General features: G+C 42.3%; 3 protein-coding genes, 1 long non-coding RNA gene, 16 other non-coding genes and 1 pseudogene across 21 annotated transcripts; 17 read left to right on the top strand and 4 right to left on the bottom strand.

Moving 5' to 3' along the window:
• The first annotated feature begins 42 nt into the window (after positions 1 to 42).
• On the top strand, positions 43 to 129 carry trnay-gua. The gene is given in 2 exon segments: positions 43 to 79; positions 94 to 129. It is a non-coding gene; the product is annotated as a tRNA-Tyr (tRNA).
• A 1,953-nt stretch (positions 130 to 2,082) lies between these two features.
• Positions 2,083 to 2,169, top strand: trnay-gua. The gene is given in 2 exon segments: positions 2,083 to 2,119; positions 2,134 to 2,169. It is a non-coding gene; the product is annotated as a tRNA-Tyr (tRNA).
• A 590-nt stretch (positions 2,170 to 2,759) lies between these two features.
• trnay-gua lies at positions 2,760 to 2,846 on the top strand. The gene is given in 2 exon segments: positions 2,760 to 2,796; positions 2,811 to 2,846. It is a non-coding gene; the product is annotated as a tRNA-Tyr (tRNA).
• Positions 2,847 to 4,110: 1,264 nt separating this feature from the next.
• Positions 4,111 to 4,197, top strand: trnay-gua. The gene is given in 2 exon segments: positions 4,111 to 4,147; positions 4,162 to 4,197. It is a non-coding gene; the product is annotated as a tRNA-Tyr (tRNA).
• Positions 4,198 to 6,133: 1,936 nt separating this feature from the next.
• On the top strand, positions 6,134 to 6,220 carry trnay-gua. Its single transcript is given in 2 exon segments — positions 6,134 to 6,170; positions 6,185 to 6,220. It is a non-coding gene; the product is annotated as a tRNA-Tyr (tRNA).
• Positions 6,221 to 6,809: 589 nt separating this feature from the next.
• Positions 6,810 to 6,896, top strand: trnay-gua. Its single transcript is given in 2 exon segments — positions 6,810 to 6,846; positions 6,861 to 6,896. It is a non-coding gene; the product is annotated as a tRNA-Tyr (tRNA).
• Positions 6,897 to 7,485: 589 nt separating this feature from the next.
• On the top strand, positions 7,486 to 7,572 carry trnay-gua. Its single transcript is given in 2 exon segments — positions 7,486 to 7,522; positions 7,537 to 7,572. It is a non-coding gene; the product is annotated as a tRNA-Tyr (tRNA).
• Positions 7,573 to 10,179: 2,607 nt separating this feature from the next.
• Positions 10,180 to 10,266, top strand: trnay-gua. Its single transcript is given in 2 exon segments — positions 10,180 to 10,216; positions 10,231 to 10,266. It is a non-coding gene; the product is annotated as a tRNA-Tyr (tRNA).
• Positions 10,267 to 10,848: 582 nt separating this feature from the next.
• trnay-gua lies at positions 10,849 to 10,935 on the top strand. Its single transcript is given in 2 exon segments — positions 10,849 to 10,885; positions 10,900 to 10,935. It is a non-coding gene; the product is annotated as a tRNA-Tyr (tRNA).
• Positions 10,936 to 12,200: 1,265 nt separating this feature from the next.
• Positions 12,201 to 12,287, top strand: trnay-gua. The gene is given in 2 exon segments: positions 12,201 to 12,237; positions 12,252 to 12,287. It is a non-coding gene; the product is annotated as a tRNA-Tyr (tRNA).
• Positions 12,288 to 13,544: 1,257 nt separating this feature from the next.
• trnay-gua lies at positions 13,545 to 13,631 on the top strand. The gene is given in 2 exon segments: positions 13,545 to 13,581; positions 13,596 to 13,631. It is a non-coding gene; the product is annotated as a tRNA-Tyr (tRNA).
• A 1,939-nt stretch (positions 13,632 to 15,570) lies between these two features.
• On the top strand, positions 15,571 to 15,657 carry trnay-gua. Its single transcript is given in 2 exon segments — positions 15,571 to 15,607; positions 15,622 to 15,657. It is a non-coding gene; the product is annotated as a tRNA-Tyr (tRNA).
• A 1,262-nt stretch (positions 15,658 to 16,919) lies between these two features.
• Positions 16,920 to 17,006, top strand: trnay-gua. The gene is given in 2 exon segments: positions 16,920 to 16,956; positions 16,971 to 17,006. It is a non-coding gene; the product is annotated as a tRNA-Tyr (tRNA).
• A 589-nt stretch (positions 17,007 to 17,595) lies between these two features.
• trnay-gua lies at positions 17,596 to 17,682 on the top strand. Its single transcript is given in 2 exon segments — positions 17,596 to 17,632; positions 17,647 to 17,682. It is a non-coding gene; the product is annotated as a tRNA-Tyr (tRNA).
• A 589-nt stretch (positions 17,683 to 18,271) lies between these two features.
• Positions 18,272 to 18,358, top strand: trnay-gua. Its single transcript is given in 2 exon segments — positions 18,272 to 18,308; positions 18,323 to 18,358. It is a non-coding gene; the product is annotated as a tRNA-Tyr (tRNA).
• Positions 18,359 to 18,947: 589 nt separating this feature from the next.
• On the top strand, positions 18,948 to 19,034 carry trnay-gua. The gene is given in 2 exon segments: positions 18,948 to 18,984; positions 18,999 to 19,034. It is a non-coding gene; the product is annotated as a tRNA-Tyr (tRNA).
• A 2,746-nt stretch (positions 19,035 to 21,780) lies between these two features.
• Positions 21,781 to 24,427, top strand: LOC112214911 (annotated as a pseudogene).
• Positions 24,428 to 29,057: 4,630 nt separating this feature from the next.
• Positions 29,058 to 37,650, bottom strand: cldnd1a (claudin domain containing 1a). Of its 2 annotated transcripts, XM_024373891.2 has the most exons (5): positions 37,606 to 37,650; positions 35,906 to 36,600; positions 35,663 to 35,770; positions 34,693 to 34,830; positions 29,058 to 29,842 (listed from the first exon to the last, which is right to left on the bottom strand). In XM_024373891.2, the coding sequence occupies exons 2-5, from the start codon at positions 36,195 to 36,197 to the stop codon at positions 29,622 to 29,624; spliced, it is 759 nt and encodes a 252-aa protein (XP_024229659.1). In that variant the 5' UTR covers positions 36,198 to 36,600; positions 37,606 to 37,650; the 3' UTR covers positions 29,058 to 29,621. The 2 variants fall into 2 exon arrangements, with proteins under 2 accessions (XP_024229659.1, XP_024229658.1); XM_024373890.2 differs by lacking the exon at positions 37,606 to 37,650 and having other exon boundaries at positions 35,906 to 37,544.
• Positions 37,651 to 45,328: 7,678 nt separating this feature from the next.
• Positions 45,329 to 97,291, bottom strand: LOC112214847 (mucin-2-like). The gene is made up of 19 exons (XM_042297819.1): positions 97,250 to 97,291; positions 94,628 to 97,016; positions 89,725 to 91,529; positions 89,534 to 89,595; positions 89,301 to 89,449; positions 83,770 to 84,191; positions 83,440 to 83,504; positions 83,175 to 83,359; positions 82,369 to 82,574; positions 53,511 to 53,572; positions 53,278 to 53,426; positions 52,948 to 53,109; positions 48,363 to 48,784; positions 48,031 to 48,095; positions 47,766 to 47,950; positions 46,961 to 47,166; positions 46,770 to 46,831; positions 46,535 to 46,683; positions 45,329 to 46,057 (listed from the first exon to the last, which is right to left on the bottom strand). Exons 1-19 carry the CDS (start codon positions 97,289 to 97,291, stop codon positions 45,966 to 45,968), a joined length of 6,879 nt encoding a protein of 2,292 aa, XP_042153753.1. The 3' UTR covers positions 45,329 to 45,965.
• LOC112214910 (transcription initiation factor TFIID subunit 12) lies at positions 55,840 to 73,113 on the bottom strand. Its single transcript, XM_042298498.1, has 3 exons — positions 72,957 to 73,113; positions 57,995 to 58,051; positions 55,840 to 57,886 (listed from the first exon to the last, which is right to left on the bottom strand). The coding sequence occupies exons 1-3, from the start codon at positions 72,958 to 72,960 to the stop codon at positions 56,283 to 56,285; spliced, it is 1,665 nt and encodes a 554-aa protein (XP_042154432.1). The 5' UTR covers positions 72,961 to 73,113; the 3' UTR covers positions 55,840 to 56,282.
• A 5,391-nt stretch (positions 97,292 to 102,682) lies between the features above and the next one.
• Positions 102,683 to 115,936, bottom strand: LOC121839420. Its single transcript, XR_006078971.1, has 3 exons — positions 115,773 to 115,936; positions 103,602 to 103,670; positions 102,683 to 103,493 (listed from the first exon to the last, which is right to left on the bottom strand). It is a non-coding gene; the product is annotated as an uncharacterized LOC121839420 (long non-coding RNA).
• Between the last annotated feature and the right edge of the window lie 26,600 nt (positions 115,937 to 142,536).

The following is a 142,536-nucleotide window of genomic DNA, read 5'->3' as shown; positions in this document are numbered from 1 at the left end:
TCTCTGACCATCTAGGGGATGGCGTTTGACTATATTTGTCACCCTTTGATAGCTCAGTTGGTAGAGCGGAGGACTGTAGGTGAAATTGCTGTAATCCTTAGGTCGCTGGTTCAAATCCGGCTCAAAGGATTGTTCTTTTTCTTGTGGCTTACGACAACTTTTTGACAGCAGTGCACCTTGACATGTGCTTGACAAACAAATATATTTCCCTGAGAGAAGAAATCTTCACTTGTTGACCTTTGAAAGGAATGTTTGTAGAGCAGCAGAGAGTTCTCGAGATTGCAACAGTCCTTAGGTCGCTGACTCAGAAGAGCATAACTTTTTCTGCAGTTGTACAAAGTTTTTGACTTATGCCTCGTGTTTCCCCAAAAGCAAGTCATTCCCTGAGCGGGAATCAAACCCAGGCCGCGGTGGTAAAAGAACCGAATTTAACCACCTGACCAAAAGGGAGAGAGAAAAAGACATTTCGCAGTGAAGGGGCTAAACAGCGATTTTATTCTTCGGCTCACTTTTTTTTTTCCTCGGCTCATATTCCCAAATGCAACTACTTGCAATCTAAGGGGATGTAGCTCAGAGGAATAGAGCATTAGTTGAACGTACGAAGACCTGGGGGCAATCCTCAGCAGCTCCAAGAAACCACCAAACTCAGCAGATTAATTTCTTAAAGGGAACATATGCTTCTGCCAAATCTCTGACCATCTAGGGGATGGCGTTTGACTGTATTTGTCAACCTTTGATAGCTCAGTTGGTGGAGCGGAGGACTGTAGGTGAAATTGCTGTAATCCTTAGGTCGCTGGTTCAAATCCGGCTCAAAGGATTGTACTTTTTCTTGTGGCTTACGCCAACTTTTTGACAGCAGTGCACCTTGACATGTGCTTGACAAACAAATATCTTTCCCTGAGAGAAGAAATCTTCACTTGTTGACCTTTGAAAGGAATGTTTGTAGAGCAGCAGAGAGTTCTCGAGATTGCAACAGTCCTTAGGTCGCTGACTCAGAAGAGTATAACTTTTTCTGCAGTTGTACCAAGTTTTTGACTTATGCCTAGTGTTTCCCCAAAATCAAGTCATTCCCTGAGCGGGAATCAAACCCAGGCCGCGGTGGTAAAAGAACCGAATCCTAACCACTGGACCAAAAGGGAGAGAGAAAAAGACATTTCGCAGTGAGGGGGCTAAACAGCGATTTTATTCCTCGGCTCACTTTTTGTCTATTCCCAAATGCAACTACTTGCAATCTAAGGGGATGTAGCTCAGAGGAATAGAGCATTAGTTGAACGTACGAAGACCTGGGGGCAATCCTCAGCAGCTCCAAGAAACCACCAAACTCAGCAGATTAATTTCTTAAAGGGAACATATGCTTCTGCCGAATCTCTGACCATCTAGGGGATGGCGTTTGACTATATTTGTCAACCTTTGATAGCTCAGTTGGTAGAGTGTAGGACTGTAGGTGAAATTGCTGTAATCCTTAGGTTGCTGGTTCAAATCCGGCTCAAAGGATTGTACTTTTTCTTGTGGCTTACGCCAACTTTTTGACAGCAGTGCACCTTGACATGTGCTTGACAAACAAATATCTTTCCCTGAGAGAAGAAATCTTCACTTGTTGACCTTTGAAAGGAATGTTTGTAGAGCAGCAGAGAGTTCTCGAGATTGCAACAGTCCTTAGGTCGCTGACTCAGAAGAGTATAACTTTTTCTGCAGTTGTACCAAGTTTTTGACTTATGCCTAGTGTTTCCCCAAAAGCAAGTCATTCCCTGAGCGGGAATCAAACCCAGGCCGCGGTGGTAAAAGAACCGAATTTAACCACCTGACCAAAAGGGAGAGAGAAAAAGACATTTCGCAGTGAAGGGGCTAAACAGCGATTTTATTCTTCGGCTCACTTTTTGTCTATTCCCAAATGCAACTACTTGCAATCTAAGGGGATGTAGCTCAGAGGAATAGAGCATTAGTTGAACGTACGAAGACCTGGGGCAATCCTCAGCAGCTCCAAGAAACCACCAAACTCAGCAGATTAATTTCTTAAAGGGAACATATGCTTCTGCCGAATCTCTGACCATCTAGGGGATGGCGTTTGACTATATTTGTCACCCTTTGATAGCTCAGTTGGTAGAGCGGAGGACTGTAGGTGAAATTGCTGTAATCCTTAGGTCGCTGGTTCAAATCCGGCTCAAAGGATTGTACTTTTTCTTGTGGCTTACGCCAACTTTTTGACAGCAGTGCACCTTGACATGTGCTTGACAAACAAATATCTTTCCCTGAGAGAAGAAATCTTCACTTGTTGACCTTTGAAAGGAATGTTTGTAGAGCAGCAGAGAGTTCTCGAGATTGCAACAGTCCTTAGGTCGCTGACTCAGAAGAGTATAACTTTTTCTGCAGTTGTACCAAGTTTTTGACTTATGCCTAGTGTTTCCCCAAAAGCAAGTCATTCCCTGAGCGGGAATCAAACCCAGGCCGCGGTGGTAAAAGAACCGAATCCTAACCACTGGACCAAAAGGGAGAGAGAAAAAGACATTTCGCAGTGAGGGGGCTAAACAGCGATTTTTTTCCTCGGCTCACTTTTTGTCTATTCCCAAATGCAACTACTTGCAATCTAAGGGGATGTAGCTCAGAGGAATAGAGCATTAGTTGAACGTACGAAGACCTGGGAGCAATCCTCAGCAGCTCCAAGAAACCACCAAACTCAGCAGATTAATTTCTTAAAGGGAACATATGCTTCTGCCGAATCTCTGACCATCTAGGGGATGGCGTTTGACTATATTTGTCACCCTTTGATAGCTCAGTTGGTAGAGCGGAGGACTGTAGGTGAAATTGCTGTAATCCTTAGGTCGCTGGTTCAAATCCGGCTCAAAGGATTGTTCTTTTTCTTGTGGCTTACGCCAACTTTTTGACAGCAGTGCACCTTGAAATGTGCTTGACAAACAAATATCTTTCCCTGAGAGAAGAAATCTTCACTTGTTGACCTTTGAAAGGAATGTTTGTAGAGCAGCAGAGAGTTCTCGAGATTGCAACAGTCCTTAGGTCGCTGACTCAGAAGAGTATAACTTTTTCTGCAGTTGTACCAAGTTTTTGACTTATGCCTAGTGTTTCCCCAAAAGCAAGTCATTCCCTGAGCGGGAATCAAACCCAGGCCGCGGTGGTAAAAGAACCGAATCCTAACCACTGGACCAAAAGGGAGAGAGAAAAAGACATTTCGCAGTGAGGGGGCTAAACAGCGATTTTTTTCCTCGGCTCACTTTTTGTCTATTCCCAAATGCAACTACTTGCAATCTAAGGGGATGTAGCTCAGAGGAATAGAGCATTAGTTGAACGTACGAAGACCTGGGGGCAATCCTCAGCAGCTCCAAGAAACCACCAAACTCAGCAGATTAATTTCTTAAAGGGAACATATGCTTCTGCCGAATCTCTGACCATCTAGGGGATGGCGTTTGACTATATTTGTCACCCTTTGATAGCTCAGTTGGTAGAGCGGAGGACTGTAGGTGAAATTGCTGTAATCCTTAGGTCGCTGTTCAAATCCGGCTCAAAGGATTGTTCTTTTTCTTGTGGCTTACGCCAACTTTTTGACAGCAGTGCACCTTGAAATGTGCTTGACAAACAAATATCTTTCCCTGAGAGAAGAAATCTTCACTTGTTGACCTTTGAAAGGAATGTTTGTAGAGCAGCAGAGAGTTCTCGAGATTGCAACAGTCCTTAGGTCGCTGACTCAGAAGAGTATAACTTTTTCTGCAGTTGTACCAAGTTTTTGACTTATGCCTAGTGTTTCCCCAAAAGCAAGTCATTCCCTGAGCGGGAATCAAACCCAGGCCGCGGTGGTAAAAGAACCGAATCCTAACCACTGGACCAAAAGGGAGAGAGAAAAAGACATTTCGCAGTGAGGGGGCTAAACAGCGATTTTTTTCCTGGCTCACTTTTTGTCTATTCCCAAATGCAACTACTTGCAATCTAAGGGGATGTAGCTCAGAGGAATAGAGCATTAGTTGAACGTACGAAGACCTGGGGCAATCCTCAGCAGCTCCAAGAAACCACCAAACTCAGCAGATTAATTTCTTAAAGGGAACATATGCTTCTGCCGAATCTCTGACCATCTAGGGGATGGCGTTTGACTATATTTGTCACCCTTTGATAGCTCAGTTGGTAGAGCGGAGGACTGTAGGTGAAATTGCTGTAATCCTTAGGTCGCTGGTTCAAATCCGGCTCAAAGGATTGTTCTTTTTCTTGTGGCTTACGCCAACTTTTTGACAGCAGTGCACCTTGACATGTGCTTGACAAACAAATATCTTTCCCTGAGAGAAGAACTCTTCACTTGTTGACCTTTGAAAGGAATGTTTGTAGAGCAGCAGAGAGTTCTCGAGATTGCAACAGTCCTTAGGTCGCTGACTCAGAAGAGCATAACTTTCTGCAGTTGTACAAAGTTTTTGACTTATGCCTCGTGTTTCCCCAAAAGCAAGTCATTCCCTGAGCGGGAATCAAACCCAGGCCGCGGTGGTAAAAGAACCGAATCCTAACCACTGGACCAAAAGGGAGAGAGAAAAAGACATTTCGCAGTGAGGGGGCTAAACAGCGATTTTTTTCCTCGGCTCACTTTTTGTCTATTCCCAAATGCAACTACTTGCAATCTAAGGGGATGTAGCTCAGAGGAATAGAGCATTAGTTGAACGTACGAAGACCTGGGGGCAATCCTCAGCAGCTCCAAGAAACCACCAAACTCAGCAGATTAATTTCTTAAAGGGAACATATGCTTCTGCCGAATCTCTGACCATCTAGGGGATGGCGTTTGACTATATTTGTGACCCTTTGATAGCTCAGTTGGTAGAGCGGAGGACCGTTGGTGAAATTGCTGTAATCCTTAGGTCGCTCGTTCAAATCCGGCTCAAAGGATTGTACTTTTCTGGTGGCTTACGCCAACTTTTTGACAGCAGTGCACCTTGACATGTGCTTGACAAACAAATATCTTTCCCTGAGAGAAGAAATCTTCACTTGTTGACCTTTGAAAGGAATGTTTGTAGAGCAGCAGAGAGTTCTCGAGATTGCAACAGTCCTTAGGTCGCTGACTCAGAAGAGTATAACTTTTTCTGCAGTTGTACAAAGTTTTTGACTTATGCCTCGTGTTTCCCCAAAAGCAAGTCATTCCCTGAGCGGGAATCAAACCCAGGCCGCGGTGGTAAAAGAACCGAATCCTAACCACTGGACCAAAAGGGAGAGAGAAAAAGACATTTCGCAGTGAGGGGGCTAAACAGCGATTTTTTTCCTCGGCTCACTTTTTGTCTATTCCCAAATGCAACTACTTGCAATCTAAGGGGATGTAGCTCAGAGGAATAGAGCATTAGTTGAACGTACGAAGACCTGGGGCAATCCTCAGCAGCTCCAAGAAACCACCAAACTCAGCAGATTAATTTCTTAAAGGGAACATATGCTTCTGCCGAATCTCTGACCATCTAGGGGATGGCGTTTGACTATATTTGTCACCCTTTGATAGCTCAGTTGGTAGAGCGGAGGACTGTAGGTGAAATTGCAGTTATCCTTAGGTCGCTGTTCAAATCCGGCTCAAAGGATTGTTCTTTTTCTTGTGGCTTACGCCAACTTTTTGACAGCAGTGCACCTTGAAATGTGCTTGACAAACAAATATCTTTCCCTGAGAGAAGAAATCTTCACTTGTTGACCTTTGAAAGGAATGTTTGTAGAGCAGCAGAGAGTTCTCGAGATTGCAACAGTCCTTAGGTCGCTGACTCAGAAGAGTATAACTTTTTCTGCAGTTGTACCAAGTTTTTGACTTATGCCTAGTGTTTCCCCAAAAGCAAGTCATTCCCTGAGCGGGAATCAAACCCAGGCCGCGGTGGTAAAAGAACCGAATCCTAACCACTGGACCAAAAGGGAGAGAAAAAGACATTTCGCAGTGAGGGGGCTAAACAGCGATTTTTTTCTCGGCTCACTTTTTGTCTATTCCCAAATGCAACTACTTGCAATCTAAGGGGATGTAGCTCAGAGGAATAGAGCATTAGTTGAACGTACGAAGACCTGGGGGCAATCCTCAGCAGCTCCAAGAAACCACCAAACTCAGCAGATTAATTTCTTAAAGGGAACATATGCTTCTGCCGAATCTCTGACCATCTAGGGGATGGCGTTTGACTATATTTGTCACCCTTTGATAGCTCAGTTGGTAGAGCGGAGGACTGTAGGTGAAATTGCTGTAATCCTTAGGTCGCTGGTTCAAATCCGGCTCAAAGGATTGTTCTTTTTCTTGTGGCTTACGCCAACTTTTTGACAGCAGTGCACCTTGACATGTGCTTGACAAACAAATATCTTTCCCTGAGAGAAGAAATCTTCACTTGTTGACCTTTGAAAGGAATGTTTGTAGAGCAGCAGAGAGTTCTCGAGATTGCAACAGTCCTTAGGTCGCTGACTCAGAAGAGTATAACTTTTTCTGCAGTTGTACCAAGTTTTTGACTTATGCCTAGTGTTTCCCCAAAAGCAAGTCATTCCCTGAGCGGGAATCAAACCCAGGCCGCGGTGGTAAAAGAACCGAATCCTAACCACTGGACCAAAAGGGAGAGAGAAAAAGACATTTCGCAGTGAGGGGGCTAAACAGCGATTTTTTCCTCGGCTCACTTTTTGTCTATTCCCAAATGCAACTACTTGCAATCTAAGGGGATGTAGCTCAGAGGAATAGAGCATTAGTTGAACGTACGAAGACCTGGGGGCAATCCTCAGCAGCTCCAAGAAACCACCAAACTCAGCAGATTAATTTCTTAAAGGGAACATATGCTTCTGCCGAACCTCTGACCATCTAGGGGATGGCGTTTGACTATATTTGTCACCCTTTGATAGCTCAGTTGGTAGAGCGGAGGACTGTAGGTGAAATTGCTGTAATCCTTAGGTCGCTGGTTCAAATCCGGCTCAAAGGATTGTTCTTTTTCTTGTGGCTTACGCCAACTTTTTGACAGCAGTGCACCTTGACATGTGCTTGACAAACAAATATCTTTCCCTGAGAGAAGAAATCTTCACTTGTTGACCTTTGAAAGGAATGTTTGTAGAGCAGCAGAGAGTTCTCGAGATTGCAACAGTCCTTAGGTCGCTGACTCAGAAGAGTATAACTTTTTCTGCAGTTGTACCAAGTTTTTGACTTATGCCTAGTGTTTCCCCAAAAGCAAGTCATTCCCTGAGCGGGAATCAAACCCAGGCCGCGGTGGTAAAAGAACCGAATCCTAACCACTGGACCAAAAGGGAGAGAGAAAAAGACATTTCGCAGTGAGGGGGCTAAACAGCGATTTTTTTCCTCGGCTCACTTTTTGTCTATTCCCAAATGCAACTACTTGCAATCTAAGGGGATGTAGCTCAGAGGAATAGAGCATTAGTTGAACGTACGAAGACCTGGGGCAATCCTCAGCAGCTCCAAGAAACCACCAAACTCAGCAGATTAATTTCTTAAAGGGAACATATGCTTCTGCCGAATCTCTGACCATCTAGGGGATGGCGTTTGACTATATTTGTCACCCTTTGATAGCTCAGTTGGTAGAGCGGAGGACTGTAGGTGAAATTGCTGTAATCCTTAGGTCGCTGGTTCAAATCCGGCTCAAAGGATTGTTCTTTTTCTTGTGGCTTACGCCAACTTTTTGACAGCAGTGCACCTTGACATGTGCTTGACAAACAAATATCTTTCCCTGAGAGAAGAAATCTTCACTTGTTGACCTTTGAAAGGAATGTTTGTAGAGCAGCAGAGAGTTCTCGAGATTGCAACAGTCCTTAGGTCGCTGACTCAGAAGAGTATAACTTTTTCTGCAGTTGTACAAAGTTTTTGACTTATGCCTCGTGTTTCCCCAAAAGCAAGTCATTCCCTGAGCGGGAATCAAACCCAGGCCGCGGTGGTAAAAACCGAATCCTAACCACTGGACCAAAAGGGAGAGAGAAAAAGACATTTCGCAGTGAGGGGGCTAAACAGCGATTTTATTCCTCGGCTCACTTTTTGTCTATTCCCAAATGCAACTACTTGCAATCTAAGGGGATGTAGCTCAGAGGAATAGAGCATTAGTTGAACGTACGAAGACCTGGGGGCAAATCCTCAGCAGCTCCAAGAAACCACCAAACTCAGCAGATTAATTTCTTAAAGGGAACATATGCTTCTGCCGAATCTCTGACCATCTAGGGGATGGCGTTTGACTATATTTGTCACCCTTTGATAGCTCAGTTGGTAGAGCGGAGGACTGTAGGTGAAATTGCAGTTATCCTTAGGTCGCTGTTCAAATCCGGCTCAAAGGATTGTTCTTTTTCTTGTGGCTTACGCCAACTTTTTGACAGCAGTGCACCTTGAAATGTGCTTGACAAACAAATATCTTTCCCTGAGAGAAGAAATCTTCACTTGTTGACCTTTGAAAGGAATGTTTGTAGAGCAGCAGAGAGTTCTCGAGATTGCAACAGTCCTTAGGTCGCTGACTCAGAAGAGTATAACTTTTTCTGCAGTTGTACCAAGTTTTTGACTTATGCCTAGTGTTTCCCCAAAAGCAAGTCATTCCCTGAGCGGGAATCAAACCCAGGCCGCGGTGGTAAAAGAACCGAATCCTAACCACTGGACCAAAAGGGAGAGAGAAAAAGACATTTCGCAGTGAGGGGGCTAAACAGCGATTTTTTTTCCTCGGCTCACTTTTTGTCTATTCCCAAATGCAACTACTTGCAATCTAAGGGGATGTAGCTCAGAGGAATAGAGCATTAGTTGAACGTACAAAGACCTGGGGGCAATCCTCAGCAGCTCCAAGAAACCACCAAACTCAGCAGATTAATTTCTTAAAGGGAACATATGCTTCTGCCGAATCTCTGACCATCTAGCGGATGGCGTTTGACTATATTTGTCACCCTTTGATAGCTCAGTTGGTAGAGCGGAGGACTGTAGGTGAAATTGCAGTTATCCTTAGGTCGCTGTTCAAATCCGGCTCAAAGGATTGTTCTTTTTCTTGTGGCTTGCGCCAACTTTTTGACAGCAGTGCACCTTGAAATGTGCTTGACAAACAAATATCTTTCCCTGAGAGAAGAAATCTTCACTTGTTGACCTTTGAAAGGAATGTTTGTAGAGCAGCAGAGAGTTCTCGAGATTGCAACAGTCCTTAGGTCGCTGACTCAGAAGAGTATAACTTTTTCTGCAGTGTTTTTGACTTATGCCTACTGTTTCCCCAAAAGCAAGTCATTTCCTGAGCGGGAATCAAACCCAGGCCGCGGTGGTAAAAGAACCGAATCCTAACCACTGGACCAAAAGGGAGAGAGAAAAAGACATTTCGCAGTGAGGGGGCTAAACAGCGATTTTTTCCTCGGCTCACTTTTTGTCTATTCCCAAATGCAACTACTTGCAATCTAAGGGGATGTAGCTCAGAATAGAGCATTAGTTGAACGTACGAAAGACCTGGGGGCAATCCTCAGCAGCTCCAAGAAACCACCAAACTCAGCAGATTAATTTCTTAAAGGGAACATATGCTTCTGCCGAATCTCTGACCATCTAGGGGATGGCGTTTGACTATATTTGTCACCCTTTGATAGCTCAGTTGGTAGAGCGGAGGACTGTAGGTGAAATTGCAGTAATCCTTAGGTCGCTGTTCAAATCCGGCTCAAAGGATTGTTCTTTTTCTTGTGGCTTACGCCAACTTTTTGACAGCAGTGCACCTTGACATGTGCTTGACAAACAAATATCTTTCCCTGAGAGAAGAAATCTTCACTTGTTGACCTTTGAAAGGAATGTTTGTAGAGCAGCAGAGAGTTCTCGAGATTGCAACAGTCCTTAGGTCGCTGACTCAGAAGAGTATAACTTTTTCTGCAGTTGTACCAAGTTTTTGACTTATGCCTAGTGTTTCCCCAAAAGCAAGTCATTCCCTGAGCGGGAATCAAACCCAGGCCGCGGTGGTAAAAGAACCGAATCCTAACCACTGGACCAAAAGGGAGAGAGAAAAAGACATTTCGCAGTGAGGGGGCTAAACAGCGATTTTATTCCTCGGCTCACTTTTTGTCTATTCCCAAATGCAACTACTTGCAATCTAAGGGGATGTAGCTCAGAGGAATAGAGCATTAGTTGAACGTACGAAGACCTGGGGGCAATCCTCAGCAGCTCCAAGAAACCACCAAACTCAGCAGATTAATTTCTTAAAGGGAACATATGCTTCTGCCGAATCTCTGACCATCTAGGGGATGGCGTTTGACTATATTTTTTACCCTTTGATAGCTCAGTTGGTAGAGCGGAGGACTGTAGGTGAAATTGCTGTAATCCTTAGGTCGCTGGTTCAAATCCGGCTCAAAGGATTGTGGCTTACGCCAACTTTTTGACAGCAGTGCACCTTGACATGTGCTTGACAAACAAATATCTTTCCCTGAGAGAAGAAATCTTCACTTGTTGAGCTTTGAAAGGAATGTTGGTAGAGCAGCAGAGAGTTCTCGAGATTGCAACAGTCCTTAGGTCGCTGACTCAGAAGAGTATAACTTTTTCTGCAGTTGTACCAAGTTTTTGACTTATGCCTAGTGTTTCCCCAAAAGCAAGTCATTCCCTGAGCGGGAATCAAACCCAGGCCGCGGTGGTAAAAGAACCGAATCCTAACCACTGGACCAAAAGGGAGAGAGAAAAAGACATTTCGCAGTGAGGGGGCTAAACAGCGATTTTTTCCTCGGCTCACTTTTTGTCTTTTCTATTCCCAAATGCAACTACTTGCAATCTAAGGGGATGTAGCTCAGAGGAATAGAGCATTAGTTGAACGTACGAAGACCTGGGGGCAATCCTCAGCAGCTCCAAGAAACCACCAAACTCAGCAGATTAATTTCTTAAAGGGAACATATGCTTCTGCCGAATCTCTGACCATCTAGGGGATGGCGTTTGACTATATTTGTCACCCTTTGATAGCTCAGTTGGTAGAGCGGAGGACTGTAGGTGAAATTGCTGTAATCCTTAGGTCGCTGGTTCAAATCCGGCTCAAAGGATTGTACTTTTTCTTGTGGCTTACGCCAACTTTTTGACAGCAGTGCACCTTGACATGTGCTTGACAAACAAATATCTTTCCCTGAGAGAAGAAATCTTCACTTGTTGACCTTTGAAAGGAATGTTTGTAGAGCAGCAGAGAGTTCTCGAGATTGCAACAGTCCTTAGGTCGCTGACTCAGAAGAGTATAACTTTTTCTGCAGTTGTACAAAGTTTTTTTACTTATGCCTAGTGTTTCCCCAAAAGCAAGTCATTCCCTGAGCGGGAATCAAACCCAGGCCGGTGGGTAAAAGAACCGAATCCTAACCACTGGACCAAAAGGGAGAGAGAAAAAGACATTTCGCAGTGAGGGGGCTAAACAGCGATTTTATTCCTCGGCTCACTTTTTGTCTATTCCCAAATGCAACTACTTGCAATCTAAGGGGATGTAGCTCAGAGGAATAGAGCATTAGTTGAACGTACGAAGACCTGGGGGCAATCCTCAGCAGCTCCAAGAAACCACCAAACTCAGCAGATTAATTTCTTAAAGGGAACATATGCTTCTGCCGAACCTCTGACCATCTAGGGGATGGCGTTTGACTATATTTGTCACCCTTTGATAGCGCAGTTGGTAGAGCGGAGGACTGTAGGTGAAATTGCAGTTATCCTTAGGTCGCTGTTCAAATCCGGCTCAAAGGATTGTTCTTTTTCTTGTGGCTTGCGCCAACTTTTTGACAGCAGTGCACCTTGAAATGTGCTTGACAAACAAATATCTTTCCCTGAGAGAAGAAATCTTCACTTGTTGACCTTTGAAAGGAATGTTTGTAGAGCAGCAGAGAGTTCTCGAGATTGCAACAGTCCTTAGGTCGCTGACTCAGAAGAGTATAACTTTTTCTGCAGTTGTACCAAGTTTTTGACTTATGCCTAGTGTTTCCCCAAAAGCAAGTCATTCCCTGAGCGGGAATCAAACCCAGGCCGCGGTGGTAAAAGAACCGAATCCTAACCACTGGACCAAAAGGGAGAGAGAAAAAGACATTTCGCAGTGAGGGGGCTAAACAGCGATTTTTTCCTCGGCTCACTTTTTGTCTATTCCCAAATGCAACTACTTGCAATCTAAGGGGATGTAGCTCAGAGGAATAGAGCATTAGTTGAACGTACGAAGACCTGGGGGCAATCCTCAGCAGCTCCAAGAAACCACCAAACTCAGCAGATTAATTTCTTAAAGGGAACATATGCTTCTGCCGAATCTCTGACCATCTAGGGGATGGCGTTTGACTATATTTGTCACCCTTTGATAGCTCAGTTGGTAGAGCGGAGGACTGTAGGTGAAATTGCTGTAATCCTTAGGTCGCTGGTTCAAATCCGGCTCAAAGGATTGTTCTTTTTCTTGTGGCTTACGCCAACTTTTTGACAGCAGTGCACCTTGACATGTGCTTGACAAACAAATATCTTTCCCTGAGAGAAGAAATCTTCACTTGTTGACCTTTGAAAGGAATGTTTGTAGAGCAGCAGAGAGTTCTCGAGATTGCAACAGTCCTTAGGTCGCTGACTCAGAAGAGTATAACTTTTTCTGCAGTTGTACCAAGTTTTTGACTTATGCCTAGTGTTTCCCCAAAAAGTCATTCCCTGAGCGGGAATCAAACCCAGGCCGCGGTGGTAAAAGAACCGAATCCTAACCACTGGACCAAAAGGGAGAGAGAAAAAGACATTTCGCAGTGAGGGGGCTAAACAGGATTTTTTCCTCGGCTCACTTTTTGTCTATTCCCAAATGCAACTACTTGCAATCTAAGGGGATGTAGCTCAGAGGAATAGAGCATTAGTTGAACGTACGAAGACCTGGGGCAATCCTCAGCAGCTCCAAGAAACCACCAAACTCAGCAGATTAATTTCTTAAAGGGAACATATGCTTCTGCCGAATCTCTGACCATCTAGGGGATGGCGTTTGACTATATTTGTCACCCTTTGATAGCTCAGTTGGTAGAGCGGAGGACTGTAGGTGAAATTGCAGTTATCCTTAGGTCGCTGTTCAAATCCGGCTCAAAGGATTGTTCTTTTTCTTGTGGCTTACGCCAACTTTTTGACAGCAGTGCACCTTGAAATGTGCTTGACAAACAAATATCTTTCCCTGAGAGAAGAAATCTTCACTTGTTGACCTTTGAAAGGAATGTTTGTAGAGCAGCAGAGAGTTCTCGAGATTGCAACAGTCCTTAGGTCGCTGACTCAGAAGAGATATAACTTTTTCTGCAGTTGTACCAAGTTTTTGACTTATGCCTAGTGTTTCCCCAAAAAGTCATTCCCTGAGCGGGAATCAAACCCAGGCCGCGGTGGTAAAAGAACCGAATCCTAACCACTGGACCAAAAGGGAGAGAGAAAAAGACATTTCGCAGTGAGGGGGCTAAACAGCGATTTTTTTCTTCGCTCACTTTTTGTCTATTCCCAAATGCAACTACTTGCAATCTAAGGGGATGTAGCTCAGAGGAATAGAGCATTAGTTGAACGTACGAAGACCTGGGGGCAATCCTCAGCAGCTCCAAGAAACCACCAAACTCAGCAGATTAATTTCTTAAAGGGAACATATGCTTCTGCCGAATCTCTGACCATCTAGGGGATGGCGTTTGACTATATTTGTCACCCTTTGATAGCTCAGTTGGTAGAGCGGAGGACTGTAGGTGAAATTGCTGTAATCCTTAGGTCGCTGGTTCAAATCCGGCTCAAAGGATGTTCTTTTTCTTGTGGCTTACGCCAACTTTTTGACAGCAGTGCACCTTGACATGTGCTTGACAAACAAATATCTTTCCCTGAGAGAAGAAATCTTCACTTGTTGACCTTTGAAAGGAATGTTTGTAGAGCAGCAGAGAGTTCTCGAGATTGCAACAGTCCTTAGGTCGCTGACTCAGAAGAGTATAACTTTTTCTGCAGTTGTACCAAGTTTTTGACTTATGCCTAGTGTTTCCCCAAAAGCAAGTCATTCCCTGAGCGGGAATCAAACCCAGGCCGCGGTGGTAAAAGAACCGAATCCTAACCACTGGACCAAAAGGGAGAGAGAAAAAGACATTTCGCAGTGAGGGGGCTAAACAGCGATTTTTTTCCTCGGCTCACTTTTTGTCTATTCCCAAATGCAACTACTTGCAATCTAAGGGGATGTAGCTCAGAGGAATAGAGCATTAGTTGAACGTACGAAGACCTGGGGGCAATCCTCAGCAGCTCCAAGAAACCACCAAACTCAGCAGATTAATTTCTTAAAGGGAACATATGCTTCTGCCGAATCTCTGACCATCTAGGGGATGGCGTTTGACTATATTTGTCACCCTTTGATAGCTCAGTTGGTAGAGCGGAGGACTGTAGGTGAAATTGCTGTAATCCTTAGGTCGCTGGTTCAAATCCGCTCAAAGGATTGTTCTTTTTCTTGTGGCTTACGCCAACTTTTTGACAGCAGTGCACCTTGACATGTGCTTGACAAACAAATATCTTTCCCTGAGAGAAGAAATCTTCACTTGTTGACCTTTGAAAGGAATGTTTGTAGAGCAGCAGAGAGTTCTCGAGATTGCAACAGTCCTTAGGTCGCTGACTCAGAAGAGTATAACTTTTTCTGCAGTTGTACCAAGTTTTTGACTTATGCCTAGTGTTTCCCCAAAAGCAAGTCATTCCCTGAGCGGGAATCAAACCCAGGCCGCGGTGGTAAAAGAACCGAATCCTAACCACTGGACCAAAAGGGAGAGAGAAAAAGACATTTCGCAGTGAGGGGGCTAAACAGCGATTTTTTTCCTCGGCTCACTTTTTGTCTATTCCCAAATGCAACTACTTGCAATCTAAGGGGATGTAGCTCAGAGGAATAGAGCATTAGTTGAACGTACGAAGACCTGGGGCAATCCTCAGCAGCTCCAAGAAACCACCAAACTCAGCAGATTAATTTCTTAAAGGGAACATATGCTTCTGCCGAATCTCTGACCATCTAGGGGATGGCGTTTGACTATATTTGTCACCCTTTGATAGCTCAGTTGGTAGAGCGGAGGACTGTAGGTGAAATTGCAGTAATCCTTAGGTCGCTGTTCAAATCCGGCTCAAAGGATTGTTCTTTTTCTTGTGGCTTACGCCAACTTTTTGACAGCAGTGCACCTTGACATGTGCTTGACAAACAAATATCTTTCCCTGAGAGAAGAAATCTTCACTTGTTGACCTTTGAAAGGAATGTTTGTAGAGCAGCAGAGAGTTCTCGAGATTGCAACAGTCCTTAGGTCGCTGACTCAGAAGAGCATAACTTTTTCTGCAGTTGTACAAAGTTTTTGACCTATGCCTTGTGTTTCCCCAAAAGCAAGTCATTCCCTGAGCGGGAATCAAACCCAGGCCGCGGTGCTAAAAGAACCGAATCCTAACCACTGGACCAAAAGGGAGAGAGAAAAAGACATTTCGCAGTGAGGGGCTAAACAGCGATTTTTTTCCTCGGCTCACTTTTTGTCTATTCCCAAATGCAACTACTTGCAATCTAAGGGGATGTAGCTCAGAGGAATAGAGCATTAGTTGAACGTACGAAGACCTGGGGGCAATCCTCAGCAGCTCCAAGAAACCACCAAACTCAGCAGATTAATTTCTTAAAGGGAACATATGCTTCTGCCGAATCTCTGACCATCTAGGGGATGGCGTTTGACTATATTTGTCACCCTTTGATAGCTCAGTTGGTAGAGCGGAGGACTGTAGGTGAAATTGCTGTAATCCTTAGGTCGCTGGTTCAAATCCGGCTCAAAGGATTGTTCTTTTTCTTGTGGCTTACGCCAACTTTTTGACAGCAGTGCACCTTGAAATGTGCTTGACAAACAAATATCTTTCCCTGAGAGAAGAAATCTTCACTTGTTGACCTTTGAAAGGAATGTTTGTAGAGCAGCAGAGAGTTCTCGAGATTGCAACAGTCCTTAGGTCGCTGACTCAGAAGAGTATAACTTTTTCTGCAGTTGTACCAAGTTTTTGACTTATGCCTAGTGTTTCCCCAAAAGCAAGTCATTCCCTGAGCGGGAATCAAACCCAGGCCGCGGTGGTAAAAGAACCGAATCCTAACCACTGGACCAAAAGGGAGAGAGAAAAAGACATTTCGCAGTGAGGGGGCTAAACAGCGATTTTTTCCTCGGCTCACTTTTTGTCTATTCCCAAATGCAACTACTTGCAATCTAAGGGGATGTAGCTCAGAGGAATAGAGCATTAGTTGAACGTACGAAGACCTGGGGCAATCCTCAGCAGCTCCAAGAAACCACCAAACTCAGCAGATTAATTTCTTAAAGGGAACATATGCTTCTGCCGAATCTCTGACCATCTAGGGGATGGCGTTTGACTATATTTGTCACCCTTTGATAGCTCAGTTGGTAGAGCGGAGGACTGTAGGTGAAATTGCAGTTATCCTTAGGTCGCTGTTCAAATCCGGCTCAAAGGATTGTTCTTTTTCTTGTGGCTTACGCCAACTTTTTGACAGCAGTGCACCTTGAAATGTGCTTGACAAACAAATATCTTTCCCTGAGAGAAGAAATCTTCACTTGTTGACCTTTGAAAGGAATGTTTGTAGAGCAGCAGAGAGTTCTCGAGATTGCAACAGTCCTTAGGTCGCTGACTCAGAAGAGTATAACTTTTTCTGCAGTTGTACCAAGTTTTTGACTTATGCCTAGTGTTTCCCCAAAAGCAAGTCATTCCCTGAGCGGGAATCAAACCCAGGCCGCGGGTAAAAGAACCGAATCCTAACCACTGGACCAAAAGGGAGAGAGAAAAAGACATTTCGCAGTGAAGGGGCTAAACAGCGATTTTATTCTTCGGCTCACTTTTTGTCTATTCCCAAATGCAACTACTTGCAATCTAAGGGGATGTAGCTCAGAGGAATAGAGCATTAGTTGAACGTACGAAGACCTGGGGGCAATCCTCAGCAGCTCCAAGAAACCACCAAACTCAGCAGATTAATTTCTTAAAGGGAACATATGCTTCTGCCGAATCTCTGACCATCTAGGGGATGGCGTTTGACTATATTTGTCACCCTTTGATAGCTCAGTTGGTAGAGCGGAGGACTGTAGGTGAAATTGCTGTAATCCTTAGGTCGCTGGTTCAAATCCGGCTCAAAGGATTGTTCTTTTTCTTGTGGCTTACGCCAACTTTTTGACAGCAGTGCACCTTGAAATGTGCTTGACAAACAAATATCTTTCCCTGAGAGAAGAAATCTTCACTTGTTGACCTTTGAAAGGAATGTTTGTAGAGCAGCAGAGAGTTCTCGAGATTGCAACAGTCCTTAGGTCGCTGACTCAGAAGAGTATAACTTTTTCTGCAGTTGTACCAAGTTTTTGACTTATGCCTAGTGTTTCCCCAAAAGCAAGTCATTCCCTGAGCGGGAATCAAACCCAGGCCGCGGTGGTAAAAGAACCGAATCCTAACCACTGGACCAAAAGGGAGAGAAAAAGACATTTCGCAGTGAGGGGGCTAAACAGCGATTTTTTTCCCTCGGCTCACTTTTTGTCTATTCCCAAATGCAACTACTTGCAATCTAAGGGGATGTAGCTCAGAGGAATAGAGCATTAGTTGAACGTACGAAGACCTGGGGGCAATCCTCAGCAGCTCCAAGAAACCACCAAACTCAGCAGATTAATTTCTTAAAGGGAACATATGCTTCTGCCGAATCTCTGACCATCTAGGGGATGGCGTTTGACTATATTTGTCACCCTTTGATAGCTCAGTTGGTAGAGCGGAGGACTGTAGGTGAAATTGCTGTAATCCTTAGGTCGCTGGTTCAAATCCGGCTCAAAGGATTGTTCTTTTTCTTGTGGCTTACGACAACTTTTTGACAGCAGTGCACCTTGACATGTGCTTGACAAACAAATATATTTCCCTGAGAGAAGAAATCTTCACTTGTTGACCTTTGAAAGGAATGTTTGTAGAGCAGCAGAGAGTTCTCGAGATTGCAACAGTCCTTAGGTCGCTGACTCAGAAGAGTATAACTTTTTCTGCAGTTGTACCAAGTTTTTGACTTATGCCTAGTGTTTCCCCAAAAGCAAGTCATTACCTGAGCGGGAATCAAACCCAGGCCGCGGTGGTAAAAGAACCGAATCCTAACCACTGGACCAAAAGGGAGAGAGAAAAGACATTTCGCAGTGAGGGGGCTAAACAGCGATTTTTTTCCTCGGCTCACTTTTTGTCTATTCCCAAATGCAACTACTTGCAATCTAAGGGGATGTAGCTCAGAGGAATAGAGCATTAGTTGAACGTACGAAGACCTGGGGGCAATCCTCAGCAGCTCCAAGAAACCACCAAACTCAGCAGATTAATTTCTTAAAGGGAACATATGCTTCTGCCGAATCTCTGACCATCTAGGGGATGGCGTTTGACTATATTTGTCACCCTTTGATAGCTCAGTTGGTAGAGCGGAGGACTGTAGGTGAAATTGCTGTAATCCTTAGGTCGCTGGTTCAAATCCGGCTCAAAGGATTGTTCTTTTTCTTGTGGCTTACGCCAACTTTTTGACAGCAGTGCACCTTGACATGTGCTTGACAAACAAATATCTTTCCCTGAGAGAAGAAATCTTCACTTGTTGACCTTTGAAAGGAATGTTTGTAGAGCAGCAGAGAGTTCTCGAGATTGCAACAGTCCTTAGGTCGCTGACTCAGAAGAGTATAACTTTTTCTGCAGTTGTACCAAGTTTTTGACTTATGCCTAGTGTTTCCCCAAAAGCAAGTCATTCCCTGAGCGGGAATCAAACCCAGGCCGCGGTGGTAAAAGAACCGAATCCTAACCACTGGACCAAAAGGGAGAGAGAAAAAGACATTTCGCAGTGAGGGGGCTAAACAGCGATTTTTTCCTCGGCTCACTTTTTGTCTATTCCCAAATGCAACTACTTGCAATCTAAGGGGATGTAGCTCAGAGGAATAGAGCATTAGTTGAACGTACAAAGACCTGGGGGCAATCCTCAGCAGCTCCAAGAAACCACCAAACTCAGCAGATTAATTTCTTAAAGGGAACATATGCTTCTGCCGAATCTCTGACCATCTAGCGGATGGCGTTTGACTATATTTGTCACCCTTTGATAGCTCAGTTGGTAGAGCGGAGGACTGTAGGTGAAATTGCTGTAATCCTTAGGTCGCTGGTTCAAATCCAGCTCAAAGGATTGCTCTTTTTCTTGTGGCTTACGCCAACTTTTTGACAGCAGTGCACCTTGGCATGTGCTTGACAAACAAATATCTTTCCCTGAGAGAAGAAATCTTCACTTGTTGACCTTTGATAGGAATGTTGGTAGAGCAGCAGAGAGTTCTCGAATATTGCAACAGTCCTTAGGACGCTGACTCAGAAGAGTATAACTTTTTCTGCAGTTTTACCAAGTTTTTGACTTATGCCTAGTGTTTCCCCAAAAGCAAGTCATTCCCTGAGTGGGAATTGATTCCGTGGTGCAGCAGCCAGAGCATCAAATCCTAACTAATAGACCACCGGGAGAAATCAAAATCCAGCTTGCAGTGAGGGGGCTAAACAGCATTCTTCACCCTCGGCTCACTTTTTCTCTATTCCCAAACCGGGTACAAAGACCGGGTACAAAGACCGGGTTCAATTCCCACATCTCCACGAAATCACCAAACTCTGCAGATTTACTTATTAAAGGGAGTAAATGCTTGTGCAGAACTTCTGACCATCTAGGTGTTGGCGTTAGATGTATTTGTCAACCTTCGGTAGCTCAGTTGGTAGAGTGGAGGACTGTAGGTGAAATTGTGGTAATCCTTAAGTCTCTGGTTCAATTCTGGCTCCAAGGATTGCACATTTTCTTGTGGCTTACGCCAACTTTTTGACAGCAGTGCACTTTAACATGTGCTTGACAAACAAATGATCTTTCCCTGAGTGCTGAAATCTTCACTTGTTGACCTTCGGTAGGAATGTTGGTAGAGCAGCAGAGAGTACTTGAAATTGCAACAATCTTAGGTCACTGGCTCACACGAGGATAACTTTTTCTGCAGTTGTGCCAAGTTGATGTTTGCCTTGTGTTTGCCCAAAAGCAGTTCATTCCCTGACCGGGAATTGATTCCGTGGTGCAGCAGTCAGAGGATCAAATCCTAACCAATAGACCACCGGGGAGAGATCAAAAGCCAGCTTGCAGTGAGGGGGCTAAACAGGATTCTTCACCCTCGGCTCACTCTTTCTCTATTCCCAAACGCAACTACTTCCAATCTAAGGGGATGTAACTCAGCGTAAGAGAGTGTTTGTTTAATGTAGGTAGACCTGGGTTCAATCCCCTCAAAACCACCTAACTCAGCAGATTAACTTCATAATTGGTGATGTTTTTTCACTAATGAATCATATTGCAAATGCACTGTGCATTTGCAATATGTTTCAATGGGCATTTACCATCACGAATTTGCCATGCTCAAAAATACCCCCTGAAATGCTCAATTGACTGGCCCGATGACATCGGGATGGCCAGGCAGTGATTCTGTAACGGCTTTCTTCCTGGGAAGGAGAGGACCAAAGCCCAGCGTGGTAAGTGTCCATGATTATTTAATGACAGCAACTCAACATGAACACACTACAAAAAAAAAATAAACGTGGCCAAAACCCAAAACAGTCCTATCTGGTGCAGAGAACACAAGACAGGAAACAACCACCCACAAAACCCAACACAAAACAGGCTACCTAAATATGGTTCCCAATCAGAGACAATGACTAACACCTGCCTCTGATTGAGAACCATATCAGGCCAAACAAAGAAAAAGACAAACTAGACATACAACATAGAATGCCCACCCAGCTCACGTCCTGACCAACACTAAAACAAGGAAAACACACTATGGTCAGAACGTGACATATTCTGGTTCCGCTCATTGGGGTTGATTTCAGAATGTCAATTTGGTGATGGTACCTCACTGTTTAAACCGTCTTGACAATCTATGGCAAGACTTGAAAACGTCAATCTAGAATTTTTTAAAGAATAATGTGCAAATATTGTAATATCCAGGTGTGCAAAGCTTTAAGAGACTTACCCAGAATGCTGGACAAAGGTGATTCTAACATGTATGGATTCAGGGGTGAGAATGCTTATCTAAATTAGTTATTTCTATATTCAAATTTCTCCAAATTTGCCCCAAAAATTAAATAACATGTTTTCACTGTGTCATTATGGGGTATTGTGTGTAGATGGGTGAGAATATACAATGGGGCAAAAAAGTATTTAGTCAGCCACCAATTGTGCAAGTTCTGCCACTTAAAAAGATGAGAGAGGCCTGTAATTTTCATCATAGGTACACTTCAACTATAACAGACAAAATGAGGGAAAAAAATCCAATAAATCACATAGTAGGATTTTTAATTAATTTATTTCACAACATAATACAGGCCGGCGCAGTCTGTACATTACCATTGATAGGGAGAGTGAGAGAGGGAGGGATGAGTGCTGAATCAGTGAAACTGCATGACAGCCAGAGAGAGGGTGGGAGTGGTGAACCACAGGAGAGAGGGAAGGGAAAAATAACAGCAAGGGTAAGAAGTGTGAAATCCTTTAAAAAAAAGAATAGTTAAATGTATCTTTGTGAAGGACGGATCTACACACCGGTTTACGTATTATGTAAGGTTTCAATATCTGTAAATCTCAATCAAGATTCAGCCCTTCCAGACATTCACTTAATTTCAAACCATTCAGTGAGGGTGTGTTTGGGGATTTAATTATAGGGAAAGTTCAAAGGTTAAACATTCACGGTGAGAGTAGTTGGCCCAACACCTTGCCGCAGGACAGGAAAGGAAGCCAAGGTAAGATTTTGAACCCATGATTTCTTATGGATTTCTGCCGCTATAGTGTTTGTTGGTATTGTTTACCTGCTACATCACCAAGCTGTTGTCTTTGATACCTCCCACTGGAGAACAACTAACAGGCGGGAATGACAGAACTAGAATTCACTGTGGGGTGTGGGTACAAGGCAGCCGAATATATTTGCACTAGTCTGTAACTGTAACACCAAGCTAGTGAGCTACAGTATCAAGAAACAGGATACTGATAGTACATGTGACATTTCTAAGTGTGGTTGATGCTGTTAAAATGATATTTTAAGTCATTTGTTATAATGTAATTCTGCCATCCTTTAGACGGAAGGAAGGGAGTTGGCGTTGCTGACTGTGTCCCGCGTTGCAGTGTGTGGTGGTAGCCTTGCAAACGAGCTGTCAGGAGTGCACCTGGTGAGACAGCGGCCGAAGAGGAAGACGAAGGTTGAGGAGGACGATCATGTGTCTGTGGTGACCGTGATGTACAACCCGCGCTCCGTTCAGCAATGTCAGAGATACATGGAGACAGATCTGAACCTCTGTTTCACCAGCACAAACCTCAGGTCTGACAACCCTGACCCTTGACGACCCTAACCCTTGACGACCCTGACCCTTGATGACCCTGACCCTCAGGTCTGATGACCCTGACCCTCAGGTCTGACGACCCTGACCCTTGATGACCCTGACCCTCAGGTCTGATGACCCTGACCCTCAGGTCTGACGACCCTGACCCTTGATGACCCTGACCCTCAGGTCTGACAACTCTGACCCTCAGGTCTGAATACACCAGGTGCAATTTCAAAAATCGGTTGTTCCTCAGCAGTTTTTCACTTTCTTATGTCAGTCACTCAATTAGTCATCTTCAAAATTTTAGATTGGTAGTTAGTCTTGCCAGCAATCTAAACTTGTAGTAATCATGACTGAAAATAACAAAGGCCCTGACCTCCAGAGGGCCAGTCATGCCAAATAATATCCCCCGGCCAAAAGGTGTCCCCCTCTGAGTCACAATGTGATTCAATAAACTATTAGCGTCTGTTGCTATATCAACGGTGTGATGACCTAATGATAAGAATTTTGGAGGTCATTACAGCTTAAATTACGTTATTTTCATCATCGCTATTCAAACAAGGCACATTTTCATGCATAAACTTTTATATTGTTTGGTAGTGTTATGTCATTAATTTATTTTCATCACTCACATGGCAATCATAGACTAAAATACTAATTCTGGTGTGTGGAATATAGTGGAGGTGGGTGAGTGATGATTCTGCTTGGCACTTGCTCTCAACAGGCAGCCAGTCTCAGAATGGGCACTTTTTTATTTAACTTGGCAAGTCAGTTAAGAACAAATTCTTATTTTCAATGACAGCCCAGAAAAAGTGAATTAAATGCCTTGTTCAGGGGCAAAAAGACAGATTTGTTTTACCTTATCAGCTCGGGGATTTAATCTTTCAACCTTTCGGTTACTAATCCAATGCTCTAACCACTAGGCTACCTCCCACACAGTTGAAGAGGGAGACTGCAAAGTCCAGGCACCGCTTTGTTTTGAGTGTTTGCAGTGCTAGTGTTTTAGTTAATCTCACATATCATGTGCACAGTATGATAGATCAAGAAAACGTTCTTAGAACAGAAAATGACAACATGACAATAACAGCAGCTGTAGATGATGCAATGAAAATTGGGGGGTGGTTGGTAATTGAGGGCATCAAGTGGATCCACGTCTGGGTGTTGGGCAGAACCACTAGGTCCTGGGGAACAGGTAATTGAGGACATCAGGTAGATCCACGTCTGGGTGGTGGACAGAACCCCTAGGTCCTGGAGAACAGGTAATGGAGGACATCAGGTGGATCCACGTCTGGGTTTTGGGCAGAACCACTAGGTTCTGGAGAACAGGTAATGGAGGACATCAGGTGGATCCACGTCTGGGTGTTGGGCAGAACCCCTAGGTCCTGGAGAACAGGTAATGGAGGACAGCAGGTGCATCCACGTCTGGGTGTTGGGCAGAACCCCTAGGTTCTGGAGAACAGGAGCAGAGTTAAAGGGAACAGGGTAGGAAACAGAGACGTAAACAAGCAAACACACAGGTTACACTTTACTGGGAGAACATTGGATGGATTAGGGCAGTGTTATAAATGGGAGATATGTACTTTTCAACACTTTAAAATGGTATAGCTGGTCCCCCTCCGACTCAGAGCACTCTCTCTGTGTCTGTCTAGCGAAGACACCTAGTTAACTAGTTAAGGGCAATTGGAATTACCATAATTGCTTACACCTATCCATTTGATTGATCAGGTGTAAATTATTGCTAGATACCTCAATATGATAGACATATAACTACACCAGTGGAGGCTGCTGAGGGGAGGACAGCTCATAATAATGGCTGGAAGGGAGTCAATGGAATGGTATCAACATCGAAAATTATGTTTTGCTGCGAGGTGAGGGGCCCGCCAACCACATTTTGCATTGGGGCCCCAAAAGGCTAGGCCCTGATTCATCCTGCTTCTCTCCCTCTTAGTGGCCCTGTGACAGACAAAATCCCCTATGAGGTCCCAGGAGCTGAACTCCTTGCTAAGTCCTAAAGGCAGTCCAGAGTCAATGGACCTGGTGTTTGACCTCCACAACACTACCGCTAACATGGGCCTGTGCCTCATCGCCTACTCGGACTGCGATTGGATCTTTCTTCACATCTACAGATACCTGCAGGGTATCAGAGCAAATGATCCTCAACAGATACTCAAAGAGGAGATGGAGTCAAATCGTTTGTAATAAATTTTCTCATTGGAGTAGATATGCGCTGATTGAAAAGAGGGGATAGTTATATCCTATTCTAAAATATGGATAAAGGAAAGGTGACGAGGGATAGTACAACCTTTGATATTTTAACTCAGTAGGGTAGAACATGAGGTTGGCCCTTAACTCTGTCTCCAACAATTTGGATAGTAGCCTTCATTGTGCTTTGAACCAGATATATTTTGTTGATACACACAATCACAGTAGAAATAAGATCTGAGATTCCTATGACCCACATTGTAATGCTGAGGTGATTTCTGTCAGGCTTACCACTGTTGGGATTGACACGTTGGGTTTTTTTTTCAGAGGGAAAAAAAGATGTCTTACATACCTGTGAGGGTCATTCACTTCGACCCTCAAGGAAGAGTATTCTCTCTCCCTCTCTCGTTCTCGCTCTCCCTCTCTAGCTCTCCCTCTCTCTCTCGCTCTCTCTCTCTCTCTCTCTCTCTCTCTCTCTCTCTCTCTCGAGTCTGTAGGCAAGGACGGCTTTGGTGAGTAAATAAGGAGGTGGCCTTCTTTACTGCCATGGTGGTCAAACAGCCTTAGTGGTCTGGTGGCATCTCTCTGTATGTCGATGTTGTGATAGCTCGTTCTGGTATTTCTTAAGGGGGATTTGTGTGTATCGTCTTGTATTGTTAGGTATTACTGCACTGTTGGAGCTAGTTGAAGTCGGAAGTTTACATACACCTTAGCCAAATGCATTTAAACCCAGTTTTTCACAATTCCTGACATTTAATCCTAGTAAAAATTCCTTGTTTTAGGTCAGTTAGGATCCCCACTTTATTTTAAGAACCTGAAATGTCAGAATAATAGTAGAGAGAATGATTTTTTCAGCTTTTATTTCTTTCATCACATTCCCAGTGGGTCAGAAGTTTACATACACAGAATTAGAATTTGGTAGCATTGCCTTTAAATTGTTTAACTTGACCTTTTGTTCCAGATTTCCTCCGGAAAGACACGAAAGTACCAAGGGACTGAGCCTCTCTATCCATTCTTCATTAATGAATGTGCGTACTATGAGAAGGGCATAGCTCTCTCCCTGGCAAGACAGAGAAGTGTGGGGATAACGTCCATCTGGTTGGAGAGTGAAATAGAACAGGGAAAGTGGAAAAGTGCGCCAGAAGAAAGAGGAAGAAATTGAGGAGGAAGAGGAGATGGACGAAGGCTATCAGAAGCTAATGGAATATGGAGAGGAGAGTGACTAACTACTAAATGGACAATACAAATCAGAGCTAATTTCAAGTTCTTGATATGAACAGTAGATTCAAAACACACCTCAGGAATAAGGTTGTCAAGTGAGACACATTGTTCAAATGTTATGAACTTCAAAAGTGTAAAAATAAAATCCTTTACTGAAACGACAGCATTTGCTGATAAAACGCTTCAATACACACGCACACACACTAACTTAGTATGACATCATCAGCTCACAATTCAACATTTTCCACACTTGCTCGCTACTCCAGGATATCTCTTGGGAGATAAAATACATTCACAATAGATTTACTGAAGCACAAACATACCATATAATGTGCCATATGAACTACATTTGAGGCAGAAAATATGGTTAGAACCATTTGTTTTAAATATTGAAAAAAGAAAAAAAAAGAATCGACATCATTTTGAACTCATCAGCTACTTTAAGTCCACATTCTTTCATAAATCTTACCTTTCATAACGCATACCTTTTCATGAAACATTTGACTGCTGTCATATCATGTTTACATGTATACATGCAGACCTTATGGACACACAATTTAAATTAACATGTTTCCAACTACTCTATTCTTCTTGACGGTCAAGGGTTGATCAAGGTATTTGTCAGACATTAATCTTCACTTGCGAACAGTTAATTGTACATTGTAGACTAAATATAGATTAAATACCCAGGCCTACGAATAATGCCTTCGTTGCAAAGCATTTAAAAATAGGATCCAAAAATAAGTAGTATTCGAAGAAAAAGGATCATTAACGTTTTTCACACGACCACATTAAATACATTCTTGACATAATTAGTATTAACAGTTCACAGTTTAATCTTCGCATTTCTTTGAGATTATTAATAATAAAAAATATAAAAATGAATAAATTAAGTAAACCAAAAAAAACATAAATAACAAAAAAAAAGTAACACTATGTAAAATGCAACATAAATCAAAGTAACCACATCTAGTCAATAGTGAGCAATAGTCTACAACGGAATGTAACGTCATGTGTACAAACCAGAACCTTCGTAACAAAGTGACATTGTCCACTATTAACCTTGCTGTACTGTGGGGGTAATACATTCCTACGAAGTTCTGCAGAATCTTACAAATCAATCAAAATAATACTGATAAGACTAAACAAAACAAATCTCTTAAAAATCAACAAATTACATACAACATATCCAACCACAACCACTACAAACAATATGTATCTTTCTATAGATTGTCACTCAAAAGGAAATATTTGTAGCTTATATTTTTCCATTTGTCCTGGTTCTTCTAAGGTCAAAATACAATTTGAAATACAGTACCAGTCAAAAGTTCGGACACACCGACTCATTCAAGGGTTTTTATTTATTTTTACTATTTTTCTACATTGTAGAATAATAGTGCAGACATCAAAACTATGAAATAACACATATGGAATCATGTAGTAACCAAAAAAGTGTTGAACAAATCAAAACATATTTGATATTCTTCAAAGCAGCTACCCTTTGCCTTGATGACAGCTTTGCACACTCTTTACATTCTCTCAACCAGCATCATGAGGTAGTCACCTGGAATGCATTTCAATTAACAGGTGTGCCTTAAAAAGTTTATTTGAGGAATTTCTGTTCTTAATGTGTTTGAGCCAATCAGTTGTGACAAGGTAGGGGTGGTATACAGAAGACAGCCCTATGTGGTAAAAGATCAAGTCCATATTATGGAAAGAACAGCTCAAAAAAGCTAAGAGAAAAGTTGGTAAGTTGGTGGTTGAAGATATCCCTCTAGTGGTGTGGAGGCTGTGCTTTGGCAAAGTGGGTAGGGTTATATCCTTCCTGTTTGGCCCTGTCCGAAGGTGTCCTCGGATGGGGCCACAGTGTCTCCTGACCCCTCCTGTCTCAGCCTCCAGTATTTATGCTGCAGTAGTTTATGTGTCGGGGGGCTAGGGTCAGTTTGTTTTATCTGGAGTACTTCTCCTGTCCTATTCGGTGTCCTGTGTGAATTTAAGTGTGCTCTCTCTAATTCTCTCTTTCTCTCTCTCTCTCGGAGGACCTGAGCCCTAGAACCATGCCTCAGGACTACCTGACATGACGACTCCTTGCTGTCCCCAGTCCACCTGGCCGTGCTGCTGCTCCAGTTCAACTGTTCTGCCTTATTATTATTGGACCACGCTGGTCATTTATGAACATTTGAACATCTTGGCCATGTTATGTTATAATCTCCACCCGGCACAGCCAGAAGAGGACTGGCCACCCCACATAGCCTGGTTCCTCTCTAGGTTTCTTCCTAGGTTTTGTCCTTTCTAGGGAGTTTTTCCTAGCCACCGTGCTTCTACACCTGCATTGCTTGCTGTTTGGGGTTTTAGGCTGGGTTTCTGTACAGCACTTTGAGATATCAGCTGATGTACAAAGGGCTATATAAATACATTTGATTTGATTTTTGACAGTCCATCATTACTTTAAGATATGAGGGTCAGTAAATCCGAAAACCAAAAACCATCAAGCGCTATGATGAACCTGGCTCTCATGAGGACCACCACAGGAAAGGAAGACCCAGAGTTACCTCTGCTGTGGAGAATAAGTTCATTAGAGTAACCAGCCTCAGAAATTGCAGCCCAAATAAATGCTTTACAGAGTTCAAGTTACAGATACATCAACTGTACAGAGGAGACCATGTGGATCAAGCTTTCATGGTTGAATTGCTGCAAAGAAACCACTACTAAAGGACACCAATAATAAGAAGAGACTTGCTTGGGCCAAGAAACACGAGCAATGGACATTAGACCGGTGGAAATCTGGTCCTTTGGTCTGATGAGTCCAAATGTTTTTGGTTCCAAGCGCCATGTCTTTGTGAGACGCAGAGTAGGTCAACGGATGATCTCTGCATGTGTGGTTCCCACCGTGAAGCATGTAGGAGGAGGTATGGTGGTGCTTTGCTGGTGACACTGTGATTAATTTAGAATGCAAGGCACACTTAACCAGCATGGCTACCACAGCATTATGACGTGATACGCCATCCCATCTGGTTTGAGCTTAGTAGGACTCTAATTAGTTTTTCAACAGGACAATGACCCAACACAACCTCCAGGCTGTGTAAGGGCTATTTGACCAAGAAGGAGTGTGATGGAGTGCTGCGTCAGATGACCTGACCTCCACAATCACCTGACCTCAAACCAATTGAGATGGTTTGGGATGAGTTGGACTGCAGAGTGAAGGAAAAGCACCCAACAAGTGCTCAGCATATGCGGGAACTCCTTCAAGACTGTTTAAAAAGCATTCCAGGTGAAGCTGGTTGAGAGAATGCCAAGAGTGTGCAAAGGTGTCATCAAGGCAAAGGGTGGCTACTTTTGAGAATCTAAAATTGAAAATATATTTTGATTTGTTTCAACACTTTTTTGGTTACTACATGATTCCATGTTATTTGATAGTTTTGATGTCTTCATTATTTTTCTACAATGTAGAATAAGAAAACCCTGGAATGAGTCGGTGTGACCAAACTTTTGACTGGTACTGTAATCAAATGTTTGGACTAAACTTGAATCACCATAAACATATTTCCTTCAGAACGGTTTGATTTTCCAAACATGGGCCAATAATATTTCTTGCTAGTACATATGAAAGTCGAATGGAAGCATCTCTGACTGTGGCTGGTTACGGTTTGGAAAGTCTATTATAAACAATTATATGCTTGTTGGTCTAACCAATGGTACATTTTGTTCTGGGTCACACTGTTTCCCAATTTCAACTCCCTCACCCTTACACTAGGCACTTTAATAGATCTGAAATGATTGGATAAGCAACTGTGTGAAAAGCAATAGGGTGAAAATCCCAGTAGCCTATCAGAGGGCAAAGATTAGCATTTTCATATATTCTAATTCAGTTATTTCAATATTAACAAGTATCATGTGGTTGGAATTATGGTTTTGATTTGGAAATGTGCCTATATAAAAACAGATAGTCAGGCACCAGCAGGCCTGGTCTCTATGCTACCCTGTAGGCAGTCATGCGGTAGTAGTTCTGACTGTGGCTGCGTGCCGCCCACACCAGGAGAGCGGCAGCCATCATGTGCAGTGGGGACGAGATGAGGGCCAGGTAGAGGGACCAGCCCAGGGAGCCGTCCACCTTGTCTGGCAGCACAGAGACCCTGTGGAGGAGATCCATCCCTGCCAGGTAACAGCACACTGTGGCTAGAGTACACAGCCCTTCAGGGAGAGCAGGAGGAAGAGGGGGGTCAGGTATATGCAATTGTTGTATATTTCTAAAAGAAATCAAGGATGACTTTTTCCTTCAACCATTGCTGCATTAATGGTGAGTCTTAAAACATGATCTCAAGGATAGCTGCATGTTGTTTTTTCCCCACTTTTATCTAACCAGGTTAAACCGGTTGAGAACAAGTTCTCATTTACAACTGCGACCTGGCCAAGATAAAGCAAAGCAGCACAAAAACAACACAGAGTTACACATAAACAAATGTACAGTCAATAACACTACAGAAAAATATATGTACAGTGTTTGCAAATTTAGAAGAGTAGGGTAGGCCATAGAGGTGAAATAATTACAACTTAGCATTAACACTGGAGTGATGGATGTGCAGATGATGATGTGCAAGCAGATATACTAGGTTGCAAAATAGCAAGAGAAATAAATAATAATCTGGGGATGAGGTAGTTGGGTGTGCTATTTACAGATTGGCTGTGTACAGGTTCAGTGATCGGTAAGCTGCTCAGACAGCTGATGCTTAAAGTTAGAGAGGGAGATATAAGACTCCAGCTTCAGCGATTTTTGCAATTAGTTCCAGTCATTGGGAGCAGAGAACTGGAAGGAAAGGTGGCCAAAGGAAGTGCTGGCTTTGGGGCTGACCAGTGAAATATACCTGCTGGAGCGCATGCTACGGGTGGGTGTTGCTATGGTGACCAGTGAGCTGAGACAAGGCAGGGCTTTACCTAGCAAAGACTTATAGATGACCTGGAGCCAGTGGGTTTGGCGACGAATATGTAGTGATGGCCAGCCAACGAGCGCATACAGGTCGCAGTAGTGAGTAGTATATGGGGTTTTGGTGACAAAACGGATGGCACTGTGATAGACTACATCCAGTTTGCTTAATAGAGTGTTCAATTTTGTAAATGACATCTGAAGTCAAGGATCGGTAGGAGTCAGTTTTACTAGGGTAAGTTTGGCAGCATGAGTGAAGGAGGATTTGTTGCAAAAAAGGAAACCGATTCTAGATTTAATTTTGGATTGGAGATGCTTGATGTGAGTCTGGAAGGAGCATTTACAGTCTTACCAGACACCTAGGTATTTGTAGTTGTCCACATATTCTAGGTCAGAACCGTCCAGAGTAGTGATGCTAGTCGGGCGGGAGGGTGCGGGCAGCAATCGGTTGAAGAGCATGCACTAAGTTTTACTTGCATTTAAAAGCAGTTGGAGGCCACGGAAGGTGTATGGCGTTGAAGCTCGTTTTGAGGTTTGTTAACACAGTGTCCAAAGAAGGGCCAGAAGTATACAGAATGGTGTCGTCTGCGTAAAGGTGGATCAGAGAATGACCAGCAGCAAGAGCGACATCATTGACATATACAGAGAAAAGAGTCGGCCCGAGTATTGAACCCTGTGGCACCCCCATAGAGACTGCCAGAGGTCCAGACAACAGGCCCTGAACTCTACAACACACTGAACTCTATCTGAGAAGTAGTTGGTGAACCGGGCGAGGGAGTCATTTGAGAAGCCAAGGCTATTGAGTCTGCCGATAAGAATGCAGTGATTGATAGAGTGGAAAGCTTTGGCCAGGTTGATGAAGACGGCTGCACAGTACTGTCTTTTATTGACGGCGGTTATGATATTGTTTAGGACCTTGAGCGTGGCTGAGGTGCACCCATGACCGGCTCGGAAACCAGATTGCATAGTGTAGAAGGTACCCTGGGATTCGAAATGGTCGGTGATCTGTTTGTTAACTTGGCTTTCGAAGACTTTAGAAAGGCAGGGCAGGATGGATATAGAAGAGGGAGCAGCTTTCCAATCTTCAAATCAAATTTTATTTGTCACATACACATGGTTAGCAGATGTTAATGCGAGTGTAGCGAAATGCTTGTGCTTCTAGTTCCGACAATGCAGTAATAACCAACAAGTAATCTAACTAACAATTCCAAAACTACTGTCTTATACACAGTGTAAGGGGAAAAAGAATATGTACATAAAGATATATGAATGAGTGATGGTACAGAGCGGCATAGGCAAGATGCAATAGATGGTATCGAGTACAGTATATACATATGAGATGAATATGTAAACAAAGTGGCATAGTTAAAGTGGCTAGTGATACATGTATTACATAAGGATGCAGTCGATGATATAGAGTACAGTATATACGTATGCATATGAGATGAATAATGTAGGGTAAGTAACATTATATAAGGTAGCATTGTTTAAAGTGGCTAGTGATATATTTACATCATTTCCCATTATTAAAGTGGCTGGAGTTGAGTCAGTGTCAGTGTCAGTGTGTTGGCAGCAGCCACTCAATGTTAGTGGTGGCTGTTTAACAGTCTGATGGCCTTGAGATAGAAGCTGTTTTTCAGTCTCTCGGTCCCAGCTTTGATGCACCTGTACTGACCTCGCCTTCTGGATGATAGCGGGGTGAACAGGCAGTGGCTCGGTGGTTGATGTCCTTGATGCTGCGCCCTCTTCACGATGCTGTCTGTGTGAGTGGACCAATTCAGTTTGTCTGTGATGTGTATGCCGAGGAACTTAAAACTTGCTACCCTCTCCACTACTGTTCCATCGATGTGGATAGGGGGGTGTTCCCTCTCCTGTTTCCTGAAGTCCACAATCATCTCCTTAGTTTTGTTGACGTTGAGTGTGAGGTTATTTTCCTGACACCACACTCCGAGGGCCCTCACCTCCTCCCTGTAGGCCGTCTCGTCGTTGTTGGTAATCAAGCCTACGACTGTTGCCTACGACTGTTGTGTCGTCCGCAAACTTGATGATTGAGTTGGAGGCGTGCGTGGCCACGCAGTCGTGGGTGAACAGGGAGTACAGGAGAGGGCTCAGAACGCACCCTTGTGGGGCCCCAGTGTTGAGGATCAGCGGGGAGGAGATGTTGTTGCCTATTTGGGCGGTAAGCAAATTGGAGTGGGTCTAGGGTGTCAGGTAGGGTGGAGGTGATATGGTCCTTGACTAGTCTCTCAAAGCACTTCATGATGACGGAAGTGAGTGCTACGGGGCGGTAGTCGTTTAGCTCAGTTACCTTAGCTTTCTTGGGAACAGGAACAATGGTGGCCCTCTTGAAGCATGTGGGAACAGCAGACTGGTATAGGGATTGATTGAATATGTCCGTAAACACACCGGCCAGCTGGTCTGCGCATGCTCTGAGGGCGCGGCTGGGGATGCTGTCTGGGCCTGCAGCCTTGCGAGGGTTAACACGTTTAAATGTCTTACTCACCTCGGCTGCAGTGAAGGAGAGACCGCATGTTTTCGTTGCAGGCCGTGTCAGTGGCACTGTATTGTCCTCAAATCGGGCAAAAAAGTTATTTAGTCTGCCTGGGAGCAAGACATCCTGGTCCGTGACTGGGCTGGATTTCTTCCTGTAGTCCGTGATTGACTGTAGACCCTGCCACATGCCTCTTGTGTCTGAGCCGTTGAATTGAGATTCTACTTTGTCTCTGTACTGACGCTTAGCTTGTTTGATAGCCTTGCGGAGGGAATAGTTGCACTGTTTGTATTCGGTCATGTTACCAGACACCTTGTCCTGATTAAAAGCAGTGGTTCGCGCTTTCAGTTTCACGCGAATGCTGGCATCAATCCACGGTTTCTGATTAGGGAATGTTTTAATCATTGCTATGGGAACGACATCTTCAACGCACGTTCTAATGAACTCGCACACCGAATCAGCGTATTCGTCAATATTGTTATCTGACGCAATATGAAACATATCCCAGTCCACGTGATGGAAGCAGTCTTGGAGTGTGGAGTCAGCTTGGTCGGACCAGCGTTGGACAGACCTCAGCGTGGGAGCCTCTTGTTTTAGTTTCTGTCTGTAGGCAGGGATCAACAAAATGGAGTCGTGGTCAGCTTTTCCGAAAGGAGGGCGGGGGATCTCAGACGATACGAAAGAGAAGTTGAATAGGCTAGTAATAGGGGTTGCAACAATTTCGGCAGATAATTTTAGAAAGAGGGGGTCCAGAAAGTCTAGCCCAGCTGATTTGTAGTGATCCAGATTTTGCAGCTCATCAGCTGTCTGGATTTGGGTGAAGGAGAAGCGGGGGGGGGGACTTGAGCAAGTTACTGCAGGGAGTGCTGAGATGTTGGCTGGGGTAGGTGTAGTCAGGTGGAAAGCATGGCCAGCCGTAGAAAAATGCTTATTGAAATTATTGATAATCGTAGATTTATCAGTGGTGACAGTGTTTCCTGTCCTCAGTGCAGTGGGCAGCTGGGAGGAGGTGCTCTTATTCGCCATGGACTTTACAGTGTCCCAAAACTTTTTGGAATTAGTGCCACAGGAAACAAATTTCTGTTAGAAATAGATGATGAACAGTCAGTTATATGAATCTTCTGTGTTGTGCAAAGGCAAAAACCAAAACGTGCACAACAATGTGGTCCCCAGGACCGAGTTTGGGAAAAGCTGGACTAGTGTATGCGACAGCTTTAGAATTCACTATTCCACTATAGTAGAACAAAGTTGTGGTCAATAGCCATGGTGCCTAGCACTGAAATGCCCTTCTGGAAACAATGAAGAAACGTACAACTTATTATAAACTGGGTGGTCCAAGCCCTGAATGCTGATTGGCTGACAGCTGTGGTATATCAGACCGTATACCACTGGTATGACAAAACTTTTATTTGTACTGCTTTAATTACATTGGTAACCACTTTATAATAGCAATAACGCACCTCTGGGTTTGTCGTATACGGCCAATATACCACGGCAAAGGCTCCGCGTTGCATCGTATCTAAGAACAGCCCTTAGCCGTGGTTTATTGGCCATATACCACACCCACATGGGCCTTATTGCTTAAGAAGAGAATGATAAGAACAATACAATGTTTAATAAATCTCTCACCAGCCAGCAGGTGGAGCATTCCTATGCCCAGGGTGGGGGTGAGACTGTGGCAGAGGCAGGCACAGAACCCTATCAAGCCTGCCAGCACCACCAGACCTAAGGAGATTAATGGCAGTAGGAACTGGCACCTCCACAGGTCTGCACACAGATAGGGATCCAAGTTAGAGCTCAATAGGCAAGCAGTAGAAACTCTCACACACAATTCAGATAGAAAAAGCATGAGCATCCAAGTGCATACAATCATACTGTGTCTATTATTGAATATCACAGACGCCAGGTATAAGTTATTTATGCATTGCATAATGCAAATCACACAATGTGGGCATAAGCCAGGGTGAACCAACTCCGGTTCTGGAGAGCTACAGCGTGATCCAACTCCGGTTCTGGAGAGCTACAGCGTGATCCAACTCCGGTTCTGGAGAGCTACAGCGTGATCCAACTCCGGTTCTGGAGAGCTACAGCGTGATCCAACTCCGGTTCTGGAGAGATACAGGGTGATCCAACTCCGGTTCTGGAGAGATACAGCGTGATCCAACTCCGGTTCTGGAGAGATACAGGGTGATCCAACTCCGGTTCTGGAGAGATACAGGGTGATCCAACTCTGGTTCTGGAGAGATACAGGGTGATCCAACTCCGGTTCTGGAGAGATACAGGGTGATCCAACTCCGGTTCTGGAGAGATACCGGGTGAATCAATTGTGTTCATATTGTGTTGGAACAAAAGCTTGCACACCCCGATTGTTTTCCAGGCCTGGAGTTGGTGACCCCTGGCACAAGGCATTGAGCATGCATAGCATAGCATAAGGCATAAGGCATTGAGCATAGCATAGCATAAGGCATTGAGCATAGCATAGCATAGCATAGCATAGCATAGCATAGCATAGCATAGCATAGCATAGCATATCACAGAAGCTGGGTGAGGTAACAGATCAATACATTGTAATTTGCTAAATAAATCAATACAGGCTTACAGGTCCGCAGCATGTCCTCTCCACTGTTGTGGTTCCCTGGCTCTTTGTACTTTGGGGTAAACTGCTGTGTTAACGTGAAGCTAACACACTTCATCACCATCTTTGGATCTGAAACGGAGGAGAAATTGAGAAATAAAAAAAAACATAAATCATGCCCTGATAAAACCATGGATTGGATCAACAAATTGTTTTGAGGAAATCCGTGGTGACTGAGTTTATGGGAGGAGATTAGGTTGTACATACCTGACTCCTTGTACCAGTGGGTATGAGATGGCACCAAAACGCAGCGCCACCAGAGGCCTATGGTCCCGTTGAGACGGAAGAGCGTGTCGCTGTAGGTCTTCTCATCGAATTCCCCGTCCATGAATTCATCATGCAGCGACCGCAGTTCGGATACGTTGGCCTCGCCGTGCACTGGGGGACTAGTGTACTGGTACCAGTGCTGCGTCCCAACCGCTACAGACAGGTACACCGTAGCCAGCACGCTGAGCACACAGCTGATAACCAAAGCCGTGGCATAACGGTTGTCAACCATTGTTTACCAACTGAGAGAGGCGTCAAATAGGAGATTATAGCAAACGCTTCACTTCGCCTCTTCCTCTCTGATTATAGCTACCGGTGGCGATGGCCCCGTCACTGCGTGTTTTCCAATACCCGTGCCAAAGTAGAGTAGGCAGTCTCAAGCAACGATTCAGGAGGAAATCGTGCGATGTAATATTATCCAATCCACTCAGAAATGGCATAGATGTAGACTACATAAAACACGCCTTTACTAGCTGCCTTGTTCATATCCAACACTGTTTCAACACTGTAGGTGTCCCTGTCGCGCGCAGCCTAGATGCGCCATCTGTTCGCTTGTCCCACTTCTTAAAAATCACTGCTGCATATGGTGGTGGGTGGGTGGCCTGACGATGCGACAGATTATTTGGCTACCCCGCCTGTTGTACAAGTACAAAACAAACACATACTGTTATATCATACTAAATGAGTAGTAGCAAATAATAAATGTGTCATTATTTTTATTTTCTCTTGCCGGTATCGCCTACACTTGTTTCATGAGGAACAGCACCTGCGAACTTAAGCTTGTTAAGAAAAATTGTAAACACATACATCCATGCGTTTTCCTTTTCCGGCAGGCGGCAGTGGAATGCTGGGTATTATAGTTTTACTCATAGCTCGAAGACAGTGTCTGAGTAGTGAGGCTAACGAAGCCGACTGTTGACTAAAGTCAACCCATCCCCACATTTAACCCAACCCCGCTCCATCAGAGAGGTGCGGGGGTCTGCCTTAATCGACATTTTACGTCATCTGCGCCCAATGCATTTTGTGTAAATGATTTAAATTCAAGTTTAAACCATACATTTTTAGGCCTAGACCTACAATTCACATCTTGAAAATGTCTAATAATCTGAATTATTGAATAAAATAGAATATCCTACTCCTCTAGAGAAGGTAGGCTAAGATACACATAACTATATGGAAATGAGATATGAACTGAATATATGAACTGAATTTAATTATTTGACCTGTAACCTTAACTCAAATATGACAAAATAAATAAAAACGTTTTTGCCTAGGAACTGATGCAGGTTGGTGTTGATTTTGCAGAGTGAGGGTTTGAGTTTTAGGACTGATTAGTTGCCTTCAGGTCCTTTAGTGGCTGTGTGATGTCTCACTCATGACTTTAGGAATATGCCTATGTAAATTCAATAGAGAACAGTTGCAAAGCACAACTGATTGTTATAATAGCACCACTACCTTCTTGGTAAACCATATTCTATGAAATAACCATGCATGATTTCAAAGGTATTGTACTGAAATAATGCATAAGGAACCTTTTCTATATGATTGACAGAAAATGTATTTCAAAGAGAGTTTACAGAAGAAAACAAATGAAAAATAGTACAAATGTGGCTTATTATAATGAATATTCAAATACTTACCCATTATTGGGGGCGGCAGGGTAGCCTAGTGGTTAGAGCATTGGACTAGTAACCGGAAGGTTGCAAGTTCAACAAGGTACAAATATGTCGTTTTGCCCCTGAACAGGCAGTTAACCCACTGTTCCTAGGCCGTCATTGAAAATAAGAATTTGTTCTTAACTGACTTGCCTGGTTAAATATAGGTAAAAAAATATATTAAAAAAGTGTGAAATATAAATTCTGTTGATTCTAAAATGTCTTATTGGTTGATTTTATAAGTTCTTAATACATATATGACTAGAGCTACATCAAGTTATCTGTATTCAGTATCTATAGTGCAATATTCAGAAGTTCAGGAGTAGTTTGTCTTAGAATCCGTGGTGCACCCTTAGATTACTTAATCTTGACTGTGGGCACTTATATAAGGTAATGTGGTATGACGTGATATGAGGTACTGTAGTGGTGACCAATCTGTTCCTTGTCTCATGTCTACGATGTATTGTTAATGCATTCCTTTTAACTGCCAGCACCTGTTCTCTACTTCCGTGTAATGGTCATTAGGCTGGAGTAAAACACAAAGCATATTGTGACATTAGGGATGCCAATCAATAAATACAATATAAAAGTAACACATGAAAAACACTACTTTTGTCACAGTTAGTTTGCACCTATTGTATCAAATCTGATGTCCTAGAATGAATATTGTATTACAATACAAATTCATCCAGTAAAAATTGCAAACGTAAAGTTGGCAGCATCTAAATTAAAGTGTCTCTCCAGTCTTCGGTTCAGTTCCTTCATCACCTGATGTAAAACCTCAACAATCTCTGAAGGACCAAATCAAACCAATCAAATCAAACCAAATTTTATTGGTCACATACAAAACGAATCAAATATCCGCCGAATACAACAGGACCTTACAGTGAAATGCTTACTTACAAGACCTTAACCAACACTGCAGTTTTTAAATAAATACCTAAGAAATAAACGTAACAAATTAGTAAAGAGCAGCAATAAAATAACAATAGCGACGTTATATACAGCGGGTGTCAATATGCCAAAGCTTAGTCGAGGTAATTGAGGTAATATGTACATGTAGGTAGAGTTATAAAAGTGACTATTCATAGATAATAAATAGAGAGCATGAAAAGAGGGGGGGGGGGTGTCAATGCATATTGTCTGGATAGCCATTTGATTAGAGGTTCTAGAGTCTTATGGCTTGGGGATAGAAGTTGTTTAGAAGCCTCTTGGACCTAGACTTGGCGCTCGGGTACCACTTGCCATGAGGTAGCAGAGAGAACAGTCTCTGGGTGGCTAGGCCTTCCTCTGCGACCGCCTGGTATAGAGGTCCTGGATGGCCCAGTGATGTATTGGGCCGTACGCACTGCCCTTTGTAAGGCATTGCGGTCGGAGGCCGAGCAGTTGCCATACAAGGCAGTGACGCAACCCGTCAGGATGCTCTCAATAGTGCAGCTGTAGAACCTTTTGAGGATCTAAGGACCCATGCCAAATCTTTACAGTCCCCCGATGGGGAATAGATTATGTTGTGCTCTATACACAAATGTCTTGGTGTATTTGGACCATGTGACTCTTATGTGGATGATGTCACAAATATTTGTTGGTCTGAGCATCCAGACACTGCACTTGATGAATTTATGAAATTACTTCTTCCAATGATTGAACATGCACCTGTTAAGAAACTGACTGTTAGAACTGTTAAGGCTTCATGGATTGATGAGGAATTGAAAAACTGAATGGTTGAAAGAGATGGGGGGGAAAGGAGTGGCTAATAAGTCTGGCTGCACATCTGACTGGCTGATTTACTGCAAATTGAGAAATTATGTGACTAAACTCAACAAAAAGAAGAAGAAACTGTATTATGAAGCAAGGATCAATGTTATAAAGAATTATGGAAAAAAACTTTGGAGTACTTTAAATGAAATTATGGGGAGAAAGACAAATTCAACTCCTAAATGCTCTTCAACCAATCGCTGCCTGCACCTGTCCACCTGTCCAACATCACTACTCTGGACGGTCTGACTTAGAATATGTGGACAACTACAAATACCTAGGTGTCTGGTTAGACTGTAAACTCTCCTTCCAGACTCACATCAAACATCTCCAATCCAAATTTAAATCTAGAATTGGCTTCCTATTTCGCAACAAAGCATCCTTCACTCATGCTGCCAAACATACCCTTGTAAAACTGACCATCGTACCAATCCTCGACTTCGGCGATGTCATTTACAAAATAGCCTCCAATCCCTGCTCAATAAATTGGATGCAGTCTATCACAGTGCCATCCGTTTTGTCACCAAAGCCCCATATACTGCCAACCACTGCGACCTGTACACTCTCGTTGGCTGGCCCTCGCTTCATACTCATCGCCAAACCCACTGGCTACAGGTCATTTACAAGACCCTGCTAGGTAAAGTCCCCCCTTATCTCAGCTCGCTGGTCACCATAGCAGCACCCACCTGTAGCACGCGCTCCAGCAGGTATATCTCTCCGGTCACCCCCAAAACCAATTCTTCCTTTGGCCGCCTCTCCTTCCAGTTCTCTGCTGCCAATGACTGGAACGAACTACAAAAATCTCTGAAACTGGAAACACTTATCTCCCTCACTAGCTTTAAGCACCAGCTGTCAGAGCAGCTCACAGATTACTGCACCTGTACATAGCCCATCTATAATTTAGCCCAAACAACTACCTCTTTCCCAACTGTATTTATTTATTTATTTTGCTCCTTTTCACCCCATTATTTCTATCTCTACTTTGCACATTCTTCCACTGCAAATCTACCATTCCAGTGTTTTACTTGCTATATTGTATTTACTTCGCCACCATGGCCTTTTTTTGCCTTTACCTCCCTTATCTCACCTCACTTGCTCACATTGTATATAGACTTATTTTTCTACTGTATTATTGACTGTATGCTTGTTTTACTCCATGTGTAACTCTGTGTTGTTGTATGTGTCAAACTGCTTTGCTTTATCTTGGCCATGTCGCAATTGTAAATGAGAACTTGTTCTCAACTTGCCTACCTGGTTAAATAAAGGTAAAATAAAATAAGAATAAATCAAATAACAAATCAAATGGCTTATTCATCACAAAACCATTTGATGTTGGCAATTGTTTTAATGACTTTATTGACAAAGTCTGAAAACTTAGGCAGGAAATGCCAACAGCGAGCAGTGAGCCATCATATTCATGCGTAAAAAAACTAATAATGAATGAAAAGCATCGCAGGTTTGAATTTTGTAATGTTATTGTGTGAGAGGTAGACAAATTATTGTTATCGATTAATAATGACAAAACTCCTGGCATTGACGACTTTGATGGAAAGATACTGAGGATGGTAGCTGACTCTACAGCCACTCCTATCTGTCATATCTTTAATCTGAGCCAGAGGAATGTCTTTGTCCTGAGTCCTGGAAGGAAAGAAAAGTAATTCCGCTACCCAAGAGTGGTAAATCAGCATTTACTGGTTCTAACAGCAGACCTATAAGCTTGCTGCCAGTTTGGCCAAATACAATGCTATTTCTCTGTAAACAAAAGAACAACAGACGTTCAGCATATTGATAGAGAAGGGCACTCAACAAGTACTGCACTGACACAAATGACTGATGAATGGTTGAAAGAAGTTGATAAGAAGAAGATTCTGGAGAGCTGTATTGTTAGATTTCAGTGCACACTTTTATATTATTGACCATAACCTTTTGTTTAAAAAATGTATGTGTTATGGCTTTCTATCTAATAGAACTCAAAGGGTTTTCTTTAATGTAAGCTTCTCTTATGTCAAACATGTAAAATGTGGAGTACCACAGGGCATGTCTCCAGGCCCTCTACTCTTTCTAATTTTACCAATGACCTGCCAAAAAGCAAACCTTGCAGTAATCTGAGACGACGCTCAGAAAATAAATAAAATGATCCGCCATGTTGGATTCAACAGAAATCAGAAATCACATTATAAATATTCCCTTACCTTTGATGATCTTCATCAGAATGCACTCCCAGGAATCCTAGTTCCACAATAAATGCTTGATTTCTTAGATAATGTCCATTATTTATGTACAAGTAGCTACTTTTGTTAGCGCTTTTAGTACACAAATCCAGACGCTCGTGCGGGTCAATCCGAACGTCAGACGAAAACTTCAAAAAGTAATATTACAGGTCGAAGAAACTTGTCAAACTGAGTATAGAATCAATCTTTAAGGTGTTGTTATCATAAATCTCCAATACAATTCCAACCGGAAAATTCCTTTGTTTATAGAGAAGCCATGGAAAGCAGGTCACTATTATGTGAATTGCGCATGACCAGCCCTTGGCTCTCTGCCAGAGACCTGGCTCATTCAGCTCCCATTGAGCCCCACAACACAGTAGAAGCCTCATTCAAGTTTCTAAAGACAGTTGAAATCTAGTGGAAGCCCTAGGAAGTGCAACTTCATCCATATCCCACTGTGAATTCAATAGGGACTGGGTTGAAAATCAACCAATCTCAAATTCCTTTCTGTTTGGATTTCTTCTCAGGTTTTTGCCTGCCATATTTTTTTTATTTTTTTTACTAGGCAAGTCAGTTAAGAACAAATTCTTATTTACAATGACAGCCTAGGAACAGTGGGTTAACTGCCTGTTCAGGGGCAGAACGACATATTTGTACCTTGTCAGCTCGGGGTTTGAACTTGCAACCTTCCGTTTACTAGACCAATGCTCTAACCACTAGGCAACCCTGCCGTCTGTGAGTTATGGTATACTCACAGACATCATTCAAACAGTTTTAGAAAACTTCAGAGTGTTTTCTATCCAATACTAATAACAATATGCATATATTAGCAACTGGGAATGAGGAGCAGGCCGTTTACTCTGGGCACCCTTCCTCCAAGCTACTCAATACTGCCCCTGCAGCCATAAGAAGTTAATGACCTTTCCACAGGTGCATTTTCAATAATTAATTGTTTATGGTTCATTGAACAAGCATGGGAAACTGTTTTTAACCTCTTTAGGGTATGTGGGACGCTAGCATCCCACCTGACCAACATCCAGTGAGATTGCAGAGCGCCAAATTCAAATACAGAAATACTCATTATAAAAATTCAGAAAAGATACAACAGCTCACGCAAGACCCCTGACTCAATCAGCTCTTATTCCCTCATCCTTCACAGTAGAAGCATCAAACAAGGTTCTAAAGACTGTTGATATCTAGTGGAAGCCTTAGAAAGTGCAATATGAACTCATAGACACTGTATTTTCGATAGGCAACGACTTGAAAAACTACAAACTTCAGATTTCCCACTTCCTTGTTGGATTTTTTCTCAGGTTTTTGCCTGCCATATGAGTTGTGTTATACTCACAGACATCATTCAAACAGTTTAGAAACTTTAGCTTTTAGGACTGAGTAGGAGGCAGTTTACTCTGCTTACTCAGATTTTGGACCTCTGGCTGCCTTTGACCTGTTTTTTGCATGCCCTCGGTTTCGGTCAATAAACATTTGTGACTCTAGCTGTCTGCATCTGGGTCTTATCCTGAGTTCTGATAACATTATTATCAAATAGCCACAGTAGCCTACTTGGCCACTGTTAAAACTGTAACTTAAAGTGGGTACAGCCTTAGTGTTCACAGTAAACGCAAACTCGAAGTTGCACAAAATTTTCACATCATTCAAGTTTGCGCTCAGCAGACTTGAAATTTGTTCAGTGCCTAATTTGTTTTGAGGTAACATTGGTTACAATGACATTTCAGTATAAACCGTGGAGGGCTGTGGAGTTTGAGTTATGTATAAACCATGGAGGGCTGAGGAGGACTGTGTAATTTAGGTTTTTTAGGACTGTGTAATTTTTATCAAACTACATTTCTGCATGGCTGCAGCATCTGCTGGTTTCATTCTTATCATTTAACTTAATGAGTGTCTGATTTAGGGAAACCAGAGCAGTAGGCCTATAGTGTGATGCTAGCTAGATCTATTCTGAATTTTTTTAAGCCACCTTTTCTATAGCTAGCTTCAGTTAGCTTCACATTCCAATTCAGGCTCCAACCACGCTGCAAAGGAAGGATATTGATCCAACACCTGTAACTAACCCAAGCCAGGCCCGTATTGTTGTGTGCATACCTTGTGTGTACAGCCCAGTGAGTCGAATGCCAATATCTTCATTGAGACAATGTTAAAAACGCATTCCATGTACAACTAAGTTTTTGCCTAAAACAAAAGGAAAACAAATAAGTTATCCTGCAAATTCAGGCTATTGCTGCAAATAGGCTATTAGAAGTGCAGACTTTCTTTTAATATGGCCGTCTTTGGTTTACCTGAATGGTGAGCCACCTTCGTGTCAACGGTTATCCTGAGTTGAGTTCAGAATTGACCAAAGTTAGCTCATGAACATCTTTATCCCATTATTAGTATACTCCTCGGGTTTGTAGACTCCTCAGTCAATGACATTTGTGTAAGGGAGGAATGCAAACCTGCATATATGGCAGCCCAGGGGAACTGGAGTTTGACCCTGTGGCATGATGTTATGGAATCCTATAATCACCCTGGATTATAACTGGGGGGGTTCGGAACTATGGGACAGCATAAACTGATCCATCAAAACAGGTTCTCTGTCCTTGAAATCTTTCTTCGATTGATTTGACAGTATATGGGTAAGATAATACACAGTAAAACTCCTGTTCAATGACACAACAACTTTATTAAATACTTTTTTTTTTATTCTGACCATGATTGATTTATTTATACCCCTCTTTCATTCTAGAATGGAATCATTTTACAATTGAGCTCACAGGATACAGTACTTGTTTTTGTTTTGAAAATATATGCTAATGCGTGATTAAGCAATAAGGCATGAGGGGGTGAGGTATTTCAAATCAAATCTAATGTTATTTGTCCCATACATGTGTTTGTGTTTCTAGCTCCAACAGTGCAGTAATATCTAACAAGTAATATCTAATAATACACACAATCTAAAGTAAAGGAATGGAATTAAGAATATATAAGTGTTTGCATGAGCTGTGTCAGAGCGACATAAACTAAGATAGTATAGAATAGAATAGAATACAGTATATACATATGTGTCACGCTCTGGCCATAGAGAGGTTTTTATTATCTATTTTGGTTAGGCCAGGGTGTGACTAGCGTGGGCATTCTATGTTAATTTTCTATGTTTTGGATAGAGGAAATAAAAAGAAAGAAATAAAGGAAATAAAATACAAAATGTTTCCTGTCTTAACACTTGATGAGTTTAGTTTTTCAGAGATATTGTACGCTTCAAACTTTTTACATCTACAGTTAATCTGAGCGATATTTGTGGAATTGCATCTAGTGTTAGTCTGGCGAAAGATACATGTCTGTCTTCTCCAGAGTCTGGGAAGGCTCTTGGATGTTGTCGGCACGTTGCATTGATAATGAAGGGGCTGCGACTTCAACGTGCTACGCTGGAATCCCCTTTTCAAATTGAAAGAATCATTAAACTAGCTACCTGTTTGTCTGTCTCTAGTTGGGGCGAGGCGAATTGATTAGGAAGCGAGGAGCATTTTGCATGCGAATATCTCGCATGTGAGAACCAATCAAAGCTCAATTTCTGGGAGAGCGAATATTGCACCAACAAAACTAGCTGCTGTCCAGACCAGTGGGACACAACACTCTCTCACTGTGTACCATGTGGAAGTGTTGGGCTGATCTAGTGTAGTCTTGTTGTTCCAGTTTTTAAAGCCAGATAGTCAGATAAACATCACAATTTGGAGCCATACTGTACCTTGTCATTCAATCCACTCATTTAGTCAACAAATAGTAAACACTACAATGGCCTGAATCTCAACAGCAGTAAGACATTGGTATAATAGATAGTTATACATGACGAAGAATAGAAAACAGAATGAAAACTACATTGACAATAGTTTAAATTGTAGAACATTTTGCTCAAAAAGGGCCTTATTTAAATCAGTTATCCAGGTTTCACTGGTTAAGTCAAAATAGAAAATAAAATATTGCTCTCATTAGTTCATAACAGCAACAGAGTGAATCAACGTTTTAGTTCATATCAGCAACAGAGCGAATCAAAAATAACCTTAAGTACATATTAAATCAAACATAATTTTTCATGGCATGGAAATAACATCGACTTATGACGGAAACCCATACACTTACAGATGTTGATTGAATAGGCAGTAATTATATCACATCGTTGTGTTCAACTGCCACACATAGTGTATCTTATGTCAGCATACAAGACTTGATTTCATTTTTGGACACTATTCAAATCATGGGTGGAATTGGGGTAGGGGTTGGAATGTGTGGGAAGTTCTCAAAGTGAAAATATGACGACACACACTATTTCGTTCTGCTGCTTGCCAGTGAGTGAAATAGTGTTTTTAGTGGGCGTTGCCACTGAGACTAATGCTGGCTGGATAGTAGCAGCGACAGAACCACCAGAAAGAATGCTGTGCAGAGACTGGTCTTGCTGCTTATTCCACTTGAGGTCACAGCTGGGATGGAAAGAGAAAAAGGAAACATGTTCAAATGAAAATAGGAAAAGTGTTTGTTGCGATGTAATGTGATTAGTGAGACAGCTGATTTGCTAAATACAACTGGAACGCAACTCATAAATGATTGATTCATGTAGAGATAATGGCATATGATACAATGGTGAAGAACATAAAATAATTATATTTTTAGACAATACAGTGGGGCAAAAAAGTATTTAGTCAGCCACCAATACTTATTTTCCACCATATTTTGCTAATAAATTCATAAAAAATCCAACAATGTGTTTTACTGGATTTTTCTTTCTCATTTTGTCTGTCATAGTTGAAGTGTACCTATGATGACAATTACAGGCCTCTCTCATCTTTTTAAGTGGGAGAACTTGCACAATTGGTGGCTGACTAAATACTTTTTTTTGCCCCACTGTATATTTATTTAACTTATAATAAGAATACAAATAAATAAATAAATATGTTAACCTGTGTCGTTGACTCTCACTGAGGTGGGGTCAATGTTGAAAGCTGTGATTTTTGGGGCGGCATTTATTAAAACAGTGCCAATCTCCCTGGAATTTGGGACGGAGGAGGATCTGAATGCTAAATTCATAGTATTGATGATGGATCCAGAGCTGGGAACAAATGAGAGATAACATGTTAGATAGAAAGTGAGATCAATTTATATCAACATACAAAATGTAATGCAAAAAAAAATCACCTGAATTCTGTCACAGTCAAACTGTTGAAAGAGGTGAAAGCTGATCGATAGAAAGGATCAAGCTGGAAGACAAAACAAGAAACAGATGAAGTTTAAACAAACAACTTCCTGTTGATTAAAAGCTGACTATGTAACTGTATTCTACCCCTTTCAATAGGACATTCACATCTTCATTGTTTTTTGAGGCTCACCTGAGTTTTAATCAGTAATGCTCGGGTTTGAAAGGCCTGAGAAGATGTGTTTGATAGGTCAGAGGTAAATGTCTCTCCGCTGGACCGGAACACCACAGTCACCTTAGTGAGTGCCACAACGGTAGTTTCAGTGGTTGTAGTTGTGATGATAGCAGTAGTGATGACAGGAGTAGCCGTTGTAGTTGTGTTGTTATTTGTGGTGGGCACTTTGAAGTCAAAAGAGCAGAAAAGTTACCGTACAAGCTAATGCTTTACACTGTCTGTTCTGTGTTTGATTTTTTGATTCTTCACTTAATTTTTCCTTTAAAATATTTATATTTTTGGGGCGTGGTTGCTCCAACTAGGTATTGCTTGTACTGCTTATTTGTTGTCTTGTATAGAAAATAAATAAAATAATTGTTCACAAAAATAGCTAGCTGCAGCAGTTCCATTCTCTCAGGTACCTGGGCTCTAACACTAACCTGGAGTAGGGTTCTGGCTGCACTTTGAATGACTGAGGGTTACTTTTTTTCTTTTTGTACCTTGTTCATTTTTTGGACGTTTGGACACCTCCCTGCCCCTCCCCCAAATTTGTCATAAAAGTAGTAGTAGTTAGCTACATGGCAAGAAATGTAATTAACTACTGAAAACACTAATTAGATATGAATTCGGTGCAACTACCACCAAGCTACTGCAAAATGTAGTTAAATTATTAGTTGAACTACATGTACATATGTAAGAATTAAATGTAACACTCAGATTTCATTCAACACTGGAGAAATTGCTGTGTATAATCGTTTTCGTTCACCCAACTTGGTTTACTCACCTTTAACAATGATGGTGGTGACATCCACTGAGAGGTTGCCAAAGAAAGTGTTTGGATTGGTCACAGCTTCTTTCAGTGTATCCCTAATGTCAGTAACCTCAGGGACAGATTGAGTGGAGGTCTCATTGAACACCAGTTGGACCTCTGCCTGTGTTTCTGCATCCATACGGGAATGGAAAATAGGTCTGCAAAAGGTCATAAAAGGTCATGAACAGTGGCATGCCAAAGGTTAAAAAGAATAGAATAGAATATGATGGAATATTACGTGAATCCAAGAACAATCGTCCGGATGAAAAGGATCCCATATTTTGCTTTGTAGATCACATCGAACTGTAAGGAATGGTACAAACAGGAGAACATTTGAATGATTTAACACACAAAAAAACATTTCTATATATTCCAATCCACATAGCTAAGCCCTAGTTATTAAAGATAGACATTGAGGAATATAAATCAATATGTAGTGATGGAGACTAATTGCCGCCTGATTAGAACAAATGAAAGATCTACTTTAACATATAGATTTTCCAACAATCGCCATACATTATTGATGGTCATACACCCAATATGAACAAACTCTGAATTTCTAGGACTTACCACTGCAGTAATAGTTACTGCAAGTTCTTGGAATTGTGTACTTTGAGGGTCATTTAAAGCTTCTACAAACACTTGTTGTACGACGAAAGACACCACTGGAGCAGGTTGAAGATGTGCAGTTGTAGTAGTTGTTGTTGCAGTTGTTGTTGTTGCTGTACTAGTAGTAGTAGTATGTGTTGTTGTAGTGGTTGGTGCATTGGTTGTTGTGGTAGTTGGAGCTGTGCTGGTAGTTGTTGACAGTGGTGATGCTTTCCTTGACACTGTAGTTGTGGGGGCCACATATGTAGTGGTTGTAGTTGTGGGTCTCGTTGTAGGAACGGTAGCACGAACAGGGACAGGTTCTCCAGTTGTTATGGTGGTAGTACCAGCCACAGTGGTAGTAACAGAAGTTGTAGGAGGAACAGAACTTGTTGCAGGAGCAGCTAAGTTAAAACATAAAATGGACATTTCAACATCTTTTTAAGGCTGTGTGGCAGTATAACACAGTCATCATTACGATGACAGATGGGAGTATAACATGATGATCCTTAACTTTATCCCAGATTTTGTTACGTTACAGCCGTATTCTGAAATGGATTAAATACATTTTTTTTCCCTCATTAATCTTCACAAAATACCCCATAATGACCAAGCGATAGCAGGTTTTAAAGAAATGTTTAAAAATGTATTACCAAATAAACAGAAATACCTTATTAACATAATTTACCTTATTTACATAAGTATGCAGAACCTTGCTATGAGACTCGAAACTTAGCTCAGGTAAATCATTTTTCCATTGACCATCTTTGAGATATTTCTACAACTTGATTGGAGTCTGTCTGTGTTAAATTCAATTGATTGAACATTACATAATTGTGTCAACAGCATTTAAGGTCCCCAAGAACACAGTGGCCTCTTACATGGAAGAAGTTTGAAACAGGACAGCCATCTCGGTAGAGTGACCAGATCGAAGCCACTCCTCAGTAAAAGGCACATGACTTGGACTCCGAAAGACTCTCAGACCATGAGAAACAAGATTCTCTGATCTGGTGAAACCAGGAATTAACTCTTTGGATTACATGCCAAACGTCACGTCTGGAGGAAATCTGGTACCGTCCCTACAGTACAGCATGGTGGTGGCACCTTCATTCTTTGTGGGTTGTTCAGCGACATGGACTGGGAGACTAGTCAGGATCGAGGGAAAGTTGAAAGGAGTGAAGCACAGAGAAATCCTTGATGAAAACCTGCTCCAGAGCACTCAGGACCTCAGACTGGGGAGAATGTTCACCTTTCAACAGGACAATTACCTTAAGCACACAGTCAAGACAACGCAGGAGTGGCTTTGGGATAATCCTCTTAAAGTGGCCAATCCATAGCCCTGACTTGAACCTTTTGAATATCTTTGGAGAGACCTTAAAATAGCTGTGCAACGACGCTCCCCATTCAACCTGACAGAGCTTGAGAGGATCTGTAGAGAAGAATGGGAACAACTCACCAAAAGCAGGTGTGCAAAGCTTGTAGCATCATACCCAAGAAGACTCAAGGCTGTAATCACTGCCAAAGGTGCTTCAACAAAGTACTGAGTAAAGGGTCTGAATACTTAGGGTATAAAAATGTAATATTTCAGTTAATACTTTTTTATACATTTGCTAAAAAACAGTTTTTGCTTTGTCATGATTGGGTATTGTGTGTAGATTGATGACGGGGGAAAAAACTTCAAGGGTTCTCAATACTTTCCGAATGCACTGTAGATGCTACAAACACAGGGTTAGCTGCATTAGAACGAGACGAACTGTGATATTCTGATATAAAACACTCACATTAACAACATGTGTATTACAGAGCACGAGCAGGCAAAACAACTGAAATGTTCGTGATTTTTTTGTTGTTGTCGTCCTACCAGTGACGGGTGAAGGGAGTTCTCCAGTTGTTGTTGACCCACCAGTTACAGTTGAATTGGGTTCATCAGTAGATGCCGACACAACAGTGATGAATGTATTTGGAGCCGTTGTAATCGCTGTTGTCAATGCACCTGTTACGGTTGTAATGGGTATATCTGTAACCGTTACAGTCGACACCCCAGTGATTGTGGTAGTGGGTTCACCAGTTGTCGTCAATGGACCAGTAACGGTTGTCGTGGGTTCACTAGTAGTTGTCGATGAATCAATGACGGATGTAGTGGGTTCACCAGGTTTTGTCAACACACCAGTGATGGTTGTAGTGGGTTCACCAGTTGTTGATGAAGACTCAATGATAGTTGTAGTGGGTTCACCAGTTGTCGTCAACACACCAATGACGATTGTAGTGGGTGCTGCAGTAACAGTAGCTGTTGTTGCATCAATTGTTGTTGATACACCAGTGATTGTGGTAGTGGGTTCACCAGTTGTCGTCAACACACCAATGACGATTGTAGCGGGTGCTGCAGTAACAGTAGCTGTTGTTGCATCAATTGTTGTCGACACACCAGTGATGGTCATAGTGGGTTCACCAGTTGTCGTCAATGGACCAGTAACGGTTGTCGTGGGTTCACTAGTAGTTGTCGATGAATCAATGACGGATGTAGTGGGTTCACCAGGTTTTGTCAACACACCAGTGATGGTTGTAGTGGGTTCACCAGTTGTTGATGAAGACTCAATGATAGTTGTAGTGGGTTCACCAGTTGTCGTCAACACACCAATGACGATTGTAGTGGGTGCTGCAGTAACAGTAGCTGTTGTTGCATCAATTGTTGTCGACACACCAGTGATGGTCGTAGTGGGTTCACCAGTTGTCATCAATGGACCAGTAACGGTTGTCGTGGGTTCACTAGTAGTTGTCGATGAATCAATGACGGATGTAGTGGGTTCACCAGGTTTTGTCAACACACCAGTGATGGTTGTAGTGGGTTCACCAGTTGTTGATGAAGACTCAATGATAGTTGTAGTGGGTTCACCAGGTTTTGTCAACACACCCATGACGGATGTAGTGGGTTCACCAGGTTTTGTCGACATACCAGTGATGGTTGTAGTGGGTTCACCTGTTGTTGTTGATGAATCTGTTTTGGTTGTAGTGGGTTCACCAATGGTTGTTGATGAATCAGTGACAGTTGTAGTGGGTGCAGCTGTAACCGTTGTTGTCAACACACCAGTGATGGTTGTAGTGGGTTCACCAGTTGTTGATGAAGACTCAATGATAGTTGTAGTGGGTTCACCAGTTGTTGTTGACACACCAGTGATGGTTGTAGTGGGTTCACCAGTTGTTGTCGACACACCTGTGATGCTTGTAGTAGTTGCTGCAGTAACAGTAGTTGTGGATTCGTAACTTTTTGTCGACACACCAACAACGGCTGAAGTAGGTTCACCAGTTGTTTTTGATGCTCCAGTGACGTTTGTAGGTGGTGCAGCTGTAAACTTTGTTATCGACACACCAGTGACTGTTGAAGTAAGTTCACCAGTTGTTGATGCTCCAGTGACAGTTGTTGGGCGTGCAGCTGTAAACTTTGTTATCGACACACCAGTGATTGTTGTAGTGGGTTCACCAGTTGTTGTCGACACCCCAGTGATTGTTGTTGTGGGTTCACCAGTTGTTGTCAATGAACCAGTGACGGTTTCAGTGGGTTTATCTGTTGTTGTTGATGAATCAGTTTTGGTTGTAGTGGATTCACCAATGGTTGTTGATGAATCAGTGACAGTTGTAGTGGGTGCAGCTGTAACTGTTGTTGTCAACACACCAGTGATGGTTGTAATGGGTTCACCGGATGTTGTCAATGGACCAGTAACGGTTGTCATGGGTTCACTAGTAGTTGTTGATGAATCAGTGGCGGCTGTAGTGGCTGCGACTCTAACCGTTGTTGTCGATGAATCAGTGAGAGTTGTAGTGGGTGCAGCTGTAGTCGTAGTTGTTGATGCACCACTCATTGTCAACAAACCGGTGAAGGTTGTAGTGGGTTCACCAGTTGTTGTCGACAAACCAGTGATTGTTGTAGTGGGTTCACCAGTTGTTGTTGGTGCACCAGTAACGGTTGTAGTTGGTTCAACAGTTGTTGTCGACACACCTGTGATGCTTGTAGTAGTTGCTGCAGTAACAGTAGTTGTGGATTCGTAACTTGTTGTCGACACACCAACAACGGCTGAAGAAGGTTCACCAGTCGTTGTTGATGCTCCAGTGACGTTTGTAGTGGGTTCAGCTGTAAACTTTGTTACCGACACACCAGTGACTGTTGTAGTGGATTCACTAGTTATTGTCAATGTTTCAGTGGGTTCACCAGTTGTTGTTGATGAATCAGTGATGGTTGTAGTGGGTTCACCAGTTACTATCGACACATCAATGATGGTTGTAGTGGATTCACTAGTTATTGTCAATGTTTCAGTGGGTTCACCAGTTGTTGTTGATGAATCAGTTATGGTTGTAGTGGGTTCACCAGTTGTTGTTGATGAATCAGTTATGGTTGTAGTGGGTTCACCAGTTGTTGTTGATGAATCAGTGATGGTTGTAGTGGGTTCAGAAGTTATTGTTGATGAATCAGTGATGGTTGTAGTGGGTTCACCAGTTGTTGATGAATCAGTGATGGTTGTAGTGGGTTCAGAAGTTATTGTTGATGAATCAGTTATGGTTGTAGTGGGTTCACCTGTTGTTGTCGGTGCATCAATGACAGCTGCAGCGGGTTCGGCTGTAACAGCAGTTGTTGATACACCACTCATTGTCGACACACTGGTGACGGGTGTAGTGGGTTCACCAGTTCTTGTCGATAAGCCACTTGTTGTTATTGCACTGGTAAGAGTTTTTGTGGCTGCAGTTGTGACAGAAAAAGGAAACACGATCAAATGAAAATACGACGAGTGTTTGTTGCCCTGTAATGTAATGACACATGATACAATGCTGTACAAAATGCACGGCATACAAACTGTTCATTTACCAAATATATATATATAAGGATATAATAAATACATGTGTTTACCTGTGCTGTTGACCGTCACTGAGTTGGGGTCAATTTCCAAAGCTGTGATGTTTTGCGCTGCATTTATCAAAACAGTGCCAATCTCTGTGATATTAGGGACCGAGGGGGAGCTGAATGCTACATTTACAGTATTGATGATGGATCCAGAGCTGGGAACAAATGAGAGATAACATGTTAGGTAGAAAGTGACATCAATTTAAATCAACATACAACATGTAATGCAAAAAAATCACCTGAATTCTGTTACAGTCAAACTGTTGAAAGAGGTGAAAGCCGATCGATAGAAAGGATCAAGCTGGAAGACAAAACAAGAAACAGATTAAGTTTAAACAAACAACTTCCTGTTGATTAAAAGCTGACTATGTAACTGTATTCTACCCCTTTCAATAGGACATTCACATCTTCATTGTTTTGGGAGGCTCACCTGAGTTTTAATCAGTAATGCTCTTTTTGAAAGGCCTGAGAAGATGGATTTGATAGATCAGAGGTAAATGTCTCTCCTCTGGACCTGAACACCACAGGAACCCTAGTGATTGCAACAGCGGTAGTTACAGTTGTCGTGGCTGTGACAATGGCAGTAGTGATGACAGGAGTTGTCGTTGTGTTGACATTTGATGCACTAGTGACGGTTGTTGTGGGTGCAGCTGTAGCCGTTGTTGCTGATGTACCAGTGACGGACGTAGTGGGTGACGCTGTAACCATTTTTGACAACACACTAGTGAATATTGTAGTGGGTTCACCAGTTGTTTTTGTTGACTCAGTGACGGATGTAGTGGGTTCACCAGCTGTAGTTGATGAATCAGTTACGGTTGTAGTGGGTTCACCAGTTGTTGTCGCCAAACGAGTGACAGTTGTAGTGGGTTCACCAGTTGTTGTTGATGCCCCAGTAACAGTTGTAGTGGGTTCACCAGTTGTTGTCGACACAGCAGTGACAGTTGTTGTGGGTTCACCAGTTGTTGTTGTTGACGCAGTGATGGTTGTAGTGGGTTCACCAGTTGTTGTTGTTGACTCAGTGACAGTTGTTGTGGGTTCACCAGTTGTTGTTGTTGACTCAGTGATGGTTGTAGTGGAAGAACCAGCTGTTGTTGATGAAACATTAACAGTTGTAGTGGGTTCATCAGTTTCTGTCGATGGACCAGGGACTGCTCTAGTGGGTTCACCAGTTGATTTTGATGACTCAGTGATGGTTGTAGTGGGTTCATCAGTTGTTGATGACACACCAGTGATGGTTGTAGAAGGTTCATTTGTTGTTGCTGAAACACCAGTGACTGTCGTAGTGGGTTCACCAGTTGTTGTTGATGGCAAAGTAACAGTTGTAGTGGGTTCACCAGTTGTTTTTGTTGACTCAGTGATGGTTGTAGTGGGTTCACCAGTTGTTGATGAAGACTCAATGATAGTTGTAGTGGGTTCACCAGTTGTTGTTGACACACCAGTAACTGTTGTAGTGGGTTCAACAGTTGTTTTTGTTGACTCAGTGATGGTTGTGGTGGGTTCATCAGTTGTTGTTGATGAAACCGTGACAGAAGTAGTGGGTTCCCCAGATGTTGTCAATGCACCTGTTAATGTTGTAATTGGTACATCTGTCACCATTGTTGTCGACACAACACTGACAGTTGTAGTGGGTTCACCAGTTGTTGTCGACACAGCAGTGACTGTTGTAGTGGGTTCACCAGTTGTTTTTGATGAAACAGTAACAGCAGCAGTGATTGTTTTAGTGGGTTCACCAGATGTTTTTGATGAAACAGTAACAGCTGTAGTGGGTCCACCAGTTGTTGTTGACAAACCAATGAGGGTTGTAGTGGGTTCACCAGTTGTTGTTGACAACCCAATGAGGGTTGTAGTGGGTTCACCAGTTGTTGTTGACACAACAGTGACTGTTGTTGTGGGTTCACCAGTTGTTGTTGATGAAACCGTGACTGATGTAGTGGGGTCACCAGTTGTTTTTGTTGACTCAGTGACAGCCGTAGTGGGTTCAACAGTTGTTGTCGATGCAGCAGTGACTGTTGTTGTCGGTTCACCAGTTGTTTTTGTTGACTCAGTGATGGTTGTAGTGGGTTCACCAGTTGTTGTTGATGAAACATGGATGGTTGTAGTGGGTTCACCAGTTGTTGTCAGTTCCCCAGGAACAGTTGCTGACACAACAGTGACTGTTGTCGTTGGTTCGTCAGTTGTTTTTGTTGTCCAAGTGACAACTGTTGTTGTGGGTTCACCAGTTGTTGTTGAAACACCAGTGAGGGTTGTAGTGGGTTCACCAGTTGTTGTTGATACACCAGTGATGGTTGTAGTGGGTTCACCAGTTGTTGTCGACACACCAGTGATGGTTGTAGTGGGTTCACCAGTTGTTGTTGATACACCAGTGATGGTTGTAGTGGGTTCACCAGTTGTTGTTGATACACCAGTGATGGTTGTAGTGAGTTCACCAGTTGTTGTTGATGAACCAATGATAGTTGTAGTGGGTTCACCAGTTGTTGTCGACCCATGAGTGACAGTTGTAGTGGGATCACCAGTTGGTTTCGACCCATGAGTGACAGTTGTAGTGGGATCACCAGTTGGTGTCGACACCTTGATTGACAGTTGTAGTGGGATCACCAGTTGTTGTCGACCCATGAGTGACAGTTGTAGTGGGATCACCAGTTGGTGTCGACCCACGAGTGACAGTTGTAGTGGGATCACCAGTTGGTGTCGACCCATGAGTGACAGTTGTAGTGGGATCACCAGTTGTTGTCGACCCATGAGTGACAGTTGTAGTGGGATCACCAGTTGTTGTCGACCCATGAGTGACAGTTGTAGTGGGATCACCAGTTGTTGTTGACCCATGAGTGACAGTTGTAGTGGGATCACCAGTTGTTGTCGACCCATGAGTGACAGTTGTAGTGGGTTCACCAGTTGGTGTCGACCCATGAGTGACAGTTGTAGTGGGATCACCAGTTGGTGTCGACACATGAGTGACAGTTGTAGTGGGATCACCAGTTGGTGTCGACACACGAGTGACAGTTGTAGTGGGATCACCAGTTGGTGTCCGACCCATAAGTGACAGTTGTAGTGGGATCACCAGTTGATGTCGACACACGAGTGACAGTTGTAGTGGGATCACCAGTTGGTGTCGACACACGAGTGACAGTTGTAGTGGGATCACCAGTTGGTGTCGACACACGAGTGACAGTTGTAGTGGGATCACCAGTTGGTGTCGACACACGAGTGACAGTTGTAGTGGGATCACCAGTTGGTGTCGACACACGAGTGATGGTTGTAGTGGGTTCACCAGTTGTTGTTGATGAACCAATGATAGTTGTAGTGGGTTCACCAGTTGTTGTCGACCCATGAGTGACAGTTGTAGTGGGATCACCAGTTGTTGTCGACACACGAGTGACAGTTGTAGTGGGATCACCAGTTGGTGTCGACACACGAGTGACAGTTGTAGTGAGATCACCAGTTGGTGTCGACACACGAGTGACAGTTGAAGTAAGTTCACTAGTTGTTGTAGTTGTTGTTGATGCTCCAATGACAGTTGTTGTTGTGGGTGACGCTGTAACCGTTGATGTCAATCTACCAGTGACGTTTGTAGTGGGTGCAGCTGTAAACTTTGTTGTCGACACACCAGTGATGGTTGTAGTGGGTTCACCAGTTACTATCGACACATCAATGATGGTTGTAGTGGGTTCACCTGTTGTTCTCGGTGCATCAATGACAGTTGCAGCTGCATCTGTTTTTGTCGACAACACCAGTGATGGTTGTAGCGGTTTCACTGGCAGTAGTTGTTGCATCAGTGACGCTTGTTGTGGGTTCACTAGTTGTTTTTGGTGAATCATTGACGGTTGTAGTATTTTCACCAGTGGTTCTGGATGACGCAAAAACGATTGTAATGGGTTCACCAGTTGTTGTCGTTGACTCAGGGGTGGTTTTAGTATGTTCACCAGTTGTTGTTGATGACTCAGTGGTGGTTTTAGTATGTTCACCAGTTGTTGTCGTTGACTCAGTGGTAGTTTTAGTGGGTTCACCAGTTGTTGTCGTTGACTCAGTGGTGGTTTTAGTTGGTTCACCTGTTGTTGTCGTTGACTCAGTGGTAGTTTTAGTGGGTTCACCAGTTGTTGTCGTTTACTCAGTGGTGGTTTTAGTATGTTCACCAGTTGTTGTCGTTGCCTCAGTGGTGGTTTTAGTAGGTTCACCAGTTGTTGTCGTTGACTCAGTGGTGGTTTTAGTAGGTTCACCAGTTGTTGTCGATGACTCAGTGGTGGTTTTAGTGGGTTCACCAGTTGTTGTCGTTGACTCAGTGGTGGTTTTAGTGGGTTCACCTGTTGTTGTCGTTGACTCAGTGGTAGTTTTAGTGGGTTCACCAGTTGTTGTCGTTGAATCAGTGACGGCTGTAGCGGTTCACCAGTTTTTGTCATTGCATCAATGACCATTTTATTTGGTTCACCAGTTGTTTTTGATAACTCGGTGATGGTTGTTGTCGCTTTAACAGTAGTTGGTGATGCACCGTTGATGGTTGTAGTGGGTTGACCAGTTGTAGTCAATGCATCAGTTACGGTTGTAGTGGGTTCATCAGTTGTCGTTGATGCATCATTGAAGGCTGTAACGGTTGCTGTTGTAGGATTCATTGTAATGACCACTATTGTTCAGCAAAAACAGAGGAACATTTATTTTATTAAAATAATAACAATGAAATCATTGATATATATTCCAAAATGTCTAATTCTGTTGGATACACATCCCTTACCCATTAGAAGGAGCGCTTGGTATAAACTCATCATATGTGTTCTTTGAGAATTATGATCTAAAGACATAAATATACAATAGAATGGATTTGGTTAAAGCAACTGTTCAAAATGGGAGAGGTAACTCTAATACCATGAAAATATGACCTACAGTGCCTGTTACGTATTAGCTACCTCCACATATAAACTGCTCCATCACTAGCTCAACACAAATATCGTCACGACTTCCACCGAAGTCGGCTCCTTTCCTTGTTTGGGCGTCGTTCGGCGGTCGACGTCACCGGCCTTCTAGCCATTGCCGCTCCATTTGTCATTGTACCATTTGTTTTGTCTTGTCACACCTGGTTTACATTCCCTAATCACATTGTATGTATATATATATATTTTTTTTTTTTAATATATATTCCTCTGTTCCCACCCCATGCCCTTGTTGGAATTGTTTTGTTACATGTTCAGTGTGATGCGCCAGGCTGGTTGTTTCCCCCCTGAGAAGTCTTGTTTAATAATCCTATTTGGGGTGGCAGCAGCCTAGTTGTTAGAGCGTTGAACTAGTAATCGAAAGGTGTAAACAAGTTTTTAGATTTTTTTTCAAATGTATTGAAAATTTAAGTGGAGAAATATTGGATTTACTTAAGAATTCACACCCCTGAGTTAAATGTTTATTTATTTATTTATTTCACCTTTATTTAACCAGGTAGGCAAGTTGAGAACAAGTTCTCATTTACAATTTCGGCCTTGGCCAAGATAAAGCAAAGCAGTTTGACACATACAACAACACAGAGTTACACATGGAGTAAAACAAACAGTCAATAATATAGTAGAAAAATAAGTCTATATACGATGTGAGCAAATGAGGTAAAGGCAAAACAAAAGGCCATGGTGGCAAAGTAAATACAATATAGCAAGTAAAACACTGGAATGGTAGATTTGCAGTGGAAGAATGTGCAAAGTAGAAATAAAATAATGGGGTGCAAAGGAGCAAAATAAATCAATAAATCAATACAGTAGGGGCAGAGGTAGTTGTTTGGGCTAAATTATAGATGGGCTATGTACAGGTGCAGTAATCTGTGAGCTGCTCTGACAGCTGGTGCTTTAAGCTAGTGAGGAAGATAAGTGTTTCCAGTTTCAGAGATTTTTGTAGTTCGTTCCAGTCATTGGCAGCAGAGAACTGGAAGGAGAGGCGGCCAAAGGAAGAATTGGTTTTGGGGGTGACCAGAGAGATATACCTGCTGGAGCGTGTGCTACAGGTGGGTGCTGCTATGGTGACCGTTGAGCTGAGATAAGGGGGGACTTTACCTAGCAGGGTCTTGTAGATGACCTGGAGCTAGTGGGTTTGGCGATGAGTATGAAGCGAGGGCCAGCCAATGAGGGAATCACCTTTGACAGCGATTACAGCTGTGTGTCTTTCTGGGTAAGTCTCAAAGAGCTTTGCACACCTGGATTGTACAATATTTGCACATTATTCTTAAAAAAATATTCAAGCTCTGTCAAGTTGGTGGTTGATAATTTCGAATTTTATTAGGATCCCCGTTAGCTGTTGCGAAAGAAGCAGCTACTCTTCCTGGGGTCACACAAAACATAAAACATGACATAATACAGAACACTAATAGACAAGAACAGTTCAAGATCAAAACTACATCCATTTAAAAATGGCACGTAGCCTACATATCAATACATACACACAAACTATCTAGGTCAAATAGTGGAGAGACGTAGTGCCGTGAGGTGTTCCTTTTATCTGTTTTTTTAAACCAGGTTTGCTGTTTAATTTATCATATGAGATGGAAGGAAGTTCCATGTAATGGCTCTATATAATACTGTACGCTTTCATGAATTTATTCTGAATTGGGGGACAGTGAAAAGACCCCTGGTGGTATATATAGTGGGGTAAGTATGTGTTCCATATAAGACTGCTAGATCATTGCTAGACAGCCATAGATATTCAAGGCAATTTAAGTCAAAACAGTAACTAGGCCACTCAGGAACATTCAATGTCGTCTTGGTAAGCAACTCCAGTGTACTGTCTACTTGGCCTTGTGTTTTAGGTTATTGTGTCATGCCCTGATCTGTTTCACCTGTCTTTGTGATTGTCTCCATCCATCTCCAGGTGTCACCTGTTTTCCCCATTAGTCCCTGGGTATTTATTCCTGTCTTCTCTGTTTGTCTGTTGCCAGTTCGTCTTGTCTTGTCAAGTCAACCAGCGTGTTTTTCTGCGCTCCTGCTTTTTCCTTATCTCCATTTTTTTCTAGTCCTCCCAGTATTGATCCTTTCCTGCCCTGACCTTGAGCCTGCCTGCCACTCTGTACCTCCTGGACTCTGACCTGGTTTATGATCTTTTGCCTGTCCACAACCTGTCTCTTGCCTGCCCCTTGGATTATAATAAATATCAGAGACTCAAACCATCTGCCCCCCGTGTCTGCATCTGGCTATCGCCCTGTATAGATATATATTGTCCTGCTGAAACATGAATTTGTCTTCTGGAAAGCAGGCTGAACCAGGTTTTCCTTTAGGATTTTGCCTGTGCTTAGCTCTATTCCGTTTATTTTTATCCTAAAAAACTCCCTAGTCCTTGCCGATGACAAGCATAAGCATAACACGATACAGCCACCACCATGCTTGAAAATATGAAGAGCGGTACTCAGTGATGTGTTGTGTTGGATTTTCTCGAAACATAAAGCTTTGTATTCAGGACATAAATGACATTTCTTTGCAAATGAGCAGTTTTACTTTTGTGCCTTATTGCAAACAGGATGCATGTTTTGGAATATTTGTATTCTGTACAGGCTTCCTTCTTTTCACTCTGTAATTTAGATTAGTATTGTGGACTAACTACAGTGTTGTTGATCCATCCTCAGTTTTGTCCTTACCACAGCCGTTAAACCCCCTAGAGTCAATGTCCATACCCCCACGGAAATCGAATTAGCATAATAAAACAACTCTCCATACAAAGCTCTACAGCAGAGTCTCACAACTCAATCGCTGGTTGAAAACTGTTTTCTGCCCCTCCCAAAATATGGAATTTGTAGATAATTGGCCCTCTTTCTGGGACTCACCCACAAACAGGACTGAGGAGTGCGGAGGAGTGACGGACTCCATCCTAGCTGGAGGGGTGCTCTCTTCTTATCTACCAACAGAGACAGGGCTCTAACTCCTCTAGCTCCACAATGAAATAGGGTGCAGGCCAGGCAGCAGGCAGTTAGCCAGCCTGCCAGCTTAGTGGAGTCTGCCACTAGCACAGTCAGTGTAGTCAGCTCATCTATCCCCATTGAGACCGTGTCTGTGCCTCGACCTGGGTTGGGCAAAACTAAAACATGGCGGTGTTCGCCTTAACAATCTCACTAGGATAAAGACCTTGTCTATTCCTATTATTTTTGCAAGAGATCGTGATACCTCACATCTCAAAATAGGGCTACTTAATGTTAGATCCCTTACTGCAAAGGCAATTATAGTCAATGAACTAATCACTGATCATAATCTTGATGTGATTAGCCTGACTGAAACATGGCTTAAGCCTGATGAATTTACTGTGTTAAATGTGGCCTCACCCCCTGGTTACACTAGTGACCATATCCCCCGTGCATCCCGTAAAGGTGGAGGTGATGCTAATATTCCGATAGCAAATTTAAAAAATAATGACGTTTTCTTCTTTTGAGCTACTAGTCATGAAATCCATGTAGCCTACTCAATCACTTTTTATAGCTACTGTTTACAGGCCTCCTGGGCCATATACAACGTTCCTCATTGAGTTCCCTGAATTCCTATCGGACCTTGTAGTCATAGCAGAGGGTGGGTTTTGTCCAACATGTCACTGGACCTACTCACTGTCACAGTCATACTCTGGACCTAGTTTTGTCCCATGGAATAAATGTTGTGGATCTTAATGTTTTTCCTCATAATCCTGGACTATCGGACCACCATTTTATTACATTTGCAATTGCAACAAATAATCTGCTCAGACCCCAACCAAGGAGCATCAAAAGTCGTGCTATAAATTCACAGACAACACAAATATTCCTTGATGCCCTTCCAGACTCCCTCTGCCTACCCAAGGACATCAGAGGACAAAAATCAGTTAACCACCTAACTGAGGAACTCAATTTAACCTTGCGCAATACCCTAGATGTAGTTGCACCCCTAAAAACTAAAAACATTTCTCATAAGAAACTAGCTCCCTGGTATACAGAAAATATCCGAGCTCTGAAGCAAGCTTCCAGAAAATTGGAATGGAAATGGCGTTACTCCAAACTGTAAGTCTTCCGACTAGCTTGGAAAGACAGTACCGTGCAGTATCGAAGAGCCCTTACTGCTGCTCGATCATCCTATTTTTCCAACTTAATTGAGGAAAATAAGAACAATCCGAAATTGATTTTTGATACCGTCGCAAAGCTAACTAAAAAGCAGCATTCCCCAAGTGAGGATGGCTTTCACTTCAGCAGTAATAAATTCATGAACTTCTTTGAGGAAAAGATCATGATTATTAGAAAGCAAATTACGGACTCCTCTTTAAATCTACGTATTCCTTCAAAGCAAAGTTGTCCTGAGTCTGCACATCTCTGCCAGGACCTAGGATCAAGAGAGACACTCAATGTGTTTTAGTACTATATCTCTTGACACAACGATGAAAATAATCATCGCCTCTAAACCTTCAAGCTGCATACTGGACCCTATTCCAACTAAACTACTGAAAGAGCTGCTTCCTGTGTTTGGCCCTCCTATGTTGAACATAATAAACGGCTCTCTATCCACTGGATGTGTACTTTTGTAGCTGAAAATGACTTTTGAAACTGATGATTTTTTAAATGGAATATCTACATAGTCGTACAGAGGCCCATTATCAGCAACCATCACTCTTGTGTTCCAATGACACGTTGTGTTAGCTAATCCAAGTTTATAATTTTAAAAGGCTAATTGATCATTACAAAACCCTTTTGCAATTATGTTAGCACAGCTGCAAACTGTTGTCCTGATTAAAGAAGCAATAAAACTGGCCTTCTTTAGACTAGTTGAGTATCTGGAGCATCAGCATTTGTGGGTTCTTTGTTTCTGGCTCAAAATGGCCAGAAACAAATAACTTTCTTCTGAAATTCGTCAGTCTATTGTTGTTCTGAGACATGAAGACTCAGAACAAGTATTTGCCCTCTTTCTGACTTTCTTTATTTTTATGTATATTTTTTATACTAAATGTTATCTGATCTTTGACCAAAACCTAATATTAGATAAATAGAACCTGCTTTTACAAATCAGACTAGAAATGTATACTTATTTTATTTATTGAAGGAAAAACGCTATGCAACACCCAATTCCCCTGTGTGAAAAAGTATTTGTCCCCTTACACTCAATAACTGGTTGTGACACCTTTTGCTACAATGACTGCAACCAAACCCTTTCTGTAGCTTTATCAGTCTCTCACATCGCATGGAGGAATTTTGGACCATTCTTGCATGCAGAACTGCTTTCACTCAGCGACATTTGTGAGTTTTCAAGCATAAACTGCTGGTTTCAAGTCCTGCCACAACATCTCAATTGGGATTAGGTCTGGACCTTGAAGCGATTCATGATGACAGAAGTGAGTGCTATCATTTAGATCAGGGCGGTGGCCCTGTGTTTTTCCGTGAAACGGGCAAAGACTGTGTTTAGATTGTCTGGGAGCAAGGTGTTGGTGTCTGCGATGTGGCTGGCTTGCCCTTTATAATTGGTGATTGTGTGGAGTCCCTGACACACACGTCTCGTATCTGAGCTATTGAATTGCGACTCCACTTTGTCCCTGTACTGTTGTTTATCCTCTTTGATTGCGGTGGTGTACTTTGCACCAGTGGTGTAAAGTACCTATGGAAAAATACTTTAAAGTTCTACTTAAGTCATTTTTTGCTATCTGTACTTTACTTTTTGTATTTTTGGCAACTTTTACTTTTACTTCACTACATTCCGAAAGAAAATAATCCATACATTTTCCCTGAAACCCAAAAGTATTCGTTACATTTTGATAGGAATATGGTCCAAACATAGACTTGTCAAGAGAACATCCCCGGTCATCCCTACTGCCTCTGATCTGGAGGACTCACTAAACAGAGAACATCCCCGGTCATCCCTACTGCCTCTGATCTGGAGGACTCACTAAACAGAGAACATCCCCGGTCATCCCTACTGCCTCTGATCTGGAGGACTCGCTAAACAGAGAACATCCTTGGCCATCCCTACTGCCTCTGATCTGGAGGACTCACTAAACAGAGAACATCCCCGGTCATCCCTACTGCCTCTGATCTGGAGGACTCGCTAAACAGAGAACATCCCCAGTCATCCCTACTGCCTCTGATCTGGAGGACTCACTAAACAGAGAACATCCCCGGTCATCCCTACTGCCTCTGATCTGGAGGACTCACTAAACAGAGAACATCCTTGGCCATCCCTACTGCCTCTGATCTGGAGGACTCACTAAACAGAGAACATCCCCGGTCATCCCTACTGCCTCTGATCTGGAAGACTCGCTAAACAGAGAACATCCCCAGTCATCCCTACTGCCTCTGATCTGGAGGACTCACTAAACAGAGAACATCCCCGGTCATCCCTACTGCCTCTGATCTGGTGTACTCACTAAACAGAGAACATCCCCGGTCATCCCTACTGCCTCTGATCTGGAGGACTCACTAAACAGAGAACATCCTTGGCCATCCCTACTGCCTCTGATCTGGAGGACTCACTAAACAGAGAACATCCCCGGTCATCCCTACTGCCTCTGATCTGGAGGACTCGCTAAACAGAGAACATCCCCAGTCATCCCTACTGCCTCTGATCTGGAGGACTCGCTAAACACAAATGCTTCATTTGTAAATTATGTTGGAGTGTGCCCCTGGCTATCCGTCAATAAAAAATAAACAACAAATTGTGCCGTCTGGTTTCCTTAACATAAGGCAGTTGAAGTGATTTATACTTTTACGTTTGACACTTAAGTACATTTGAGCAATTCCATTTACTTTTGATTCTTAAGAATATATAAAACCAAATAGTTTTAGACTTTTACTCAAGTGGTATTTTACTGGGTGACTTTCACTTTTACTTGAGTCATTTTCTATTAAGTTATCTTTTCTTTTACTCAAGTATGACAACCAATAATCGAGGATCCCCCAAAATGTTGGTTGTCTTAAATAGATATCATTAAAATGTTTTCATGCTTGTGTTTATCAACACAAATATTTATGGTCAAAAACAATTACACTAAAAACGAAATAAACGTATCATAGTAAAAATGTGTATACTCAAGAAAAGTTGACGCCACCTCATTTCATTGTCCAAACAAAAATAAACATTCTAACAAAAATAAGCAGTGACTCAGCACTTTTCCCTGGTTTCCAACATGGTTTCCATTTGTTTGATGGAATTCTATTCGCTCCGTTCCAGACATTATTATGAGCCGTCCTCCACTGCTTGAAAGGCTGGTCATTGCTCACATCAACACCATCATCCTTTGCACCCTGGACCCACTCCAATTCGCATACTGCCCCAACAGATCCGCAGATGACGCAATCTCTATTGCACTGCACACTGCTCTTTCCCATCTGGACAAGAGGGATACCTATGTGACAATGCTGTTCATAGACAACAACTCTACATTCAACACCATAGTGCCCTCCAAGCTCATCACTAAGCTAAGGACACTGGGACTGAACACCTCCCTCTGCAACTGGATCCTGGCTTTCCCGAAGACCGCCCCCTGGTGGTGAGGACATGCAATACCACATCTGCCATGCTGACCCTTTACACTGGGGCCCCTTAAGGGTGCGTGCTTAGTCCCCTCCTGTACTCCCTGTTCACCAACAACTGCTTGGCCTCGCAGGACTCCAAAACCACGATTAAGTTTTCCGACGACACAACCGATGATGACGAGTCAGCCTATAGGGTATGAGTGTGCTGACATGGCCATACTCGTAATCATATCCGTAAATTGACAGGTAATGGTCGGATTGGATGATACTCCTGATCTGACACCCCTTCAAATTACTGGATTTGGTTATTTCAGCCACACCCATTGCTGACAGGTTTATAAAATCGAGCACACAGCCATGAAATCTCCATAGACAAACATTGGCAGTAGAGTGGCCTTACTGAAGAACTCATTGACTTTCAACGTGGCACCATCATAGGATGCCTCCTTTTCAACAAGTCAGTTTAAAAAATGTCTGCCCTGCTAGAGGTTCCTCAGTCAACTGTAGGTGCTATTAAAGTGGAAACTTCCAGGAGCTAAATTGGCTCAGCCACGAAGTGGTAGGCCACACAATCTCACAGAACGTGACCGTCGAGTGCTGAAATGCGTAGAAATCATCTGTCCTCGGTTGCAACACTCCAGGAAGCAACGTCAGCACTGTTTGTCGGGATCTTCAAGAAATGGGTTTCCATGGAAGAGCAGCAGCACACACACAAGCCAAAGATCATCATGCGCAATGCCAAGCATTGATGTAAAGATCGCCACCATTGTATTCTGGAGCAGTGGAAATTCGTTCTTTGGAGTGATGAATCACGATTCACCATCTGGCAGTCAGACGAATTAATCTGGGTTTGGCGGATGCCAGGAGAACGCTACCTGCCCCAATGCATAGTGCCAACTGTAATGTTTGGTGGAGAAGGAATAATGACAAATATGTAGTGAGGGCCAGCCAACGAGAGCATACAGGTCGCAGTGGTGGGTAGTATGTGGGGCGTTGTGACACCCCCATAGAGACTGCCAGAGGTCTGGACAACAGGCCCTCTGATTTGACACACTGAACTCTATCTGAGATGTAGTTGGTGAACCAGGTGAGGCAGTCATTTGAGAAGCCAAGGCTGTTGAGTCTGCCGATAAGAATGCTGTGATAGACAGAGTCGAATGCATTGGACAGGTCGATGAAGACGGCTGCACAGTACTGTCTTTTATCGATGGCGGTAATGATATCGTTTAGGACCTTGAGCGTGACTGAGGTGCACCCATGGCCAGCTCGGAAACCAAATTGCATAGTGGGGAAGGTACGGTGGGATTCAAAATGGTCGTGATCTGTTTGTTAACTTGGCTTTCGAAGATTTCAGAGGGCAGGGCAGGATGGATATAGGTCTATAACAGTTTGGGTCTAGAGTGTCTCCCCTTTGAAGAGGGGGATGACCGCGGCAGCTTTCCAATCTTTGTGGATCTCAGATGATACGAAAGAGAATAGAATAGGCTTTTAAGAGGGGTTGCAACAATTTTGGTGGATAATTTTTGAAAGAGAGGGTCCAGATTGTGTAGCCCAGCTGACTTGTAGTGATCCAGATTTTGCAGCTCTTTCAGGACATCAGCTGTCTGGATTTGGGTGAAGGAGAAGCTGGGGGAGGGGGGCTTGGGCAAGTTGCTGTGGGGTGTGCTGTGCTGAGATGTTGGCTGGGTGGAAAGCATTGCCAGCCATAGGAAAATGCTTATTGAAATGATCGATTATCGTATATTTATCGGTGGTGACAGTGTTTCCTATCCTCAGTGGTGCTCTTATACTCCATGGACTTTACAGTGTCCCAAAACGTTTTGGAATTAGTGCTACAGGATTCAAATTTATGTTTGAAAAAATTAGCCTTAGCTTTCCTAACTGACTGAGTATATTGGTTCCTGATTTGTATTCAATGCTAATGCAGAACGTCACAGGATGTTTTTGTGCTGGTCAAGGGCAGTCAAATCTGGGGTGAACCAAGGGCTATATCTGTTCTTAGTTCTACATTTTTTTAATGGTGCATGCTTATTTAAGATGGTGAGGAAAGCACTTTTAAAGAGCAACCAGGCATCCTCTACTGACGGGATGAGGGTGAATGGGGTCTATAAAAGGTGGCAACTGTGAGAGACTTGTTTCTGGATAGGTGTATTTTTAAAAGTAGAAACTCGAATTGTTTGGGCACATATCTGGATAGTATGACAGAACTCTGCAGGCTATCTCTGCAGTAGACTTAAACTCCTAGTCCCTAGTGGACTGACACGGTATGACAGCTTGTTGAATGTACTAAGTCGCACTGCATAACAGCGTCTGCTAAATCTTGCGTTTTAAAACATTTTTATGTCAAGGACCCCCTATACATATATATCTTTTGTGAACCGCCAATTAAGTTCTTGAGCTCAGCAGGTAACTTATGAGCTGTGTCGTGACTTGAATATCATTAATCTGATGACTGTTATTTATTTAATCAACTAATTATGTTTATTTGTTACTCGAATAAATGAATCATGTAACAATTAACTCATTAGGAATTTGGGGCACCATGGGAATAGTTGTTTAACGAGTTACTATCTCCCGACTTAAACTCTAAAGATATACGGATATCTCTTACATAAATAACAGTCAATTATTAATTATTTCCTCATCAGTCTCATTCTGAACATCGTAGACCTCATGATATCTGCAAGAACCCTAGTCCTCTTTCAGCTAGTAACCTCTTTCACTATTTTTATGTTTGGAAAAATAACGTTACCAATGTAAACGGCCTATTTCTCAGGCCCATATGCTAGAATATGCATATAATTGACAGATTTGGATAGAAAACACTCTAAAGTTTCCAAAACTGTCAAAATATTGTCTGTGAGTATAACAGAACTGATATTGTAGGCGAAACCTGAGGAAAATCAAACCAGGAAGTGACTTCTCTTTTGAAAGCTCCATTTTCCATAGCCTGCCTTCGCTCCATTTAAAGGGATATCAACCAGATTGCTTTTCCTATCGCTTGCCCAAGTTGTCAAAAGTCTTTAGACATAGTTTCAGGCTTTTATTTTGAAAAATTAGCGAGAAAGATAACATCTCGTCAGGTGTCCGCATGAGTTTTTTTGCGCAACAGAGCTTGGGCAGCCATCATCTCTCCCTCTCCTACTGAAAAAGACAGTGCCGGTTGATATATTATCGATTATATATTTTAAAAACAACCTGAGGATTGATTATAAAAAACGTTTGACATGTTTCTGTGGACATTACGGATACTACTTGGAATTTTCGCCTGCGTTGTCGTGACCGCTCGAGCCTGTGGATTTCTGAACATAACGCGCCAAACAAACTGAGGTATTTTGGATGTAAAAATAATCTTTATGGAACAAAATGAACATTTATTGTGTAACTGGGAGTCTCGTGAGTGAAAACATACAAGATCATCAAAGATAAGCGATTAATTTGATTGCTTTTCTGATTTTCATGACCAAGCTACTTTGATGCTAGGTGTTCGTAATGTTTGTCTAGTGATCGATAAACTTACACAAACGCTTGGATTGCTTTTGCTGTAAAGCATATTTTCAAAATCTGACACGACATGTGGATTACCAAATGCTAAACTGTGTTTTGCTATATTGCACTTGCGATTTCATGAATATAAATATTTTTAGTAATATTATTTGAATGTGGCGCTCTGCAATTCAGTGGTTGTTGATGAAAATTATCCCGCTAACGGGATAGGTAGCATCAAGAAGTTAACTAACTAAATAATAACAGAATACACATGTACACTTACATGAGATAAAAGTCCCTAGTGGACTGACACGATATGACAGCTTTTTACACAATGGAAAGGAGTGTGGGGAAAGATGAAGAGAGGGAGAGACAAAGAGAGTCAACTTATCGTACATACATATGGAAGTTACGCTCACAGAAATATGAAAACTTAGCACCCTAACCACGTTCATTCGGATTAGAAATACAATATATGTTTTCCTGTAGATGTCTTTCTCTGTCGCCTCTGTCGAACTCGATCGGTCCTATGGTGAAGTTATCGAGGGATGTAAGATTCTGGTTTGTCCACCAGAGGTCAAAATGTCCTTTCTAGTAAAGCTTTTCTGGTCTTGGAGTGTTCGTTAGAATAGATACTTCAGGCGTACCCACGGTTGTATCAGAGTCTATCGTCAATGTTCTGAGTAATTTGTCATACACGGCTGCAGACTGTGAATGTGCTGGTCTAGTCTTTAGTCTTCACTTGTCCTGAGAGTTTCAGAGCTTCTAACAATTTTGTGACATTGGGCTCACACCGTCGTCTACTTGGTCTCTAGAGTTTGAAACACCTTTTATGCACTCTGGCCAAAAGGGGGCGTTCCACCATGCTGGCACAAACTCTGAGCTCACTGTGGCGTGGCTACTGACTGGGCAGAAGTTTAGATGAAAAACAATTCTCATTTAGAAGGCTAAAATCTTCACAAAAGTATTGTCATACTTAATCATATATTTTATACAACATTTAGATGCAAACCTGACAGCTCGAACGTGTACATCTTCAGAGATACAGGTATTTAGCTATACCATCATTAATGACATCACAAAACAACTAACACTTTGACAGAATTATTCTTTAAGTCCCAACTGACCGTTTCCCACATTTTGGTGGCAAGAGTCTCTCTGTAACAAAGGGAGTTTTACCTTCACAATACTGCAGGGCAATTTAGAGAAAGTTCTCTACAATTTTACGACTGGTTGTGAAGTCATAAAACCGTCCATAATCCCTCCCTCCCTGCTCTCCTGTGGGAGAGAGTGGGGGGGGGGGATCTGTCAATCTGTCCCCCATGTGCCTAGCTGATCTGGCACCTTTGATCCTCGCCAAGGAAGGAGAGTCATGACAGTGGCGCAATGTCGACCGGTGGTGATCTTGCTATTCTACACATTTTGACATGATGCACTTTTAAAACCAATATGCTCCTATTCAATTTTTTTGAATAAATTTACCAACGTTTCTACAAACCTGTTTTTGCTTTATCATTATGGGGTATTGTGATGTCATTATGGGGTATTGTGATGTCATTATGGGGTATTGTGTGTAGATTGATGAAGAAAAACATGTATTTAATCCATTTTAGAATAAAATCTGAATACTTTCTTACTGCATCTCATGTTTCAACCACTGTAGCTATAGCTTAAGATATAGAACAATTCAACAAATGAATTGAGACAGCCTTAAGCTAACTGAGTTCTGCAGTTATCCTATCCTAATAGATACATTTTCCCCCCTTAATCATATGACAATCAACTTTTACCAGTTGACTGTAGACACAAATATAATACTTTTTTTGTTTTACACATTTTCTGAAATATTGTATTTAAAATGAAAAATTATGCGATATCTAATTTAAAAAAACATATTTGCATATACCGGAAATCCATTAATCTGGACACTGAAAGAAGTCAGCCTAAATATTTTGGTTTAATTTTGTTAAGACATACCAAGGAGTGGACTTTTAAACCAGCAGATTATGGATGAATACTTTTTAAATCTCTAAATACAAAAATATATATTCTTTTTTTAGCATTTTTTCAATTGTTTTTCAATTGTTATTATTGAATACAAATTTGACAACATATAAACAATTCCCTCAATTCCCTCAGTAAAAGTCTGACGGCTGATCCAATGAACCATTGCATTTCTGTTAAAAAATATTGTTTTCAGACTGCCCAAATGCGCCTAACTGGTTTATTAATAACTTTTCCAGTTCATAACTGTGCACTCACCTCAAACAATAGCATGGTATTATTTCACTGTAATATCTACTGTAAATTGGACAGTGCAGTTAGACTAACAAGAATTTAAGTTTTATTCCAATTTCAGATGTCCTGTTTGTCACACCCTGACCATAGTTTGCTTTGTATGTTTCTATGTTTTGGTTGGTCAGGGTGTGAGCTGAGTGGGCATTCTATGTTACATGTCTAGTTTGTCTAGTTCTATGTTTGGCCTGATATGGTTCTCAATCAGAGGCAGGTGTTCGTCATTGTCTCTGTTTGGGAACCATATTTAGGTAGCCTGTTTGGTGTTGGGTTTTGTGGGTGATTGTCCTTGTTCTGTCTCTGTGTTACTTTGCACCAGTATTAGGCTGTTTTTGGTTTTCGTGTTACGTTTATTGTTTTTGTATTTGATTCGTGTTTACTTTGTTTCATTAAACATGGATCGCAATAGCCACACCGCATTTTGGTCTGACTCTCTTTTAGAAAACCGTGACACTGTTAAATTTCCTTGTTACTTACAACCTCATGCTAATTTGCATTAGCCTACGTTAGCTCAACCGTCCCGTGGGGGACCCACCGATCCTGTAAAGGTTTTTAATGTGTGGGGGTACAGGTTAGTCGAGGTTATTTGTATATATATAGGTAGGTGTAAACTGATAATAAACAGCGAGTAGCAGCAATGTAAAAACAAAGGGTGGGGGGTCAATGCAAATAGTCAGGGTGGCCATTTGATTAATTGTCCAGCAGTCTTATGGGGGTAAAAGCTGTTAAGGAACATTTTGCACCTAGACTTGGCGCTCCGGTACCGCTTGCCGTACAGTGTTTGTTTTTGGGAATTGGGAAAACAAGCATATATTTTGCATCTCATTGGCTACGACAGTTGAACTAAGCTCATGGGGCATTTATTAGTTAAACTCTTTAAAAATCAACAGGTTTACATCATTCATTTATAGGTCAAAAAATGAATGTTGCAACTGCAGTTTGCTCCTAAACCCAAAATACAATGTTTAGGAGCACCAGAATAAAACAAATTAAGATTGAGATATAGCCTACATTGGATCTAAATGAATCCTAGTTACTTTTGAAGCTCATCTCCATTTTCCGAACTTTCTGTGACACCACAGGTTTGCATACTACTGAGGCTGAGGGACAGCGAAGAAATCATTATAACATTTATTATCTGAGTGATGTTTTTTTCTAGGGGCACTGGTGCTCCCAAAATAATAGTTTCAGGCAGCACAGCAACATATGTAGGAGCATATGTCCCCAAAACGGTAGCACACTGTAGATCACTGATAAGTAGATGCACTTTTTTTTTCAGACTGTGGTGGTTGGCCATAAAAAAAACAAGAGATTATGAATTAACACCATGAATCATTTCAAAGGTATTCTACTGAAATAATGCATGAGGAACCTTTTCTATATGATTGACAGAAAATGTATTTCAAAGTGAGTTTACAGAAGAAAACAAATGAAAAATAGTACAAATGTGGCTTATTATAATGAATATTCAAATACTTACCCATTATTGTGAAATAGAAATTCTGTTGATTCTAAAATGTCTTATTGGTTCATTTTATCATTTATTTGACGAGAGCTACACCAAGTTATATGTATCCAGTATCTATAGTGCAATATTCAGAAGTTCAGGAGTAGTTTGTCTTAGAATCCGTGGTGCACCCTTAGGTGACTTAATCTTGACTGTGGGCACTTATATAAGGTAATGTGGTATGACGTGATATGAGGTACTGTAGTGGTGACCAATCTGTTCCTTGTCTCATGTCTACGATGTATTGTTAATGCATTCCTTTTAACTGCCAGAACCTGTTCTCTACTTCCGTGTAATGGTCATTAGGCTGGAGTAAAACACAAAGCATATTGTGACATTAGGGATGCCAATCAATAAATACAATATAAAAGTAACACATGAAAAACACTACTTTTGTCACAGTTAGTTTGCACCTATTGTATCAAATCTGATGTCCTAGAATGAATATTGTATTACAATACAAATTCATCCAGTAAAAATTGCAAACGTAAAGTTGGCAGCATCTAAATTAAAGTGTCTCTCCAGTCTTCGGTTCAGTTCCTTCATCACCTGATGTAAAACCTCAACAATCTCTGAAGGACCAAATCAAACCAATCAAATCAAACCAAATTTTATTGGTCACATACAAAACGAATCAAATATCCGCCGAATACAACAGGACCTTACAGTGAAATGCTTACTTACAAGACCTTAACCAACACTGCAGTTTTTAAATAAATACCTAAGAAATAAACGTAACAAATTAGTAAAGAGCAGCAATAAAATAACAATAGCGACGTTATATACAGCGAGTGTCAATATGCCAAAGCTTAGTCGAGGTAATTGAGGTAATATGTACATGTAGGTAGAGTTATAAAAGTGACTATTCATAGATAATAAATAGAGAGCATGAAAAGAGGGGGGGGGGTGTCAATGCATATTGTCTGGATAGCCATTTGATTAGAGGTTCTAGAGTCTTATGGCTTGGGGATAGAAGTTGTTTAGAAGCCTCTTGGACCTAGACTTGGCGCTCGGGTACCACTTGTGGCTAGGCCTTCCTCTGCGACCGCCTGGTATAGAGGTCCTGGATGGCCCAGTGATGTATTGGGCCGTACGCACTGCCCTTTGTAAGGCATTGCGGTCGGAGGCCGAGCAGTTGCCATACAAGGCAGTGACGCAACCCGTCAGGATGCTCTCAATAGTGCAGCTGTAGAACCTTTTGAGGATCTAAGGACCCATGCCAAATCTTTACAGTCCCCGATGGGGAATAGATTATGTTGTGCTCTATACACAAATGTCTTGGTGTATTTGGACCATGTGACTCTTATGTGGATGATGTCACAAATATTTGTTGGTCTGAGCATCCAGACACTGCACTTGATGAATTTATGAAATTACTTCTTCCAATGATTGAACATGCACCTGTTAAGAAACTGACTGTTAGAACTGTTAAGGCTTCATGGATTGATGAGGAATTGAAAAACTGAATGGTTGAAAGAGATGGGGGGAAAGGAGTGGCTAATAAGTCTGGCTGCACATCTGACTGGCTGACTTACTGCAAATTGAGAAATTATGTGACTAAACTCAACAAAAAGAAGAAGAAACTGTATTATGAAGCAAGGATCAATGTTATAAAGAATTATGGAAAAAAACTTTGGAGTACTTTAAATGAAATTATGGGGAGAAAGACAAATTCAACTCCTAAATGGTCTTCAACCGATCGCTGCCTGCACCTGTCCACCTGTCCAACATCACTACTCTGGACGGCTCTGACTTAGAATTTGTGGACAACTACAAATACCTAGGTGTCTGGTTAGACTGTAAACTCTCCTTCCAGACTCACATCAAACATCTCCAATCCAAATTTAAATCTAGAATTGGCTTCCTATTTCGCAACAAAGCATCCTTCACTCATGCTGCCAAACATACCCTTGTAAAACTGACCATCGTACCAATCCTCGACTTCGGCGATGTCATTTACAAAATAGCCTCCAATCCCTGCTCAATAAATTGGATGCAGTCTATCACAGTGCCATCCGTTTTGTCACCAAAGCCCCATATACTGCCAACCACTGCGACCTGTACACTCTCGTTGGCTGGCCCTCGCTTCATACTCATCGCCAAACCCACTGGCTACAGGTCATCTACAAGACCCTGCTAGGTAAAGTCCCCCCTTATCTCAGCTCGCTGGTCACCATAGCAGCACCCACCTGTAGCACGCGCTCCAGCAGGTATATCTCTCCGGTCACCCCCAAAACCAATTCTTCCTTTGGCCGCCTCTCCTTCCAGTTCTCTGCTGCCAATGACTGGAACGAACTACAAAAATCTCTGAAACTGGAAACACTTATCTCCCTCACTAGCTTTAAGCACCAGCTGTCAGAGCAGCTCACAGATTACTGCACCTGTACATAGCCCATCTATAATTTAGCCCAAACAACTACCTCTTTCCCAACTGTATTTATTTATTTATTTTGCTCCTTTTCACCCCATTATTTCTATCTCTACTTTGCACATTCTTCCACTGCAAATCTACCATTCCAGTGTTTTACTTGCTATATTGTATTTACTTCGCCACCATGGCCTTTTTTTGCCTTTACCTCCCTTATCTCACCTCACTTGCTCACATTGTATATAGACTTATTTTTCTACTGTATTATTGACTGTATGCTTGTTTTACTCCATGTGTAACTCTGTGTTGTTGTATGTGTCGAACTGCTTTGCTTTATCTTGGCCAGGTCGCAATTGTAAATGAGAACTTGTTCTCAACTTGCCTACCTGGTTAAATAAAGGTGAAATAAAATAAGAATAAATCAAATAAAAAATCAAATGGCTTATTCATCACAAAACCATTTGATGTTGGCAATTGTTTTAATGACTTTATTGACAAAGTCTGAAAACTTAGGCAGGAAATGCCAACAGCGAGCAGTGAGCCATCATATTCATGCGTAAAAAACTAATAATGAATGAAAAGCATCGCAGGTTTGAATTTTGTAATGTTATTGTGTGAGAGGTAGACAAATTATTGTTATCGATTAATAATGACAAAACTCCTGGCATTGACGACTTTGATGGAAAGATACTGAGGATGGTAGCTGACTCTACAGCCACTCCTATCTGTCATATCTTTAATCTGAGCCAGAGGAATGTCTTTGTCCTGAGTCCTGGAAGGAAAGAAAAGTAATTCCGCTACCCAAGAGTGGTAAATCAGCATTTACTGGTTCTAACAGCAGACCTATAAGCTTGCTGCCAGTTTGGCCAAATACAATGCTATTTCTCTGTAAACAAAAGAACAACAGACTTTCAGCATATTGATAGAGAAGGGCACTCAACAAGTACTGCACTGACACAAATGACTGATGAATGGTTGAAAGAAGTTGATAAGAAGAAGATTCTGGAGAGCTGTATTGTTAGATTTCAGTGCACACTTTTATATTATTGACCATAACCTTTTGTTTAAAAAATGTATGTGTTATGGCTTTCTATCTAATAGAACTCAAAGGGTTTTCTTTAATGTAAGCTTCTCTTATGTCAAACATGTAAAATGTGGAGTACCACAGGGCAGCTCTCCAGGCCCTCTACTCTTTCTAATTTTACCAATGACCTGCCACTGGCATTAAAATGGGAAAGTTTTTTTTCTTCAAAAAATGACATTACTGCCTCTACAGTTCCAAGAGGTTAATGCAACCGCTGTGTCAGATTTCAATTTTTTTTAATGGAAAAAGCAAACCTTGCAGTAATCTGAGACGACGCTCAGAAAATAAATAAAATGATCCGCCATGTTGGAGTCAACAGAAATCAGAAATCACATTATAAATATTCCCTTACCTTTGATGATCTTCATCAGAATGCACTCCCAGGAATCCTAGTTCCACAATAAATGCTTGATTTCTTAGATAATGTCCATTATTTATGTACAGGTAGCTACTTTTGTTAGCGCTTTTAGTACACAAATCCAGACGCTCGTGCAGGTCAATCCGAACGTCAGACGAAAACTTCAAAAAGTAATATTACAGGTCGAAGAAACTTGTCAAACTGAGTATAGAATCAATCTTTAAGGTGTTGTTATCATAAATCTCCAATACAATTCCAACCGGAAAATTCCTTTGTTTATAGAGAAGCCATGGAAAGCAGGTCACTATTATGTGAATTGCGCATGACCAGCCCTTGGCTCTCTGCCAGAGACCTGGCTCATTCAGCTCCCATTGAGCCCCACAACACAGTAGAAGCCTAAGTTTCTAAAGACAGTTGAAATCTAGTGAAGCCCTAGGAAATGCAACTTCATCCATATCCCACTGTGAATTCAATAGGGACTGGGTTGAAAATCGACCAATCTCAAATTCCTTTCTGTTTGGATTTCTTCTCAGGTTTTGCCTGACATATTTTTTTATTTTTTTTACTAGGCAAGTCAGTTAAGAACAAATTCAAGTTTCTAAAGACAGTTGAAATCTAGTGGAAGCCCTAGGAAGTGCAACTTCATCCATATCCCACTGTGAATTCAATAGGGACTGGGTTGAAAATCGACCAATCTCAAATTCCTTTCTGTTTGGATTTCTTCTCAGGTTTTTGCCTGCCATATTTTTTGTATTTTTTTTTCTGGACTAGGCAAGTCAGTTAAGAACAAATTCTTATTTACAATGACAGCCTAGGAACAGTGGGTTAACTGCCTGTTCAGGGGCAGAACGACATATTTGTACCTTGTCAGCTCGGGGTTTGAACTTGCAACCTTCCGTTTACTAGACCAATGCTCTAACCACTAGGCAACCCTGCCGTCTGTGAGTTATGGTATACTCACAGACATCATTCAAACAGTTTTAGAAAACTTCAGAGTGTTTTCTATCCAATACTAATAACAATATGCATATATTAGCAACTGGGAATGAGGAGCAGGCCGTTTACTCTGGGCACCCTTCCTCCAAGCTACTCAATACTGCCCCTGCAGCCATAAGAAGTTAATGACCTTTCCACAGGTGCATTTTCAATAATTAATTGTTTATGGTTCATTGAACAAGCATGGGAAACTGTTTTTAACCTCTTTAGGGTATGTGGGACGCTAGCATCCCACCTGGCCAACATCCAGTGAGATTGCAGAGCGCCAAATTCAAATACAGAAATACTCATTATAAAAATTCAGAAAAGATACAACAGCTCACGCAAGACCCCTGACTCAATCGGCTCTTATTCCCTCATCCTTCACAGTAGAAGCATCAAACAAGGTTCTAAAGACTGTTGATATCTAGTGGAAGCCTTAGAAAGTGCAATATGAACTCATAGACACTGTATTTTCGATAGGCAACGACTTGAAAACCTACAAACTTCAGATTTCCCACTTCCTTGTTGGATTTTTTCTCAGGTTTTTGCCTGCCATATGAGTTGTGTTATACTCACAGACATCATTCAAACAGTTTAGAAACTTTAGCTTTTAGGACTGAGTAGGAGGCAGTTTACTCTGCTTACTCAGATTTTGGACCTCTGGCTGCCTTTGACCTGTTTTTGCATGCCCTCGGTTTCGGTCAATAAACATTTGTGACTCTAGCTGTCTGCATCTGGGTCTTATCCTGAGTTCTGATAACATTATTATCAAATAGCCACAGTAGCCTACTTGGCCACTGTTAAAACTGTAACTTAAAGTGGGTACAGCCTTAGTGTTCACAGTAAACGCAAACTCGAAGTTGCACAAAATTTTCACATCATTCAAGTTTGCGCTCAGCAGACTTGAAATTTGTTCAGTGCCTAATTTGTTTTGAGGTAACATTGGTTACAATGACATTTTAGTATAAACCGTGGAGGGCTGTGGAGTTTGAGTTATGTATAAACCATGGAGGGCTGAGGAGGACTGTGTAATTTAGGTTATCAAACTACATTTCTGCATGGCTGCAGCATCTGCTGGTTTCATTCTTATCATTTAACTTAACGAGTGTCTGATTTAGGGAAACCAGAGCAGTAGGCCTATAGTGTGATGCTAGCTAGATCTATTCTGAATTTTTTTAAGCCACCTTTTCTATAGCTAGCTTCAGTTAGCTTCACATTCCAATTCAGGCTCCAACCACGCTGCAAAGGAAGGATATTGATCCAACACCTGTAACTAACCCAAGCCAGGCCCGTATTGTTGTGTGCATACCTTGCTTGTACAGCCCAATGAGTCGAATGCCAATATCTTAATTGAGACAATGTTAAAAAACGCATTCCATGGACAGCTAAGTTTTTGCCTAAATCAAAAGGAAAACAAATAAGTTATCCTGCAAATTCAGGCTATTGCTGCAAATAGGCTATTAGAAGTGCAGACTTTCTTTTAATATGGCCGTCTTTGGTTTACCTGAATGGTGAGCCACCTTCGTGTCAACGGTTATCCTGAGTTGAGTTCAGAATTGACCAAAGTTAGCTCATGAACATCTTTATCCCATTATTAGTATACTCCTCGGGTTTGTAGACTCCTCAGTCAATGACATTTGTGTAAGGGAGGAATGCAAACCTGCATATATGGCAGCCCAGGGGAACTGGAGTTTGACCCTGTGGCATGATGTTATGGAATCCTATAATCACCCTGGATTATAACTGGGGGGGTTCGGAACTATGGGACAGCATAAACTGATCCATCAAAACAGGTTCTCTGTCCTTGAAATCTTTCTTCGATTGATTTGACAGTATATGGGTAAGATAATACACAGTAAAACTCCTGTTCAATGACACAACAACTTTATTAAATACTTTTTTTTTTTTTATTCTGACCATGATTGATTTATTTATACCCCTCTTTCATTCTAGAATGGAATCATTTTACAATTGAGCTCACAGGATACAGTACTTGTTTTTGTTTTGAAAATATATGCTAATGCGTGATTAAGCAATAAGGCATGAGGGGGTGAGGTATTTCAAATCAAATCTAATGTTATTTGTCCCATACATGTGTTTGTGTTTCTAGCTCCAACAGTGCAGTAATATCTAACAAGTAATATCTAATAATACACACAATCTAAAGTAAAGGAATGGAATTAAGAATATATAAGTGTTTGCATGAGCTGTGTCAGAGCGACATAAACTAAGATAGTATAGAATAGAATAGAATACAGTATATACATATGTGTCACGCTCTGGCCATAGAGAGGTTTTTATTATCTATTTTGGTTAGGCCAGGGTGTGACTAGCGTGGGCATTCTATGTTAATTTTCTATGTTTTGGATAGAGGAAATAAAAGAAAGAAATAAAGGAAATAAAATACAAAATGTTTCCTGTCTTAACACTTGATGAGTTTAGTTTTTCAGAGATATTGTACGCTTCAAACTTTTTACATCTACAGTTAATCTGAGCGATATTTGTGGAATTGCATCTAGTGTTAGTCTGGCGAAAGATACATGTCTGTCTTCTCCAGAGTCTGGGAAGGCTCTTGGATGTTGTCGGCACGTTGCATTGATAATGAAGGGGCTGCGACTTCAACGTGCTACGCTGGAATCCCCTTTTCAAATTGAAAGAATCATTAAACTAGCTACCTGTTTGTCTGTCTCTAGTTGGGGCGAGGCGAATTGATTAGGAAGCGAGGAGCATTTTGCATGCGAATATCTCGCATGTGAGAACCAATCAAAGCTCAATTTCTGGGAGAGCGAATATTGCACCAACAAAACTAGCTGCTGTCCAGACCAGTGGGACACAACACTCTCTCACTGTGTACCATGTGGAAGTGTTGGGCTGATCTAGTGTAGTCTTGTTGTTCCAGTTTTTTAAAGCCAGATAGTCAGATAAACATCACAATTTGGAGCCATACTGTACCTTGTCATTCAATCCACTCATTTAGTCAACAAATAGTAAACACTACAATGGCCTGAATCTCAACAGCAGTAAGACATTGGTATAATAGATAGTTATACATGACGAAGAATAGAAAACAGAATGAAAACTACATTGACAATAGTTTAAATTGTAGAACATTTTGCTCAAAAAGGGCCTTATTTAAATCAGTTATCCAGGTTTCACTGGTTAAGTCAAAATAGAAAATAAAATATTGCTCTCATTAGTTCATAACAGCAACAGAGTGAATCAACGTTTTAGTTCATATCAGCAACAGAGCGAATCAAAAATAACCTTAAGTACATATTAAATCAAACATAATTTTTCATGGCATGGAAATAACATCGACTTATGACGGAAACCCATACACTTACACATTTTGATTGAATAGGCAGTAATTATATCACATCGTTGTGTTCAACTGCCACAAATAGTGTATCTTATGTCAGCATACAAGACTTGATTTCATTTTTGGACACTATTCAAATCATGGGTGGAATTGGGGTAGGGGTTGGAATGTGTGGGAAGTTCTCAAAGTGAAAATATGACGACACACACTATTTCGTTCTGTTGCTTGCCAGTGAGTGAAATAGTGTTTTTAGTGGGCGTTGCCACTGAGACTAATGCTGGCTGGATAGTAGCAGCGACAGAACCACCAGAAAGAATGCTGTGCAGAGACTGGTCTTGCTGCTTATTCCACTTGAGGTCACAGCTGGGATGGAAAGAGAAAAAGGAAACATGTTCAAATTAATATAGGAAGAGTGTTTGTTGCCCTGTAATGTGATTAGTGAGACAGCTGATTTGCTAAATACAACTGGAACGCAACTCATAAATTAGTGATTCATGTAGAGATAATGGCATATGATACAATGGTGAAGAAAATACAATAATTATATTTTTAGACAATACAGTGGGGCAAAAAAGTATTTAGTCAGCCACCAATACTTATTTTCCACCATATTTTGCTAATACATTTAGCTAATAAATTCATAAAAAATCCTACAATGTGTTTTACTGGATTTTTCTTTCTCATTTTGTCTGTCATAGTTGAAGTGTACCTATGATGACAATTACAGGCCTCTCTCATCTTTTTAAGTGGGAGAACTTGCACAATTGGTGGCTGACTAAATACTTTTTTTTTGCCCCACTGTATATTTATTTAACTTATAATAGAATACAAATAAATAAATAAATATGTTAACCTGTGTCGTTGACTCTCACTGAGGTGGGGTCAATGTTGAAAGCTGTGATTTTTGGGGCGGCATTTATTAAAACAGTGCCAATCTCCCTGGAAATTGGGACGGAGGAGGATCTGAATGCTAAATTCATAGTATTGATGATGGATCCAGAGCTGGGAACAAATGAGAGATAACATGTTAGATAGAAAGTGAGATCAATTTATATCAACATACAAAATGTAATGCAAAAAAAATCACCTGAATTCTGTCACAGTCAAACTGTTGAAAGAGGTGAAAGCTGATCGATAGAAAGGTTCAAGCTGGAAGACAAAACAAGAAACAGATGAAGTTTAAACAAACAACTTCCTGTTGATTAAAAGCTGACTATGTAACTGTATTCTACCCCTTTCAATAGGACATTCACATCTTCATTGTTTTTTGAGGCTCACCTGAGTTTTAATCAGTAATGCTCGGGTTTGAAAGGCCTGAGAAGATGTGTTTGATAGGTCAGAGGTAAATGTCTCTCCGCTGGACCGGAACACCACAGTCACCTTAGTGAGTGCCACAACGGTAGTTTCAGTGGTTGTAGTTGTGATGATAGCAGTAGTGATGACAGGAGTAGCCGTTGTAGTTGTGTTGTTATTTGTGGTGGGCACTTTGAAGTCAAAAGAGCAGAAAAGTTACCGTACAAGCTAATGCTTTACACTGTCTGTTCTGTGTTTGATTTTTTGATTCTTCACTTAATTTTTCCTTTAAAATATTTATATTTTTTGGGGCGTGGTTGCTCCAACTAGGTATTGCTTGTACTGCTTATTTGTTGTCTTGTATAGAAAATAAATAAAATAATTGTTCACAAAAATAGCTAGCTGCAGCAGTTCCATTCTCTCAGGTACCTGGGCTCTAACACTAACCTGGAGTAGGGTTCTGGCTGCACTTTGAATGACTGAGGGTTACTTTTTTTCTTTTTGTACCTTGTTCATTTTTTGGACGTTTGGACACCTCCCTGCCCCTCCCCCAAATTTGTCATAAAAGTAGTAGTAGTTAGCTACATGGCAAGAAATGTAATTAACTACTGAAAACACTAATTAGATATGAATTCGGTGCAACTACCACCAAGCTACTGCAAAATGTAGTTAAATTATTAGTTGAACTACATGTACATATGTAAGAATTAAATGTAACACTCAGATTTCATTCAACACTGGAGAAATTGCTGTGTATAATCGTTTTCGTTCACCCAACTTGGTTTACTCACCTTGAACAATGATGGTGGTGACATCCACTGAGAGGTTGCCAAAGGTAATGTTTGGATTGGTCACAGCTTCTTTCAGTGTATCCCTAATGTCAGTAACCTCAGGGACAGATTGAGTGGAGGTCTCATTGAACACCAGTTGGACCTCTGCCTGTGTTTCTGCATCCATACGGGAATGGAAAATAGGTCTGCAAAAGGTCATAAAAGGTCATGAACAGTGGCATGCCAAAGGTTAAAAAGAATAGAATAGAATATAATGGAATATTACGTGAATCCAAGAACAATCGTCCGGATGAAAAGGATCCCATATTTTGCTTTGTAGATCACATCGAACTGTAAGGAATGGTACAAACAGGAGAACATTTGAATGATTTAACACACAAAAACATTTCTATATATTCCAATCCACATAGCTAAGCCCTAGTTATTAAAGATAGATATTGGGGAATATAAATCAATATGTAGTGATGGAGACTAATTGTCGCCTGATTAGAACAAATGAAAGATGTACTTTAACATATAGATTTTCCAACAATCGCCATACATTATTGATGGTCATACACCCAATATGAACAAACTCTGAATTTCTAGGACTTACCACTGCAGTAATAGTTACTGCAAGTTCTTGGAATTGTGTACTTTGAGGGTCATTTAAAGCTTCTACAAACACTTGTTGTATGACGAAAGACACCACTGGAGCAGGTTGAAGATGTGCAGTTGTAGTAGTTGTTGTTGCAGTTGTTGTTGTTGCTGTACTAGTAGTAGTAGTATGTGTTGTTGTAGTGGTTGGTGCATTGGTTGTTGTGGTAGTTGGAGCTGTGCTGGTAGTTGTTGACAGTGGTGATGCTGTCCTTGACACTGTAGTTGTGGGGGCCACATATGTAGTGGTTGTAGTTGTGGGTCTCGTTGTAGGAACGGTAGCACGAACAGGGACAGGTTCTCCAGTTGTTGTGGTGGTAGTACCAGCCACAGTGGTAGTAACAGAAGTTGTAGGAGGAACAGTACTTGTTGCAGGAGCAGCTAAGTTAAAACATAAAATAGACATTTCAACATCTCTTTAAGGCTGTGTGGCAGTATAACACAGTCATCGTAACAGATGGAAGTATAACATGATGCTCTTATATTGACAACCAAATCATTAAATGTTGGGCTTTAATGTAATTCACTTCCGACAGCCTGTAAACAGGTTGCAACATTTCACATGGACCACTTCAGCTGAAAACCATTTCTAATGTTTACAGTACATTCAGACCCCTTGAATTCCTGCCTGCACTGAGCCTGCCGTCCATCCTGTAACTTTGCCCCACCTATCTTGATTACTGACCTCTGCCTGACCTGTCCCTGAGCCTACCTTCCGTTCTGTACCTTTGCTCTACCTATCTGTATATTGACCCCTGCCTGCCCTTGACCTGTCTCTTGCCTGCCCCTGTTGGATTAATACACTATTTTTACTTCAACGTTGTCTGCGTCTGGGCCTTACCTGAAATGTGTTAGTACAAACTGGCCACAACTGACCCAGCAGACCCGTGCCAGCTTCTCAACGCCATCTTCTCCCAAGGAGCCACCTTAGAGAGGTACGAGAAATTGCTTCGTGACCTTATGGACATTTTGCTGTAGCATTGTCGCCAGCGAAATGGCAATACAGGATCAACACGAAGAGTTGTCTGTGTTGCAGGACTCTTGGTCATTTTGTATCCTCTTGTCCTTTAAAAGAACAGGCCCACCGGTAGGAGCGAGTACTCTGGTGGGCCATATGGAGAACTTTTCTGCTTCTCTTACTCGCACCCCTTTTCATGCCATTCTACTGTGGGGAAACCAGTCCAAATCTCTTTGCGTCCTCATTGACTCTCGAGCCGACGAGAGCTTTTTGGACGCTACCCTGGCTTCCGATTTGAACATCCCCACTCAGCCCCTCTCCATTCCCATGGATGTTAGAGCACTGGATGGGCGCTCTATAGGCCGGGTCACTCATTTTACCACTCCCATCAATCTATGGGTGTCAGGGAATCACAGCGAGACTATTCCATTTCTGCTCATCAAGTCTCCTCAGATTCCCATGGATTTGGGATGCTCCTTGCTCCAGCGACGCAATCCCCTCATCAACTGGTCTACTGGCGCTATCATGGGCTGGAGTCCGTTCTGCCACGCCCATTGTCTGAAGTCAGCGCAACCTGCCCCGGGACGCCTTCCTTCTCGCCATTCCCGCGGAGTACCAGGACCTTCAGGTGTTGAGCAAACCCGGGCCACTTTGCTTCCGACACTCTGACTACAGGACTGACCTTCTCCCTATTACCACGCCGCCCCGGGGATGTCTGTACTCTCTGTCGGGCCCGGAGACCAAGGCTATGGAGACCTACATTGGGGACTCCCTAGCCACAGGATTTATCCATCCCTCTTCCTCTCCTGCCGGCGCCGGGTTCTACTTCTTGGAGGAAAAGGACAAGACCTTGCGCCTGTGCATTGACTTCCGGGGACTCAATGACGTTACTGTGAAGAACCGTTACCTGCTACCACTCATTTCCTCAGCCTTCGAGCCGCTCCAGGGGGCCACTGTTTTTTCCAAGCTGGATCTACGGAACGCCTACCACCTGGTGCTGATACGAGAGCGGGACAAATGGAAGACCGCCTTCAACATGGTCAGCAGCCACTACAAGTATCTGTTTATGCATTTTGGCCTCACCAATGCCCCTGCTGTGTTCCAGGCTCTGGTAAAGGATGTTCTCTGCGTCATGTTGAACCAGTTCGTCTTCATCTATATTGATGACATCCTCTTCTTCTCCTGCTCCCCCCAAGACCCCGTGCTCCACGTACGACAGGTTCTTCAGCACCTTCTGGAGAATCAGCTGTTTGTGAAGGCGGAGAACTGCGAGTTCCATCTCTCCACCATCCACATTCTGGGTTTCTTCATGTCTGCTGGGAGTGTCCAGGGAAGGTGAGAGCAGTGGTGGATTGGCTCCAGCCTACGTCCAGGGTGCAGCTGCAACGTTTCCTGGGGTTTGCTTACTTTTATTGCCGCTTTATCTGGGGTTACAGCACCCTGGTTTCCCCCCTGTCTGCACTCACATCTACCAAGGTTCGTTCACGTGGTCCTCTGCCCCTGACCGGATGTTCCGTTACCTCAAACACCGCTTCACCACTGGTCCTATCTTGGTTCATCCTGACCCTTCCCATCAGTTCATGGTGGAGGCCGATGCTTCGGATGTCAGAGTGGGGGCTGTTTTGTCCCAACATTCTGCCCTGGACCTTAAGCTGCATCCTTGTGCCTTCTTCTCCCACCGTCTCAACTCCACGGAGAGGAACTACGATGTGGGGAATCGGGAGCGTGAAGATGGCATTAGAGGAATGGAGGCACTGGCTGGAATTGGCGGAACATCCGTTCATTGTGTGGACCTACCACAAAAGCCTGGAGTATCTCCGCACCGCCCAGCACCTCAATCCAGATCAATCGCTGTTATAGTTCCACTGTTACTACCCCAGAGCCCGAGACCATCCTTCCCACCTTGTGCCTGGAGACGGCACTCAGCTGGGGTATTGGGAAACAAGTTCCGGAAGGCGCAGCGGTCCCAGCCGAACCCTGGAGGGGTCCCAGATAACCGGATGTTTTTGCCTGACTCTGTCCGCTCCGCGGTCCTGGAGTGGGCCCATTCCTCCAGGTTTGTCTGCCCCTCGGGCTCCCATCTGACCCTGGTCTTCGTGCGACAACGCTTTGGGTGACCTAAAATGGTTCCGGATTTGGCCGCATTTGTTGCCGCCTGCACGGTCTGTGCACAGAACAAGACTCCCCGGCAACCTCCGGCTGGTCTTTTTCAACCACTGCTTGTCCCTCACCGTCCCTGGTCCCATATCTCCCTGGATTTCGTCTCGGGTCTCCACCCGTCTGAGGGAAACACTGCCATCCTGACTGTGGTCAACCGGTTTTCCAATACATTCCTCTACCCAATCTACCCTCGGCCAAGAAGAGGCCCAGCTTATGGTGCAGCACGTCATCCGGATCCGTGGACTCCCGGTGGACATGGTCTCCGACCAGGGTCCTCAGTTCTCATCCCAGTCCTGGAAGGCTTTCTGCATGCTCATTGGGTCATCGGCCTGACTGTCCTCCGGGATCCACCCTCAGTCCACTGGCCAGTCGGAGCGAGCCAACCAAGAGTTGGAGATGACCCTTCGCTGCCTAGTCTCTGCCAACCCCACCACCTGGAGTCAGCAACTGGTGTGGGTCAGTACACCCGCAACACCCTTCCTTACTCTGCCACTGGTCTCTCGCCCTTTGAGTGTTCTCTGGGCTATCCCACCCCCATTATTCTCCAAGCAAGAGGAAGAGGTCGGCATACCTTCGGTCCAGATGTTTGTCCACCGTTGTAGTCGTACCTGGAAGAGAGCCGGGTCGGCCTTTCTCAAGACCACCTCTAAGTATCGATGACAAGCGGACCGTCACCGGTTTCACCTGTCTTTGTGATTGTCTCCTTGTCCCTGTTTTCTAGTTTCCCAATTTTTGTCACTCCTGCCTGCCTGCCTGTCCCAACCCTGAGCCTGCCTACCGTCCTGTATCTTTGCCCTACCTACCTATTTTTCTACAACTTGATTGGAGTCCATCTGTGATATATTCAATGATTTGGAAGGTCACACACCTGTCTATATAAGGTCCCACAGTTGACAGTGGACATCAGATGAAAAATCAAGCCATGAGGTCGAAGGAATTGTCCATAAAGCTGCGAGACAGAATTGTGTTGAGGCACAGGTCTGGGCTAGGGTACCAAAAAATGTCTGCAGCATTTAAGGTCCCCAAGAACATAATGGCTTCCATCATTTTTAAATGGAAGGATTATCCATCTCAGCAGCACTCCACCAATCAGGCTTTTATGGTAGAGTGGCCAAACAGAAGCAACTCCTCAGTAAAAGGCACATGACAGCCCACTTGGAGTTTGCCATGAGAAACAAAGGTTCTCTGGTCTGATGAAACCAAGATTTTACTCTTTGGATTGAATGCCAAGTGTCACGCCTGGAGTAAACCCGGAGTCTGCTTGGAGTCATCGAAAGACCCTCAGACCATGAGAAACAAGATTCTCTGGTCTGATGAAACCAAGATTGAACTCTTATGCCTGAATGCCAAGCGTCACATCTGGAGGAAACCTGTCACCATCCCTACGGTGAATCATGGTGGTGGCAGCATCATTCTGTGGGGATGTTGTTCAGCGACATGGACTGGGAGACTAATCAGGATCGAGGGAAAGATGAAAGGAGCAAAGTACAGAGAGATCCTTGATGAAAACCTGCTCCAAAGCGCTCAGGACCTCAGAAAGGGGTGAATGTTCACCTTCCAACAGGACAATGACCCTAAGCACACAGTCAAGAAAACACAGGAGTGGCTTCTGAACAGGTGCCGTGAGTGGCCAAGCCAGATCCCTGACTTGAACCATTTGAATATCTCTGGAGGGACCTGAAAATAGCTGTGCAGGGACGCTCCCAATATAACCTGACAGCGCTTGAGAGGATCTGCACAGAAGAATGGGGAAAAACTCCCCAAAAACAGATGTGCAAAGTTTGTATCATCATACCCAAGAAGACTCAAGGCTGTAATCACTGCCAAAGGTGCTTCAACAAAGTACTGAAAGGGGTTCTGAATACTTACATGTAAATGTATTATGTAAGTGTAATATTTCAGTTTTTATTTTTTATAAATTAGCAAACATGTCTAAAAAACTGTTTTTGCAGTGTCATTATTGGGTGTTGTGTGGAGATTGATGACGAAGAAAATAACATTTAATCCATTTTAGAATGAGGCTGTAACGTAACAAAATGTGAAAAAATTCAAGGGGTCTGAATACTTTCTGAATGCAATGTGGATGCTACAAACACACAGTTCGAAGCATTAGAATGAGAAGAACTGTGGCATTCTGATACAGAACACTCACATTATTAGCAACATGTGCATTACAGAGCAAGAGCAGGCAAATCACAACTGAAATGTACGTCATTTTATTTGTATTTTTTTATTTTTTTTATTTTAAACTCAATGTTTGAAATAAATCGCTTCACCAATTACTGTTCCAAATACATTTGTGATGCTCAAATTTTTTTTAAATAATAACTTACCACATAATAAAATGGAATTGAATTAATAAATGTGTTTACCTGTGCTGTTGACCGTCACTGAGTTGGGGTCAATATTGAAAGCTGTGATGTTTTGAGCAGCATTTATCAAAACAGTGCCAATCTCTGTGATATTAGGGACCGAGGGGGAGCTGAATGCTACATTTACAGTATTGATGATGGATCCAGAGCTGAGAAGAAATGAGAGATAACATGTTAGATAGAAAGTGAGATCAATTTAAATCAACATACAAAATGTAATGCAAAAAAATCACCTGAATTCTGTTACAGTCAAACTGTTGAAAGAGGTGAAAGCCGATCGATAGAAAGGTTCAAGCTGGAATGCAAAACAAGAAACAGATGAATTTTAAACAAACAACTTACTGTCAATTAAAAGTTGCCTGTATTACTGTAACCTACCCCTCTCGTTAGGACATTCACATCTTCATTGTTTTGGGAGGCTCACCTGAGTTTTAATCAGCAATGCTCGGGTTTGAAAGGCCTGAGAAGATGGATTTGATAGGTCAGAGGTAAATGTCTCTCTGCTGGACCTGAACACCACAGGAACCCTAGAGTTTGCAACAGCGGTAGTTGCAGTTGTCGTGGCTGTGATGATAGCAGTAGTGATGACAGGAGTAGCCATTGTAGTTGTGGTGGCATTTGATGCACTAGTGATGGTTGTAGTGGGTAAAGCTGTAACAGTCGTTGTCGACACACCAGTGATGACTGAAGAGGGTTCAAAAGTTGTTGTCGACACACCAGGGACGGTTGAAGTGAGATCTTCAGTTTTTGTCAATGCAACACTTACAGTTGTAGTGGGTGCAGCTGTAATCGTTGTTGTCAATGCACCAGTAAAGTTTGTAATGGGTTCGCTTGTCGTTGTCGATACATCAATGATGGTTGAAGTAGGTTCACCAGTTGTTGTTGACACACCAGTTACGGTCGTAGTGGGTTCACCAGTTGTTGTCGACACACCAGTTACGGTCGTAGTGGGTTCACCAGTTGTTTTTGATGCATCAATGATGGTTGTAGTGGGTTCACCAGTTGTTGGTGACAAACCAGTGATGGTTGTAGTGGGTTCACCAGTTGTTGATGAAGACTCAATGATAGTTGTAGTGGCTTCACCAGTTGTTGTCGACACACCAGTGATGGTTGTAGAAGGTTCATTAGTTGTTGTAGAAATACCAGTGATTGTCGTAGTGGGTTCACCAGTTGTTGTCGACACAGCAGTGACTGTTGATGTGGGTTGAACAGTTGTTTTTGTTGACTCAGTGATGGTTTTAGGGGGTTCACCAGTAGTGGTCGATGCACCAGTAACAGTTGTAGTGGGTTCACCAGTTGTTGTTGATGAAACCTTGATGGTTGTAGTGGGTTCACCAGTTGTAGTCGATACATCCGTGACAGTTTTAGTTGTTGTAGCCATAACAGTAGTTGTTGATGCATCACTTGTTGTTGACACACCAATGATGGATGAAGTAAGATCAACAGTTGATGTTGATTCTACAGTGACAGTTGTAGTGGGTGCAGCTGTAACCGTTGTTGTCGACACACCAGTGACTGTTGTTTTGAGTTCACCAGTTGTTTTTGTTGACTCAGTGACTGTTGAAGTGGGTTCACCAGTTGTCTTTGTTGACTCAGTGATGGTTGTAGTGGGTTCATCAGTTGTTGTTGATGAAACAGTGACGGATGTAGTGGGTTCACCAGTTGTTGTCGATGCCCCAGTAACAGTTGTAGTGGGTTCACCAGTTGTTTTTGTTGACTCAGTGACTGTTGAAGTGGGTTCACCAGTTGTCTTTGTTGACTCAGTGACTGTTGTTGTGGGTTCACCAGTTGTTTTTGTTGACTCAGTGACAGCCGTAGTGGGTTCAACAGTTGTTGTCGACACAGAAGTGATGGTTGTAGTGGGTTCACCAGTTGTTGATGACACACCAGTGATGGTTGTAGTGGGTTCACCAGTTGTTGATGGAGACTCAATGATAGTTGTAGTGGGTTCACCAGTTGTTGTTGACACACCAGTGATGGTTGTAGTGGGTTCACCAGTTGTTGATGGAGACTCAATGATAGTTGTAGTGGGTTCACCAGTTGTTGTTGACACACCAGTGATGGTTGTAGTGGGTTCATTAGTTGTTGTAGAAACACCAGTTATTGTCGTGGTGGGTTCACCAGTTGTTGTCAACACAGCTTTGACTGTTGATGTGGGTTGAACAGTTGTTTTTGTTGACTCAGTGATGCTTGTAGTGGGTTCACCAGTTGTTGTCGACACAGCAGTGACTGTGAAGGGGTTCACCAGTTGTTTTGTTGACTCAGTGACTGTTGAGTGGGTTCAACAGTTGTTTTTGTTGACTCAGTGATGGTTGTAGTGGGTTCATTCAAACCGTGATGGATGTAGTGGGTTCAGTTATTGTTGTCACCAGTTGTTGTCACACAGCAGTGACTGTTGAAGTGGGTTCACCAGTTGTTTTGGTTGACTCAGTGATGGTTGTAGTGGGTTCATCAGTTGTTTTTGTTGACTCAGTGATGGTTGTAGTGGGTTCATCAGTTGTTGTTGATGAAACCGTGATGGATGTAGTGGGTTCACCAGTTGTTTTTGTTGACTCAGTGATGGTTGTGGTGGGGTCACCAGTTGTTGTCAATGCACCTGTTAATGTTGTAATTGGTACATCTGTCACCATTGTTGTCGACACACCACTGACAGTTGTAGTGGGTTCATCAGTTGTTGTCGACACAGTAGTGACTGTTGTTGTGGGTTCACCAGTTGTTGATGAAGACTCAATGATAGTTGTAGTGGGTTCACCAGTTGTTGTCGACACAGCAGTGACTGTTGTTGTGGGTTCACCAGTTGTTGTCGACACAGCAGTGACTGTTGTTGTGGGTTCACCAGTTGTTTTTGTTGACTCAGTGATGGTTGTAGTGGGTTCACCAGTTGTTGTTGATGAAACATGGATGGTTGTAGTGGGTTCACCAGTTGTTGTCGACACAACAGTGACTGTTGTTGTGGGTTCACCAGTTATTTTTGTTGACTCTGTGATGGTTGTAGTGGAATCAACAGTTGTTTTGGTTGACTCAGTGACAGCCGTAGTGGGTTCAACAGTTGTTGTCGATGCAGCATTCACGGTTGTAGTTGTTTCACCAGTTGTTGTCGACACAGAAGTGACTGTTGTTGTGGGTTCAACAGTTGATGTAGAAACACCAATGATGGTTGTAGTGGGTTCACCAGTTGTTGTTGACACACCAGTGATGGTTGTAGTGGGTTCACCAGTTGTTTTTGACACAACAGTGATGGTTGTAGTGGGTTCACCAGTTGTTGTTGACACACCAGTGATGGTTGTAGTGGGTTCATTAGTTGTTGTAGAAACACCAGTTATTGTCGTGGTGGGTTCACCAGTTGTTGTCAACACAGCTTTGACTGTTGATGTGGGTTGAACAGTTGTTTTTGTTGACTCAGTGATGCTTGTAGTGGGTTCATCAGTTGTTGTCGATGAAACCGTGATGGGGGAAGTAGTGGGTTCACCAGTTGTTGTCGATGCCCCAGTAACAGTTGTAGTGGGTTCACCAGTTGTTGTCGACACAGCAGTCACTGTTGTTGTGGGTTCACCAGTTGTTTTTGTTGACTCAGTGATGGTTGTAGTGGGTTCATCAGTTGTTGATGAAACCGACTGATGATAGTTGTAGTGGGTTCACCAGTTGTTGTCGATGCCCCAGTAACTGTTGTAGTGGGTTCAACAGTTGTTTTTGTTGACTCAGTGACTGTTGTTGTGGGTTCACCAGTTGTTGTTGACACACCAGTGATGGTTGTAGTGGGTTCACCAGTTGTTGTCGACACAGCAGTCACTGTTGTTGTGGGTTCACCAGTTGTTTTTGACACACTCAGTGATGGTTGTAGTGGGTTCACCAGTTGTTGATGAAGACTCAGTTAGTTGTTTTGTTGACTCAGTGGGTTCACCAGTTGGTTGGTGACAAACCAGTGATGGTTGTAGAAGGTTCATTAGTTGTTGTAGAAACACCAGTGATTGTCGTGGTGGGTTCACCAGTTGTTGTCGACACAGCTTTGACTGTTGATGTGGGTTGAACAGTATTTTTTGTTGACTCAGTGATGCTTGTAGTGGGTTCATCAGTTGTTGATGAAACTGTGATGGATGTAGTGGGTTCACCAGTTGTTGTCGACACAGCAGTGACTGTTGAGTGGGTTCACCAGTTGTTTTTGTTGACTCAGTGATGGTTGTAGTGGGTTCACCAGTTGTTGTTGACAAACCAGTGATGGATGTAGTGGGTTCACCAGTTGTTGTGATGCACCCAGTAACAGTTGTAGTGGGTTCACCAGTTGTTGTTGACTGTGACACAGTGGGTTCACCAGTTGTTTTGATGTTGACTCAGTGATGGTTGTAGTGGGTTCACCAGTTGTTGTTGATGACCAGTGATGGTTGTAGTGGGTTCACCAGTTGTTGTCGATGCCACCAGTGATTGTTGTAGTGGGTTCACCAGTTGTTGTCGACACAGCTTGACTGTTGATGTGGGTTGAACAGTGACTCAGTGATGTTGTAGTGGGTTCACCAGTTGTTCACCAGTTGTTTTGGTTGACTCAGTGATGGTTGTAGTGGGTTCACCAGTTGTTGATGAAGACTCAGTGATAGTTGTAGTGGGTTCACCAGTTGTTGTAGACACAGTGATGGTTGTAGTGGGTTCACCAGTTGTTGATGAAGACTCAATGATAGTTGTAGTGGGTTCACCAGTTGTTGTTGACCAGTGATGGTTGTAGAAGGTTCATTAGTTGTTGTAGAAACACCAGTGATTGTCGTAGTGGGTTCACCAGTTGTTGTCGACACAACTTTGACTGTTGATGTGGGTTCACCAGTTGTTTTTGTTGACACAGTGATGGTTGTAGTGGGTTCACCAGTTGTTGTTGATGACACCAGTGATGGTTGTAGTGGGTTCACCAGTTGTTGTCGACACAGCAGTGACTGTTGTTGTGGGTTCACCAGTTGTTGACACACCAGTGATGGTTGTAGTGGGTTCACCAGTTGTTGTTGACAAACCAGTGATGGTTGTAGAAGGTCCATTAGTTATTGTAGAAACACCAGTGATTGTCGTAGTGGGTTCACCAGTTGTTGTCGATACAACCTTGACTGTTGATGTGGGTTGAACAGTATTTTTTGTTGACTCAGTGATGCTTGTAGTGGGTTCATCAGTTGTTGTTGATGAAACTGTGACGGTTGTAGTGGGTTCACCAGTTGTTGTCGACACAGCAGTGATGGTTGTAGTGGGTTCACCAGTTGTTTTGGTTGACTCAGTGATGGTTGTAGTGGGTTCACCAGTTGTTTTTGACACACCAGTAACAGTTGTAGTGGGTTCACCAGTTGTTTTTGACACACCAGTAACAGTTGTAGTGGGTTCACCAGTTGTTGTTGACACAGTGATGGTTGTAGTGGGTTCACCAGTTGTTGATGAAGACTCAATGATAGTTGTAGTGGGTTCACCAGTTGTTGTTGACACACCAGTGATGGTTGTAGAAGGTTCATTAGTTGTTGTAGAAACACCAGTTATTGTCATGGTGGGTTCACCAGTTGTTGTCAACACAGCTTTGACTGTTGATGTGGGTTGAACAGTTGTTTTTGTTGACTCAGTGATGCTTGTAGTGGGTTCACCAGTTGTTGTCGACACAGCAGTGACTGTTGAAGTGGGTTCACCAGTTGTTTTGGTTGACTCAGTGATGGTTGTAGTGGGTTCATCAGTTGTTGTTGATGAAACCGTGATGGATGTAGTGGGTTCACCAGTTGTTGTCGATGCCCCAGTAACAGTTGTAGTGGGTTCACCAGTTGTTGTCGACACAGCTTTGACTGTTGATGTGGGTTGAACAGTTGTTTTTGTTGACTCAGTGATGCTTGTAGTGGGTTCATCAGTTGTTGTCGACACAGCAGTGACTGTTGAAGTGGGTTCACCAGTTGTTTTGGTTGACTCAGTGATGGTTGTAGTGGGTTCATCAGTTGTTGTTGATGAAACCGTGATGGATGTAGTGGGTTCACCAGTTGTTGTCGATGCCCCAGTAACAGTTGTAGTGGGTTCACCAGTTGTTGTCGACACAGCTTTGACTGTTGATGTGGGTTGACCAGTTGTTTTTGTTGACTCAGTGATGGTTGTAGTGGGTTCATCAGTTGTTGTTGATGAAACCGTGATGGGGGATGTAGTGAGTTCACCAGTTGTTGTCGATGCCCCAGTAACAGTTGTAGTGGGTTCAACAGTTGTTTTTGTTGACTCAGTGACTGTTGTTGTGGGTTCACCAGTTGTTGTTGACACAGCAGTGATGGTTGTAGTGGGTTCACCAGTTGTTGTCGACACAGCAGTCACTGTTGTTGTGGGTTCACCAGTTGTTTTTGTTGACTCAGTGATGGTTGTAGTGGGTTCACCAGTTGTTGATGAAGACTCAATGATAGTTGTAGTGGGTTCACCAGTTGTGGTTGACACACCAGTGATGGTTGTAGAAGGTTCATTAGTTGTTGTAGAAACACCAGTGATTGTCGTGGTGGGTTCACCAGTTATTGTCGACACAGCTTTGACTGTTGATGTGGGTTGAACAGTATTTTTTGTTGACTCAGTGATGCTTGTAGTGGGTTCATCAGTTGTTGATGAAACTGTGATGGATGTAGTGGGTTCACCAGTTGCTGTCGACACAGCAGTGACTGTTGAAGTGGGTTCACCAGTTGTTTTTGTTGACTCAGTGATGGTTGTAGTGGGTTCACCAGTTGTTGTTGATGAAACCGTGATGGATGTAGTGGGTTCACCAGTTGTTGTCGATGCCCCAGTAACAGTTGTAGTGGGTTCAACAGTTGTTGTCGACACAGCAGTGACTGTTGTTGTGGGTTCACCAGTTGTTTTTGTTGACTCAGTGATGGTTGTAGTGGGTTCACCAGTTGTTGATGAAGACTCAATGATAGTTGTAGTGGGTTCACCAGTTGTTGTAGACACAGCAGTGATGGTTGTAGTGGGTTCAACAGTTGTTGATGAAGACTCAATGATAGTTGTAGTGGGTTCACCAGTTGTTGTTGACACACCAGTGATGGTTGTAGAAGGTTCATTAGTTGTTGTAGAAACACCAGTTATTGTCGTAGTGGGTTCACCAGCTGTTGTCGACACAGCTTTGACTGTTGATGTGGGTTGAACAGTATTTTTTGTTGACTCAGTGATGGTTGTAGTGGGTTCACCAGTTGTTGTTGATGAAACCGTGATGGATGTAGTGGGTTCACCAGTTGTTGTCGATGCCCCAGTAACAGTTGTAGTGGGTTCACCAGTTGTTTTTGTTGACTCAGTGATGGTTGTAGTGGGTTCACCAGTTGTTGATGAAGACTCAAGGATAGTTGTAGTGGGTTCACCAGTTGTTGGTGACACACCAGTGATGGTTGTAGAAGGTTCATTAGTTGTTGTAGAAACACCAGTGATTGTCGTGGTGGGTTCACCAGTTATTGTCGACACAGCTTTGACTGTTGATGTGGGTTGAACAGTATTTTTTGTTGACTCAGTGATGGTCGTAGTGGGTTCACCAATTGTTGTCGATGCACCAGTGACTGATCTAGTTTGTTGACCAGTTGTTTTTGTTGACTCAGTGATGGTTGTAGTGGGTTCACCAGTTGTTGACGATGACTCAGTTATAGTTGGAGTCGGTTCACCAGTTGTTGTTGACACACCAGTGATGGTTGTAGTGGGTTCACCAGTTGTTGTTGACACACCAGTGATGGTTGTAGTGGGTTCACCAGTTGTTGATGAAGACTCAGTTATAGTTGTAGTGGGTTCACCAGTTGTTGATGATGACTCAGTTATAGTTGTAGTGGGTTCACCAGTTGTTGTCGACACAGCAGTGATGGTTGTAGTGGGTTCATCAGTTGTTGTTGATGAAACTGTGATGGATGTAGTGGGTTCACCAGTTGCTGTCGACACAGCAGTGACTGTTGTTGTGGGTTCACCAGTTGTTGACACACCAGTGATGGTTGTAGTGGGTTCACCAGTTGTTGTTGACACACCAGTGATGGTTGTAGAAGGTTCATTAGTTATTGTAGAAACACCAGTGATGGTTGTAGTGGGTTCACCAGTTGTTGATGAAGACTCAATGATAGTTGTAGTGGGTTCACCAGTTGTTGTCGACACAGCAGTGATGGTTGTAGAAGGTTCATTAGTTGTTGTTGACACACCAGTGATGTTTGTAGTGGGTTCACCAGTTGTTTTTGATGCATCAATGATGGTTGTAGTGGGTTCACCAGTTGTTGGTGACAAACCAGTGATGGTTGTAGTGGGTTCACCAGTTGTTGTTGACACACCAGTGATGGTTGTAGTGGGTTCACCAGTTGTTGATGAAGACTCAGTTATAGTTGTAGTGGGTTCACCAGTTGTTGATGATGACTCAGTTATAGTTGTAGTGGGTTCACCAGTTGTTGTTGACACAGCAGTGATGGTTGTAGAAGGTTCATTAGTTATTGTAGAAACACCAGTGATGGTTGTAGTGGGTTCACCAGTTGTTGATGAAGACTCAATGATAGTTGTAGTGGGTTCACCAGTTGTTGTTGACACACCAGTGATGGTTGAAGTGGGTTGAAAAGTTATTTTTGTTGACTCAGTGATGGTCGTAGTGGGTTCACCAATTGTTGTCGATGCACCAGTGACTGATCTAGTTTGTTGACCAGTTGTTTTTGTTGACTCAGTGATGGTTGTAGTGGGTTCACCAGTTGTTGGCGATGACTCAGTTATAGTTGGAGTCGGTTCACCAGTTGTTGTTGACACACCAATGATGGTTGTAGTGGGTTCACCAGTTGTTGATGATGACTCAGTTATAGTTGTAGTGGGTTCACCAGTTGTTGATGATGACTCAGTTATAGTTGTAGTGGGTTCACCAGTTGTTGATGATGACTCAGTTATAGTTGTAGTGGGTTCACCAGTTGTTGATGATGACTCAGTTATAGTTGGAGTCGGTTCACCAGTTGTTGTTGACACACCAGTGATGGTTGTAGTGGGTTCACCAGTTGTTGTTGACATACCAGTGATGGTTGTAGTGGGTTCACCAGTTGTTGATGATGACTCAGTTATAGTTGTAGTGGGTTCACCAGTTGTTGATGATGACTCAGTTATAGTTGTAGTGGGTTCACCAGTTGTTGATGATGACTCAGTTATAGTTGTAGTGGGTTCACCAGTTGTTGTCGACACAGCAGTGATGGTTGTAGTGGGTTCATCAGTTGTTGTTGATGAAACTGTGATGGATGTAGTGGGTTCACCAGTTGCTGTCGACACAGCAGTGACTGTTGTTGTGGGTTCACCAGTTGTTGACACACCAGTGATGGTTGTAGTGGGTTCACCAGTTGTTGTTGACACACCAGTGATGGTTGTAGTGGGTTCACCAGTTGTTGATGAAGACTCAATGATAGTTGTAGTGGGTTCACCAGTTGTTGTCGACACAGCAGTGATGGTTGTAGAAGGTTCATTAGTTGTTGTTGACACACCAGTGATGTTTGTAGTGGGTTCACCAGTTGTTTTTGATGCATCAATGATGGTTGTAGTGGGTTCACCAGTTGTTGGTGACAAACCAGTGATGGTTGTAGTGGGTTCACCAGTTGTTGTTGACACACCAGTGATGGTTGTAGTGGGTTCACCAGTTGTTGATGAAGACTCAGTTATAGTTGTAGTGGGTTCACCAGTTGTTGATGATGACTCAGTTATAGTTGTAGTGGGTTCACCAGTTGTTGTTGACACAGCAGTGATGGTTGTAGAAGGTTCATTAGTTATTGTAGAAACACCAGTGATGGTTGTAGTGGGTTCACCAGTTGTTGATGAAGACTCAATGATAGTTGTAGTGGGTTCACCAGTTGTTGTTGACACACCAGTGATGGTTGAAGTGGGTTGAAAAGTTATTTTTGTTGACTCAGTGATGGTCGTAGTGGGTTCACCAATTGTTGTCGATGCACCAGTGACTGATCTAGTTTGTTGACCAGTTGTTTTTGTTGACTCAGTGATGGTTGTAGTGGGTTCACCAGTTGTTGGCGATGACTCAGTTATAGTTGGAGTCGGTTCACCAGTTGTTGTTGACACACCAATGATGGTTGTAGTGGGTTCACCAGTTGTTGATAATGACTCAGTTATAGTTGTAGTGGGTTCACCAGTTGTTGATGATGACTCAGTTATAGTTGTAGTGGGTTCACCAGTTGTTGATGATGACTCAGTTATAGTTGTAGTGGGTTCACCAGTTGTTGATGATGACTCAGTTATAGTTGTAGTGGGTTCACCAGTTGTTGATGATGACTCAGTTATAGTTGGAGTCGGTTCACCAGTTGTTGTTGACACACCAGTGATGGTTGTAGTGGGTTCACCAGTTGTTGTTGACATACCAGTGATGGTTGTAGTGGGTTCACCAGTTGTTGATGATGACTCAGTTATAGTTGTAGTGGGTTCACCAGTTGTTGATGATGACTCAGTTATAGTTGTAGTGGGTTCACCAGTTGTTGATGATGACTCAGTTATAGTTGTAGTGGGTTCACCAGTTGTTGTCGACACAGCAGTGATGGTTGTAGTGGGTTCACCAGTTGTTGTTGACACACCAGTGATGGTTGTAGTGGGTTCATCAGTTGTTGTTGATGAAACTGTGATGGATGTAGTGGGTTCACCAGTTGCTGTCGACACAGCAGTGACTGTTGTTGTGGGTTCACCAGTTGTTGACACACCAGTGATGGTTGTAGTGGGTTCACCAGTTGTTGTTGACACACCAGTGATGGTTGTAGAAGGTTCATTAGTTATTGTAGAAACACCAGTGATGGTTGTAGTGGATTCACCAGTTGTTGATGAAGACTCAATGATAGTTGTAGTGGGTTCACCAGTTGTTGTTGATGCATCAATGATGGTTGTAGTGGGTTCACCAGTTGTTTTTGATGCATCAATGATGGTTGTAGTGGGTTCACCAGTTGTTGGTGACAAACCAGTGATGGTTGTAGTGGGTTCACCAGTTGTTGGTGACAAACCAGTGATGGTTGTAGTGGGTTCACCAGTTGTTGATGAAGACTCAATGATAGTTGTAGTGGGTTCACCAGTTGTTGTTGACAAACCAGTGATGGTTGTAGTGGGTTCACCAGTTGTTGATGAAGACTCAATGATAGTCGTGTGGGTTCACCAGTTGTTGTCGACACAGCAGTGACTGTTGAAGTGGGTTGAAAAGTTATTTTTGTTGACTCAGTGATGGTCGTAGTGGGTTCACCAATTGTTGTCGATGCACCAGTGACTGATCTAGTTTGTTGACCAGTTGTTTTTGTTGACTCAGTGATGGTTGTAGTGGGTTCACCAGTTGTTGACGATGACTCAGTTATAGTTGGAGTCGGTTCACCAGTTGTTGTTGACACACCAATGATGGTTGTAGTGGGTTCACCAGTTGTTGATGATGACTCAGTTATAGTTGTAGTGGGTTCACCAGTTGTTGATGATGACTCAGTTATAGTTGTAGTGGGTTCACCAGTTGTTGATGATGACTCAGTTATAGTTGGAGTCGGTTCACCAGTTGTTGTTGACACACCAGTGATGGTTGTAGTGGGTTCACCAGTTGTTGATGATGACTCAGTTATAGTTGTAGTGGGTTCACCAGTTGTTGATGATGACTCAGTTATAGTTGTAGTGGGTTCACCAGTTGTTGATGATGACTCAGTTATAGTTGTAGTGGGTTCACCAGTTGTTGTCGATGATGGTTGTAGTGGGTTCACCAGTTGTTGTTGACACACCAGTGATGGTTGTAGTGGGTTCATCAGTTGTTGTTGATGAAACTGTGATGGATGTAGTGGGTTCACCAGTTGCTGTCGACACAGCAGTGACTGTTGCTGTGGGTTCACCAGTTGTTGACACACCAGTGATGGTTGTAGTGGGTTCACCAGTTGTTGTTGACACACCAGTGATGGTTGTACTTCATTAGTTATTGTAGAAACACCAGTGGTGGTTGTAGTGGGTTCACCAGTTGTTGATGAAGACTCAATGATAGTTGTAGTGGGTTCACCAGTTGTTGTCGACACAGCAGTGATGGTTGTAGAAGGTTCATTAGTTGTTGTTGACACACCAGTGATGTTTGTAGTGGGTTCACCAGTTGTTTTGATGCATCAATGATGGTTGTAGTGGGTTCACCAGTTGTTGGTGACAAACCAGTGATGGTTGTAGTGGGTTCACCAGTTGTTGGTGACAAACCAGTGATGGTTGTAGTGGGTTCACCAGTTGTTGATGAAGACTCAATGATAGTTGTAGTGGGTTCACCAGTTGTTGTTGACACACCAGTGATGGTTGTAGTGGGTTCACCAGTTGTTGATGATGACTCAGTTATAGTTGTAGTGGGTTCACCAGTTGTTGATGATGACTCAGTTATAGTTGTAGTGGGTTCACCAGTTGTTGTCGACACAGCAGTGATGGTTGTAGTGGGTTCACCAGTTGTTGTTGACACACCAGTGATTGTTGTAGTGGGTTCATCAGTTGTTGTTGATGAAACTGTGATGGATGTAGTGGGTTCACCAGTTGCTGTCGACATAGCAGTGTCTGTTGTTGTGGGTTCACCAGTTGTTGACACACCAGTGATGGTTATAGTGGGTTCACCAGTTGTTGTTGACACACCAGTGATGGTTGTAGAAGGTTCATTAGTTATTGTAGAAACACCAGTGATGGTTGTAGTGGGTTCACCAGTTGTTGATGAAGACTCAATGATAGTTGTAGTGGGTTCACCAGTTGTTGTCGACACAGCAGTGATGGTTGTAGAAGGTTCATTAGTTGTTGTTGACACACCAGTGATGTTTGTAGTGGGTTCACCAGTTGTTTTTGATGCATCAATGATGGTTGTAGTGGGTTCACCAGTTGTTGGTGACAAACCAGTGATGGTTGTAGTGGGTTCACCAGTTGTTGGTGACAAACCAGTGATGGTTGTAGTGGGTTCACCAGTTGTTGATGAAGACTCAATGATAGTTGTAGTGGGTTCACCAGTTGTTGTTGACACACCAGTGATGGTTGTAGAAGGTTCATTAGCTGCTGTAGAAACACCAGTGATTGTCGTAGTGGGTTCACCAGTTGTTGTCGACACAGCAGTGACTGTTGAAGTGGGTTGAAAAGTTATTTTTGTTGACTCAGTGATGGTCGTAGTGGGTTCACCAATTGTTGTCGATGCACCAGTGACTGATCTAGTTTGTTGACCAGTTGTTTTTGTTGACTCAGTGATGGTTGTAGTGGGTTCAACAGTTGTTGATGATGACTCAGTTATAGTTGTAGTGGGTTCACCAGTTGTTGATGATGACTCAGTTATAGTTGTAGTGGGTTCACCAGTTGTTGATGATGACTCAGTGATTGTTGTAGTGGGTTCACCAGTTGTTGATGTCACACCAGTGATGGTTGTAGTGGGTTCACCAGTTGTTGATGTCACACCAGTGATGGTTGTAGTGGGTTCACCAGTTGTTGTTGACACACCAGTGATGGTTGTAGTGGGTTCATCAGTTGTTGACACACCAGTGATGGTTGTAGTGGGTTCACCAGTTGTTGTTGACACAACAGTGATGGTTGTAGTGCGTTCACCAGTTGTTGATGAAACAGTGTTAGTTGTAGTGGGTTCACTAGTGGTTTTTGTTGTCTCAGTGACGGATGTAGTGGGTTCACTAGTTGTTTTTGATAACAACACCTGTTTTGGTTGTAGTCGGTGCATAAGTTGTTTTTGATGCGCCAGTGCCTTTTGAAGTGATTTCACTAATAGTTGTCGATGCATTAGTGACAGTTGTAGTGGGGTCACCAGTTGTTGGTGGTGAATCATTGTCGGTTGTATTGGCCTCACCTGTTTTTGTCGATGCATCAATGGCTGTTGCAGTGTGTTCACCATTCGTTGTCGATGTGTCAGTGACGGTTGTAGTTTTTTCACCAGTTTTTCTGGATGAATGATTGATCGTTGTGGTGGGTTCACCAGTCGTTGTCGATGACCAAGAAACGATTGTAATGGGTTCACCATTAGTTTTTGATAACTCATTGGTAGTTGTAGTGGGATCACGAGTTGTTCTTGGTGAATCAGTGACGTTTGTAGTTGTTCACCAGTTTTTGTCGATGCATCAGCGACGGTTTTAGTGGGTTCACCAGTTGTTGATGCATCTTTGATGGTTGTAGAGGGTTCACCAGTTGTTGATCCATCTTTGACGGTTTTAGTGCGTTCACCAGTTGTTGATGCATCTTTGATGGTTGTAGTGGTTGCAGTTGTAGGATTCATAGTAATGGCCACTATTGTTCAACATAAACAGAGTAAAATGTATCTGATTAAAATTGTAACAATGACATCATAGATATATATTCCAAAATGTCTAATTCTTATGAATACACGTCCCTTACCCATTAGAAGGAGCGCTGTTGCTATAACCTGGTATAGACTCATCATATGTGTTCTTTGAGAATTATGATCTGAAGACATAAATATACAATACAATGGATTTGGTTAAAGCACAACAACTGTTCAAATTGGGAGAGGTAACTCTAATACCATGAAAATATGACCTACAGTGCTTGTGACCTATTAGCTACCTCCACATATAAACTGCTCCATCACTAGCTCAACACAAATATATCCAAATAGGTCATGTTTTCAATAATCAAATCAGATTCCCTAATCACTTCAGTCAAACCCAAATAAAATAAAAATGTGTACATATATTTTGCAGATGTTATAGCAGCGACATGCTTGTGTTTTTAGCTCCAACAGTGCATTAATAACAAACAATAGAAATCAATACACATGAATCCCCCAAATAAATATAAAGAAATTAAGAAGTATCAGAAGGAGCCATGTCAGGAATTGATTTTACTAGGCAAATCTGGCAAATCTGTTAAGAACAAGTTCTTATTTTCAATGACGGCATCATTGCCCCTTGGTCAGAGGCAGAACAACAGATTTTTTATTTGTCAGCTTGGGATTCACTCCAGCAGGTTTTCGGTATCTCGTCCAACAATCTAACCACGAGGCTCCCTGCCATCCCATAGAAAGGTGTGTACAGCAGTAGTTATATAGGATGAGCCTTGACCAAAATACAGTACAGTTCAAACCCGACTGAATTAAATATGGTTTAAATATGTTTTTTTCTCACCCATCTACACACAATACCCCATAAAGATACCACAATACCCATGTTTCTCAAAATGTTTGCTAATTTATTGAAAATGAAGTACAAAAATATCAAATTTACATAAGTATTCACACCCCTGCGTTAATACATTTTAGTTTCACATTTCAAAGCGGTACAGAATCATCTTTGACAATGATTACAGGTGTCTTTCTGGGTAAGTCTCTAAGAGATTTGCACATCTGGGTTTTAAAATATTTGCACATTATTATTTTAAAAATTCTCGAAGCTCTGTCAAGTTGGTTGTTGATAACTTGGTATTTTAGTAGGATCCCCATTAGCTGCTGCGAAAGGAGCAGCAACTCTTCCTGGGGTCCGCACACAAAACATTAAACAGAACATAATACAGAACATTAATAGACAAGAACAGCTCAAGGACAAAAGAAAAATCAATTTAAAAATGGCACACGAAGACAACATATCAATATATACACACAAACTATCTAGGACAAATAGGGGAGAGGCGTAATGTCGTGATGTGTTTCTTTATCTGTTTTTTTTAAACCGGGTTTGCTGTTCATTTGAGCAACATGAGATGGACGGAAGTTCCATGCAATAATGTCTCTATATAATACTGTACGCTTTCTTGATTTTTATTCTGAATTTGGGGATTGTGAAAAGACCCCTGGTGGCATGTCTTGTGGGGTAGAAATAAATATCATTGCTAGACAGCCATAGATTTTCAAGCCGATTTAAGTCAAAACTGTAACTAGGCCACTTAGGAACATTCAATATCGTCTTGGTAAGCAACTCCAGTATACTGTATATTTGGCCTTGTGTTTTTTTTTTTAAATTTTTTTATTTTTTATTTCACCTTTATTTAACCAGGTGGCAAGTTGAGAACAAGTTCTCATTTACAATTGCGACCTGGCCAAGATAAAGTAAAGGAGTTCGACACATACGACGACACAGAGTTACACATGGAGTAAAACAAACATACAGTCAATAATACAGTATAAACAAGTCTATATACGATGTGAGCAAATGAGGTGAGATAAGGGAGGTAAAGGCAAAAAAAGGCCATGGTGGAAAAGTAAATACAAAATAGCAAGTAAAACACTGGAATGGTAGATTTGCAGTGGAAGAATGTGCAAAGTAGAAATAAAAATAATGGGGTGCAAAGGAGCAAAATAAATAAATAAATAAAATACAGTTGGGAAAGAGGTAGTTGTTTGGGCTAAATTATAGGTGGGCTATGTACAGGTGCAGTAATATGTGAGCTGCTCTGACAGTTGGTGCTTAAAGCTAGTGAGGGAGATAAGTGTTTCCAGGTTCAGGGATTTTTGTAGTTCGTTCCAGTCATTGGCAGCAGAGAACTGGAAGGAGAGGCGGCCAAAGAAAGAATTGGTTTTGCGGGTGACTAGAGAGATATACCTGCTGGAGCGTGTGCTACAGGTGGGAGATGCTATGGTGACCAGCGAGCTGAGATAAGGGGGGACTTTACCTAGCAGGGTCTTGTAGATGACATGGAGCCAGTGGGTTTGGTGACGAGTATGAAGCGAGGGCCAGCCAACGAGAGGGTACAGGTCGCAATGGTGGGTAGCATATGGGGCTTTGGTGACAAAACGGATTGCACTGTGATAGACTGCATCCAATTTGTTGAGTAGGGTATTGGAGGCTATTTTGTAAATGACATCGCCGAAGTCGAGGATTGGTAGGATGGTCAGTTTTACAAGGGTATGTTTGGCAGCATGAGTGAAGGATGCTTTGTTGCAATAAAGGAAGCCAATTCTAGATTTAACTTTGGATTGGAGATGTTTGATATGGGTCTGGAAGGAGAGTTTACAGTCTAACCAGACACCTAAGTATTTGTAGTTGTCCACGTATTCTAAGTCAGAGCCGTCCAGAGTAGTGATGTTGGACAGGCGGGCAGGTGCAGGTAGCGATCGGTTGAAGAGCATGCATTTAGTTTTACTTGTAGTTAAGAGCAATTGGAGGCCACGGAAGGAGACTTGTATGGCATTGAAGCTTGCCTGGAGGGTTGTTAACACAGTGTCCAAAGAAGGGCCAGAAGTATACAGAATGGTGTCGTCTGCGTAGAGGTGGATCAGAGACTCACCAGCATCAAGAGCGATATCATTGATGTATACAGAGAGGAGATTCGGTCCAAGAATTGAACCCTGTGGCACCCCCATAGAGACTGCCAGAGGTCCGGACAGCAGACCCTCCGATTTGACACACAGAACTCTATCAGAGAAGTAGTTGGTGAACCAGGCGAGGCAATCATTTGAGAAACCAAGGCTGTCGAGTCTGCCGATGAGGATGTCGTGATTAACAGAGTCGAAAGCCTTGGCCAGATCAATGAATACGGCTGCACAGTAATGTTTCTTATCGATGGCGGTTAAGATATCATTTAGGACCTTGAGCGTGGCTGAGGTGCACCCATGACAAGCTCTGAAACCAGATTGCATAGCAGAGAAGGTATGGTGAGATTCGAAATGGTCGGTAATCTGTTTGTTGACTTGGCTTTCGAAGACCTTAGAAAGGCATGGTAGGATAGATATAGGTCTGTAGCAGTTTGGGTCAAGAGTGTCCCCCCCTTTGAAGAGGGGGATGACCGCAGCTGCTTTCCAATCTTTGGGAATCTCAGACGACACGAAAGAGAGGTTGAACAGGCTAGTAATAGGGGTGGCAACAATTTCGGCAGATAATTTTTAGAAAGAAAGGGTCCAGATTGTCTAGCCCGGCTAATTTGTAGGGGTCCAGATTTTGCAGCTCTTTCAGAACATCGGCTGAACGGATTTGGGAGAAGGAGAAAAAGGCAAGGCTTGGGCGAGTTGCTGTGGGGGGTGCAGTGCTGTTGGTAGGAGTAGCCAGGTGGAAAGCATGGCCAGCCGTAGAAAAATGCTTATTGAAATTCTCAATAATGGTGGATTTATCAGTGGTGACAGTGTTTCCTATCTTCAGTGCAGTGGGCAGCTGGGAGGAGGTGTTCTTATTCTCCATGGACTTTATAGTGTCCCAGAACGTTTTTGAGTTAGTGTCGCAGGAAGCAAATTTCTGCTTGAAAAAGCTAGCCTTTTAGGTTTTTGTCCTGCTGAAATGTGAATTTGTCTCCAGCTATAAGGGTCCTGTGTGTAGCTGGTGTAGAGAGTCAGGCGCAGGACAGCAGATATGAGTAATCAACGTACTTTACTCAAAAGACAAATTTACAAAGTGACATCGCGAGCCCACAAAGACGGACCGAATTACAATAAACAATCACTCACAAACACAACATGGGGAACAGAGGGTTAAATAAGAAACAAGTAATTGGTTGAGTGAAGCCAGGTGTGATAAGACAAAGACAGAACAAATGGAAAATAAAAGTGGATCGACGGTGGCTAGAAATCCGGTGACGTCGACTTCCGCCAAAGTCGGTCCCTCTCCTTGTTCGTTCGGCGGAAGTCGTGACACCAGCGCCTGCTGGGGAGCAGACTGAACCAGGTTTTCATATATTTTTATCCTAAAAAACGACCTAGTCCTTGCCGATGACAAGCATACCCATAACATGATACAGCCACCATCATGCTTGAAAATATGAAGAGAATTACCTCGTGATGTGTTGTGATGGATTTGCTCCAAATCTAAAGCTTTGTGTTCAGGATATAAAGTACATTTCTTTACAAATGAGCAGTTTTACCTTTGTGCCTTATTGCAAACAGAATATTTCTATTATGTACACAATTCCTTATTTTCAATTTTTTTAACCTTTATTTAACTATGCAAGTCAGTTAAGAACAAATTCTTATTTTCAATGACGGCGTAGGAACAATGGGTTAACTGTCTGTTCAGGGGCAGAACAACCTTGTCAGCTCGGGGATTTGAACTTGCAACCATTTCAGTCTAGTCCAATGTGCTAACCACTAGGCTATCCTGCCACCCTAATCTATTAATTAGGTTAGTATTGTGGACTAACTACAGTGTTGTTGATCCATCCTCTGTTTTCTCCTATCACAGCTATTAAACCCCCTAGAGTCGATGTCCATGCCCCCTGCGAAAATCCAATTAGCATAATAAAAACTCTCCATAAAAATCTAGCAGTTTAAGCTAGTTATATTCGGGGGGTTTGCATTGGATGTGTCTCAATTGACCACATACACTGATATCGCACGTCCGCATCTGCTGTGAATCCACTTTCGCTCTCACCTTCCCGGGATCATTCTCCCTGCGGCAATGATGTAACCCAGAAAGGGAATGGTGGAGTGATGAAATTCACACTTCTCTGCTTTGACAAAAATGTGGTTCTCCAGGAGGCGTTGGAGAACCTGTCAGACGTAAAACACATGTTCTTGGGTGGAGAGGGAGAAGACGAGGATGGCATCGAGAAAGACGAAGACCAAACGGTTCAACATGTCATGGAGAACATTAACCAGAGCCTGGAACAAAGCAGGGGTGATGGTAAGGCCAAATCACATGACCATATACTCGTAGTGACTGCTGGCTGTGTTAAAGGCAGTCTTCCACTCCTCCCCTTCCCATATCCGCACCAGGTGGTAGGCGTTCCCTAGGTCCAACTTGGAGAACATGGTCACCTCCTGGAGCGGCTCGAAGGCAGAGGAGATGACTGGTTGCGGGCAGCGGTTCTTCACCGTGATGTCGTTGAGGCACCGGTAGTCAATACACAGTCTCAGGGTTTTGTACTTCTTCTCCACAAAGAAGAACCCTGCACCGGCAGGGGAGGCAGAAGGACCGTTGAACCCTGCAGATAGGGAGTCCTCAATGTAGGTCTTCATAGCCTTGGTCTCTAGACCTGACAGAGAGCACAGTTGTCCCCGGGTCGGAGTGGTCCATGGGAGAAGGTCAATCTCGCAGTCATAGGGTCGGTGCGGCAGAAGCGAAGTAGCCCGGGCCTTAATGAACACCTCCCGGAGGGCCTGGTACTCCATGGGAATGGCGGAAAGGTCCGGGACAACTTCCGAGCCCCCAGGAAGACGTCCCGGGGCAGGCTGCGCTGAATTCAGGCAATGGGCATGGCAGAATGGGCTCCAGCCCATGATGGCACCAGCAGACCAATCAGTGAGAGGATTGTGTCACTGGAGCCAGGAGAATCCCAATAATACAGGAACCTGAAGAGACTTAATGAGCAGGAATTGAATCGTCTCGCTGTGGTTCACTGACACACGTAAATTGATGGGGGTGGTATTGTGGTTGACCCGGCCTATAGAGCGCCCGTCCAGTGCTCTAACGTCCATGGGAATGGAGAGGGGCTGAGTGGGGATGTCCGGCTCAGAAGCCAGGGTAGCGTCCATAAAGCTCTCATCGGCCACAGAGTCAATGAGTACCTGGGGAGATTTTGACTGGTTCTCCCACAGCAAAATGGTATGAAAAGTGGTGCGAGTAAGGGGAAAAGTTCTCCATATGGCTCGTCAGAGTACTACCGGTGAGTCTGAAATGAGATGAGATGAAATGACCAGCAGTCCCGCAATACAGGCAACTCTTAGTGTGAAGACTGTATAGCTGTTCAGCTGGAGACAGCTGTCTCATTGCATAGGCTCGGGAAGAGGTGAATCGGCAGTCTTCGGAGGCTCTCGGAGGAACTTGGGTAGCCTCGGGTTCTCTCGGCAATGGATCCATTGGGGACTTCTGGGATGCCTCGGAGGCGAGGTGGAATCGACTCTCCTCTCCTTCCTTTGTACCCTTAGTTGCCCATCGATCCGAATATCCAAGGCAATGAACAAGTTGAGATCCGTCGGTAGTTCCCTGGCTGCAAGCTCATCCTTTACTTCCTCTGATACTCAGTGCAGGAACATGTCGAACAGCTCTTCCGGGTTCCAGACACTCTCAGCTGCCAACGTGCAGAAATCCACCGCATTGTCTGCATCACTGCGGGAGTCTTTCCAAACAATGGAGCCTCAGAAACCTTCTTTACCTCCGCCATGAACTCCTCCAGACTGACGCATATGGCAGACTGTTGTTCCCATACTGTCATAGCCCTGTAGCCGTAGCGAGATCCCTCCAGGACATCAGTGTGATGAGAGCGGTCCAAGGGGAAGGAAGAGGGCTGCAGCTCGATGATGAGGGAACACTGAGTGGGAAACGCTCGACAGGTGCCCAACTCTCCATCGAAGCGTTCCGGGAAAGGTAAGCTGGGTTCTGGGGGTGACCGGGGAGGTGGCGCTGCTAACATCCGGATTACTGAAGGGCTGGGAGATTACCATCGTGGTAGGCTGCCTAACAGACAACCCTGCGGAATTGCTCCAGCAATGTGTTCAACGCTTGGTCATGGCGTTCAGGCCAAGGTCTTGAACTCTTCCATAAGACCACGAAGCAACTCCTGGTGCCTTCCAACAGTGGCTCCTTGGGAGGAGATGGCACTGCAGAGATGGTCCTAGTCTGCTGGGTCAGTCATTGCCAGTTCATACTATCACGTTTCAGGTCAAATCCAGATGCAGACAGTGTCAAAGTTACAAACGTGTATTACTAATACAGGGGCAGGCAAAATGAGAGGCCAGTAATCCAGATAGGGTTCAAAAGGTCCAGAATGGCAGGCAGTCTCATGGTCAGAGCAGGCAGGGGTCAATAATCCAGTGTGGTGTGGCAAGGTACAGAATGGCAGGCAGGCTCAGGGCAGGCAGAAAGGTCGAAATCGGGAAAAACTAGAAAACAGCTAATTATGCATCATTTATGACATTTCCGGGAGTGTGTAAACTTACATTTTTTTATTATCATATCATTTTTACTCTCTGTTCCGAATGCACTAGACAACCAGTTCTCTTTGGCTTTAGCCGTACACTTATCCTACTCCTCCTCTGTTCCTCTGGTGATGTAGAAGTTAACCCAGGCCCTGCAGCCCCCTGCACCACTCCTCTTACTCCTATTCCCCAGGTGCTCTCATTTGTTGACTTCTGTAACCGTAAAAGCCTTGGTTTCATGCATGTAAACATTAGAAGCCTCCTCCCTAAGTTTGTTTTATTCACTGCTTTAGCACACTCTGCCAACCCGGATGTCCAAGCAGTGTATGAATCCTGGCTTAGGAAGGCCACCAAAAAACGGACATTTCCATCCCAAACTATAACATTTTCCAACTAGATAGAACTGCCAAAGGGGGCAGAGTTGCCATCTACTGCAGAGATAGCCTGCAAAGTTCTGTCATACTTTCCAGGTCTGTGCCCAAACAATTCATGTTCCTACATTTAAAATCCAGCTTTCCAGTAACAAGTCTCTCACCGTTGATACTTGTTATAAACCCCCTTCAGCCCCCCAGCTGTGCCCTGTATACCATATGTGAATTGATTGCCTCCCATCTACCTTCAGAGTTAGCACTGTTAGTGACCTAAACTGGGACATGCTTAACACCCTGTCTGTCTGTCCTACAATCTAAGCTAGACGTTGCACATGCACTACTGCCATCTAGTGGCCAAAATATATATTCTGCATTTCAAAGATGATGGAACAGAAAAAATACAGAAAACAAAGTTGTTTTTCTGTGTATTATCTTTTACCAGATGTAATGTGTTATTCCTACTTTAGTTTCACATTTCCACAAACTTCAAAGTGTTTCCATACTATCAATAGTATCCTTGCTTCAGGTCCTGAGTTACTGACAGTTTGTCATTTTAAGCCAAAACATTTTTTAAAAAGGGTCCGATCCTTAATTAAGTTAAACCACATACAAACTAGCAATAAGATCATAAATCAATTGACAGTTCACTTACTGCATCTCATGTTTCAACCACTGTAGCTATAGCTTAAGATATAGAATAATTCCACAATAATGAATTGAGACAGCCTTCAGCTAAATGAGTTATGCAGTTATCCTATCCTAAAGGTACATTCCCCCCCCCCCTAAATCATATCACAATACATTTTTACCAGTCGAATGTAGATATAAATATTATACTTTTTTTATGACACATTTTCTGAAATATTGTATTTAAAAGGAAATATTTGGCAAAATCTAAATCAATATTAAGACATTCCAGTATTGGACTTTAACCAGCAGATTATGGATCAACACTTTTTCATCTTTCAATCTCTAAAATGCAAAAACTTATATTCTCTTTATTGCATTTCTTCAAAGAAAATGTTATATTGATACAAATTTGACAACATATAAACAATTCCATCAGTAAAAGTCTGACATGATCTAAAGATAATCACACAAACGTTGGTGAATGTAGCTGAGGAAAAATTACTTGGCCTGTGGGAAGAGTCTGACTTTTGGGAAATGTCAGTTAAAGAAAATCAAACAGAATTTAGCCTACCAATTGCCAAATGCTAATTTAGATCCAATCCCCATCTTTTCAAACTAAGTTACTACATATAGTCCAGTTTGTAACATTCTCTATGAAATTGGGTTTTACATTATGTGGGATTGAATATAGTGAGCTTTGAAAGTATGTATGTACATTTTAAAGGGGGTAAAAATAATGACATTTTGGTGATGGTAGCAGTGGAGGATTTAGGTATAGGCGACACGGGCAGCCGCCTGGGGCGGCATCTTGCCGGGAGTGGCACGGAGCGGCTGCACCAACATTTCGGGATTGTGACATTTGCGAGATCGGTTCTCTATCGCTCATTTGCACGTCACATCAATGATATCGTGTCACTGTGTGGGACTGTGGGTCAATAAACCTTGTCCGAGTGGGCGTCCCTGATTCTAGTTAGTGAGATAGGCAGGCTACTGACTGGGAGGTCTCCCACTCAGAAGTACGAGATGGGTAGGGGGCGGGGAAAAGTTGACCTCAGGTCTCCCCACTGGAAGCCCGAGGTAGGGGGCGGGGGAAAGTTGACCTCAGGTCTCCCCTCTGGAAGCCCGAGGTAGGGGGCCCGAGGTAGCGGGGGTAGGTTGACCTCAGGTCTCCCCTCTGGAAGCCCGAGGTAGGGGGCGGGGTAGGTTGACCTCAGGGGAAACCCGAGGTAAAAGCCCGTTGACCTCAGGTCTCCCCACTGGAAGCCCGAGATAGGGGGACGGGGGTAGGTTGACCTCAGGTCTCCCCACTGGAAGCCTGAGATAGGGGGCGGGGGTAGGTTGACCTCAGGTCTCCCCACTGAAAGCCCGAGATAGGGGAGCGGGGTAATCTATCAAATACCGCACCTCTAACTTTGTACAGTACTAATGCATTTAGTAAAATCAGTCACACAACGAAATGCTACCAAATGAACCACAATTCATTTATAATACTGTGAAAATATAGTTTCACAGACATATTGTTGCATTCCTTTCTGGTTTGTGTGAAATCGTTAAGAATAATATAAAAACAAGCTGCACACCACTAAGGTGAATGGGTTTAGTCTTGGCTCTTAGATGACAGTGTTGGGGAATGGGTAATGTATTGATGCTCGAGTGCCAAATCAACACAAATTTGTTTCTACTTGTCTTTGTTAGTTATTTTTTATATTTATGAGTCTTATCTTTGTATATATTTTTTATATTTATATAGTTTTAAATGTTATGATTATTTATTTGTGTTGTTCCAAATGTCTGAATAAAAACTAGTTAGTGCAGAATGGTGCTGTCACGACAAGTCGTTGCTTCTCGTTGTCCGGGCGGTGCTCAGCGATCGACGTCACCGGTCTTCTAGCCATCATTGATCCATTTTTTCATTTTCCATTGGTTTTGTCTGGTCTTCCTACACACCTGGTTTTAATCCCATTCATTATCTGTTGTGTATTTAACCCTCTGTTTCCTCTCATGTCTTTGTCAGAGATTGTTTTATGTTCAGTATTCGTGTTTTGTATTTGGTGTGTGACGGGTCCTCGTACCCACTTTGTTTCATTGTATCACATAGTTTTGGAGTTATGATTTTTAAGTTATTAAAATACTCCATTCCACCAAGTTTTGATTCTCCTGCACCTGACTTCCCTGCCACCTATACACACACGACTGTGACAGGTGCTTTTTTGGGGGGGTGGCACTGAATTGGGGGGGTTTGCCCAGGGAGCCATACAAGTTAGAACTGCCACTGGGCGGTAGTATGATAAATTAAAGACAATATACCTTTAATATCAGGTTTTTGACATTTTTATGTTTCTTTTTGAAACTAGTGGACTAGTTTGCAAGGTTGCAAGTTCAAATCCCCGAGCTGACAAGGTACAAATCTGTCGTTCTGCCCCTGAACAGGCAGTTAACCCACTGTTCCTAGGCCGTCATTGAAAATAAGAATTTGTTCTTAACTGACTTGCCTCGTTAAATAAAGGTTAAATAAAAAATATTAAAGTACCAAAATGTATAATCAGGGTTCTATGGTGAGCACATGTGTTCCTAAGTTGAAAAATGTAGGAACACATGAATATATTTAGGAGCACAGTGAAAAGTATGTGAGGTATTAAAGTGACAATCTGGTAAAAGGTTGAAGGATGGGCCTGGAGAAATATACCCACACTCCAATTCATAAACACAGCTATGGATGCAAAGTCTGTTCATCCATGATATCAACATTATAGTTTGAATCAAATCAAATGTTATTTGTCACATGCACCGAATACAACAGGTGTAGGTAGACCTTACCATGAAACGCTTACTTACAAGCCCTTAACCAACAAGGCAGTTTTAAGAAAATGGATTTAAGAAAATATTTAAGAAATAAACTAAAGTTTTAAAAAAAGTCATAAAGAAGTAACAATAAAATAACAATAATGTGGATAGATACAAGGGGTTTCGGTACCAAGTCAATATGCGGGGTACAGGTTAGTCGAGGTAATTTGTACATGTAGGTAGGGGTAAAGTGACTGTGCATAGACATTAAACAGAGAGTAGGGTGGCCATTTGATTAATTGTTCAGCAGTCTTATGGCTTGGGGGTAAAAGGAGACTTTTGGACCTAGACTTGGAGCTCCGGTACCGCTTGCCATACAGTGTTTGTTTACATTTACTTTACAAACATTGGAAAAACAACCTTATATTTTGCGTAGCATCTGCAGAATGCTGGTTTAGGAGCACCAGCATATTTTTTTTTTAAAGATTGAGATATATCCTACATTGGATCTATATGAATCCTAGTTACTTTTGAAGCTCATCTCCATTTTCCGAACTTTCTGTGCCACAACATGTTTGCTTACTACTGAGGCTGAGGGACAGCGAAGAAATCATTACAACATTTATTATCTGAGTGATTTTTTTTCTAGGGGCACTGGTGCTCCCAAAATAATAGTTTAAGGTAGCACAGCAACATATGTAGGAGCATATGTCCTCAAAATGGTAGCACACTGTAGATCACTGATAAATAGATGAAAATAAAATTCAGCCTATGGTGGTTGGCCTGAAAATAAAATAAGGTTTCTGAGATATTCTATGAAATAACTTCATGCATCATTTCAACGGCATTGTACTGAAATAATGCATAGCCTATGGACCCTTTTCTATATCATTGACAGAAAATGTATTTAAAAGTTAGTTTACAGATTTTTATTTTGTTGAAACTAGTAAAAATGTGGCTTATTATAATGCATATTCAAATACTTACCCATTATTGTGAAATTGAAATTCTGTTCATTTTAAAATGTCTTAATGGTTGATATCATAATTTCGTAATAAATATATGACTAGAGCTACACCAAGTTATCTGTGTTCAGTATCTATAGTGCAATATTCAGAAGTTCAGGAGTAGTTTGTCTTAGAATCCGTGGTGCACCCTTAGATGACTTAATCTTGACTGTGGGCACTTATATAAGGCGATGTGTCTAATTTCTAAGGTGTTGTGTTAATGCATTCCTTTTAACTGCCAGAACCTGTTCTCTACTTCTGTGTGTCGGTCATTAGGCTAAACAGAAACAACACAGAAAGCATATTATTACATTACGGGTGCCAGTCATAATATACAATAAAAATGTAACACATCAAAAGTACTAGTTTTGCCACAGTTAGTTTGCACTTACTGTGTAATTTGAGTACAAAATCAGATGTCCTAGAATCCAGGCATGAATATTATATTACAATACAAATTCATCCACTAAACATTACAAACGTAGGTGATTAGTTGGCAACATTCCTTCATTTTATTACTCTACAGTATTCCTTGAATTTAACAATGACCAAACCAATTATCGGACACAGACATATAGATCTGAAAAATCGGCTAATTTGTGATAGAATGTAACAATAAATTGCTCATCATTGCTATTCATAAATTGCTATTCATAAATTGCTATTCTGGCGGCAGGTAGCCTGGTGGTTAGAGCCTTGGATGCGTAACCGAAAGGTTGCAAGATCAAATCCCCAAGCTGACAAGGTAAAAAATCTGAACATCTGCCCCTGAACAAGGCAGTTAACCCACTGTTCCTAGGCTGTCATTGTAAATACAAATGTGTTCCTAACTGACTTGCCTACTTAGATAAAGATTAAAACATATATAAATAAAATACAAACTGTGTAGTGTGTTCAGTTTTTACAAATTCATCACCACATTCAAATCAAATCAAATGTATTTATATAGCCCTTCGTACATCAGCTGATATCTCAAAGTGCTGTACAGAAACCCAGCCTAAAACCCCAAACAGCAAGCAATGCAGGTGTAGAAGCACATTGTCAGTGGTATAATGATATTGGCATTTCATATGCCTGTTTGTCGCAATAATTATGTTAATTATTAATTATTAATAATTAATTAAATGTATTATATTCTAAAATATAAACAAGTCTAGACAAAGTCCAGACCTAAATCCCAACTGAGAATGTTGAGACAGGACTTAAAACGAAAACTTCTTGCTTAACAAAACCCACAAATGTCACTGATTTAAAGTAGTTCTGCATGCCTGAGTGGTCCAAAATGTCTCCTCAGTGACGTGAGAGACTGAAAAACAACTACGGGAAACATTTGTTTGCAGTCATTGCTGCTAAAAGTGGCACACCCAGTTATTGAGCGTAAGTTGACAATGACCTTTTCACACAGGGGAATTGGGCGTTGCCTATTTTTGTAAGTTAAATAAATAAAATGACTATAGATTTTTTTTGTTATTTTTAAACTCAGGTTCCCTTTATCAAAAATTGGCATAAATTGAGAAATTCAGAAAGTGCCATAAAAAAATAATCTATGTACAATGCCACCTTGTTCTCACTCATACATAAATGCAGGAGGATGTCATGCTAATGTTATTATAATTCTCTCCTCCTGCATTCAATAACAAGGTGTCATTGTACCTACAGAAGTCGTATCTTTATTTCATCACAGGCACCACAGGAAAATCAAATAAGCCTTGTGATTTACATAAATTCACAGAAAACCTGCAGTTGTCACACATAAAGTCATATTTTCAACTTCCACCATGTTACACACAAGAGTACAGTCTTCCAGACTCACGTGCAGATGAGTCAATGGTTACTGCAGAGTACTGCTCAGATGAGTCAATGGTTACTGCAGAGTACTGCTCAGATGAGTTAATGGTTACTGCAGAGTACTGCTCAGATGAGTCAATGGTTACTGCAGAGTACTGCTCAGATGAGTTAATGGTTACCTCAGAGTACTGCTCAGATGAGTTAATGGTTACCTCAGAGTACTGCTCAGATGAGTTAATGGTTACTGCAGAGTACTGCTCAGATGAGTTAATGGTTACTGCAGAGTACTGCTCAGATGAGTTAATGGTTACTGCAGAGTACTGCTCAGATGAGTCAATGGTTACTGCAGAGTACTGCTCAGATGAGTTAATGGTTACCTCAGAGTACTGCTCAGATGTGTCAATGGTTACTGCAGAGTACTGCTCAGATGAGTCAATGGTTACTGCAGAGTACTGCTCAGATGAGTCAATGGTTACTGCAGAGTACTGCTCAGATGAGTTAATGGTTACCTCAGAGTACTGCTCAGATGTGTTAATGGTTACCTCAGAGTACTGCTCAGATGAGTCAATGGTTACTGCAGAGTACTGCTCAGATGAGTCAATGGTTACTGCAGAGTACTGCTCAGATGAGTCAATGGTTACTGCAGAGTACTGCTCAGATGAGTCAATGGTTACTGCAGAGTACTGCTCAGATGAGTCAATGGTTCCTGCAGAGTACTGCTCAGATGAGTCAATGGTTCCTGCAGAGTACTGCTCAGATGAGTCAATGGTTACTGCAGAGTACTGCTCAGATGAGTCAATGGTTACTGCAGAGTACTGCTCAGATGAGTCAATGGTTACTGCAGAGTACTGCTCAGATGTGTCAATGGGTACTGCAGAGTACTGCTCAGATGTGTCAATGGGTACTGCAGAGTACTGCTCAGATGAGTCAATGGTTACTGCAGAGTACTGCTCAGATGAGTCAATGGTTCCTGCAGAGTACTGCTCAGATGTGTCAATGGGTACTGCAGAGTACTGCTCAGATGAGTCAATGGTTACTGCAGAGTACTGCTCAGATGAGTTAATGGTTACCTCAGAGTACTGCTCAGATGAGTCAATGGGTACTGCAGAGTACTGCTCAGATGAGTCAATGGTTACTGCAGAGTACTGCTCAGATGAGTTAATGGTTACCTCAGAGTACTGCTCAGATGAGTCAATGGGTACTGTAGAGTGCTGCTCAGATGAGTCAATGGTTACTGCAGAGTACTGCTCAGATGAGTTAATGGTTACCTCAGAGTACTGCTCTGATGAGTCAATGGGTAATGCAGAGTACTGCTCAGATGAGTCAATGGGTTCTCCAGAGTACTGCTCTGGGTATAGGATCTCGTATCAAACTGGTGTACTGTAGACTCTTCTAATCGTGTTCCTTCTCCAAAAAAATGAATTACATCATCCAAGGTTTCTTTGTCACATTGAGGGGATCTGTGTGAACTCCATCCATGTCCTCTGCTGTAGTATTTTGGTTCGTAACCCCTGATGGAAGAAAATCAAGATGAGTAGGCCTAACGAACAGCAAAAGCACTATCTCAATCTATTATCCCCCATGGTACAAAAGTTGACCTAAATAAATAAATATTCCAAACATAGTCTAGGACAGGTGTGGGATGCGATAGATCCCAAATGAATACAACCACAAGCATAAAAATATTGATTTACTTAATGAGGCGGACGCAACAGATCAGAACGTTTAGTTTAAAATGTGATGAAATATTAGGGTATTTCTTTACATTATAAGCACAGCTATGCACACACAGGCAGTAGGCTTTAAGCGCAAATGAGTCATTTACGGGAATACACCATTATCAAAAGTGACCCCAAATGCGATTATGCATTTAATGCTTTTATTGTAAAGGTGCATTTTTATTGTGAAAATTATTTTCCCCCAACATGACACTCTCTCACTGCTTATGTATGCCAGTTAGGCTCTACACCTCTTGTAAAGCGGATTCATGTGCTTCATTTTAAGAATTTATTTGGACACTTTAGTTGTGATACAAACCTTATCAAAACAAATGGGCCAATGGGCTAGGTAGGCTACATGAGGTGTGCGACTATGATTCGACAAAGGCTTTGTGTCTTGCCTTACGCTGGACATCATTCACAAGTGATAAAATATAATTCACATGTGATAGGCTAATATTGTCACCCATCAGACTATTCTTGAGTTAATCTTGTCTTTACATATAGTAAATTATATACAGTTGAAGTCGGAAGTTTACATACACCTTAGCCAAATACATTTAAACCCAGTTTTTCACAAATCCTGACAATTAATCCAAGTAAAAAATCGTAGGTCAGTTAGGATCACCACTTTATTTTAAGAATGTGAAATGTCAGAATAATAGTAGAGAAAATGATTTATTTCAACTTATACTTCTTTCATCACATTCCCAGTGGGTCAGAAGTTTACATACACTCAATTAGTATCTGGCAGCATTGCATTTAAATTGTTTACCTTGCGTCAAACGTTTTGGGTAGCCTTCCACAAGCTTCCCACAATAAGTTGGGGGAATTTTGTCCCATTCCTCCTGACAGAGCTGATGTAACCGAGTCAGGTTTGTAGGCCTCCTTGCTCGCACACGCTTCTTCAGTTCTTCCCACAATTTTCTATAGGATTGAGGTCAGGGCTTTGTGATTGCCACTCCAATACCTTGACAATGTTGTCCTTAATCCATTTTGCCACAACTTTGGAAGTATGCTTGCGGTCATTGTCCATTTGGAAGACACATTTGCGACCAAGCTTTAACTTCCTGACTGATGTCTTGAGATGTTGCTTCAATCTATCCACGTAATTTTCAACCCGATGATGCCATCTATTTTGTGAAGTGCACCAGACCCTCCTGCAGCCAAGCACACCCACAACATGATGCTGCCACTTCACGGTTGGGAAAGTGTTCATAATGGTCATAACGGCCAAAAAGTTATATTTTTCTTTCATGAGACCAGAGGACATTTCTCTAAAAAGTACGATCTTGTCCCCATGTGCAGTTGCAAACCTTAGTCTGGCTTTTTTTATGGCGGTTTTGGAGCAGTGGCTTCTTCCTTGTTGAGCGGCATTTCAGGTTATGTCGATATATGACTCATTTTACTGTGGATATAGATACTTTTGTACCTGTTTCCTCCTGCGTCTTCACAGGGTCCTTTGCTGTTGTTCTGGGATTGATTTTCACTTTTCGCACCAAAGTACATTCATCTCTAGGAGACAGAATGCATCTCCTTCCTGAGCGGTATGACAGCTGCGTGGTCCCATGTTGTTTATACTTGCGTACTATTGTTTGTACAGATGAATGTGGTATCTTCAGGCATTTGGAAAATACTCCCAAGGATGAACCAGGCTTGTGGAGGTCAACAATTATTTTTCTGAAGTCTTGGCTGATTTCTTTTGATTTTCCCATGATGTCAAAAAAAGAGGCATTGGGTTTGAATGTAGGCCTTGAAATACATCCACAGGTACACCTCCAATTGACTCAAATTAGTTTAATTAGCCTGTCAGAATTTTCTAAACCCATGACATAAATTTCTGGAATTTTCCAATCAGTTTAAAGGCACAGTCAACTTAGTGTATGTAAACTTCTGACCGACTGGAATTGTTATACACTGAATTATAAGTGAAATAATCTGTCTGTAAACAATTGTTGGAAAAATGACTTGTGTCATACACAAAGTAGATTTGCCAAAACTATAGTTTGTTAACAAGACATTTGTGGAGTGGTTGAAAAATGAGATTTAATGACTCCAACCTGTGTGGATGTAAACTTCCGTCTTCAACTATGTGTGTGAAATGTGTTTTGCTTTAGAATGGGCCATTATCATGCACCTGTCTAGAAACATGGCCAGGGGAAAATATAGACCGAGTGGCGCAGCGGTCTAAGGCACTGCATCTCAGTGCAAGAGACATCACTACAGTCCCTGGTTTGATTCCAGGCTGTATTACATCCAACTGTGATTGGGAGTCTCATAGGGTGGCGCACAATTGGCCCAGCGTCGTCTGGGTTTGGATGGGGTAGGCAGTCATTGTGAATAAGAATTTGTTCTTGCCTAGTTAATTAAAGGTCAAAAATATATATACAGTATAATGATAATATACACATCAATAGCCAATGGAGGATGCTTTTCTTGTGGTTCATTTTCATGCCAGCCAGGTAGGCTATACTTCTGTTGTAAAGATAAGCAATGTGCTTACTATTAGAAAAGTTGAGAAATTAATATAGTAAGCCTATAGAAAGCTGATGGGATCCACCTCTTCTTTTTTTAGTAGAGGCCATCACTCTGTTTTCTCACACAATTGCATAGCCTATAGAAAGCTGATGGGATCCTCCTCTTTTTAATAAAGGCCATCACTCTGTTTTCTCACACAATTGCATAGCCTATAGAAAGCTGATGGGATCCTCCTCTTTTTAATAAAGGCCATCACTCTGTTTTCTCACACAATTGCATAGCCTATAGAAAACTAATGGGATCCTCCTCTTTTTAATAAAGGCCATCACTCTGTTTTCTCACACAATTGCATAGCCTATAGAAAGCTGATGGGATCCTCCTCTTTTTAATAAAGGCCATCACTCTGTTTTCTCGCACAATTGCATAGCCTATAGAAATGTTGCGCAACATGAGCTCATGGACTCTCATGAAGTATTTGATTCAATTTTCAATTATATTTGCATTGATGTCAGAGTGATTAGAGGGACAATAGAGTGCGGGGTACGAGGCGCTTTGCAATTTTGGTAGGCTACTAATAACCATCAGCAGCATCAGAGCTTGGAGAAGACTAATTACAGTGGCTAAATATTCACGTGGAATTTGACTGCCTTCATGACATGTGACCGGGTGTGGCGGTAATATGGTCACAGCAACATCACTATTCATGCATAAATACATTTAAAAAATGTATGGATGGAACCCATGATCCACGGCATTGCAAGCACCACGCTCTAGCAAGTCAGCCACACAGAACAAGTATTGGCTTATACCATGATCTATTGTTTTAATGATTCAGTCTGCACTTGCATGCAATTATGCTGGTTGGAATAATGTTCAGAGGTCTTCCCTGTTTTCATTGTATCTGTCAAATCTCTAATGTCCGTGGTGCTGCTTTGACCCACTGTCTGGTTCCTTAATTAATGTACTGTAAGTAAGGGATTCATCCACAACCAAGGAGCCATTCCTCCACAGAGAAATACAGCCAGTGAAATTGTAGAGATCATCAGAAAGTGTTAGGCAATTAACTTCGAGGACTCACCTGCATGTATTTTATGTGCCATTGAGGAATGTTGTTGGATACCTTAACCTGAAAGCATGGCTAACTTGTGAACATGAGTACAAAACACACACAAATAGCACACACTGTATAATGTAGCTTGCACCCACACACAACAATAATCCTATAAATCTACCCTAATCCTCACTAATCATGGAACTGTATGACAAAGGTCCACTCGTCCTGAACTGTGCGCCAGGACCCACGTTTAAACCGCTAGGTGTGGTCTGCGTTCCATAATGATTCAAATAGGCTACATGTCCCAAATTATCGCACAACATTAGCCTAATATAATCCACTGATGCTAGCGACCCTCAGGAACTACTAGACAGAAGTGCCAGAGGAGAGAAAGGAAAACAGTATGGGATTGATGAAAAATGTAGGCTGCAAAGAGTAAAATGACAGTCATAAATATAAGTGGGTATTACTGATGGTGGCTACCGATAGTGACTGATAAGTAACATGATACAAATTGTAAAATAATCCGGAGAAAAGCCCAGGCATATAAGTAAAACGTTCTAAAGCACATAAATAAACACGGCAGATTCGGTCTCACAAAAAACGTAGTGTGGCTCTCCAGATTTCGTCCCTGCAAATTACGAGGGCATACAATTAAAATTCTGAATAACAGCACGACTATTTATAGCCTAATTCACTGTGGAAAACGGCCGCAATACATGCCAAGTTGATTTCAGTTTCAGTTTGCTTCCATATGACCGGTTTCACGTTCGTCTCCTGGCGTCATAAGGAGATATCTTCTAAACCAATTGCCATGTATATTTACAATCCCCTTTCTCCAAACGGATGACTAATTTACATAACTCTTATCAATAGCCATTATCAATCTATAAATTACAGTACGCCAAGTGTGCTGTTATTTCTATCAGAAAATATTAAGTAGATGCTTTTTCACTTTGGAACAGACAGGTTCTCTTGAGATTGTTTCCTCGCGCATAAAGGTGGTATAATTATTAGGGAATTAAATCAAGGTCAGAATACAGTGTATCAGTAGACACACCTCCTCCACAACAAGTTCCTTGTTGGCACGAGCCACTTGCCTATGCTTCAGTTCATGGTCAGAATACGCATACAGAGAAAAGTGCGCAAAAAGGATAAGACGTTCCATTTACGCACGAATAACTGGGGTCTGAACCTAGTACATACAACAGTTGGATAAGCAAAGTAAATGGGCCTAACAACAGCCTGGTTGCGTGTGTGTTTCATCTGGGTAAAATGGGCCTTCTGGGTCTTCTGAACCAAGTTTGATGTTGGTTGTAAAGTGGTGCAGCTGGGGAGGATTTGGGTGGATTTGGGAGCCTGAGAAATTATGTGTGGCCACAGTTTGTTTTTCTACTAATTCTGGCTGAGAGGCTGAAGTTGTTGATTTCACAATGGTTGTAGTTTGTGATGATGTTGTGGAATATGTAGGATGTTGTTGGCATAGAGAAAATGCTGTTGGTTGCAGTGTAGTTTTGAAAATGAAGGAAACTGATATCGGTTGGAATGGTGAAATGGTTGCCATTGGTCCTAATGTTGTTGAAGATGTAATAGTCTGCAGCGCTGAATCATTTTTTAAAAGTTAGAATAATACCCAGCATGCTTGCAACAGTTAAATGTATATTTGTCATTTAATAGACGCTTATATCCAGAGCGACTTCAGTTAGTGCAATTCAACAAAGGTATATAAACAACCACATGTAAAAAGTAAGAAGTAAAACGTTTCTGAAACACTCACTGAGAATGTTGTTGTAGTTAATATGGTCTGTTGGTTGTCACAACTGAGAATGTTGCTGTACTTAGGGTAGTCTGTTGGTTGACATTCCTGAGATTGTTGTTGTATTTAAATTAGTCTTTTGGTTGACAGATACACTCTAACCCTTCATGCTGCAACTAAACTACTGGAAGAGCTGCTTCCTGTTCTTGGCCCTATTCTGTTGAGCATAATAAATGGCTCCTTATCTAGCAGATGTGTACTCACTAAAAGTAGCAGTAATAAAGCCTCTCTTTAACCTTTAGCCAAACCTTAACACCAGAAAATGTAAAAAAACGAGTGGCCAATATCAAATCTCCCATTCCTCTCAAAAAGTTTAGAAAAAGCTGTTGCACAGCAACTCACAGCCTTCCTGAAGACAAACAATGTATACGAAATGCTTGTCTGATTTTCGACCCCATCATAGCACTGAGACTGCACTCATGAAGGTGGAAAATTACCTCTTAAAAGCATCAGACCAAGGCTCTGCATCTGTCCTTGTATTCATAGAACTTAGTGGTGCTATTGACTGCATCGATCACCCCATTCTTTTGGAGAGATTGGAAATCCTAATTTGTCTACACGGACATGTTCTGGCCTGGTTTAGATCTTATCTGTAGGAAAGATATTAGTTCGCCTCTGTGGATGGTTTGTCCTCAATTGTAAGTTTCGGTGCTCCTCACGGTTCCGTTTTAGGACCACTATTGTTTTCACTACATATATATATTTACCTCTTGGTAATGTCATCCGGAAACATGTTAACTTTCACTGCTATGTGGACGATACACAGCTGTACCTTTCAATGAAACATGGTGAATCACCAAAATTGCACTCCCTGGAAGCCTGTGTTTCAGACATAAGGAAGGAGGCAAATGTTTTACTTTTAAACTCGGACAAAACAGAGATGCTAGTTCTAGGTCCCAAGAAATAAAGAGATCTTCTGTTGGATCTGACAATTCACCTTGAGGGTTGTACAGTAGTCACAAATAACTATAGCGTTACTCTTGATCCTGATCTCTCTTTTTACGAACATATCAAGGACAGCTTTTTTCCATCTTTGTAACATTGCATAAATCTGGAACTTTTTGTCCAAAAATGTTGCAGAAAAGCTAATCCATGCTTTTGTCACTTCTAGATTACTGTAATGCTCTACTTTCCGGCTACCCGGATAAAGCACTAATTAACTTCAGTTAGTGCTAAACACGGCTGGTAGAATCTTGAAAATAACTCAAATATTTGATCATATTACTCCAGTGCTAGCCTCTCTACACTGGCTTCCTTTTAAGGCTAGGGATGATGTCAAGGTTTTACTGCTAACCTACAAAGCCATACATGGCCTTGTTCCTACCTATCTCTTAATTTTGGTCCTGGCGTATATACCTACATGTACGCTACGGTCACAAGACGCAATCCTCCTTACTGTCCCTAGAATTTCAAAGCAAACAGCTAGAGGCAGGGCTTTCTCCTATAGAGCTCAATTGTTATGGAATGGTCTGCCTATCCGTGTGAGAGACGCAGACTCTGTCTCGACCTTTAAGTCTTTATTAAAGACTCATCACTTCAGTAGGTTTTATGATTGAGTGTAGTATGGCCCAGGGGTGCGAAGGTGAACGGAAAGGCACTGGAGCAACAAAATCACCCTTACTTTCTCTGCCTGTTCAGTTCCCCTCCTGCCACTGGGATTCTCAGCCTCTTACCTGAGTCACTGGCTTACTAGTCCTCTTCCATGCTGTCCCTAGGAGGGGTGCGTCACTTGAGTGAGTTGAGTCACTGATGTGATCACACTGTCTGGGTTGACACCCCCTTGGGTCTGTGCAGTGGTGGAGATCTTCGTGGGCTATACTCAGCCTTGTCTCAGGGTAGTAAATTGGTGGTTTGCGCATATCCCTCTAGTGGTGTGGGGGCTGTGCTTTGGCAAAGTGGGTGGGGTTATATCCTGCTTGGTTGGCCCTGTCCGGGGGAATCGTCGGACGGGGCCACAGTGTCTCCCGACCCCTCCTGTCTCAGCCTCCAGTATTTATGCTGCAATAGTTGATGTGTCGGGGGACTAGGGACAGTCTGTTATATATGGTGCAATTCTCTGGTCTTATCCGGTGTCCTGTGTTAATTTAAGCATGCTCCCTCTAATTCTCTCCCTTTCCCTCTCCCTCTCATTCCCCTCCTTGAGGACATGAGCCCTTGGACCACACCTCAGGACTACCTGGTCTGATGACTACTCGCTGTCCCCAGTCCACCTGGCCGTGCTGCTGTTCCAGTTTCAACTGTTCTGCCTCCGGCTATGGAACCCTGACCTGTTCACCGGATGTGATACCTTGTCCCGGACCTGCTGTTTTCAACTCTCTCTCTCTACCGCGCCTGCTGTCTCAAACTCTGAATGTTCGGCTATGAAAAGCCAACTGACATTTACTCCTGAGGTACTGACCTGTTGCACCCTCTTCAACCACCGTGGTTATTATTATTTGACTCTACTGGTCATCTATGAACATTTGAACATATTGGCCATGTACTCTTATAATGTCCACCCAACACAGACGAAGAGGATTGGCCACTCCTGAGAGCCTGGTTCTTCTCTAGATTTCTTCCTAGGTTCTTGCCTTTTTAGGGAGTTTTTCCTAGCCACCGTGCGTCTACATCTGCTACATCTCGTTCTAACAGCAGACCTATAATCTTGCTGCCAGCTCTTAGCAAACTGTTGGAAAAAATTGTGTTTGACCAAATGTAATGCTATTTCTCTGTAAACAAATTACCAACAGACTTTCAGCATGCTTATAGAGAAGGGCACTCAACATGTACTGCACTGATACAAATGAGTGATGATTGGTTGAAAGAAATTGATAATAAGAAGATTGTGGGAGCCGTATTGTTAGATTTCAGTGCAGCCTTTTGATACTACTGACCATAACCTGTTGTTGAAAAACGTACACTACCTTTCAAAAGTTTGGGGTCACTTAGAAACGTCTTTGTTTCAGAAAGAAAATTTTAAAAATCCATAAAAATCACATCGAGTTATTCAGAAATACAGTGTAGACATTGTTAATGTTGTAAAGGACTATTGTAGCTGGAATAGGCAGATTTTTTATGGAATATCTACATAGGCGTGCAGAGGCCCTTTATCAGCAACCATCACTCCTGTGTTCCAATATCACGCTGTGTTAGCTAATCCAAGTTTATAATTTTAAAAGGCTAATTGATCATTACAAAACCCTTTTTCAATTATGTTAGCACTGCTGAAAACTGTTGTTCTGATTAAAGAATCAATAAAACTGGCCTTCTTTAGACTAGTTGAGTATCTGGAGCGTCAGCATTTGTGGGTTCGACTACAGGCTCAAAATGTCCAGAAATAAATAACGTTTTTTCTGAAACTCGTCAGTCTATTCTTGTTCTGAGAAATGAAGGCTATTCCATGTGAGAAATTGCCAAGAAGCTGTTGATCTCATACAACGCTGTGTACTACTCCCTTCACAGAACAGCGCAATTTTACCAGATTAGAAAGTGGTAGGCCCCGGTGCACGACTGAGCAAGAGGACAAGTACATTAGAGTGTCTAGTTTGAGAAACAGATGCCTCACAAGTCCTCAACTGGCAGCTTCATTAAATAGTATCCGCAAAATACCAGTCTCGACGAGAACAGTGAAGAGGCTACTACGGGATGCTGGCCTTCTCGGCAGAGTTGCATAGAAAAAGCCATATCTCAGACTGGTCAATAAAAATAAAATATTAAGATGGGCAAAAGAACACAGACACTGGACAGAGGAAGATTGAAAAAAGTGTTATTGACAGACTAATCTAAGTTTGAAGTGTTCGGATCACAAAGAAGAACATTCGTGAGACGTAGAAAAAATGAAAAGATGCTGGAGGAGTGAACCATCTGTCAAGTATGGTGGAGGCAATGTGATGGTCTGGGGGTGCTTTGTTGGTGGTAAAATGGGAGATTGTACAGGATTAAAGGGATCTTGAAGAAGGAAGGCTGTCACTCCAATATGCAACGCAATAAATACCCTGTGGACAGAGCTTAATTGGAGTCTATTTCCTCCTACAACAGGACAATGACCCAAAGCACAGCTCCAAACTATGCAAATAACTAAATCAAATCAAAAAACACGTGTCACATACACATGGTTAGCAGATGTTAATGCGAGTGTAGCGAAATGCTTGTACAACTATTTAGGGAAGAAGCAGTTAGCTGTTATTCTGTCTATAATGGAGCTGTTGTGGAAGAAGTTTGACCGTATGGTACGTAAGAAATGCCCATCAAGCCTATCCAACTTGTGGGATGTGCTTCAGGAAGCATGGCGTGAAATCTCTTCAGATTACCTCAAAAAATTGACAACTAGAATGCCAAAGGTCTGCCAGAATGTAATTGCTGCAAATTGAGGATTCTTTGGCGAAAGAATATTATTTATAAGTATAGAATATTATTATTCTTTGGCGACACAATTATTTATAACCTTGTCAACGTCTTGAATATATATCCTATTCATTTTGCAAATCATTTCATGTATGTTTTCATGGAAAACAAGGACATTTCTAAGTGACCCCAAACTTTAAAAAAAATAATGTATGTGTTTTGGCTTTTCAACCTCTGCCCTGTCGTGGATTCAGAGCTATCCATCTAATGGAACTCAAAGGGTTTTCTTTAATGGAAGCTTCTCTAATGTCAAAAATGTAAAGTGTGGTGTAACGCAGGGCAGCTCTCTAGGCCCTCTACTCTTTCCTATTTTTACCAACGACCTGCCACATGGACACACAAAGCATGTGTGTCCATGTATGCTGATCATTCAACCATATATGCATCAGCAACCACAGCTAAGGAAGTCACTGAAACCCTTAATTAACAAAGAGTTGCAGTCTGTTTTGGAAAGGGCCTGAATGCCAAGCATCACGTCTGGAGGAAACCAGGCACCGCTCATCACCTGGCAAATACCATCCCTACGGTGAAGCATGGTGATGGCAGCATCATTCTGTGGGGATGATTTTCAGTGGCCGGGACTGGGAGACTAGTCAGAATCAAGGGAAAGATTCATATAGAAAAGTACAGAAAGATCCTTGATGAAAATCTGCTGCAGAGCGCTCAGGACCTCAGATTTGGGGGATGGTTTACCTTCCAACAGGACAACGACCCTATGCACACAGCCTAGACAACACAGGTATGGCTTTGGGACAAGACTCTGAATGTTCATATGTTAGCTTAATGCCTCCCCCATTTTTGGCAAAACAGAGATTTTTGTCAAAGAGGTAATAGGGGTTGCAAATAACTGTTGTTCTCTCAGTCAATGGAGTTTCTGCCACAGAGGATGAAACTTTGAATGGGCTCTCGATGAGTTTTAGTTGTACTTGGAAAAACAGGAGCGTCAGCTGATGCAATTGTAGTAGGCCTTGGATTTGTCACAGGGGCTGAGGTAGTTTTTTTGGGGTGGCAAGCATAATCCTTAATGTCTGAATTGTTGCAGCTTTAGACATGTCATTTGTAACTGGAGATAGGGTTGTTTTCTGTCTTGTTTTCCACACTTTGTACAAAATAATAAAATGCAGTACGACAGGATCTTTATAAAACACAGCTCTTTATTAGCTAGTTATAACTGGCATGTTCATGTATCTCCGGCCATGATCAACTGAAAATGACCTCACAACCTCATAATGCATAATGCTGTATGATATGATGGTAGAATGGAACCAATTCCAATTCAGTATCTTGACACACAGGAATATTACATCCACCTTCTTTAAAAAATAAAAAATATTCTACATGTCTTCAAGCATTTATTTTTAATACATGCTCTGTAGTATCGCTTTGGTGTTGTTGTCTCTGTCCAAATACAATATGGTCCTAACTATCTCATCCTTGTTTGCATAATCACAGTCCTTCACAAGCAGACGCAGGCAGCTCAGTCACAAACTGTTCAAATGACTCGTTAGCTCCCTGTATTTTCTCATGGAATTTCTACCTAGCGAAAATCGTATTGGTCTTTAGCACAACATACGCTTTAAAATGATCATAGTATGTTTTCAGTACTTTTGATTCAGCCACGGTAAGTGTCCATGTGTTGTAAATGTCTCTCTCTTTTTCACTGATCCATAGAAGCAGGTAGCTGCGCTTTTCCTTCTTTTCTTCAGAGGACCCGTGAACATTAGCTCCACATGCGGTTTGTACTTACACCACGCATCGGGTAAGTTTGTAAACCCCCAGTCCATTCGAGGTGAAGGAACTTCAGCAAAATCCATATTTTAGTCTTTTTACTCTGACACCATGTCTTGTTTTACATGCTTTGCACAAAATAAGAAAATGCAGTACGACAGGATCTTTATAAAAACGTAGCTCTTTATTAGCTAGCTATAACTGGTTTGTTCATGTGTCTCCGGCAGATCAACTGAAAATTACATCATGACCTGGGTGGTATTAACCAATCATTGTTGCGGTATGATATGATGGTAGAATGGAACCAATTACAATTCACTATGTTGACACATGAATTTTACATTCTCAAATTTAATGATGATGACAACGGTACAACTGAAAAGTTAAACAGAATGAGGGAGAGCTTGGTTTTTTTTTTGTTTTGAAAAGTTTGTTGTTTTGAAAGTGTATTGGAAATGTTTTGTAGCTAGCTAACTTTTTTTGTTTGGATCCCGCGACGCAGTTTGGCATGAGATAGACCACCTCTAGATAGACCACACTACCACCTCTAAATAGACTACCTCTAGATAGTCCACCTCGAGATAGACCACCTCTAGATAGACCCCCTCTAGATAAACCACCTCTAGATAAACCACCTCTAGATAGACCACCTCTAGATAGACCACCTCTAGATAGACATTTGTTCAGACTGATCTCTCTCCTCTGTTCGCTTGTCTTTCTCCCTCCCTCATTTACAGTGTGTGGACATGTGGAAGCAGAGCAACTGCCAGCTAGTCTCTACCCAGTGAACATGAGGACCTATTTGGAGTAGCATTTAGCCTAGCTGCAAACTTGCTGCCTTTCAAGCTAGCTGGGTTTTCTTGAGGGCTTAAATGCAGCCCGTGACATAGTTAGCCACTGTGGCTTGGACCGCAGATTGTCCCGGGTTTGTGGCTGTCTAGATCCCTGTTGTTCGTTGTTTTCAATCTTTCAATCTTCCCTGTGACCTGCCCTGTCTGGAACTGCAAGGAGTAACAGCGTAACCTACGTTGCTAGCTACCGTTACAAACACCAAAGCCGGTGGGAGTACCATTGAGGACAGTGGAGTCTCTCTATCACATGTGAAGGATCTTTTAAATGAACAGAAATAGTTCAGTTGTTTCAACAACAACAAGAAATAGTTTCAAGTGTTTTGTCCAAATATTGCTGGATTGGACGAATAAAAAAATGGACGACCTGACCAGAGAGGTCCAGAACCTGAAGAACGGTTTGCAATTCTCCCAGGGTCAGCTCAACGAGTTGAAACTGGAGAACGTCAAGATCTGTAATCTGTAAGTCATTGAGAGAGGACATCAGTTCTGTGTGTGAATCCATGATAACAATGGCAAATACATCTCGAGGGATAATCAAGGCGGAACAACATGGTTGTGGACGGAATTGCAGAATCTCCACCGTCCCTAACCTGGACGGAGGCTGAGGAAAAAGTGAGGGAAATGATCTCAGAGAAATTGAAGATGGGCCACAGGAAGATTGAGATGGAGCGCGCCCACAGGACTGGAAAAACCACCACCAGTCCAAGTGACAGGCCCAGACCGATAGTGGTCAAGTTCCTGAGGTTCAAGGATGAGGTAGCTGTTCTTTAAAGAGCCAAGAACCTGAGAGGAACTTATATCTGCCTCAACAAGGACTACCCTGAAGCTGTGCGCCAGAAGAGGAAAGAACTTATCCCAGCCATGAAAGCTGCCAGAGCACATGCGGACATTGCTTACATCTGCTATGACAGGCTCATTGTACACCCTCCTTCCTGGAAGCCTGGAAGGGATGAGAGAGCCAAGCCTATGGGTTTGTAGGTTCAACCCCACAGCACACACACACACGCACCAATTAATAATGAATGGACTGTTGAATGCAGATTTTTTCCTCTCTAGCTTTGTTTGCTCTCTTCAGTATTATGTCTATCTCTGATAAGCTACCCAGGAAAGGGCTGCAATAGCCCATCTTAATATATATAGCCTTAAAAAGAATGTTCATGAAATCACTAACATCAGATAACATCCATATATTAGCTTTTTCTGAGACTCACTTAGATAATTAATTTGATGATACAGCAGTAGCAATACAAGGATGTAACATCTATAGAATAGACAGAAATGCTCATGGGAGAGTTGTTGCTGTATATATTCAGAGCCATATCCCTGTAATGCTTTGCGAAGATCTTAGGTCAAGTGTTATTGAAGTGTTGTGGTTGCAGTTTCACTTGGTACATCTAAACCATTTTCTTTTGAGGTGTTGCTGTAAACCACTAACTGTGAACAATCAGTATCTAAATCATATGTGTGAAATGCTTGATAGTGTATGTGATGTAAATCGAAAGGTCTCCTTTCTTGAGGACCTGAATATTGACTGGTTTTCATCAAGCTGTCCGCTCAATAAAAAGCTTCTCACTGTAACTACTGCCTGTAGCCTGGTTCAGGTTATTAATCAACCTACCAGGGTGTTTACAAACACTACAGGAACAAGATCATCCAGATGCAGCAATCACATTTGTACTAATACGGTACAATTTTGTTCTGAAGCTGTATCTGTACCCATTGGATACAGTGACCATAATATAGTGGCTATATCCAGGAAAGCCAAAGTTCCAACAGCTGTGCCTAAAATAGTGTATAAGAGATCATACAAATGATTTAGCTGTGAATGATGTTAAAAATATTTGTTGGTCTGATGTGATTAATAAGGAATATCCAGACACTGCACTTTATGAATTTGTTATTGATTAACATGCACCTGTTAAAGAAACTGACTGTTAGAACTGCGTTGTCGTGACCGGTGGATTTCTCAACATAACGTGACCAACAAACGGAGGTATTTTGGGTATAAAAATAATCTTTATGGAACAAAAGGAGCATTTGCTGTCTAACTGGGAGTCTCGTGAGTGAAAACATCCGAAGACCATCAAAGGTAAACGATTAATTTGATTGCTTTTCTGATTTTCGTGACCAAGCTTCCTGCTGCTAGCTGGACATAATGCTATGCTAGGCTATCGATAAACTTACACAAATGCTTGTCTTGCTTTGGCTGTAAAGCATAATTTCAAAATCTGAGATGACAGGGTGATTAACAAAAGGCTAAACTATGTTTCGCTATATTTCACTTGTGATTTCATGAATATGAATATTTTCTAGTAATATTTTTGGACCGTTGTGCTATGCCAATTAGTTGATGACAATTCTCCCGGATCCGGAATGGGTAGTTCCAAGAGGTTAAATGAAATTACGGGCAGAAAGACAAATTCAACTCCATCTTTCATCGAATCAGATGGCTTATTCATCACAAAACCATTTGATGTTGGCAATTATTTTAATGATGACTTCATTGGCAAAGTGGGCAAATTTAGGCAGGAAATGCCAACAACGAACAGTGAGCCATCGTATTCATGCATTAAAAAAAAACAAATAATGAAAGAAAAGCATTGCAGGTTTGAATTTTGTAAAGTTAGTGTTGGAGAGGTGGAATAATTATTGTTATCGATCAATAATGACAAACCTCCTGGCATTGACAACTTAGATGGAAAGCGACTGTAGACTCTACAGCCACTCCTATCTGTCATATCTTTAATCTGAGCCTAGAGGAATGTTTCTGTCCTCAGGCCTGGAGGGAAGCAAGAGTAATTCCTCCACCCAAGAGTGTTAAAGCAGCCTACTAGACTGGTTCCAACAGCATACCTAAAATCTTTCTGCCAGCTCATAGCAAACTATTGGAAAACATTATTTAACCAAACACATCAAATCAAATCAGATTGTATTCATCACATGCGCCGAATATGCTTACTTACAAGCCCGTAACCAACAATGCAGTTTTAAGAAAAATACAGACAACAATAATAAATAAAAGTAACAAATAATTAAAGAACAGCAGTAAAATAACAATAGCAAGGCCATATACATGGTAGATAGCAGATGATGATGTGCAAGTAGAAATACTGATGTGCAAAAGAGCAGAAAAGTAAATAAAAACAATATGGGGATGAGGTAGGTAGATTGGGTGGGCTATTTACAGATGGGCTATGTACAGCTGCAGCAATCGGTTAGCTGGTCAGATATCTGCTGTTTAAAGTTAGTGAGGGAAATATAAGTCTCCAGCTTCAGGGATTTTTGCAATTCGTTCCAGTTATTGGCAGCAGAGAACTGGAAGGAAAGGCGGCCAAAGGAGGTGTTGGCTTTGGGGACGACCAGTGAGATAAACCTGCTGGAGGGCGTGCTATGGGTGGGTGTTGCTATCGTGACCAGTGAGCTGAGATAAGACAGAGCTTTACCTAGCATAGATTTATAGATGACATGGAGACAGTGGGTCGGGCGATGAATATGTAGCGAGGGCCAGCCTACTAGGGCATACAGGTCGCAGTGGTGTGTGGTATAAGGGGCTTTGGTGACAAAACGGATGGCACTGTGATAGACTGCATGCAGTTTGCTGAGTAGAGTATTGGAAGCTATTTTGTAAATGACATCGCCGAAGTCGAGGATCGGTAGGATAGTCAGTTTTACGAGGGTATGTTTGGCGGCGTGAGTGAAGGAGGCTTTGTTGTGAAATAGGAAGCTGATTCTAGATTTAAAACCTTTTTAGGGCAGGCGTTCCGCTAGCGGAACCCCTCAACAACATTCCGCTGAAAAGGCAGTGTGCGAAATTCAAAAATATTTTGGGGAAATATGTAACTTTCACACATTAACAATTCCAATACAGCAAATGAAAGATAAACATATTGTTAATCTACCCATCGTGTCCGATTTCAAATATGCTTTACAGCGAAAGCACAACATATGATTATGGTTTCTCTCTTTGTTTACTATGGTGCTATCCTCAGATAATAGCATTGTTAGTTTTTGCCGAAAAGCCTTTTTGAAATCTGACATGTTGGCTGGATGCACAAGAAATGTAGCTTTAATTTGCTACCTTGCATGTGTGATTTAATGAAAGTTGGATTTTTATAGTAATTTATTTGAATTTGGCGCTCTGCATTTTCCCTGGCTAGCGTCCCACATATCCCAGAGAGGGTTTAACTACACGCAGTGCCTGAGTTGGGGCCAACATATAAACAAAAGAAATAAACAAATTGGAGTACCGCGATTAATGAACAGTCCAGCAGGCATCGGCTATGTAGCCAAGTGATCATTGGGTCCAGTGAACAGCAATAGATGGAACAGGGATTTGTATACATGGTTGTGTCTGTTGCCAAATTCCCAGTTGCTGAATTCATTGATGTGTTTTTAGGGACTATCATATCCAACAATTGGGGTGAAAGGAATCCTTCTCTTGTTGTCTGTGTGATAAACGTTGATGACAGTGTATGAGCTCTGTTTGACTAAGAGATATTAACTGTAACTACCAATGTGTTTTTTTTTGCCAAATTGACTGATCTATTTATAGTCATGTTTGCTCCACTTTCTGCTGTATCAGACACATTTGTGTGGGCAGGAGCAGTGACAGGGGTAGGAATTAATGTTGTGTAATGGATACTAAATTCCGGGAAAGTTGCACTGCCAACAGCAGCGCTCAGTGTTGTCATTCTACCACCCACTGTCAAAGTGGCTTGTTTGCCTGTGTAGTGTCTGAGGCATTTACAAGCATTGACACCTCTGTTTTTTTTTGTCCAGGCTAAAGGCTTTAGCATATTTTCGTCAGAACTGGGTGTGGGAACCCTGTGGATTTGTGGGCATCTGTAGTTGCCACTGCACAAATCAATCTCTGACTTGGGTGGAGATGGATGCTACCCATATGATATTGGAAAAGTGGGGTTATGAGAGCATCTGGAATTGATGGTAGAGGAGGCGGATGCAGGATGAGTAACATCTTTGGTCTAGTAGTAGTAGTAGTAGTAGGAGTAGTAGTAGTAGTAGTAGTAGCAGTAGTAGTAGTAGTGGTAGAGGAGGAGGATGCAGGATGAGTAACATCTTTGGTCTAGTAGTAGTAGTAGTAGTAGTAGTAGTAGTAGGAGTGGTGGAAGAGGATACAGGATGAGTAAAAATTTTAGACTCTGTTTCTGAAGTACCGGATGGATGAAATTGGAGTATGAGAATCTGTTGTAATGTGAGATGGTTGAATCCTTGTCATAGTGTCGGTCAAGGATTGTGTTTGCATGACAGCTGTGAGAAAAGGTGAAAGGGATCATGTTACTAAATGCACTGCCTAGGAGTAGAATGTTGTATCAATTCAAAGGGGAATCTACACCAATGTAACCACAGCAACCTACGATAACCCCTCCATTTTAAAGTAAGGAAAGACATTGTATTGGACCTACTTCGTCTTAATTAAATCACTTCTATGTTGTTTATTACACACAGATATGCTACGAATAACCTGTTGTAGGTTTCAGGTAAAGCTTTATGACAATATTGGCACACATATTGGGGGAGGCAGGTAGCCTCGTGGTTAGATTGTAACCAGTAACTGAAAGATTGCTAGATCAAATCCTGGAGCTGACAAGCTAAACATCTTTCGTTCTGCCAATGAACAAGGCAGTTAACCCACTATTCCTAGGCTGTAATTGTAAATAAGAATATGTTCTTTGAATGACTTGCCAAGTTAAATGAATTGAATAAGAATGGATGACTGACATTAAATCACTGATGAAGGTTGAGAGAGGTTACCTCCCTCCAGTCACTAAAGTGAATTCTACAAATTCTGTGAAAGGTGACTCACCAGCCAAGACAATGAAAATGACAACTGCATATGTCATGGTGGCTTTTCCTGTGGCTTTGGGGAAGAGACATTTTATATCTCCTTAAAAAACAAGGGGGAAATGTAGTTCATTACTCAGGGCGCTACTGGCAGCATTTAATTTCATTTATAATCAAGATCCGCAAATAAATAGGCAAGTGAGATAAACACTTAACACAGCTAATCAGATAAATATTTGTGAGATTAGGGCTGTTAACACCCAAAATATAATACAAAATTATTACTGTAGTATACATATGACTATGTAAATATATTGTGTATTACTACCTAGAGTGCATTCAGAGAGTATTCAGAACCCTTCACTTTTTCCACTTTTCCCACATTTTGTTGCGTTAGACTTATTCTAAAATTGATTCAATAATGTTTTCTCCTCTGAGACTATCACAGTGCAGGTGCATTTATACGGAGACTTGATTACACACAGGTGGATTGTATTTATCATCATTAGTCATTTAGGTCAACATTGGATCATTCAGAGATCCTCACTGAACTTCTGGAGAGAGTTTGCTGCAGTGAAAGTAAAGGGGCTGAATAATTTTGCACGCCCAATTTTTCAGTTTTTGATTTGTTAAAAAAGTTTGAAATATCCAATAAATGTCGTTCCACTTCATGATTGTGTCCCACTTGTTGTTGATTCTTCACAAAAAAATACAGTTTTATATCTTTATGTTTGAAGCCTGAAATGTGGCAAAAGGTCGCAAAGTTCAAGGGGGCCGAATACTTTCACAAGGCACTGTAACTCAGTCTTTTTCCTTGTTGCCTTTTGTGCTTGTGCTATTTTTATTTGAACAAATATCAGTCTCAGAGAGTGAGTATGAGTATAAGTATAAACATACTTCAAAAACACGTCTCAATTACATACCAATCTAAAATAGCACAAACATACACTCTTATGAACACACACAGAGTGACGTGAAGAAGTATTTTCCCCCATTCATCAGTAACTGGTTGTTCCACCTTCAGCTGCAATGACTCCAACCAACCGCTTCCTGTAGTTGGTGATCAGTCCACCTTTAGCTGCAATGACTCCAACCAACCGCTTCCTGTAGTTAGTGATCAGTCCACCTTTAGCTGCAATGACTCCAACCAACCGTTTCCTGTAGTTAGTGATCAGTCCACCTTTAGCTGCAATGACTCCAACCAACTGCTTCCTGTAGTTGGTGATCAGTCCGCCTTCAGCTGCAATGACTCCAACCAACCGTTTCCTGTAGTTAGTGATCAGTCCACCTTTAGCTGCAATGACTCCAACCAACCGCTTCCTGTAGTTGGTGATCAGTCCGCCTTTAGCTGCAATGACTCCAACCAACCGCTTCCTGTAGTTGGTGATCAGTCCGCCTTTAGCTGCAATGACTCCAACCAACCGCTTCCTGTAGTTGGTGATCAGTCCGCCTTTAGCTGCAATGACTCCAACCAACCGCTTCCTGTAGTTAGTGATCAGTCCGCCTTTAGCTGCAATGACTCCAACCAACCGCTTCCTGTAGTTGGTGATCAGTCCGCCTTTAGCTGCAATGACTCCAACCAACTGCTTCCTGTAGTTAGTGATCAGTCCACCTTCAGCTGCAATGACTCCAACCAACCGCTTCCTGTAGTTAGTGATCAGTCCACCTTTAGCTGCAATGACTGCAACTAGAAGGCATTTTGGCACACTTGTGGATGCAGAGCTGCTTTAAATCAAGGTGGGTTAAAGGGTTTTGTGGGTTTTCAAGCATGAACTGGTCGTTCAAACATAATCCCAATTGAGATGTTGTGTCAGTACTTGAAATGAGAAGTTCATGTTTGAAAACCAACAAATGTCGCTGAGTTAAAGTAGTTCTGCATGCAAGAGTGGGACAAAATTCCTCCACAGTGATGTCAGACTGAGAAACAACTACAGGAAGCATTTATTTACGGTAATTGCAGCTAAAGGTGGCACAACCAGTTATTGAGTGTAAGGCGGTAATTGCCTTTTCACACAGGGGAATTGGGTGTTGCATAACTGTCTATAAGAGTCACGACCGTGTGTCGAGAAGGACCAAGGCGCAGCGGAGGTTGAGTTCCACATCTTTATTTCTAAGTGAAACTTAAGCAATACAATAAAGAAAGAACGAAACGTGACTAAGTGGTGCACATGCACCAACACAAAACAACATCCCACAAACACCACATAGAAAAACAGCTACTTAAATATGATCCCCAATTAGAGACAACGATTACCAGCTGCCTCTAATTGGGAATCATACAAATCACCAACATAGAAAATAAACTTAGAACACCACATAGAAATAAATAAACTAGATCACCCCCAGTCACACTCTGACCTACTGCACCATAGAGAAACGATGACAGTGACAGTACCCCCCCCCCCCAAACGTGCGGACTCCGGCCGAAAAACCTGAAACCAAATAGGGAGGGTAAGGGGGGGTGATTAGTGTCAGTGGCGGCTCTGTTGTGGGACGAAGTACCCGCTCAGCTCGCAGATTCAGCCATGGACCCAGGCTGAACACTGTGCCTGGACTGGAGCTCGATGCCGAGGAAGGCTCCTGCCATGGATTGGGACTGCACACCGGCCCTGGCCTGGACATCGGTGCAGAGGAAGACTCCTGCCATGAAGCGGGACAGGACACCGTGTCAGGACTGGGCATCGGCTCAGAGGTAGAGTTGTTTGTTTCGTTCTTTCTTTGTTGTTTTGTGTGTTTTCAAATAAACATTTTGTGTAAAAGCGCCGCAGTTTGGTCCGAGTAATGCTTCCAACGAATACTGTGACAATAAGTATATATTTTTTTGTTATTTGTAAACTGAGGTTCCCTTTGTCTGTTTATTATCTATGCATAGTCACTTTACCTCTACCTAGATGTACATATTACTTCCATTACCTCGACTAACCTGTGCCCCCACACATTGACTCTGTACCGGTACCCCCTGTAAATAGCCTCGTTACTGTTCTTTTTATTATTCAATTTCTTTTGACTTTAGGAAACACTTTCTTAACACTTGTTTTTCCTAAAACGGCATTGCAGGTTAAGGGCTTGTAAGTAAGGGTTTCACATTGTAAGGTCTACACCTGTTCTATTCGGCGAATGTGACAAATACAATTTGATTTGATTTTGATTTGATATGATCCACTAATATTAGCATCCCTCAGGAACAACTACACAGGCGTGACAGAGAAAATAAAGCTAAACAGAATGAAAACGATGCAAAACGTAGTCTACAAATTGAAGGAAACTAACATTAGTGACAGTTATGAATGTATTTGTGGGAGTCGAGAAGGTGGTAAGTTAAATTTAACAAAGAACATGGAATGCAACATATGAGTAGTGTCTTGACATGGAACACAGAAACTATACAGCCTGGGGAAAGAACCTAAGGGAGTGCCAGATAAAGGGGGATTAATTAGTAAGGTAATGGAGTCCCTTCCAGTGTGTTCTGGAGTTTCAGCTGACCTTGGCTCCGTGGATTCTGGGCCAGGACCTCCCCAGCGAGTGAGCTGCACATCATTGAGTGAGTCAGTGAAACTGGAAAGCGTTTTTAGGATATCATTTTTATTTATCATTTTTATTTATCTCAGATTCTCAGGTTGTCAGTGTCAAAGACCAATTTTGATCATTTCTGCAGTATTATGGCGCTTTCAAGACAACTGGTTCAAAAAGTATGTTGGAATCATGAGATCAGTGAACTTCAGGTTGGAAAGTCAGAGCTCTAGAAAGATGCCTTGGAATTCCGAGTTGGATGACTGTTTTTTTTTGTCTTGAACGCACTGAAGTCAGAGATTTCCCAGTCTTCTGTTCCGAGTTACTAGTTCTTTTGAATGCGGCATTAAAAAAATAATATGCCAAAGTCTCCAGACATGTAAAATGACAGAATTGCATGAAATGCATTTATAAAAGGCCAAACAATTCCCATACCCTAGGCCACAACATGTTTTTCCCATGTGTGCAACTTCTGTTAGTGCCTCAACGTCTGTTAGTGACTACGCAAATCAAATCAAATCAAATGTATTTATATAGCCCTTCGTACATCAGCTGATATCTCAAAGTGCTGTACAGAAACCCAGCCTAAAACCCCAAACAGCAAGCAATGCAGATGTAGAAGCACGGGAGTGCCAGATAAAGGGGGATTAATGAGTAAGGTAATGGAGTCCCTTCCAGTGTGTTCTGGAGTTTCAGCTGACCTTGGCTCCGTGGACTCTGGTTCCGGCACCTCCCAATTTATGTATGCAGTGCTTTATTATAAAGGTGATTATTTTTTTCTCATGCTTTCCGGTACTTCAGAGCTCCCAAGGTCACTACCCTCTTGCACTCATTCTTTTTTCCGGCACCTCCCAATTTACTAATTAAGCACTGCTCCTATGTGAGAATGCTGTTCATTTACTACAGCTCAGCGTTCAACACCATAGTGCCCTCTAAGATCATCACTAAGCTGAGGACCCTGGGACTGAACCCCTCCCTCTGCAAATGGATCTTCCTGACTGAACGGCCCCAGGTGTTCAGCCTAGGCAGCAACACATCCGCCAGCAACACATCCGCCATGCTGACCTTTGAACACAGGGGCCCCTCCTGTACTCCCTGTTCACCCAGGACTGCGTGGCCAAGCACAACTCCAACACGATTATTACGTTTGCAGGCGACATGAATGAAGATGAGACCTCCTATAGAGAGGAGACCAGTGACAACAACCCCTCCCTCAAAGTCAGCAAGACAAAGGAGCTGATCATGGACTACAGGAAAGGGAGGGCTGTAGTGGAGCGGGACGAGAGCATCAATTATAGCTATTCCCATTCTAATACCCAGAAATCTCAGGAGGTTGAGAATATCGGCAAGAAAAAAATAACACAACCTAATAGTTGAGGCAGTAGCTTCAAGGTTTGTAACCCGGAAAGTAAATTAGGGCTGATGGGAAACATGTGTTGGTAGTGATCTGGCAGGGCTGATGAGAAACATGTGGAGGTAGTGATCTGACAGGGCTGATGAGAAACATGTGGAGGTAGTGATCTGACAGGGCTGATGAGAAACATGTGGAGGTAGTGATCTGACAGGGCTGATGAGAAACATGTGGAGGTAGTGATCTGACAGGGCCGATGAGAAAC

This window comes from Oncorhynchus tshawytscha, linkage group LG15, assembly GCF_018296145.1.
Source record: "Oncorhynchus tshawytscha isolate Ot180627B linkage group LG15, Otsh_v2.0, whole genome shotgun sequence".
In the NCBI taxonomy this organism is placed as follows: domain Eukaryota; kingdom Metazoa; phylum Chordata; class Actinopteri; order Salmoniformes; family Salmonidae; genus Oncorhynchus; species Oncorhynchus tshawytscha.
Note: the sequence above shows the minus strand (reverse complement) of the source record. Positions and strands in the feature narration are given on the sequence as shown.

Excerpts from the sequence above, each read along its gene's own strand:
- LOC112214910 (XM_042298498.1), bottom strand. Across the intron at positions 57,887-57,994 it reads CCAAGCGCTCCTTCTAATGG|TGGTCATTACAATGAATCCT; the intron begins GTAAGGGATGTG and ends GCTGAACAATAG.
- cldnd1a (XM_024373891.2), bottom strand. The coding sequence starts at position 36,197 with ATGGTTGACAACCGTTATGCCACGGCTTTGGTTATCAGCTGTGTGCTC. Across the intron at positions 35,771-35,905 it reads CCACTGGTACAAGGAGTCAG|ATCCAAAGATGGTGATGAAG; the intron begins GTATGTACAACC and ends CCTCCGTTTCAG. Across the intron at positions 34,831-35,662 it reads AGAGGACATGCTGCGGACCT|ACCTGTGGAGGTGCCAGTTC; the intron begins GTAAGCCTGTAT and ends ATCTGTGTGCAG.
- LOC112214847 (XM_042297819.1), bottom strand. The coding sequence starts at position 97,291 with ATGAACCTTCTACAACCATCACTGGTGTGTCAACAACAACTG. Across the intron at positions 53,110-53,277 it reads AGTGACGGTCAACAGCACAG|CCACAAAAACTCTTACCAGT; the intron begins GTAAACACATGT and ends TCACAACTGCAG. Across the intron at positions 47,167-47,765 it reads CACCACCATCATTGTTAAAG|TGCCCACCACAAATAACAAC; the intron begins GTGAGTAAACCA and ends TTGACTTCAAAG.